The 144179-nt window shown below is 42.0% G+C and overlaps 1 protein-coding gene across 1 annotated transcript; it reads left to right on the forward strand.

Annotated features, from left to right (window-relative positions):
- Window positions 1-12532: 12532 nt before the first annotated feature.
- Window positions 12533-91674, forward strand: DKK2 (dickkopf WNT signaling pathway inhibitor 2). Its single transcript, XM_066573896.1, has 4 exons — window positions 12533-13488; window positions 79432-79582; window positions 85933-86079; window positions 90425-91674. Exons 1-4 carry the CDS (start codon window positions 13270-13272, stop codon window positions 90673-90675), a joined length of 768 nt encoding a protein of 255 aa, XP_066429993.1. The 5' UTR covers window positions 12533-13269; the 3' UTR covers window positions 90676-91674.
- The last annotated feature ends 52505 nt before the right edge of the window (window positions 91675-144179 follow it).

Consider the following 144179-nt stretch of genomic DNA (forward strand, 5'->3'; position numbering starts at 1 on the left):
AGGGCTCCCAGATACTTGTGTTTTTTTAACGCTGCGATATCACTGCGTTTTTTTAACGCGATTGTCAGTGGGACTTTCTAATGTTAAAAACGCATTGCTAGTTTGTGCTTTGCGATTTTTGTGCAATGTGCTTTTAACATTAGAAAGTCCCATTGACAATCACGTTAAAAAAAACAAAATGCAGCGATATCGTAGCGTTAAAAAAACGCAGGTGGATAAGAGTCCTTATACTGTCCTATGTGATGTTATATCCCTGAGTGGGTGTTACAGACAGTTAGGAAGCATAGTGTGCAGTGCTTTGTGCACAGTTTATAGAACAACAGTCTCATCCTACCTGGTTTGAGAGCACTGAGAATCAGATCTATACCCTGCAGAGGGGGAAATGGGAAGAAATGTATGATACAACTCATATAATGCCCAGAGATAATGTTATTCCTCATGTAGAAGCATGGCAGCTTGATATGAAAAGTCAGGTATGCTTAAAGCCAATCAGCATGGGCGTGAAACCTCCTGTATTACTGAAGTGCATATACTGACTGGCTATCAAACAGCCTCTCTCTACAATACAGTATGATCCTTTATGTACTACTAGCTGATATACTCGGCTTCGCCCGAGTTAATTTGGTACTGGTGTTTATCTGGTGTTCACACGGAAAATCTTATGAAGTCGTGGTTACTTCAGAGATACTGGGAAAAAATATGTTCAGCATTTTGCATGGTTCTTTGCATTACCCAGGTAACACCACGTGGAGGTAACCATGCGACGTTTCCTTTATATAAAATGACATCAGGAAGTGAGAGAATTAGATTACGTACGTAAATTTTGGACGCTAATTCTGTTGTGCTTAGAATTGAATAATTGAGTTTGGACCCATTAGCTTTTCTTATTTATGACATAATCAATGCTCGTGCCAAATTTCAAGTTTCTATGACATCGGGAAGTGAGAGATTTAGATTATGTACGTTAAATTTGGACGCTATTTCTTTTGCACTTAGAATTGAATAGTCGAGTTGGGACCAATTAGCTTTTCCTATTTATGGCACAATCAATGCCTGTGCCAAATTACATCTGGAAGGGAGAGAATTAGATTACGTACATAAAATTTGGATGCTATTTCTTTGGCGCTTCTTTTGCGTTGGAGAATTAGTGGCGGGTCAGTCAGTGAGTCAGTCAGTGAGTGAGTGATATATATATATATATATATATATATATATATATATATATATATATACTGCTCTTTAACTGCCTTTATATACTCTACTGCTCTTTACCTGGGCTGGAATGACCTGCTCCTTTAGACACCAGGCAAGGGCAGCTTCATTTTATCTTTCTGGCATATTATATACTCTGCAGAACTCTGAAGTGGCTCCTGTCCTCATCAAGCAAAGCGGTTTTTAGCTTTCAGCAGCTCTTTCTGACTTTTTTATCCTTTATTTGCATTATATATCTGCTTATTTTTCTTTAAATGTCCCAATTTTCTTCTTATTTCAGTTTCCCAGCTTGGAGGCTTTGGAACTAATTAATTTTCCATAGTCCTATGGTCCTAAGTTACAACAGTTTCACCCCAACAGTCATCTAGACCCAATTAATAGTACAGCTTGAGAGACCACTGTGAAGGGTATGTCAATCTTTGTGACAAATTAATATTTTGTTGCTTCCCTCATAATGAAACAACGTAGTCTTAAATATCTTGCCAATGTGGGTTTGCAGCTTCTATGAAGCTGTATAGGTTTCCATGGTTGCAGCCTACAAATGATTCCTGCTTAGTCAGACCTTGTGATTATGTGTTACTCTGTTTCATGTATCTCTTCTTCTACACTCTGTAGGTTAGCAAGAAGTAAGTGTCCAATGACATGAAGCACCTATAACCTCAGATCAGTGAGGGTTTCTTGGGTAGGGGATAAATGTTATTGGGTTAAATGCCTTTAAGCTATTTTTCTTTGATATCCCTTGCATTGTACCTTCAAAGGTTTGCATGTTATTCTTTGATATAGCCATATAAATATTTACTATATGTCTATGTCTTCTTGTTGGTGAGAATGCAGCTGTTGTATAGCTGGGTTAACATTTCCAATGAGGCACACAATCTATAAATACCCGAAAGTAGAACATTTTGAAGTTTATTTTAACAAGATTTAGGTTACTGTATTGCCGTCAGTTTTTACTATGCTGGAACACTGGGAAAAAAATTCTGCAGTAGACTATCAGATGTGAAGTTGGAGAACATGTGCTTCTTGTTCCCATGCGTAAAGTAGAGTAAATCTAAACAATTACCACAAACAACTTCCCACATATGATTAAAAAATGGTTTTATATCTTAACTTACAGTGATACCATGTGTCTAGCCATAAAAACTAGAAATATTGTTTGAAAACAAACATGTTATACTGTATAATCTGAAGTAGCAGCACAAGCCTTTACCTGTATACATGATGTACAGTAATGTGATATATACATTTTGTTTCAGTTCTTACTGTGTAGTAATGGGTAACATTATTGTAAAACATCTTCGCTGCAGCCATGTTTTCTGAATGAGTTGATTAGGTTATCATATTTTAATAATGCTACATAGGCCAGTTGATAGAGTATACGCTTATATAGCTAGTACGCCACAATATACATTCGCACTATATTCTCCCTCTCTCGCTTTCACTGGTGCTCTGTTGTCATCTGTGTTTTCACAAACTAAGGCTGTTTCCATAACATAGATGTTAGCTGAATACCAATTCGTAGAGTTATTTAACCCGGTCGCACGATAAGCGTGCACGCCTGGCTTGGCAGGGAGTGCATAGTTATTCAATAGGGGAGAGGGAGACAAACCTCCGCCTGACACTTCTGACAATGGCCAAGCTCCGAGCACAATAAAAGAGCATGCATGTTAAAGTCCTTCTTTCTCTTGACATCCACTGTTGGTAGCGTCTGGAGACCCCCATACACATTACATTGTCATGCTGACATTAATATAATGTGTATGGTCAGATTACAGGACAGTTTACCCTTTCTTGGTTCACATTTGAGGCTGAAAGAAGTTGAGTGAAATGGTCCTTTAAAGGCTGAGGAAGAAGGGAGGCGACGGCGCTGCTGGGGAGATTAGGCTCATCAGTAAGGCTTCAAGCAGAAGATTAAATGAAAAAAGGTTTGGTACGGTGTTAGCCAGTAGAGCAAAATGTGATTGTTCTCAGCAAGAGAAACCAAGTAATCTTGTAGATATGATAGCTTTTAATGGATAACAAAAATACATGATGTTATAGCGAGCTTTCGAACCTACTTAGGGTTCTTCTTCAGGCTTAAATGGAATAGAAACATTACTTGGTTTCTCTTACTGAGAACAAGCAGAAGTTTAGTGCAGCAATCAGGACAACGCATTTCAAAGTCAGAATGATTCCTTCCTCAGGCCTATGCACAAATAATGGATAATCACAAAGCCTATAAGGCACAATAATTAATCCCTTAAGGACCAGGGTGTTTCAGTCCAAAAGGACCAGACACTTTTTTGGGATTTTACTCATGTGGTGATTTTACTGTCCTATTTCTTTTCTTCAGCTACCGAAATTATTTTTGAAGCTTTTTTTTCTGTGACATATAGGGATATTTCTATACATATATTCAGATTTGTTTTCCATTTTGTTAGTGGTATAAAGCTAAGGGTGCTTTCAGATGAGCGTGTGCGAACATACGTGCACACAAAACCACGTGTCTATTAAAACCATTGGTTCCCTATGATGTGTTCACATGTCTGTGTTTTACAGGCATGCAAACGCAATTACCTGAAAAACATAGGACATGCGTGCACCATAGGTCCATGGTGCGTGTCAATATACCCCAGCGGGGAGTCCCCTTGTCACTGAACACTGTGACAGCACTGTCACAGTGTTCAGTGACAAGGGGACTCTCTGCGGGGAGTAAAGAATCCACTGCCACAGCTGTCACAGGGGATTTAAAATCCCTGCCTGCTGAAAGGGTTGTGTCTGATTGCCTGATTCATTGAATTCAATGAATGGCCGAGATGATTGTAATTGGCTGTGCACTGTGACCAATCACAGGCAACGGTCAGCTGTCATTCAATGAATGTCTAAATGCTGCCTGTGATTGGCTGAGCACTCAGCCAATCAGATACAGCCCTTTAAGCAGGCGGAGATTTTGAATGCCCGCCTGCTGAAAGAGATTCAGAGCAGTGACGGGATCCGAGCAGCTGGATATGCCTGAGCCCCGGCAGTGGCGGAGAGGTGGGTATTTTTTTTTTACATCAGATAGAAATGATTTTCAGGGAAGGGCTTATATTGAAAGCCCTTCCCTAAAAATCACTGCAGGGGTGCTGGAATCATGTTCCTCTGCCACAGCTGTCACAGCTCGGCTTGAGAAAGACTGCTAAAGTCTAAACATTGCTTGTATATTTTATGAACATGGAGCAATAAAGGCTGATTTTTTATTGAACATGCCGTTGATCCTGCCACTTTCTGCGAATATTTATCAGCTGTCACAGCTGTGGCAGGGGATTCTTTACTCCCCGTGGGGAGTCTCCTTGACACTGAACTCTGTGACAGTGCTGCCACAGTGTTCAGTGCGAGGGGAATCACCACGGGGAATATTGACACAGCAGTGGCGGAGAGGTGAGTATATATATATAAAATTCTTTTTTTAACACAAATCACAGGTGATTTTCAGGGAAGGGCTTATATTACAAGCCCTTCCCTGAAAATCACAGCAAGGGTTCCGACATCCTATTGCTCTCAATACGGCCGCCCGCAGCAACCGAAGACCCATTGAAAGTGATGCTGCATGAACCAGCATTCACACATGTTTGTGCACGTACATGGGTGTGCAGTTTTGTGTGCACCTATGTACACACACGTTCATGTGAATGCACCCTAAAGTAGTACTTGCACTAAAATAAAGTACCTCATTTTGTTTCAGCGTTTTGATATACACCGTATTTTTTGCTTTATAAGAGCTCATTCAGATGAGCGCTGTGGGTGCACAGTATAGCCGCGTGCAAAGATCGAGGCTATACTGCTCTAAAGATCGTATAAACAGGTTAATTCCAGCTACTTGAAGTAGCCCGTTCACACAATCCATGGTGTGTGGCACGTGCTTTCCAGCTCCCATACTAGTCTGTGCAAAGCACGCCCCAAAGATAGGTCAGGTCCTATCTTTTCGCACACCATGAAGCTTAAGGGTGCCTACCCACTGGCGTTGCCGATTTTCGTGCGTGAAAAACGCAGCGTTTTCCGCACGTTTTTCGTGGCATTTTTGCACCTTTTTCGCGCCTTTTTCGTTAATTTCCATTGACAATCATAGGTGCATTAAGAGAAAAATAAGGAGACATATGCAACTGACAGTTCCTATGTTAAAAATTGCAACGGACCGAAAAAAAAAACCCAGATGGACAAGAACACATTCTATGCTAATTGCTCTTCAGAAAAAACGCAAAACGCAATTTAGCATCGCAGAAAAAAAAATCGCCAGTGGGTAGGCACCCTAAATGTGAGTTTGCAGTCGCAAGTCCTATCTTTGTTAGATGTGTGAACTAAGGCCTCATTCAGATGAGCATGTGTTTTGAATGCGCATAATGCACACTTCTAAAAGAACCAATGGGTCATATATGCAGAATTAGAAGTGCATAACAAAAGATAGGACATAGATGCATGTTTTGCAGGAGTTGCCATTGACTCCTATGGAAGCAGGAGTTAACGGAAACTCCTAGGCACGGAACAGATTCCCTGCTGCTTACAGCAGGACATTTAAAAGGTGCTTCTCGCCAAAAGGACCTTTTAAATGTCTCGATTTTAATTCCTTAGTCTCTGCGGGGATGAGGGAACTCCCGGGGGGTTTCGTTAATCTCCGCGGGGAGTGCCCTCATCACTGAACACTATGACAGCACTGTCATAGTGTTCAGTGATGAGGGGACTGCAGCGGGGATGAAAGAATTACCTGCCACAGCTGTTGCCCCCCCATTGAATGCAATAGGATGAAGGCAACCCCTGCAGCAATGATTTTCAGGGTGGGGGGTGTTTGAAATATAAGCCCTTTCCTGAAAATCATCCCTATCTGTACAAAAAAAAATGAACTCACCTAGAAGCGCTGTCCAGCTCTTCTCCCCATCCTCGGCAGTCTTCACCTATACTCTGGTGGCCGGGGATTGAAAAATCCCCGCCTCCTGAAAGCGTTGCCTCTGATTGACTGAGTGCTGTGACCAATCAGAGACACTGCTCAGCCATTGAATGACAGCTGAGCGCTACCTCTGATTGGTCACAGCTTTCAGCCAATCAGAGGTAGCACCTAGCTGTTATTCAATGAATGGCTGAGCGCTGCCTCTGATTGGAGAAGAGCCAGACAGCAATTTTAGGTGAGTTAATGTTTTTGGGTCTTTTTTCTACAGCTAGGGACGACTTTCGGAGTAGGGCTTATATTTCAAATCCTTCCCCAAAAGTCATCGCTGCAGGGGGTGCCTTCATCCTGTTGCTTTCAATGGGACGGTAGGAGCACCGCCCCTATTGAAAGCAATGGGATGCCATCGCGCTCCTCTGCCACAGCTATGACAGGGGATTCTTTTGTCCCTGCTGCAGACCCCTCATCACTAAACACTGACAGTGCTGCCACAGTGTTCAGTGATGAGGGGACCTTCGTGGAGAAGCTGCTTCAGTGAACAGGCAAAGTTTGCCCGTTCACACGTTTTCTGCTCATGCGAGCAGTGTTTTTTTCGCGCACATAGCCGCACAAAAAACACTCTCGTGTGAATGAGGCCTTAGCATGCCAAGCAATCATTCATGTGAACACTTCTATAGGAACCCATAGGTTTCTTTAGAAGCGCATCCTGTGCACGCCTATAATGGGCACGGACAGTACTTGTCTGAACAAGGACTAAGAAGCATAAGATAATAAGATGCACCTAGGTTTTAGAGAAGGAATATAAGAAAAAAATATTTTGAACTCCTCCAGAGGAGGCAGTGAGGGAAGTATGACAAGAGGAATAAAGAGCAGGAGTACCGCTTTGGAATGAAGTATATGCCACTTGTCAACCTGTTATTTGGAATCTAGGAACAGCTGAGTGTAAATGTAATGGTGATCTTATTTCTTGTCACCCAGCTTTCCAGGAGCCCTGAATGCCATGTTTGACTAGTTATAGCGATGTACATAGTATCAATGCTTGCATAACTCTGCAGTTGGCATTCAGGATCCTAGAAGAGCTGAGTGACTATGTAATGATGATTCCATTAGTTGTCACTAACAAAGCTGATAGGGGTCTGATAGGACCCTGCAGCTCTGTCGTGAAAGGGGACACCCGGCGGTCATGTAATCGCCAGGGAAAATAGTGTAAGTGACACTTCCACTCTTACACTTTACTTCATTGCGCTCAATGAGCGCTGCGCAGTCTGCAAGAGAGAAGGCATAAGTGGTTAAAAAACGCTTTTGCCTTTTCCTCCTGGGACTCGACTGTGACTAACAACCAAGGACCTGACCTGCTTCTGCTACATTGCAGAAACTTTAATCATGCACTGTATTTTACTATTAGCCAGGATTAAAGCCCAAGACCAAGAGATGTAAATTTACAGCGCTTGGTCCTTAATGGGTTAATAAGATGTAGGTATGTAACCTCAATAGACATTAAAATACACATGTTAAAAAAACACAAGAGGCATTCACATATGCAAGAAAGCTGGGTATTGGAGATAGTGGAACCTCACTGGGTGCACTACCAGAGATCCAGGTAGGATGAGTGATGTTCCTGTTACTTCCCCCCTATCAGTTCTACAGTCAGTCTCAGGTAGGCAGAAGTGTGTAGGGAGGGGGGGGGGGGGGGGGACTGATGCATCTCCTGAATATATTGTACTCTTGCTCCAAACACAAAAATACTGAACTCATGAAACCCTAAAAATCTTACACTCAGCATCCTTAGACCTATTAAATGGCGTCCTTGGTATGTAGGACATTGTGCTGATGATAGCTTCTCTTTAAGACATCCTATAATCCTATAAATGAGAAACCTGGCAAAACTTCAAATGAATCCCTAGAAAAAAGTATGCAAAGTGTCGCATCAGCAGTGATTCTGACATTATCTACTAGTCTACCTCATATAGCATTGAGGACAGGACAAGAAAAGCCAAAGCCTGTTTTTTTCATCCAAAAAGGGGACATTAGATCCCTCGTATCTGTACAGTCCTGCTAAAAAAGAGAGCATGCAGCTCCACCACTCAGCCTCTTGAGTAATATATTTGTGCTTTGTTCCCAAACAACCCAAAAAAGCATACAACCGGGCTGTGGGTCTGATGCATACGCTGCCCTTTCATGATTGAAGCCTCCCTGTATGGAGATTAAACATGTGTCCCCCGGTACCACATAAAGTCAAGTGAGCAAGTTTCAGTGTGAATCCACATTAGAATGCGGAAATTGAGTGATCTGAGCAACTTCGAACAAAGCATTGTCATCGGTGCTAGACTAGCCAGGGCCAGGATTTCACTGCCAACTTTGTAGGGTCTTCTCATGCAATGGTGTCAAGAGTGGACTGGGAATGGTGGGATCTAGAAAAAACATCCAGTGAAAGGGGGTCTCGTAGACTTAAACAACTCATTCCCAATTTTTGATCAGGAGTATCAAGAATCATTCAGTGCACAGTCAAACAAATTGTAACACTGGTGCTCTGACTGGCGTGTCCAAATGCACAACTCATCGCTCCTTAGCACAGATTGGCTATAGCAGCACTCGTTTGATGGAGTGCCATTGCTGAAAGCTTTACATTGAGGCCTTAGTCAGACGGGCGTTTTTTCGTGCGATTTGCAGATCGCATGACGGATGCGCATCCGCAAATCGCGTGACCGGTACCTGAAAATTGCCCGAAAATCTGCTCCTAGCCACGTTTCATTAGAAACGGGCCGGAGCTGTCCAGCGCATTGCATTCAATGGAGCTGGCAATACAGCCGGCTCCATTGAAAGCAATGCGCTGCGGGCGAGTGTGGGATGAATTGTCGGGAAGGGCTTAAATATATAAGCCCTTTCCTGCAATTCATCCAGAAATGTGTTAAAATAAACAAAATATATATACTCACCTTGTCCCGGCAGCTGGAGTTCAGCGCGGCCAGCCTGCAGTGGGTGTGAAGGGGGTGTGAGTCAGACCTGCCCCCTGATTGGCTCAGCGCTTATATATTTAACCCCTTCCTGACAATTCATCCCGCACATGCCGGCTGTATTGCCGGCTCCATTGAATTCAATGGGCAAACGTCGTTCTTCTCTGCCACAGCTGTTACAGCTGTGGCAGAGAAGAATGATTTGTCTACTATATGTTCTCAATGGGGTCGGCGCTGCTGCCGCCGGCCCCATTGAGCGCATATAGAGAAGATAACAGGAATCGCAGATCGCAGATAGGTGCGATCTGCGATTTCTGTTCTATAATTTATCGGACGAGCGCATAAAGAGCGCTCATGTGTCCGATACCATTGCAAAGCAATGGTTTTAAAAAATTGCCGGACGCATGCGCATGCGCAAATCGGGCGAAAATATGCCCGTCTGACCGAGGCCTGAAGCTGATAATGAATAAATATAAAAATCTGGATACAAATCCACAACAAAATGCACATCAAAATCCACCCCATTTGGTACGGATCTGTAGCAGATTTCAGCCATTCAATGGAGGAGTGAAGTCTGCTGTGGATCTGCATCAAAATCCGCACCAATAGATACCACATACTATATTCTACAGTTGTAAGTTGATTGCTACACATTCCGACACTAACATACCATTCCGTCATATATACAGGTATGTCTTACATGCTAATATGTAACATGGTATGAGGTACCTTTAGCAGATAGCTATAGTTAAAGCATTTGATGTGGGTAAATTTTCGTTTTTTCTTTTTAACCCTTTGCAATCCACTGTCTGACGCCTAAAGACATTTTGATTTAAGGCTGTACAGCTTCGATGTTGGAAAACATCTGTCGGGGTTCTCTTACTGTATATTGCCAGCCTCTCTGCTGTTGGAGCCTATCCAACGTGTCACCTCCTGCAGTACTGGCTTTAGCCAGCAGATAGCACCATTGTATAATGACAGAAAAAGAGTAAGCCCGCTAGGAAAACCAGGATACAAATTGGATTGGAAAGGGTTAATGAAGATGTCAACCATTTAGAAAATTGTTCATGGAAAATGCAAGAACAATCGAGATATCTTCTGTGATATATGCGGTTGTTTTATAACACCAAAGGGCAAATATATAGGAATTTGTTTGAAGAGTTTACAAAGCATATTTTGGTGAAGTTGGGTGACCAGGACAAATGCGCTAATACGCTCGCAGCTACAGAGCATATTAGCGCATGAACCAGGTTTTATTTATTTTATTTTCTGCACTATTCAAACTCTGCGCTAGTGTGCGTAAGTTTGAAAAAAAAAGTATGAAGATAGGTCCTGCCCTATCTTTCTTGTATGTAGGAAAACTACATGCGTTAAAGATAGGGCAAGTCCTATCTTTTCTTGTGAGAATCTGGCTAGTAAAAAAGAAACCATTGAAATCTATGGTTTCGTTTCATCCCGTTTGGAGGCCCTGATTTTCAGGCCCATCACTCCCATCTGTTTAAGCCCTCAAGTTGTATAGGATCTGTACAAATAGTTAAGTCAGCACAAAAAAGAATTAATATGCAAAAAAGAGAACTGAGGAGAAAAACCTGTCCACAATCAATAATAAGAAAATATATGTCTTGAGTCAGATTATAACCAAAATACTGCCACAATGTGGTTGGATGATTACATAACACGCTAAGGCATATATATATATAGGCCAATAGAGGGGGATTTGACACCTAATTGTTTATACTGTAGAAGACACTGTGCCTGCACTTACCAGTTGGGGGGGGGGGGGGGGGGTGATGGTTAAGGGAGAACAATACTGTGCCAGGCACTCACCAGTGTAGCAGAGAGTGGTTCCAACTACACTCACAGTCAGGGCCCATGTCAAAGAGCTGTACAGGAATGAACAGCATGATGTGGGCGATACCAAGCAGGGGGAGCGGAGAAAGTTGTCTCATCCAAACTCACTCCACTGTGCCCTGCACTCAGCAATGTAGCAGAGAGCAGCACCTGCTACACTAACGTGTGTGTTTGGCTCAGCTCCGTAGCATCTACAGAAAATCTGTCCTGGTAGCCCATAGCAACCAATCACAAAGCAGCTTTCATTTCTTATACTGCTGTGGTAAAATGAAAGCTACCATGGGCAATAAATATTTTCTTTTTGACACTTTATAACTATTATTGCTAATTCCACTGAAGTCTTTGAAGTATGGATATTTATATGTATAGATTGCAGTTGCCATCCTGGGATGGGCTTTCTACTATATATATATACACACACACACGCACACACACACAAAAGTTTAGACACACCCCTTTAACTGGTGTAATAATGAGAAAGTTGATTTCCAAGGCGTGTGAAGGTATTAATTGGGAGGGTTACTGCATTTTTTGGTGAAGGAGATGTTTTCTGTGGCCATTTTGAACTCAGCCATATAGAATTCAGCTCAGGTTTTTCAAATGGGAAGGGGGTCATGTAATATATCAATCTCTTCTTGAATTTACTCAGGAATACAATGGATGTGTAAGTTTTGCCCTATCTTTACTCGTTTAGGAGTTAAGCAACAAATTTGGTTAATTTGTGTCTGACAGCCAATGCCTTTTATCATTAACAGATCACTTAACAGCGAGAAGTACCTCCAGATGTTACAGAATACTATATTTCCATCTGTGCTTAATGATAACAACGAATTCTCACATTACTTTCAACAGGATGGCACACCTCGGCACTTTGCTGTGGCTGTACGCAGATGGCTGGATGTCCATTTTCCTGGACACTGGGCATAGAGGTTCAGTTGAGTGGCCACCAAGGTCGCCGGACATAACACCCTTAGACTTTTATCTCTGGGGCCATTTTAAGTCCCATGCCTATGGGGAAAAACTATGCCCAGCGGTAACCTCCATCAACGCCTTGAACATTCTCCCACTATAATACACATGAGGGTTGGCAGTCATTTACAGCTCTACGGGAATTTGCAATCACATTGTATATTACAGTCTGAGCACTTTGCAGTTAACATCCCCAACCGTGTACTTACTGTCGCTCAGAGGAAGCTGATCTGATTTAACATTTATTAACCACTCATGTAAAACAGACTTGCATTACTTAGCAGGAATTCCGAAATCAGAAAAAGCACATAAATGCCTGTATACCTGTACCCAATTACTAATCTGTGGGAGCTGGGATCTTGCCCATATGCTTATTGGAGCCTGCGCTTTGATTTGCTAACCATATGGTGAAATATATTTACCGTAACACTGTTAGACATCATTCTATATTAGAAACATACAGCATCATGCTCTGGTCATCCCACATAGAATGCTTGTATATGAGGGATGTCTGACATTCATAGGGACAGAAAAAAAAAGGAAATATTTCCTGTGGAACAGCTGCACAGTAATTGTTTGTAGGGCAGGAAAGACAGAACAATAGGATGTGCCTGGGTGTAATGTGGATCTTCTAATGTCTAGCTCATAGCAGGGAAGGAATATGAGGTGTGCATTTAGTCTGTGCACTCCAGGATGCGGGATTGTAGGAAGCATGTAGATAAACTTCTCAGGAGGGCATCTCTCCTTCTCGCTTCTTCCTTCCAAATGTTAGAAGTAACTGGGGGATCAGTTTCATGCTTTGTCACTCCTGGATGTGGGCGGGGGAAAGAAACCCATTGTGGAAACCTATAAAAAGAAAGGAGCTGAGGTCATTAAAGACCAAAGAGAAAGGGGAAGCCAGAAAGAGTCAGAAACACATGGAATGTTTGTATGTATCAGGTTCTGTACATCCCTGCTAGCTCTCTGCTGGACTGACTCTCTGAATGGGACTGGAGAATTGTTCTTGCAGCATCCTAGCCATATAGATGCTCACCTGGATCCCTGTCTAAGGATGCTGCTGGACCCTACTAGGAGGACAATCAACATCTGAGCTGGACCCCCTTTTCATGGACACTAAAACTGAAGATATCACCAGCGTTCAACTGTAAATCCTAATTCTAGTGAATCTTCCAGGAGGTTGTTGAATGCTGATGACTTTCAGTGCATGCATTGCATTTTCCACTCCCATGTATTCAAACGACCAGATGTGCAGTTTCTCCAGTAACTGTTTAAAGTTATTGGGTGTGATTGTAAACTAGAGAGAACAGATCCCGTAGTGCCTTCTGTTTCAGACATTTGGAGAATTGTATCATAGTTCTTTCCTTCACTTACACTCAGTGCTGAAGGATGAACATGGTTTTCCTGGGGTGGAATGGAGAGTGCTGCTGTCTGCTACCTCTACTAGCTGTAGTCCTGATGGTGGAGAGTACCCAACTAGACACCTCCAGATCCAAGGTCAACTCCATCAAGTCCATTGTAGTGGTACAGACTCCTACTCTGGCCACCAACAGGTCTTTAAGCTTCCAGCATGGAATTTCCCACAAGAAAGGGAAGAACCTTGGACAGGTAACATTTCATTCTAGCTTCATATATTTTTTTAGGTGCCTCACCATGATTGCTGCATATTGTTGTATCTTCCAGAGAAAACTTCTTATTTTATAAGGTATAGTCACTTTAATTTGAAAGTATGGGATAATTGGAAATAAGGAGAATGCATTTGTGTCTGTTATTGCCTATTGTTTACCATAGTATGTTGTGGAATTGACTTCATTGGACAATAATCAAACTGTATAGTAGAGGTGGAAGAAAAAGTCCTGTAAAGAGGCTAAAGTCCATCTTTGCTTGTAAACATCGTCCAGTTATGAGTATCTGGATAATTATCTAGGGCAAGTATGTATATTTAGTAACTTATCCTGTATATACTTGAATATGTCTATCACCACTACACTTATGAGTAGAAAGATCATTTTTCATCCCAAAGGACCAATATATTTTACACCATTAATTGCTGATATATACCAATAGCAGACAAAAAGTTTTTCCAGGTTTGAAACATTATTTATTGCTAGAATTACAATTTGGACAGAAGTCTAAGCAATTACTCCTCGCGTCGAAAATTAGTTAAGAGATTCTCCACTTTGAGATTTAATGCCCTGGCACATCATGTCAGTAGGAGCTTACTTAAGAAGTTTTAGTTCTTGATCAGTCACAGAACAGGTCATTCACATATTTCTCTAGACTGAAGATGATTGATGTTTTTGCTGAAGCTACTTTTCCTGTCCTGTCCTATCCTATCTTACCCTATCAGTCAATGTGCATCAATGTGAATATGGCACTTGTAGTTCTCCAGAGAGGTGCAGTTTTAAGATGCTGCAAAAAAATGAATTCTCTAGTCAGGAAAAAATGGATACTATTAGTTTTATTTTATGTTTACTACTAGCCTTAAAGATCATTGGTATGAGGGTGTCACCAAATGTCAAATTCTACTTTCTGGACTGGGTGTTGTGTGGTTTCAGATGCTTGCCTTTACTCATCCTTAATCTGAGTCTTGTTGTACTGATGACTGTGGATGGTATTCATTTGTTTGTAAGCTGTAGTTGACGCACTTACAAACTGGGATTAGCAAACATATATTCTCCGGGTAATCTGTAGATGAGAAAAGGAAATGTAACGGAATACGGAAAGCAGATTTGGAAATGTACAATATATATCATAGATAAGTGTACCATTTTAGTCATTTCACCATGCTGCTTTTTAGGCTGCGTTCACACTTGGAGTTTTTTTTGCCGTTTTTTCGACTAAAATTAAAAACGGCATCGAAAAAAAATGCATGTATTGTTAAAAATTGCGTGCGTTTTTGAAAAGAGCAATAGTGAATCGAAGTACAGGAAAAAAAGTTGACAAACTGAACTTTGTACTTTAATGTGCACTGCAATGATTGGTAGTGAATGATGTTATTAAAGTGGAGGCAATGATACCTAGAATGCTGTGGGCTGACATGAGTTACTATCCCATCTGGTGAGCAGGTATAGTACATAGAGGCTTCAATAAAAGCAGCTTATTCTTTATGTTTCCTTTTCTGCATGGATATTTAAATATTATTGATCAGCGATATAATCATAAAAAAGGAAAATGATTTGACCCTTCAGTAATTCCTATTACAGATGTAGCAGAGTTGGGTTTGTTATTTGTAACAGTTTCTCTCTTGGACTGGCATTTAACAGACACATCAAGATGAGTTGTGCTAAATGACAAACTCAGCTCTGCTACATCTGTAAATTATTGTTGCAGTGACTTCTGCTATTTCATAACACAATGAATGCTGAACAGCTGTGCTGTGGCTGTGGTCACACTGACCCTAACTTGTGTGGTTGGTTTCGCAGTAAGTCTCATTGCATGTCCTATGTGCAGTCTTCGGTTCCTCAGTAAGATGTGCAGACAGGGAATTCATCCCTTCAGCTCTGGCCATACTAGACAGATATTCCCAGCACCCCATCTTATCACACCGACCATCTGGCTTCTATTAACTTGCCTCTTACACATTTTTTTTCCCTTCAAAATGAGCTAACATGAACTACACATCATAAGATAAGTGACATATAATATGTCAAAGAGAAGAGAACATTATAATTTCAACTGAAATAACACATTGGACAGGTTACCTGATAGGGCAGCGCAAGATAAACATCAATTATTGATCTAAATAAATCAACACTAATTACATGCATGTGTCTCAGAATGGGAGAAAGATATAGATCACAAGATGCTCAATGTCTTCACTTTTTCCATATAGGCGATTACTGAACCATATGTATGTATACAATTTGTTCTGTGCATCATTAAATGCTAATTTGTAACTTTTACTACCACCAGCATTAGATTACCGGACTTTCTCCTTTTCAACCCCAAGGCAAGATTTTCACATGACTCTTGAATCCTAATAACCGGGACTAAACTTTAAAAATAAAGTTTTTTTGTTTTTTTTATTACATGTGGAGATACTAAAAGCTACTACTACTACTACTAATACCACCATCCTATTAGGATTTTTGTAAAACATACATATATTACAGCTAAAAGTTTACATATATTTATAGACTGATCGATAATTGGTCAATAGACAAGGAGATGATACAATAGATATACAGATATAGAACTAGAGATATATTAGATAGATAGATAGATATGAGATAGATATTAGATAGATAAATAAGTAATAGATAGATAGATAAATATGAGATAGATAGATAAGTGATAGATAGATAGATAGATAGATAGATAGATAGATAGATAGATAGATAGATAGATAGATAGATAGATAGATATTAGATAGATAGATATTAGGTAGATAGATAGATATTAGACAGATAGATAGATATGAGATAGATAGATAGATAGATAGATAGATAGATAGATAGATAGATAGATAGATAGATATGAGATAGATATTAGATAGATAGATAGAAAGATAGATAGGTAGATGGGTAGATAGATAGATATGTGATGATACATCAATATATCACACAAGAAATGTCCCTTTTACACTATACAGTATACCTATAATGCATTTACAGTGCCTATGAGCCTTTCAAGTTGCTGTTTAGAGTTTGTTGCACTTTTTTACGTTCATTATTCCTAACTTAGTTATTTGCTTAATAGACAACATCAGACTTAATTGCATAAAACAAACATAAAAAGTCTGCAGCCCGACTTATTCCAAAAAATGTCTCACAGATGGGGATAGTTACATATAAAAAAACATCCTGTGTTAATCAGGATTTTGTAACATGTTAAATTCTAAATTGTGATTTATTTATCTTAAACTGTGCACCTCCTGGTTTTCCAGTTTCCAGTCAAAATAAGTATTTTCTAAAAAATCTGTTCCTTTTTATATCCTGCTCTATCCTTTTCAACAATATATTTGTGTAGTTCCTGGAGTCATGCATGAGCTGTGATTAAACTTTCACTGTTAATTAACCTGGAGGGTGACTGGTGCTATGGTGTAATGCTTGTAATTTCCAGTTTCTTTTTTTTTTTCTTCTGCGTATGTCATATTGCATATAATGTCTGCTGGAAGGCTAGTTTGGACTGGGGCCAAAGTTGTGGTACTTCAACTCATTACTATAGGACTTTAAAAGGAATCTGACAGCAGAATTGTGAGATTGAGTGTAATCATATGTACATTTATACAGGACCTTCCGCAGCCCTGCTACATATTTATGGATCCAGTTTGCAGGCTATGGATATATATTCACAAATCACAGAAATGAACATATTTAGTAGTACTGATTTCGTCATGTATCTGCTTCTTTTCTTCACTAAGGTAACATAGTATTGAACTTTTACCTGCAACCCACCTAAAAACCAGAGATAACAGCACACCATTACTTTACTGTAAATTGTATCAAATGACAGAATCCAGCTTTGGTTCACCGAGCAACTCAGCTCTGCTGTATCTATATATCTCTGGTAATTTGCGCACTGCAGACTCGTAGACCGATGTTTTTCATCTTTATGAGGCCGGTTTTATATGGCAGTATTGTAGGATGTCCATAATAGAGATCCGTATTACAGATTACATTACAAACATATGTCCTCAGTATTTTATCAGTGCTTGCCTTTTACTTTCTACTGAGCAACTACTGATCCATAATTGTCAAGTAGTAAATAATAGCAATATGGAGGCAAAAATCTAAAAAATAGGTCATGCTGCGTTTTAAAGAAATGGCCATGTGAATAGATACATGGAAGTATATTACCTCCGTATTACGGTTTGCAGAACTCTGAGCACATACAGCCTGATGCAGAGTGGAAATATCGTAGAAGTTCAGTGTTTGGGCCACGGTACATCAGGAACAAAGATAAATGTTTTTATTCAACATGTGACTTGAAATCATTATGTAATTGGTTGGGTGTTGCTGTGCTAATTAGATTTTGTTGTTTCACCAATTAAGATAGTAGTTGAAAAATGTACATATTCTACAGACTGAAAAATGGATTCAAGAGTCTTGACAAGACATATAAATTCAACATTAATTACTATTTTGTTTCAATTAGAGTTTTTTGGACAAAGCTGTTGACCAGCAGAAAATATCCCTGCCGGTCCGCAAGGTGTACCTTTGCACACTGCATGGGTTAACTGTAGATTCAATACGTCACCTTTCTTATGCAACACTTTCTAATGGACAAGTAATGTTGGACAGTAGAGATGACGGAGTATACTCGCTAAGGCACATTACTCGAGCGAGTCGTGCCTTAGCCAAGTATCTCCCCGCTTGTCTCCAAAGATTCGGGGCCGGCGGGGAGGGGTGGGGGAGAGCGGGGAGGAACGGAGGGGAGATCTCTCTCTCCCTCTCTCCCCCCCGCTCCCCGCTGCAACTCACCTGTCACCCGCGCCGGCCCCCGAATCTTTAGAGGCGAGCGGGGAGATACTCGGCTAAGGCACTACTCGCTCGAGTAATGTGCCTTAGCGAGTATACTCGCTCATCTCTACTGGACAGTCATTTCTTGAATAATCTCTTTCCATATCTTCTTCTTCATGAGTGAGATATGAGTGGCCATAGTGGAGCATGTTTTAGGCCATATTTACACGGGTCATTACCTTGCACGAGTTCTGACTGATTGAGATATGGACAGAACTCGCATAAGAAAAGGACCCATTTTTTTCTATCTGTTCCTATACACGGTTATTCAAAGAGAAGGAGCAGATTTGGGGATTTAATTACTCACTACAAAAGACAGGTGCACAATCCACAGATCACTGAAAAGAGGAAGGTTCAATGTTTTTTATGACATACCAGTAAGTTCCATTTTCTGCCACACAGTAGCGCTGTTTCTTGTTGTTTACAGTTTATAGAACAATGGCGGCACCGCAGGAGAAATCGTTTTGCGTGCTCAAGTTTGCTAAATGTGAATCCATTGCTAAAGTACAACATGAATTCCAGCATCGATTCCAAAATCAGCTGCCTCGTCACAAGCAAATTTAGGAATGGCACAGAAAATTTGTTAAACATCGTTGCTCATGTATATGAACCTCAGGGACCACAAAACTGTAAACGAGACCCCCAGTGCTGGGATGTGGCAGAAAGTCTTTTGTAGTTTGTAACTAAGGTCAAGGACACATGCGCTAATACACTTCCCGCTACTGAGAGTATTAGAGCATGAACCAGGGTTTTTTGTTTTTCTTTTGCACTATTTAAACTCTGCGCTATTGCATGCGAATTTGAAAGAAAAAAGCAGGAAGATGCGTCCTATCTTTTCTTGCCTGTACTATTAATGCGTGAGAACCAATGGGTTCCTATAGAAGCGTTCATATGCGTGAAATTTGAAGTGCAAAACAGCGTGCACCTGAAAACGATAGGACAAAGGTGCGCGTTTGCATGAGTTTCCATTGAGTCCTGTGCTTCCAAAAGGTTCCCCACTGCTTACAGCAGGACATTTAAAAGGTACTGCTGCCACTCCATTGAAAGTAATGGGATGAAGGCAACCCTCGCAGCGAGGATTTTCAATGAATGGCTGAGTGCTGACTCTGATTGGTCACAGTACTCAGCCAATCAGAGGCAGCGCTTTCAGGATGCCGGGATTTCTCAATCCCTATCCACCAGAAAGACAGAAGAAGACTGCCAGGGATCGGGGAGAAGAGTCGGACAGCGCTTCTAGGTGAGTTAACTTTTTTTTATTCTACAGCTAGAGATGATTTTCAGGGTAGGTCTTATTTTTCAACCCCCTCCTCCCGTTCACGCACTCCTCTGCCACAGCTGTGGCAGGGGATTCTTTCATCCCCGCTGCAGTCCCATCATCACTGAACACAGTGCTGTGACAGTGTTCAGTGATGAGGGGACCTTCGTGGAGCAGCTGCTCTAGTGAACGGGCAAAGTTTTATGCGCAGCCCATATGAAACTTTGCCCCTTCACGCATTTTCCACTTATGCAAGGAGCGCATTTTTTTTTGCTACCATAGGCGGCCAAAAGAACACGCTCGTCTGACCAAGGCCTTAGAGTGTATTTTACCAAATAAATTAGTTTGACTCCGTCCATGCATATACATTTTGGATAATTTGGACCAAGATACGTTTTGGTTGCTCAGTCCAACTTCTGTAGGCAATAAATGGAAAAACAGCACTTACTTTATAGACTTTCCTCCACTGTCATTGCTTTTATCACAGCCTCAGGAATATGCTTACCTAGGTGACCAGTAAACAACCAGATTTTCCACATACTTCAAACTCGTTGCAGTCTATTGTAGGGTACTATGTCTCGATGAAAGATCTACCAGATAGTTTAGGAAAAGAATCAAAACGAGGCTTGTCCTCTATAGTTAGTTCACCCCACTAACACAGCCACCAGTCCCTCACACTACCCCCATCAGAAGAGCAGCATGACCATTTCTAACAGTCATACTACACCCCTCCGCATACGCCAGACGTACTGTGATAAGCTCCTTTTCATAACAACCTCTTTAGCAAATAATACTAGAAGAAACTAAAACTTTAGAGAGATTCTAATACCATTGACTGATAAAACACCTTTTCACTCAATTACCATTGGTGTAGAATTTCATATTTCCTTAATGAAAGTAAAATAACCATTGTGAAAAAGAGAATACGTATAAATGACCAAGACAAACTACAAGTCGTGTCTCTTTATATTATAGCTGCTGCCTATTACTATGTGAAAGTGAAATACTATAGTCACCATTTAACTTGTTTTAATGTCTCTTGGTCCAGGCACATTCCCAAGAGACGCTCCTTCAGTAAACAGTCCGCCGTCGCCCTCCTTGGTATAAATATATCAGTGAGAACCAAGTGAAGAAGTGACATTTAAAACTATCAGGTTCAGGTATTTTGCTTCAGGGCTAATAGGAGAAAAGGTGGCTTTGGAAAAAAAGAGGAAATCTAAGAGGTGTTCAGGTCTAAAACATATTTCCAGCAATGATGAAAGGGCAAAGGGATGGATTACATTCAGACAGACATTATTAGCACCTTCAATGCATTCTTGTCCTGTAAACACTGGGACACATTGCAAGTGTTTCAATAGGAAACCTTGATTGGCATCCGACACTTGGGAGCTGCCTGTACCGGGCGTCTTAATGTGTTCACCTGAAAGAACACAATGTGTTGTCTAATGTTAGAAAGAGAAGAACTCCAGGCAGAGTTCTTTACAAAGTAATGAAATATATGTATACAACCCCAATCTAAAAAAGTTGGGACGCTGTATAAAATGTAAATAAATGTAAAGAAAAGAAGAATGCAATGATTTAGAAATCTCATATAACCATATTTTATTCATAATGTAACAAGGAACACATATCAGAAGGGGGAAGGGAGACATTTTTCAATGTCATTTCAAAAAAAAAAAATTAAACTCATTTAGAAGTTGTTGGCAGCAACATATTTCATATAAGTTAGGCTAAAGCCAAGTCTACCATTGTGTAGCATCCCGTCTTCTTAGTACAACAGTCTGTAAACTTCTGGGATGTGAGGAGACCAATTGTTGGAGTTTTGGGAGAGGAATGTTGTCCCATTCTAGTCTGATGTAGGATTCTAGCTGCTCGATAGTCCTGGGTGTTCTTTGCCACATTATGCGGTTCATAATGCGCCAAATGTATTCTATTGTTGGAAGGTCTAGACTGCAGGTGGCCGGTTCAACCCCCGGACTCTTCTTTTGCGGAGTCATGCTGTTGTGGTGGATGCAGTATGTGGTTTAGCATTGTCTTGCCGAAATATGCAAGCCCTTCCCTGAAAGAGACGTTGTCTGGATGGGAGCATATGTTATTCTAAAACCTCTATATACTGCTCAGCATTGATAGTGCCTATCAAGATGTGTGACCAGCCTATGCTATAGGCACTAATGCAACCCCATACCATCACAGATGCAAGTGTTATGTTCGTGTGCAAATAAGCACATGGCCTACACGAACGTGCCCCAAAACAGGGATCTCAAACAGAATACAGACTGGACATGCTGGCAGAAACACCAACTGGACAGAGAACTGCATGCTGCAGACTGGACTGGCGGACAGACATAACAAAGGGACTGACAAAATGAGTCAAACAATCATCATGCATACCATAGTCACATAAGCAGATAATATAGGTATAAAAGTATGAGGCATTGGTTTGTACATTGGCCAATGAACTTAAGCTTCAAGGCCACGGCAAGGCTCCTCGTGTCTTGCAGTCCCTACACTAGCAAGACACATCTACTAGAGGACCCCAAGGGCCACCCTAGCGCAGAAATAGCAAACAGCACAACAAACTGACACAAAACTGACAGAAAATAAGCATACAAACTGACATGAACCAACCAACTCACAGCAAGCTGCAACGGACAATGATAAATGACTGCTCACTCTGGACACCAAACATACACTGACAGGAACTGGGTTTATATGTTAGCAAAGACCCAGGGGATTGGCTAGCAGGAGATCACCACAACCAGCCAGCACAATCATGCTGCACCTGTGGGCTTGTGCTGCTAGAAACCATAGTACAACAGATTCCAGCCAGCACAACCTAACAGCAAGCTTTTGTACTGTGCGCTGATAACAATCTGGATGTTTCTTCTCCTCTTGGGTCTGCAGGACACAGCGTTGGTGGTTTCCAAAAACAATGTTAAATTTTGATTCATCTGACCACGTAAAAGTTTTCCATTTTGTCCCAGTACATTTTAAGGAAGACAGTATTCCTGGATTGTGTTGATTATTTGCCTTCTCTTTTGCATGATACAGCTTTAACTTGCATTTGTGATTTCTGGAAGTATTCCTGATCCCATACAGTGAATTGCATTAAAGAATCACGTCTGTTTTTAATGCTGTGACACTAGAGGGACTGTAGATCTTGAGTATCCAATATTGACTGTCGGCCTTGTCCCTTGTGCACATGCATTTCTCCAGATTCTTTAATCTTTTGATGATATTATGTACTGTAGATGGTGGGATATTCAAAGTCTGTGGAATTTTATGTAGCAAAACTTTTTTTCCTGTAATTCTTCCACAATTTTTAGACTCAGTTTCTCACAAATTGGTGAGACTCTGGCCATCTTTGCTTCTGAGAGACTCTGCCTCTCTAACATACTCTTTTCATAGTCATGTAACCTAGTAGAAAATTGATCTTTCAGCTGTTTTTCATTAGTATCACTTACTTTTGTAGCCTTTTGTCACCCCTGCCCCACCTCTTGTGAGATGTGTTGCTGCCATCAATTTCTAAATGAGTTTTATTTTAATTAAATGGAAAAATGTCTCCCCTCCCCCTTCTAATATGTGTTCCATGTGAAGGCATCAATGTTTCATAGGATATGCAGTTACTGATTGGTTAAGACCTTCTTCTGGGATCACTTGAATGGGAGGCTTTACAGAACCTTCCTTCCATAAAGGCCCTCTTGTCCACCTACTGTGCAGGATACTGCAACAAAAGTGCTCATATCCACTGGCTGTGCAAATACTCATTAAAGGAGACATGTTCTGATGGTCTATATATAGGGCCTTGTGTGGTGTAGAGTGTTAAAGCAACAATATGCAGTCTTAAGCTCCCACTCACAACCTGAAGGTTGGGAGTTCAATCCCCCACAGGGCTCAGGTAGCCAGCTCAAGGTTGACTCATCCTTCCAAGGTAAAATGAATACCCAGCTTGCTGGTCGGTAATAAAAAATTACCTGAAAGCACTGTGGAATAAGTTGGCATATACAAATAACAAGTCCCGCTCCATATATCTCCTTTTTCTTAGTTAGGGCTTTACTTGCCTAGAATAAGCACATGGCAAATGTTAAACAGAGGAATAACAAATAAGAATGGGGCTCCATTACACATTAAATACCCCTAATAGCAAATAATTGTAATTAGTTATTTACCTCCATCCTGTCCTATCCATCTTTTCATCCCTTGGTCTTCTTGTGTTCGCATTCACTTTTACGTTGCCCTTTCTTTTTCTTCTCCATCAACCTTAGTGATCTCTAGCTGGACCTCACCTTAACTGCGGGGACCCCAACAGCTGCTATTACTCTGATAGTTGTGCCCACTGCTTGCAACCAGCTGACCAAACAAAAGTACAGTTGTGAGATGACGTGGTATGGAAAAAAAAGTTACAAAAAACTTGGCAGCTCAGGCCTCTACTGGTCAATATGCAGCTGTATGGTTCCTATTGACCTAAATAAGAGCTGTATACAGCTGTATATGGGTTGGACTCCCTGGGGGTGCCAAGATTTTATAAGTGATGTATGAAATCTTGGCACCACTTGGTGGCCCAACCCATATATAGCTGTATACAGCTCCTACTCAGGTGACATAATAGTGTAAGGGAACCAAGTACGAGTCGGAAAGAAGTACCACCAATCCTTTTCATTAATGTTGAAATAGGTGCAGATCTCCTATGAAGTAGTTTTCCCTGCAACATTTTATATTGTGTGTATTGCTTTGTTTTTGCCTATATTCTAGTCATATTAGAGTGTAATAATGCTCAGGGACAACTAATTGAGTCTGCCATTGAGATATGCTGCGTCTTAACAACTGTAGAAGTCTGCTATTGTTGACATATGGATTTTGGGGAAACTATGAACACCTGTTTGACGTGTGCAGCTGAACTTATGTAAGATTTATTATCCCCTCAATTGCTCATAAGATCATAAAACTAAAATTGTGTAACAATCACACATCTGTTAGGAAGCAAAGGAGGGGACACAGCATAAGGGATTTTAGATACTGCACCATAGTCAGAGTTGATTCATTGCTTTAGAGAGTGGCTGAAGAAAAGATTTCAGGGTTGTGGATAAAGACAATTGGTAAAGTCTGCAGTGAAAACTGAATTTTCACTACCGCCAGATGAGCCATAATTAAATAACTAAACAGCGATGTTTGCAGCGCCACTAAAATGTGGAACGCATTCATGTTTGCAAACAACTGCAGGAGATCAACAACTTGCACATGACCTTGTAATATTGTAGAACAGATATCAGCCCGAAATCAACATGTGCAGCGCACAAAGGCCATACTGTATGAAACGTTTAGGCTGCCTTCACATGGGCCATATTTGTTGCAGGCTTTCTGTATAGAAATCAAAAAATGATTTTTTTGGGTGGTTTTTCTATATAGGGAAAGAGACTTGTTATTTGTATAGTGCCAACTTATTCTGCAGCACTTTCAGGTAATTTATTTATTACTGCCCAGCAATATCTCATTTTACCAACCTTGGAAGGATGAGTCAACCTTGAGCCAGCTGCCTGAACCATGCGGGGATCAAACCCACAATGTCATGAGCCAGAGCTTAGGACTGCCTTAACACTATGTACCACATGAGTTCCGTGCTCTAGAGATTGTGGGGGGCCAAGTGCTCAGACCCTCACTGATTAGCAACTTATCCGCTATCCTGTGGCTAGGGAATAACTTTTAATTGTGGCACAACCTCTCTAATGTTTAAGACAACCCTTTTGAATACTGGTTGTATTATATTGATCCAAGGGTCATATAGTCCTAGACGTTGCTCTTATAGTCATTACATGACTGTAGAAGTTAGTAACAAAATTATACTTGATTTATTTTTAAAGGGGTTTATCCAGGACTAGAACAGGGGTCTGTGTTTTCTCCAGGTACAGAGCCACTTCTGTCCATAGGTTGAGTGCAGATGCGCTACAATACCAATCACAGCCTATGGACAGATATGGCGTTGTTTACGAAAAACAACAGACCCTTTTTCTAGTCCCAAACAAACCCTCTTCTATGCCTTTTGCAATAATTAGGATATGTCATTAATATGTGGCCCTCCCAGCACTGAAGGCTCTTTAAACAGCTAGTCAGTGGATTAGAGTTCCGGCAAACCCCTTTAACGCAATGTCACACTTTAGAAAGATAAACTGATGATTTAGCTCAGAGGCGTAACTTGAAGCTTCTGGGCCCCAATGCAAAACCTGTAACAGGGCCCCCAACTATAATGCTTTATTCCTAGTACTGGGCTCCCTATATGGAGAAGAAAGGCCTTATCTAAGGCTCCTGGGCCTGGGTGCAACCACATCCCCTGCATCCTCTATAGTTACGCCCCTTAAATGCTTTCAGCTTGGTATCGATGTTAGCACTATTAAAATACAAAGCTAATATCAGAATCTGATATACTTTTGTCTGTTTTTAGCTTTATATTTATGGTTTTATATGTTTGCCCCATTGCCAAATTCATTCTATTCTTGCACTGCTTTATCAGTAATTTGCACTAATCTAAAGTAATACACAGATTTTTTTTCATGGTGATTTATAATTGCTTCTTTCAGTTTATTTCTATTCTGAATGTTTTTGAGGTGCGGTTCAGAACTCCATCCAACCACGCTTAAACTATGTGTGAATAAGTTCTCAGATTTCCCTGCATTTTTTTTTGCTAATGAGACATATCATAAAATAAAAAAACTAAAGCATTCCTTTCAAATCTCTTATGTAAAAGGTCGACATTACTGTAATAAGGTAAATGTCTAAAAGTTTTCCAAAGAGTAAGTCCGGGCTCACCCGACCGGGTCGGATTCTGCATGCGGGAAGGCCCACAGCAAATTCCAGCTGTGAGCTCAGCTGGTGACTCTGCATACATCCATTAACTGTACTGCAGATGACTGCGGCAGCTCACCGTCAGGCATGAACAGTACAGTATTTTTTGGTTTATTTGTATTTCCCGCGCTGTCGAGTAGCGATGATGAGGGTATCTGCAACCCATACGCAATTGCATATGGGCTGTGGGTCAGACAGCCTACATTAACATCAATGGAGGCCGTCCATATGGATTCTGCAGGAAAAAAGAGCAAGCTTTGATTTTTCTTCCGCTCACTGAATTAGCAATTCGTATCTGCGAGTGTGAACCAAAAATTGAAAATGCATGCCATTCAATGCCCGCGTTTTACTGCGGATCCTCTGCGCGGACGGTGAAAGCGGAATCCACAATACAAATCTGCCCGTGTGAGCCCAACCTAACCTGGAACACACACAGGCATTTACTACGCCAGTAAACTGCACAACTCTATATAGAGGCATACAGTAAAAAAATGTATACTGAGTGGTTTTTTCTATAATGACAGCCTGTGAGTGATGGATGCCGCTAAGTGGCATTTGAAAAAAATGTGTATATGTTTGAGGGTTTCAGTCCTAAATCTTCCCAACAGAAGACGTAGTATGAAAAAAGTATAAAGCATGACTACTTCTCAGTGGATGAATTATAAATCCTTTATAATGCCTATAACTTATAGATTTCATCAGGTAGCATTCTACCTACATGATTTACATCTATTGTCAAAAGGCAAAACATAACTAAAGGGCACTTGAAAAAATACAAATCTGAGGCATCAGCATTAACCTTTGAAAATTATTGGGAAGTTGCGGCGCCTGCAATTACCAGCAGCGGCCACCACACAGGAGTCGGAGGAATCTGATTTCTCTCCAACCCCGGTGTATTGTAGTTCTGACAGCGAATGCCAATCTACCGATCGGCCAAGGTCCTAGGCGGTAGACCCGGCCGATCAACTAGTGATCATCTATCCTTAAAAAATGGATAACATTGGTTAAAAGAAAAAATGATAGGCAGGTTGAGAAGGAAAGAAAAATAAATCTCCAAAGATTCTATTAAAAAGTGTATAAAATTTTCTATGTTTAGAACTTGTAGATCAGTTAACTAACGCTAATGTGGAGTTGGTTACTGAAGACCACATGGAGGCATAGCTACTAAATGGGCTTCTTAACCTAGTATGTACTAAAGAAGAGAAAGCAGCTGAGGTTGTTGCCAGTGCCGTTAAAAGGGTTATTTGAGGATAAAAATGTATTGGAAACCACTCAGCCTGCTATAGAACAATTAAAAGGAGGCATGCTTTCCTCTACCGGCTCCGCTCTTCTCCCAATTGCTCCAATGCCTGGCCCCCCACTGATCTTCCCTTTCAGACCCAGAGCACTGATGTTCCAAGAAGCAACTGCGGCAGCTAATTACCGGGCGAGGTGAGCCAGTGTTTGACCCTCGGGTCAGTGATGTCATCGGTGGCTAGCTGTAGCAAGAAGTGAAGACTAACAGGGAATTCGGCATTGGCGGAACGAGAGTGGCAGGAATGCAGCTGAGCAGTTTTGGCAAAATACTTTTGTTTCTGGATAACTGGTTTAATACATCAATTAACCCTTTCCAATCCACTGTCTGACGTCTGAAGACATTCTGATTGAAGCCTGTACAGCTCCAATGTCGGAAGACATCCGGCAGGGTATTATTACTGTATATTACTGGCCACTCTGTTTTCGGGGAGCCTCTCTAGCATGTCCCATACCACAGTACCGGCTCTAGCCAGCAGGTGGCGCTATTGTATAATGGCAGAAAGAGAAAACCCCCTAGGAAACCCTGAATCCAAAATTGGATTGCAAAGGGTTACTATAGTAAAATGGCTGAATGTAGATATTGTTCAAGCTATTTTAAATCAAGTAAATGTGAATAATGCTCTGGAACTCAATAGATTAAACCCAAAATTTCCTAAAAAGTTCAGTTCAGTTCAGTTATTTATGTAACCCTATCCTCAGATATACTTGGCACAGCGCTGGAGGACTGTAATATGGTGCCCATTGTTGGACAAGTGTTTGAGGGACATTTAATGAGCTATATGCAAGAGTAAGTGACAGAAAATAATATTTTAACTTACGGTCAGCTTGGTTTTGCTAGTGATAAAAGCTATCAAATCAACCAAATTTAATTTTATAAGGGGTGGTTGAAGCCTAGACAAGGGGGTCAGGGGTTGTGGATATAGTGTTTTTGGAAGCTCACTTGAAAATACTGAGTGTTTGGGCATCCACTTGGCAAATGAAGTTCATTGGGGTTAAATGTAAAGTTATGCATCTGGTTACTAATAATCTGCATGCAACATATGTTCTAGAGGGTGTAAATCTGGAAGAGTCACTTATAGAGAAGGAGCCGGATGTACTTAAAGATCAAAGACCAAATAACAATGTAAATCAGCTGCTTCTAAGGCCAGCAAGATACTGTCATACATATGACGTACATATGGAGGAGCTGCAAGCCAAACGTTTGTGACATGTCATGCCGTTAACATAGCATGCCTATACTACTTATGTACGGAGCCGTTTATACACCGAACATCGGACTGGCTGCACTACAGGAATAGTACAGCATGTTAAGATGCGCTACATTAATAGGGTAGCACATTAGAGGTCTGTCTGTGGCTTCTTTAGTACATATGTATTATTACCACTTTATACAGTATCAATGTGAGCATATATGGAATATGCAGTACAGCTTATAGCAAGGATACCCTGAAGGTAGAAAAAGTACAGGGAAAAGCAACTAAATGGAAAAGGGCCACGGGGGACCTTATTTCTGAGCAGAAGTTAAAATATTAATAATATTGTATACACTTTCCCTGTAGACTGTGCAGTCTGGAAAATCAAATTAAAATAACATATTCATGAGTATTAACGAGCCCAATAACAGCTGTACCTGTCTGCAGGGTTTGGGGCCTATTAACTCTCTCCAGAGAGAACAGCTTAGAGGAAATAGAGGCGACAAGACTTTTTTATCGTAAGAACTGTGAATCTATAGAATAGGCTGCCTCGGGAGCCGATCACAGCAGTAATAGGTGATGGCTACAAACAAGGTTTAGCTGATGTCTTACAACTAAATAACATTAGTACATATGGAAATATGTAAAAGTCTTGTTTGAGCGCTCCTCCATTCTGATTGCGTCTTGAGGTCAGGAAGTATTTTTTTCCTTTTTACAGCAAATTGAGTCATCATGTCTTGTGTTTCTTTGTTTAACCCTTTCCAATCCACTGTATGACATCTAAAGACATTCTGATTGAAGGCTGTACAGCTCCGATAACGAAAGACGTCCGACAGGGTATTCTTACTGTATATTACTGGCCGCTCTGTTGTCGGGGGCCTCTCCAGCATGTCCCATACCACAGTAGTGGCTCTAGCTGGCAGATGGCGCCATTGTATGATGGCAGAAAGAGAAAGCCCACTAGGAAACCCTGAATCCAAAATTGGATTGCAAAGGGTTAACCTTTTTATCTTCTGGATCAACGGGAGGAAGCAAACTTGGAAAAGTAACACCCGCCCTTTCCCTATACCCACATTTTCTCCCATTCCCTGGTTGGATTTGATGCACATCTTTCTTCAACCATACTATTTACCAATATCCAACACTAAAGCCGGGTTCACACGACTGTATCGTAATGTGCCGTGTTTTACCCGCGTATACATGCATTATTGCGCACGTATGCTTGCATATACTGTATTCTGCATATTTGGGACGTGCAAAAACAAACACAAGCCGGGAATAATGTCAGAAGTTGCCGAACCCCATGGAAACACCCTTCTAGCGCTCACATGATTGCACAGGCAACATTTTCTTGTGTTTCCATATGTTGCTGAGAGTTGTTAGCGGCGCTCTGAGAACCGTGACTTCAGTAGAGGATGACGCTCTCTTGGTTTGGCTGGCTTTGTCCACTTTAGCACAGTCTTGTCGGATGCATCAAGGCAATGAGTTTGACCATATCAAAAGTAGCCATGATATGTATATAATGGCCTCCAATATCCACAGCCTACAACTTGGATGGGTCGGTGGTCCCTATAGGCTTTTACACTGTCTGCCTACAACTTTCTGGTTTTCAGTTTAACTTCCTTCGCATGTCTTCTATTAACATGCATATACATTGTATTCGCAATACACCCATAGAGAACAATAGGGCTTTTATGCACGTAACATACACATTAAATACATGCAAGTGTGAGTGGAAGAATGAAAAGCAATGTACTTTCGTTGACACCATTTCGCATGTAATACGCAATGAACATACGTTCATGTGAGCCCGGCCGAATAGTGATTGTAAGCGACATACAGTATACTCATTGATGTAGGTACTGAATATAATTCATTTAGAGCAAGTACTGCATTGTGTTGATTTAAATGAACGGTTTTCAATATAATAGAATAGTGTAACTAGTTGTTTACTCCTTTATAGAGCACACCACTCAATTTATGTTACATACAGTTTATGATATACTTATAGCACAAATGGGCATTTTTACATTTTGCTAGAGAAGACTTAGGGACCGTTCACACAGGGCAGAATTGGGACAGGCGGACATTTCTGTGTCACAATGCTTTCCCTATGGGGTTTGAGTAACGTACCTGTTAACATCCGCATTTTTTTACTTCAAAGCTACAAAATTAAATTTGGAATTATTGTAGATTTCTAACATACAAGAGATGTAATTCCACAATTAAAGTTTGCGGGAAAAAAACACAGGAAATTGCAGGAGACGCTCTGCAGAACGCATTCCGCAGTCAACAACACGAAAAAATCTGCACTAATTGACAAAATTTGCATCTACACTGCGACAATTCTTATGAAACGCCCCTTATTTTAGCTGTATTTTTAGTACTAGCGTTATATATATATACGTTCAGATGAGACAGGTTGAGGTTGTTACAGGCTGGTTCCACAAGTGATTATTTTTAAGTGCTCGACATTAAATGTTGAACTGTTCTGTCCTGCACTGATATTCTTTGTGATTCCACAAGAGGGCGCACAATATTTGACACAAAACATGTGGATCGTAATGCGCCTGGATTTTCTGATATATCAAGTTTCTAAAGAAGCATTGAGCTGTACTTTGATTTTGTAGTAACTGGCATGTAATCCAGAATCGTGCTCTTGTAGCCTTCTAATTGTGCGGAATATTATGTGAACTTCTTAGACTCATATACTGCCTTTTCCATAAAAAGGATCATTTATCGACAAATAAAGACATGATGAAAAGAAACTAGTTAGTCAAGTTATGTCTCCTTTTCCTACCAAGCTACCTGCCTTAGGGAAAGGGGAAAAAAGCAGATAGATAAATATTTAGTACTGGGGGTAGATTGTTAAAATGATTCTTCTCTGCTTTAGGCTGGCTGCACATGGGCATATTTGCATTGCGGATTACGGAGCCGGCATTTGCCTCTGGATTCCGCAGCAAATACTGCTAAAAGCATGCTATAGAAAAACGCTTTTTCCTGCACACAAGTGGAAATTAATAGCGCTTTTCCGCTTGCGAAGGAAAAATCACAGCATGCTCTTTTTATAAGCAGATTCCGCATGGAAGGCTTCCATTGAACTCAATGAAAGCTCTTCAACCTATTTGCAATGACATTGAGGAAAGGTCGCGGGTACCCGCATCATCGCCTAGCAACGGTGCGGGAAAAGCAAGGATTAAAGAAAAAAAATGTCTGCATTGTGCATGTCCGATGGCTTGCCGTGCAGACCATCCGCAGTACACAAAAGAGGAAGAAAGGACAGGTACGTGCAAAAGCCAGTTGGGCACAGAGTAGAATTCCACTGCGTGCTCCCGCATGCAGAATCCGGCCCGGTCATGTGCAACCGGCCTTAAGAAAGTTTTGATAATGTCTTTAAAACCATTTTCAGCACTGCAGTACTGGGGTCCAGTGTTTGGGCATGCAGTTTGTGTGATTTCACCCCACATCCCAAATGTCTACTATAGGTTGATTGATTTACCAAGAAATTTGCCATAGACTCTGTATGCCTGTCTACTTGCAATACTAAACCTATGGTGTTTATGTGCCTGTATATGCTGCAAGCTTCCTTTACTTAAGTTAATGGGAGAAAACAACCAAATACAATACTAGCCAAAGTTTGAAGACAATATTCATTGAAGGGGTTTTCTTTCATTTTCCTTTTTTTAACATCTCGTAATAATTGCAAAGTCATTAGAACAAAGAAGTGACTAAACTGTGACCAGAAAAGGTGACAAATTTCAAAACTTTCTTAAATATTACATTCTTCAAAGCAGTCACCCTTTTTGCCTTGCTGACAGCTTAGTACACTTTTGGAAAATCTCTCAACCTACTTCATGAGGCAACCACCAGGAATACTTTTCTAATAATCTTGAAGTCATTTCCATGTCGAATACAATGTATTAATCATCTGCTTTTCGTGACTCTCTATTCCAGCTCATCCCATACCATCTCTAATGGGTTTAGGTCAAAGGACTGGAAGTGAGGTCATTTGAGGCAGCACTCTCTCACTCTCCTTTATTGTCAGGTAGCTCCTACATAGCCTAGAGATGTGTTTCGGGTCATTATCTAGTTGAAAAATGGATGATGGGTCAACTTAGAGCAAGTCGGAACATGAATAGTGTATCACTATAGTAGCCAGGCTAGTTAGTGGGTCTTTGATTCTGTATAAATTGCTAATAATGTCACTAGCAAAGAATTCCCATAACATCACACCTCCTCCCCATGCTTTATGGTGGGAACCACAAATCCAGTCCTCATCTGTTCACCTTGTTGGTATCTTACAAAGACATGGTGGTTAGACTCAAAATGTCAGACTTGGACATATCGAACCAAAGGGCAGATTTCCACTTGTTTCATCCCCCTGAACTATGTCTGTGTTTCTGAGCCCAAACAAGTCTTTTCCTCTACTTTGTCTCTGTCAAATATAGGTTTTTTACAACAATTCTACAATGAAGGTTTGATTTACGAAGTCTCAGTTGACCAGTTGAGATTTGTCTGCTGCTTGAACTCACTGAAGCATTCAATCATTTTCTAATCTGAGTGGCTGTTAACTTATGATTTCTGAGCTTGGTACTTTCAACATACTTGTCCTGTGCAATAGAGGTAATGCTTGGTCTGCTTTTTCTGTTGTGACTCTCATTAAAGCTTCACTGTTTCACGATTGTAATACTGTTGTGTCAGTTTGAGCTTTACTGTGCATTTGGTCTTCTTTGACTCTGATGGGTGTATCAGCTGTTGGTGTAGACCTGGGGGCAATTAGGGAGGGTTTTTAGTTTCCTCCTGGCCTGGGTCCTATGCTAGTCAATTTCAATGCAGTCTCCTTCTGCTGTGGGGTGAGGATATCTCTGGATCTGGTTTCCATGGTTCTTTCAGCGGCTCTTCAGATAAGTTCTGAGATTTATCACCAAGATTTCTTCTTTGAGGTTTTGGTTTACTCTTATGGTAGTATTTCCTTTGTCATTTATCAGGGTTAGTGAGTGGCACAGGCACGAGGGTGGATGCGTCCTTATCCATCCACTAGTAGGCAGGGGTTGTCACCCTCTAGTTCCCCTTAGGAAAAGTTACCCTCCTTTATTTATTTTCTCCTCATACTGCAGGGGGTTCCTGGTAATGTGGTGTGAACATTGCTAGAGGGAATATATTTTGGTTGGCAGTTATTGCACGCACAAAGCAGATATAACAAGTACGTCTTCATATTAGCCACCCACATTCCTTAGAACAATTTACTTTGCTCAGTTGAGTTGTTCTAGTTGTAATGAGCATTGCAACAAACACAAAGACTCAAAAGTAGAGCAGCACATTGGCCTTGCAGTGCTGGGGTACTAGATTCAAATCCCACAAAGGACAATATCTGCATGGAGTTTGTATTTTTTCCCCATGCTTATGTGAATTTCATCCAGGTACTCCGGTTTCCCCCCACACTCCAAAAGCATACTAATAGGTGAACTGTGAGCCTCAATGGGGACATCAAGTGCTGTGGAATAAGTATGTGGTATATAAATGTGTAAAATAAATGAATAGGACAATTGAAGACACATCCTACCTCGTTGAGGCTGCTAATTGGCATTGGGCAAGAACTAGGAAAGATACTTTGCACATTAACTTTAAAAGACACATATTTATTATATATATTTGGTAAGCCCTTATTATGTGACACTATTTGCACACTTTTTATGTGTGACCCAAAGTAAATGTTAAATAATTCAGGTATATCAGTTTTCACCTTTAAATTTCTTTGACGGTCCAAATGAAATGGTTGCATTTCTCCAATTTTTTTTTCTAAATAGCATCCGCCGATAACTTACAATTCATTAACCCTTTCCAATCCAATTTTTATTCTGATTTTCCTAGGAGGCTTACTCTTTTTCTGCCGGTATACAATGGCGCTAGATGCTGGCTAAAGCCAGTACCGCATGAGGTGACACATTGGATAAGCTCCGAGAGAGGCTGCCATAATACAGTATGAGAACCCCGACGGACATCTTCCAACATCAGAGCTGTACAGCCTTAAATCATAATGTCTTTAGACGTCAGACAGTGGATTGGAGAGGGTTAATGCAGATGCATCAACTACAATATTTATAGAAAAAAGGTTTTTCAGTATGTATGCTATAACCCTTTAAATCAAAATGTCTCTAAACAAAGAGAAACCAACATTCAATCACATGTGCTAAAACTTTTTTGACAGGTCTTTACAGTTTTTCAGGACTTCAAGGCAATACTTGGAAGCACTATAGTTCCTTCGGTATGGAGCAGCAGTATAGCTGCCATGCACTGCTGTACACGCTGTCAGACTCCCTTTCTATGGAGATATTGTCCCTTAGAAGTTTTTGCTTGCAAACAAACATTGACCTCATTACCAAAAGGATGAATGGTCATAAAACAATGAATGTGTGAAGGTAAATATAGGAAAGGAATATTTCTATTAAAAATCTACTACACCCAAGTCATATTTTGAATCCTTTGTCATTTTGGGCTTTAGACCAAAAGTAAAAGGTTGATGAAAAAAGAAGGTTGATGAATCCAACACCTGCTCGTTCCCATATTCCAACCTAAAAAATATCTACTTCTCCCATAACTCTAATCAGAGTCAGCTGGAAGCCTATTATGTTCTTGGAATACCATCCCAAGTCCACCTGCTAAAACTATGTAAACATACATATTGAAGGAAGCTATTTAGTAATGGGACATATGAATTTCCTACAATACTTGGAAATGGTGTCACACTTACATGACAATATTCTTTCTGTGATGTTTTCTGAGCCTATCACAGTCCATAAACCAGTTATAGCACTATAATATATATAAGAATTTTGTTATAGGTTTCTGTCTTTATTTTCTTCCTTACGCCATGGAATATAATGTAAGAAAATAGCAAATCAGAGTTCTAGCTGGTGGGAATGACTTTCTTTCATCCATTGGTTTCAATGATAAGGGTCTGTTCACATCACATTTCACCCTATATCCCAAGGGTTCCATCATAGTGATTGTACTTTTCACAAACTTTTGACATGTCAGAGAGACATGTCAAAAGTTTGGATCAGTGGAGATCCCACTGCTTAAACCTTTGCTGATTACTAGAATGAGGGGGCTACAATGGTCACCTGAACACTGTGCCCCTTCGGTTGTCTTAGCTGTTTTTTGGCTCCTCCCAGAAGCTGAAGGTGGCCATGTAGAAGTCTATAGAAAGCTTCTAAAGATCTCCAAGTGGCTGTCTTTGCAGTGGTCCAGCACATCATCCTAGTCCCCTCCATAAATGTCATACATGTTTGTCTTATGTTGATGCACTGTGCGAAACTGTCTTGTCATTCTGTTATGTGTATTGCACAGGGGCAGCATGTGATGGGTTAATGTCTGCAAAATATGAGCTGCCTGCATGTAAATGTATCAAGTCTGTCAAGTCACATGGTATGAAAGAAGATATAAATAGGAGTGTCAGAGAGCGGGAAGGAGTTCCATCTTGTCTGCTACCAGAGAGTTCCATCTTCTGGGTTTAAGAGAGTCTAAGACACAGCCACATGGAAGCACATTGAGCTTCCTTGTGGTAAAGATGGAAGAAGAGGAGAGATTTCCCGTGATGTCTGTATTCTAGATGTCAGTGGATGGAGTCCCCAATAGTGAGAGAGCAATTGTAAGTAATTTTTTGGACAAGGCCAGTGCAGAGGTACTTTTCCTACGCGACCGTACAGAGCCAGGATCACTGCGTAGAGGTACACCCTTTAATTGTCCCACCAGCGTGTCTCTGAGTCGGAGTGGAGGTACTACAATAGAATAATATGTTTGAAAGTCATTTGCCTGCACTGTAAAGTCTTAAAGTGAACTGCCTTGTGTACTCTGTTCAAGTTTTGCAAGTAAAAGTTTATGCCGGGCCCTACCTGTGGTACTCAAAGACTGTCTCTGTCTGCATTCATTCTCTGCCGAAGGTCATTCCGGTGTGTAGGAACAGTGGCGTCACCTGTGACAACTACAACCCCCATTTTCTGATGTTATTGGCATTCCCTATCCTAGGGGTGTCTACGGTGGCCTGAAGTAATACTCTGGGCTTGACTGCATGTATTCCTCTGGGAAAGGAGTCTGGTAAGTGCTGCCGTGACAAGCCATCACTTTACCCTCTCAGCTCCCCACGTATGTCAGGTGTCGGGGGTCTTCCTATGGGACGCTGCATCTTCAGCTGCCAGGAGGAGCCAAAATGCAGCAAAGGCAGCTAAGGAGGCACAGCATTTGGGTAAGCTCTGCAAACCCTCATTCTAGCGATTAGTGGGGGTCTCAGCAGTGGGGTCCCCATTGAACAAAACTTTTGACATGTCGCTAACATGTCAGAAATGTGTAAAAAACTGCAGCTATTCTTTAAGTCTAAGATTCCAAAGATGGGATTAGGATGGAACCCCTGGACAGAAGCTATGTCTGCAATTATAGACATCTGCGGAAACTGAGACCAATAGATCTCCGTTCCGGCAGTTTTTTCATTCACTTCTGGCATTTAGTGGAATGCATCCCAACATTAGAGAAGAAAAAAGAGAAGTGAACAACAAAGCGAAGGAGGGCTGGGAAATGTAGAAGACAGAAGAAATATGTAATCCAAAGAGGTATTAAGTCAAGCAGAACCTTCTATGTGATAGAATTCATCCCCTTGGAGCCAGGAAAGACATAAATATTAAATCAACTCCCATCACTCAATGTCTTTGCTCTCAGCAGCTCACTCTCCATTGATGTCAGTAACACTCATTGTGACAAGGATGGATCACCTACCTATCAGACACTTATGGCATATCCTGTGGATAAGCCATAATTCTCTTTTGGATAGGAATACCAAAGAGCACTTTTGGTAAAAATGATTCACTGTATAGCGCAGTAATGCTGTCTGAGAGTAGATATAACACGGTTAAAGTTTTGCCTTGATCGTGCCTATAAAGTTGCTTACGATGAAATTCATACAGTTTAATACAGTTTACAGTGCCCTTATAGTACTGCCAGGTCTACAGTGCCCTCTGTCATAGTGCTGCCATAACAGTGCCAGTGACAGACTGACCTCTCTTAGTGACCCGAGTACTGCCAGCCTTCAACAGTCCACCATTACTACTTACCTGTCCCTGCTCCGTTGCCAATAGAAGAATACTTAAATAAAAGATATAATAGTTTTTATTACATTTACAGTACTGTGCAAAAGTTTTAGGCAGGTGTGGAAAAAATGCTACAAAGCAAGAAGGTTTTAAAAATAGAAGTGCTAATAGCATTTTTTTGTCTATTGCGGACATCCTGGTATCAGTTCATATTGTGCAGGCTGGGTCTGTTGGCAGTCATCCCTCCCCCACCCTGGGTTGAGTTGAGTGGCTGTTCAATCAACCTGCACCTGAACATTTTTGCTCCTCTATATAGCAATCTGGCTTGTTGCAGGTCAAATGGCGATAGAGCATTTCCTGTAGTATATATCTTGTATCTGGCCTCTTTTTCAGTGAGTTATGTCTTTGAACATTTTTTTCTCACCTCCGTGATTTCACTTTAGATTTTAGGATTCACTTTTATTAGAGACCAATAAAAAAAAACAATTCTAAAGTGTGCTAATACGCAGAACATGCCAACAGTAGAAGCCAATTTAAGCACTGAATTTGTGGCTTTAAGCTCATCCGATAGCATGGTCAACAGATATTAGCAGCTGCGCTTGAGGGCGACTCCAACTGCTATGCACTAATGTTAGCGTTTGATAAAAATCCCACTGGTAATAACCTTCACATTAACCATTATCTTTTCCATGCTGAAAAGCATTATATGTTATTTGCCAACATTTCCTTTCAATGAAGGCGTAGTAAGGAAATTAGAAGTAGTCATTTCCTTCAGAAGCCACGAGCTATACAATTCACATAGGAGGGACAGGAACACACAGTATGCTTCTCAGCCAGATTCATTAGCTTCACATTTCGTACACTTTTTGATTATATATGGCTAATTTAAAATACTAGTTCATCCATCCTAAAGTGTGTTGAAAGAAGTAATACGACCACACCCTTGTAGCCTTCGGGAAGTGTCTAGAGAGTGGGTAAGGAAAACAACTCATAGAATTTTCCAGCTGAATTTGCGGAGGTGACAGCCTTAGTACTCAACGCCCAATTAAAAAAAAAGGGGGAAAAAAAACATTTTTCTGGAGCAACAAATATGTGAAGCTACTCCGGAGACTATTTCTTCTATTTCTACTTGTTTGTTTCTTAAGCACCTGCTTATTGTTATTGTATCAGCATCATAAGGTTTATAGATTCATTTTCTGGTACATATTGGCTAAATATTCCGCAGAACAACAAAGGCCATGCATTATCCCTTTCGAATCCAATTTGTATCCTGCTTTTCCAAGGGGGCTTACTCTTTTTCTGCTGTTATACAACGACGCTATATGCTGGCTAAAGCCAGTACTGCATGAGGTGACACGTTGAATAGGCTCCAACAGCAGAGAGGCTGACAATATACAGTAAAAGAACCCCGACGGACGTCTTCCAACATCAGAGCTGTACAGCCTTAAATCATAATGTCTTTAGACGTCAGACAGTTGATTGGAAACTTTGGTTAACTTTTTATTTTGATGTCTTATGTCAAGGTCTATGTAATAGGACAGTTAAATTGATATCCAGAAACTTTTTTAACTTTAGTGATTCACGTTTAGCTCTGAATTTCTATAGTCATTGAGGCAAATGTATTGATTGACAGTAGGAACTTTGCAAAAGTTGTACTCAGTATATTACAGTATAACTTTCACAAGCTCCTTTGTAAATTTGGTGCAATTGTATTGCTGTTACATAAGGCAATCTGGGAACACCATTTCTTCGGGGTATATTGTTAGATACATACAAGCCTGCATGCATTACCAGCCACAGAACCACCAGTTCTCAAACACTGTGCTAGCCAAAGAATCCCACTGTTACCACAGAAACCCGATTCAGTACCATTACTTAACCATACTCCTGAGCATGTCTCCTTAACTAGGTCTCCTCTCTCTAGCAAAGCCAGAAACCCACTGCACACCGATGAGGGGCAAACACCCCGAAACAGCTGTCTGTGTATGGGATCTGGTTTGGCTTTCAATTTCTGGTCATTGTTACAAGGCTTGTATAAAGAGTCTAACATTGATTTGAAGGAATGCTGCCTTCCAATAGCTGGCACTGTGGAGGTATTGTTCCATCTCCCTTATTTGCATATTACCCAGAGGAGCATGAATGGCCTTTAAAGTCTCCTCACTCACTCACCGTCTAGGTACTCTCCCTAAGGAGAAAATATAGCATTTCTGAACTAGGAAGTTACACCTACATGTAAATAGACAGTCATGTACAAACATTAATTTGACATTAAATGTGTTACAATATCTTAACTACAAAGTAAAGTATTTTTTTTATAGTTATTATTCATTTTCTTAAAAGCAAATATGTAATCATCATCTAGACTGACGTGATTTATTGCATGGTGAAGGATGCCAAATATAGAAAAAAGCAAGAGGATTGACTAATTTGATAATTAAATGCAATGTGTAAGAAGTGTAATATCAAGTGGTGCACAGCATGCGGAAGTTTTATTATACTTTTATGGAAGCATTTTGAAACATTTTATGTCTTTGTGACAATAGATTACTCAGCAGTGACTAACAGAACGGGGAACTTCCTGCTGTCTAAATAAAACGAAAAATAATAAATGACCAGAAATATCTATGCCTCAAAATCAGTAAGTCCTTGTAGGGAATATGTCATCTGTGGATTCTAAGACAGAGCAAAGACATGAAGTGGTGTTTACGAAGGGCAAAAAACAGATGCAGGGCTCAGTCACACGGGTGCATCGGCACCCGTACACCGGCGCCGATGCGCCCGTGTGACTGGCAGTTAGAAGACGGCCGTACCTGAAGACGGCCGTTTCTCTCCAGCGCTGATGAAAGAACACATGACCGGCAATGAAATCGGTCACATGTTCTTCCTCCCGGCGCTGCAGAGAGACGTCCGTCTTCAGGTACGTCCATCTGCTGGCTGCAGTAACACGGCCGCATACTGTTAACTGGATGGAAAAAATTGGTGTGAATTAAGCCTTAGGCCTCCTTCACACGACCGTATGCATTTTTTCTGTTCGCCCGTGTATACCATATAACCTTTATTTGTGTTTTTCAAGCCATTCACACAGGGCGCTGCTGCATGTATATTAAAAAATACATAGAAGCGATGGAAACCAACGATCGCTATAAAATGCTTGGAATGACAATAATGATTAATTAAGGATGGATGTATTCGTTTCCCAGCGTTGTATGCAGGGTAACTTCCTCCCCCTCCCTTTTTTCCAGCTGCCATAGAAATCTCTGGGAGCTTGCTGTGTATCATGTCAAAAGGTAGGTCAAGACCTATCTTTTCACGTGCCATAGAAAAAATGTAACGAAAAACGGTCATGTAAGTCCTATTTTTTCTCGTGTGATTTACGCGGCACAAAAATTGGTTGTCTGAATGAACCCACTGAAATCCAATGTTTTTCGTGGATGCATGTTTTATGCAATTTTTTTTTTTTTTTTTTTAAATGTTCTAAAATGCCAACATAAACAGGTTTGGCTGAATAAGCGCTACGATGAACTTTTAATGACACAAATGTAATATGTTAGTATCCACTGAACTGTAAATATGGAAAAAAGCACGACCCATTAGATAATAAAAGAGAAAAATGGTTGGTGCATCAAGTGCCACACACCAATAATAATACACACCAAAGACAAAAAGCCTTAGGCCCAATGTCCATGCACAGATTTTGATCATAAAATCCGAGCAAGTCTCCCACTCGGGAGATCCGCAGTTGCAGAAGCCCATAGGGATGCATTGGCATCCACAGAGCAAATAAATGCATGCGGATGAGATTTTTTGTCCCCCGCGTGTGGATCGCACGCGCGGGAAGAAATTGCAGCGAGCTCCATTTTCCTGCGGATCTCCAGCACGGACGGCTCCCACGGCTTCTATTGAAGTCAATGGAAGTCGTCCGTATCCGTGGCACACCCGCAAATGTTTTTGTGCTCTGCCGTGGATCCACGGGAGTGCAGGAGATTAAGAAAAGAAAAAGTGTGCACGGCACACTGCGTGCCGAACACATCCGCCAAGCAGGAGAAAGAAGATCCGGCCTGCACGGAGGAGAGCGGCGCTGGATCCGGAGAAGTAAGAAAATGTCTTTTCCCTCTCTAATGGCCGCGGACATACACAGATTCCACTGCGGGATTCAGCAGTGGAATCCGTGCGTGCAAGTGGACGTGAGGCCTTAAAAATTATGTTAAAAATAGAATATGTATGACTAATATATATATAAATATTTATTGACAATATACACACAAAAAAAGTATAACAAAAGTTTCCCAAGAATGAATGAAAACAAATCCCTAATCTGCCAATGACATTAATAAAAAATAGCAAGAAAAGTAATCACAAAAGAAATAATGTACAAAATTACTAATAAAGTGAACAAGTACTATGCAGTGCAAAAACCGTGCAAAAATGGTGTATCACATCTGAAGTATTAGATGATTCATATCACTAACAATACATTCTCCTAGCCTAAGTCCTAACAAATATGCAAAGTCTAGTATGTACATGTTAATTATTAATTGAATATTAGAAATATATGGGAAGCAGAGGTAAGAGCTCGGAGTGCCCCATGTGTATGGCAACACTGGTTTCCCCAGGGGTACATCTGTGGCTTCCTCAGGGGCTCTACACTACTATCAGACATCTCGTCTGCCAAATAAATGTTTTTACAAAACATAAGAAATTGTTCCAAGAAGCTTCCATATATACATTATATACATGTTATCGTATACAATGTTTTTAGCTGTGCTGCTTTAGCTCCATTCAGCCTTTTCTAACTGGTGCATGAACGATGTATTTATACATAGTTAATTGATCACCCCTTAGCCGTCTTTTTTCCAGGGTGAATAATCCCAGTTTTGATGCCTCTCTGGGTATTCCAGTCCTTTCATTCCATTTATTAATTTAGTTGCCCTTCTTTGAACCCCCTCAAGCACTACAACATCTTTCCTGAGCACCGGTGTCCAGGACTGTATACAGTATTCCATGTGGGGCCTGACAAGTGCCTTATATAGTGGAAGAATAATGCTCTCGTCCATTGCCCCATGCCTCTTTTAATTCCCCCCCAAGACTTTATTTACTTTGCAGCAGCTGACTGGAATTGGTTGCTCCAGTTACATCTACAATCCACTAGTACCCCCAGGTCTTTTTTCATATCACTTTTCCCTAGCAGTACCCCATTTAGTATATATTGGTGACAGCCATTTCTCCTGCCCATGTGATTAACCTTACATTTATCAATATTGAACTACATTTGCCATTTTTCTACCCAAGCCCCCAGCTTATCTAGGTCCATTTGCGACCATACATTGTCCTCCTTTGTATTAATTACCTTGTATAATTTTGTATCATCTGCAAATATTGATATTTTACTGTTCAGCCCCTCTATCAGGTCATTGATAAATATATTGAACAGAATGGGCTTAATACTGAACCCTGTGACACCCCACTAGCAACGGTGGCCCAATCAGAGTACGATCCATTGATTACCACCCTCTGCTTTGTATCTCTGAGCCAGTTCCTTACCCAGATACACACGTTTTCGCCCAGTCGAAGCTGTCTCATTTTATATATTAACCTATTATGCTGCACGGTGTCAAATGCTTTAGAGATATCCAGATATATAAGATCAATAGACTCTCCTCGGTCCAGCCTAGAACTTACTCATCGTAGAAGCTGATCAAATTGGTCTGACATGATCAACCCCTCATGAACCGCGCTGATGAGGGGTTATACTGTTGTTTTCCTTGAGGTATTCTAGGGTGGCATCTCTCAGAAACCCCTCAAATATTTTTCCAATTATTGAAGTGAGACTTACCGGCCTGTAGTTACGAGGCTCTATTTTGGACCCCTTTTTAGTATATTGGAACCACATTTGCAATGCGCCAATCCAATGGTACAACCCCAGTCTTGATAGTGTCTATAAATATAAGAAATAGCAGTCTAGCTATCATGTCACTTAGTTCCCTTAGAACTCTTGGATGTATTCCATGTGGGTCCAGTGATTTATCGATTTTAATGATCTTTAACCAGCTCTGCACTTCCTCCTGTGTTAGGCATGCAATATTTAGGGGGGGGGGGGGGGTTTATTCCTCTGCATCTGGTGTGCCATTTCTTTTTCATTCGTGACAACACTTGAAAAGAAACTATTTAATAGGTTTGCCTTCCCCCCATCATCTTCTATGGTTTCTCCGGCATTATTTGTTAAAGAGCCAGTGCTTTCAGTGCAAATCCTTTTACTGTTTATATAATTGAAGAATAGTTTAGGGTTATTTTTGCTCTCTTTCTTGCTGTCTTTCTGCCTCATCTTCTTTGATGCCTTCTTGCTTTAGTAGTTTAAACGCTTTCTTTTTTTCATTTATTGCCCCCTTACAGTCTTGTCGAGCCACATTGGTTTGCTTATACTTGTACTTTTATCTTTAAAGGGTATGAACTGCTCACATGAGGTCATTAGGGTGTTTTTAATATCTCTCCCATTTGTCGTCTGTGCTCTTATTTTTAAGATGTTGTCCCAATTAATGTTACCTATAGTAGTTCTGAGCTGATCAAATTTTGCTTTACTAAAGTTTTTTTTTTTTTGTCGCTCCCTGATAGGGCTTCTTATTGAATGACAGCTGGAAATTAATTATATTGTGATCACTATTTCCCAAGTGTCCCTCAACCTGCATCCCCATCATTCGGTCCGGTTTGTTAGTTAGTACTAAGTCCAGAGTGACCTTCCCTCTAGTTGGCTCCTGCACGTGTTGGGTAAGGTAGTTATCTTTAATTGTTCTCAAGGACTTATCACCCTTGTGACATTTGCAGGTTTCATCTTCCCATATTATATCTGGATAATTAAAGTGCCCCATAATAATTACTTCGTTGCGGTTTGACACCTCTTGTATCTGCCTTAGGCCGCCTGCACACGAGCGGAAATCCCGCCGCGGGATTTCCCGCGGGATTTCCGCCGCTGAAAGTTTGCATAGGAGTGCATTAAAATACGCACTCCTATGCAGACGGCCGCGGTTTGGCCGCGCGAAATCTCGCGCGGCAAACAAACCGCGGCATGTCCTAATTTTCTGCGGGGCACGCACTCACCCGGCCGCCGGCTCCGGTCTGCGCATGCGCCGGCTGCGCGGCAGCCGGCACATGAAAGAGCCGGGGCCGCCAGGCGCGGGTGAGTACGCGCTCGTCCCTGCAGGCTCTCGGGTCGGATCGCGTGGCGAGAATTCTCGCTGCCGGATCCGACCCGCTCGTCTGCAGGCGGCCTAAGGCCGCCTGCACACGAGCGTTCCGGATTCCGCTAGCGGATTTTCACGCGCGTATGGTACCTAAATGTGCTTGCGGATAGGTGCGGATGCGTGAAAAATCACGCGCGGATATACGCGGATGTGTTGCGGAAAAAAACGCGCAGAAAAACCAGCAGACGCCCCTTATTGTAAACCCAACCCCTAGAGAACTGCCCATTCCTTGGAAAACAGCTTAAAAACCAACACCAGACTCCGTTTTGTCCCTCTTGCTTGTGCGAGCACCGTTAAATTATTCTGGCAACATGCTTTCACCCGGTGAGCAGATGTCTTTGTGGGCATGGTTGATCCATGTAACTTTTTTCAGGCGCTTCTCCAGCGTGACTTTATTTCAGTCACTGCAAAAAAATTCACAAGAGGAATTCATTACTACAGATTTTGCATTCTTACATCCTGCATTGGCAAGAAATACTACCTATCTCCCTCTACAAATTTGCCTGTGAAGCTCTGTGCTGTGTGTTGGGACGCCTCCTACCATGCCTACTTCCTGTAGTCATAGCAACCAGTGACTCCATCTGCAGCTGCACTGCGGATGTACTGCGTGAAAAAACGCACCCATTCACTTGTATTGGAGGCTTCACGCGCAGAATCCGACCCAAATTAGAACAGGTCGCAGATTTTTTCACGCGCGTGGAAAAAACGCGATACAAATCCGTCCGTCTGGGGACAACTGCGGATCCTCATAGGAGTATATTGGCTGCGGTCTGGGGCAGATAATGTGCCTAAAATAACGCGCTGGAAATTCCGTTCGTGTGCAGGCACCCTTAATAATAAGATTTTCATTTCTTCTGTTGCTTTTGGTGACCTATAAAAAAACTCTATCAGGATTTTGTTGTTTTTTTTTCTCCCTGTATTTCTACCCACAGAGATTCCACGCTTTTATCTCCTGCATCTATATCTTCAATATGAAAGGTGAATCAGCAGCACAAATGTTTCACCCTTTCAAGGGACAGACCTGTATGCAGTCGCCAGAAGAGAAGCTTCAAACCAATGCTTCCAAAGTTAATTTCAACCGTCCAAAAAAGACTCGCAGCATAACCATTATGCTGCCAGTCTTTTTTGGACGACTGCACCTATATCTTCTCATAGCCTCTGCATTAGGTAGCATTTAACGTATATACATACCCCTCCCCCTTTCCGTTCCCCACAGTCTCTTCTAAAGAGATTGTAAGCCTGTAAATTTACCGCCCAATTGCACTTATCATCAAGCTATGTTTCTGTTTTTCCCACTATATCATACTTTTCATCAGTCATTCTTGCTTCAAGCTCCCCCACTTTACCGATCAGACTTCTTGCATTCGTTGCCATACAATTTATATGGTTGTTGTTATTCTTTATATTCATTGTGCTACTAATTGTACTCTTAGCTATTCTGTCAGTTCTAACTGTACTAACCGCACCCCCTGCTCGATCACCATTCCCATTACTTGGTCCCAGGTCACTATCTACACTGTTCACCCCCCTGTTTCTCTTTTTGCCCTCCCCCCAGTCCCTAGTTTAAACACTCCTCCAGCTTTCTAGCCATCGTATCCCCCAGCACAGCTGCACCCTCCCCATTAAGCTACAGTCCATCCCTACGGTAGAGCCTGTAGCAGACAGAAAAGTCAGTCCAGCTTTCCAGGAACCCAAACCACTCCTTCTTACACCAACTCCAGAGCCACTTGTTTACCTCCCTAAGATCCTTCTGCCTTTCTAGTGTGGCTTGTGGTACAGGTAGTATTCCCAAGAAAACTACCTTGGAGGTCCTCGCCCTAAGCTTGGATCCCTGATCCCTGAAATCATTTTTGAGGGCCCTCCATTGACCTCTGATTTGTTCATGCAAACCCATGCTGTTTCACTGAAACATTGAGAAAAAGGGAAACTGCAGCTGCATGCCCCTTCTCCCTTCTCTTTCCTGCCTAGTTTACTTTTTTGAGAACCGAGGAGTTTTTTTTTTAATTTTCATAGCTAGGAAAAGGGGAACTGTTGAAAGACAAGGAGTACGTTACTTTCACAATGTTTGTATGTATTCACTACTGATGATAGATACTACTACAGAAAGTTATGACAAAGTGATATAATAAATACACATACAATGGATCAGCGCCGATTGAATTTTGGACACTTGTTGAGAAATCATACGATATTTGAGATCAGCTCATTAATCAGCTTAGTTAGCGGTAGGCAGAAGGTCTCTCCTGAAATTGGGAGGGTTGACAAGCATTAATAAGTGTAGACTATGCAAAGCAATTTGTGAAAAGGGAAGTATTGTGTACATCTGGGAGCAACATAAGTGAATTCAATTATAAAGACATTTATCTCCCTTTGGTAAACTGACAGTAATATCTTCATCCAAGACACTTTGTAAGTGCATTACTCTCTATGGGTGTTAATATCTCCTTGTACAAGTTTTCATCGCTGATAATGAGCCTCTGCGATGAGCTTCATGCCTTGTAAACATGTGTATCCCAGGTGCTATCTGCCGAGCTCCGGATCTCTGACAGTCATTCCTTGGCCTAGTACATTGCGAGCTGGAGTAGGTGTAATTCTGTTAGCGATAGCACTCCGGCTCCAGATTCCAATCATTCTAATGTAGACTCGGACGTTTCCCAGATAAGTTCACCAGCTATTATTTCATTTTACTCATTTCATCCCATTTTACTTTACTAGTACTATAAAATAATATTACATAAAGCAAGGTCTGTAGACTAACTGGAAAATTAAAAAGCGCTTTAAAGTTAAACATCTGGTTCTGATCTAGTTTTCTTTCTGTTGATGATTTTAATCGTGATTGACAAAAAATGCTCATAGCCATAAATTATCCCTGAGCAGAGAATGTCTTGTCATTAGGTTCGGAAATATTCCTTTCTTTTGTATTTTTTTTTCATATGATACATGCAAGAAAATTTGTAAAATTATGGAATTCATGTAATACAAGAGTTTAGTCTAAATCTTAAGTGACCATTAATAAACACAGTGTATCGCATACATTTCGAATTATAAGGTTGGTCCAAGATCAGAAAACATGGTTGCCTTTTTCCAAAAACAGGACCGCCCCCGGGTTCAGGAGCTGAGTTGTAATACCATACATAACTCATGTAAGAAAGAAGCCAGACAATTCCTTTATTAGGAAAAAAATCACGGCATGCTTTATACTGCCACAATTTGCAATGTCTTGAAGCCCCTGTTTCCCTATGGAGCCCCCTTGTTTATCCAACCTCCAGTAAGCGATGGCTCTGATTGGTTCATCCAGCACTACTCAGCCAATCAATGCAGCGCTCAAAGAACCAATGCAAAGGCTGCGATAGGTTCATCCAGCTCTGAATTGATTGGCTGAGCAGAATTTGAAGAACCAATAACATTATGCAGGCGGGATTTATGAATTGGCTAACCGATGCCACACCTCAGCCATTTTTGAATCCCGCAACCAGGAAGCGATCCGCTGTGGGCGAAGGAGGATCGCAGGACTTAAGGCTTAACCTTCTCGCGATAAAATTCCGTGAGTTTATTGTGAGATTTCATCGCTGGCATCAGCAATGTGATGCACGATTTTTCTCAAGAAAAATACATCACTGATGCTACAAAATCGTGTGTACAAAGCTTTGATATTGCTGCAATTTTGTAGCACCGATATCATTGTCACCCGTGTGAAAAAGGCCTCAAGCTCATTTCTATTCCAATGCTGCCATTATTACTATGCTGTATAAATATTATCCAATGCCTGCAATCTACTCAGGCAGTGTTTACATGGGCGAGTGCGATGTAGGTCAGTGAAAAACTAATGTTTTTATCATCAATTTCACTGTGATTTTCATGCATACACAAATCTGATAAAAATAACTGATTTGCATCAGATTTACATCCATTTTTCAGGTATGTTAAAAAAAACTAAATTGCATGTGGTTCCAATTGTAAAGTGATTTAAAAGCACATTGGACTCACATGCACATCACATGTCGTGCAAGTGCGATGTGCTTTCTAATGCTTCCGTGTTTGGGTTTTCTCCTGTTCTATCTCAGAATCGGACAGAATTCGCTCCCGAAAATCACTTGTGTGAATACAGCCTTACGGCCCATTCACACAAAAGTTTTGCATGCAGTAATATATTTACTTTAGTATGATAGTATTACTCTGTTACTTGCAGGTGGCTCATTACATTAACCCAACAGTAAGCGGTACAGGCAACACAATAAGTATTTGCACTGATGGCTTTTCACATTCGGTCGGTTTTCCATTGCAGTCCAATATTCGGCAGCACTATTCTTGAGGTCGAAAATATTGGATCTCCATTGAAATAGGACGGACTCAAAAAATCAATGAGATAAGTCACCGGGATGGGATTCATAGGCTTTGGCTGAAAAACAAATTCATTATAGCTGACCGTAGCACTGTTGTGAATGGAAGAGAAGATGCTATTGTGAGGGGAGCCTAAAAAACCATTCAGAAAATCATGTTGTGGGTATTGAGTTTGTAGAGAGGTTTTGAATGAGCCAATGTTTCTGTTTCAAATATATTCTCCTTCTATTTGGTTTCTAAAGAGTTGGCTATGTTGTTATTTTTCCAAAAATATGAATTATAAGATTCATTTTCTTTGAAGAAACATGGGAAAGTCATTAAACTCGGTGAAGAAGAAATTGTGCTTGTTGTAACAATGCGAAATCAGACATGAAGTTTCCGAAATCTATAAAAGCCACTCCTGCAGCCTCACGCTGCGTTAGGTCTGGCTGGTAAGCTTTAGAGCAATTTACTTGGTCTTGTTTTTTTTGTAAGAAATTCCAGAATGATTGTTCTCTAAAGTGAATAATATTTCCTGGTTTTATGTTGTTATACTTATTTCCTCCCTGAAATAGTGTATATTAGATCATGGGAAAGTACAGTATCTGGTCTGAAAAGAAAAAAGTTTGCACTGATTAGACTGATGTGATCTTATATGGTTGATATGGTGATATTTTTGTATCCATATAGTGAGTTTTGGATTGATGTACTTTGGGCCTAGCAGAGGAAATTATACTGGAGTCTATCGTAGAACTGTACAGAATATCTACATTTACTTTTTATCATTTCCCATAGAGGGTGGCAGACAGGAGGAAGTGGATCCACCTTGCTACATACCAATTTGACTTTGGGCTAGCTAAGTAGGGAGCATTTGGTGAACCTCGGTTTTCACCCTTGACTCCTCCAAATGGGATTCAGTCTTTGTTCTGTGGTCCCAAGCCAATACTCGCAAAGTTAGTCTTGGTTGTGTGGCTGATGATGCTGCATAGGGCCAAAGCATGGTACCCGGTAGTGTGAAGTGTCTTGTCTGTAATATTAGCAGTGATCCAGGTGCAGCAGCACAGCTTTACTAGCGTTGTCTAGGCAAAGGACCTGGCAGCCAACAGGCAAATATCAAGAAAAGTTACTGAGGTTGGGGATTACAGAATTCAGACAGGTAAGAAACAGCCAGAAGTCAGAAGCAGAATACACACGAATGGGGGCTTTGTCACAAATGGGATATAAACCAATTGCTTTGGCATCCTTCATGGAGATGCCTAATACAGCCAAGGAGTGTGCTGATTGTTGGGAGACCAGTTTAGAGAATGTGTGCTGGCCATTTAAGATAGTGGCAGATGTGCACACGAGACCTAAGGACAGAGACCAGGGGTTGAGCACAGCATGCAGCGCATGGCTGACAGTAGCGGTCGACTGTAGCCCTAGCCACCATAGTGCTACCTGCCTCACGGAATAGAATCTGGACATATGTGTGTGACAAAAAGCAGAATGTTCGCTTCAGCAGAAGCTTACCTTTATATTCCCCTGAGCTGTATGGTAAGTGACCTGCCACGGGTCATGAAGGCGGACTGCAGTCTTAAGTCCCAGTTTCCACTAATTATGCACACCCCTCCACAGCTCCATCATCCCAAGTCATAGAGCAGACCTCCTTGGCATCCAGTTTCCCTTTACTCCCCTCCAACTACACCTATGAGTTGAATAAACTGTGTGCAGTTTGAATGTATCTTGGTATGTAATCCCGCAAGTAATGGGTACAAGTTTGATAACATTAGGGAATTGTTACTTGAGTAGTCCCCCAAAAACACTTTCTCTAAGAATGTTAATCAGAAGAGCTTCGTTTTATCTTAGCTGTTATATTTATAAAATCTAGGAAAGTTTCTTAACTAACCTTTCTTAAATATCCACAATTCATTTACTTAAAAGGTCAAATTAAAATAACAGTTTTTCAATGAAACATGAAATGAACCTCCGCTTCCAAGTTAGGATTCCATCAAGCCAGACAGAGATTTTATTTACTTAGTTTCTGTATTTGTAGAATATTTTGAGTAATCATGAAAGTGTAGAGAAAAATGGAAGCTTCTGTTACAAGTGATAAGAACCAAAAATTTAACAGAGGCCTATTGTTTGCATTGGAAGAACAAGAGTATATTAGTTTTCTGAGGGCTATCCAAGTAAGATGCTTTGAAGTGGTTTGATAGCTGCAGTCTTTTGTGATGATGGGTTAAAGTGCATTCAGATCTGCAGTAGACCATTTCCTGCAAGACGTTTAGCACAATTATGATTTCAAGTCTGCTTCAATGGAAAGGCTTAAGTTTGAAGTGATATTTATTAGGAAATATCATACTGCTTGGTCACGGCCATTAATATCACCTACTCACATGTTCAAGAGTGTTTTCTGTGATATATCCTTAATGGATTTTGAATGTTGTATATCACACCTACTCATTCACACGTCTAATACGATCAAGAATTCTTACTGTTATATTTCTTCTGCTTTCCAGATGACTATTATTTAGTAGATAGATCGCTAGCGTTACATCTGGTCCACGTTATCTCAATGGTTTTGGACCATTTCATTAACCCGTAGAATCAATTTTCTAGAAGATTGTCAATAGACCAAGTATGCTGTAGATTAGAATGACTTTAAAGGGACTGTCCAGTTGTAAACTATTGGTAGCCTATCAGTAGGACAGGACATCAATAATAGATTGTCAGAGGTCTGCCAACAGGGAGCCTTGCTGATCAGCTGTTTGCTGGGCTAGTGTGCTCATACAATGAGCTGATTTTTGCAGAAAGTAGACAGCTCAGTTTCTACTGTAGTGGCCAGACTTGGTACTCCAGGCCAAGTTTCTATTCATTTCAGTGGTTACTTTGTCTGCAATACCAATCCTAGCCACTGCAGTGAGAACAGAGCTGTGTGCTTCCTACAGAAATCAGCTCAGTGCATAATCAGACAGGCTTAGTGAACCACTGATTAGTAATGGACCACCCTCAGTCTACTATTGATGACCTATCCTGTTGAAAGACCATTAATAGTTTTTTTTGTTTGTTTTTTTTAAAGCAGATAATTTTTATTGAAATTATATTTTTGAGTACAATTACCCCTCAATTTCTACACATATATACCTGCATAAGAATAATATACATAAAACATATCATTACTGAACCTAAACAATGCAAATAATCATAGCTATATTTAAACAAATCATAATCTTCCCCATCCCTAACAACATTTAGACACATACAAAAAAAAAATCTTCTCCGCCTTCTCACCTGTCTTCCTCACCCTCTCTAAATCCCATCAACTTTTCTACAATAACTGAATGCAACCAGCGTTTGATATGAACTATCAATTACATATATCAGACCTGTTCCAAAAAGATTACCCCTCTCCTCTCCCATAGTGAAAATCCCTCCAACCTAAAAACCTCTAGCTATTTAGGGTTCCTCCAGAAGGGGGTATATATAGTACATCCATCTAATTGTAAAACCTGCTTAAATGTATTTTATGATATATTAGAATACTAGTTGGATATGGCCCATTTTTCCTGCTTTCTTCCCTCTCTCACATAATGTTCTAGGGGGCTACAACCTGTAATTTCAGCAACTAATCTACCATTTACTTCCACACTGTTTCTTTCTCCCCTCCCTGTAAATTCTTGCAATTGAGACGCCAAAAAGATCTCCAAACATTTAGAGTTGCCAACCCCTCTGGATGGTTTATCCCCTTGAAGAATCTCCAATTCAATTCTGGCAGATTTCTTATTCCATAATAAACTCCTAAACATCATATGGTGTCTAAAAACTTATTGTGATGCTTTTATTCAATGATTACTTAAACACTGTCAATAAATGTGGTAGAAGCAGTTTCCCGGTAATGCTTAAAAATTTTATTTGGAAGACTAACTCTCCAAGCCAGGCGACTTTTCATTAGGAAGTGCTGCTCTTACTCCATCCCTTAACTCATTGAGTGTTAAAGGAGATGTCCCGAGGCAGCAAGTGGGGTTATACACTTCTGTATGGCCATAATAATGCACTTTGTAATATACATTGTGCATTAATTATGAGCCATACAGAAGTTATAAAAAGTTTTTTACTTACCTGCTCCGTTGCTAGCGTCCTCGTCTCCATGGTGCCGACTAATTTTTGGCCTCCGATGGCCAAATTAGCCGCGCTTGCGCAGTCCGGGTCTTCTGCTGTTCTCTATGGGGCTCCGTGTAGCTCCGTGTAGCTCCGCCCCGTCACGTGCCGATTCCAGCCAATCAGGAGGCTGGAATCGGCAGTGGACCGCACAGAAGAGCTGCGGTCCACGAAGATAGAGGATCCCGGCGGCCATCTTCAGCGGTAAGTATTGAAGTCACCGGACCGCCGGGATTCAGGTAAGCGCTGTGCGGGTGGTTTTTTTAACCCCTGCATCGGGGTTGTCTCGCGCCGAACGGGGGGGGGGTTTAAAAAAAAAAAACCCGTTTCGGCGCGGGACATCTCCTTTAAAGGAGCCTCAAACATCACTCACTGATATCAGGGGGCTGCACCCAAGCCAATATTCATAAAGATCTTCACAATCCACTCTTAACTTAGAAGCGTACAGGTTTTTAAAATAGAGAAAAAAATGTCTCCAGAATGTCATCCTCCTTTATAACCAAAGAATCACCAGGCCTTCTTAATGTTGCCACATAATATGGTGATTTCTGTGCCTTAATCATAGAAGCCAAAAAATGACCCCCTGCTTCCCCTTCCTCAAAGATCTTCCATTTTTAAAAAAAGACCCTTATCTTTTGCAACACCTCTCAGATGATCCGCAAGGTGAGACTGCCTCTTTCCAATTATTTCTGGCTGATTAGTGGGAGAATATATATAAACGTTTGTTGTGCATCTAAAGCTCATTCCTGAAGGGTCCTAATGACATCCTGAGGTTTAGATTATGTAGACTACTCTTCTGTATATAATGACCACATATAAAGGTCTTCATAGCATCCCACACTATAGACACTGAGGAAGCCAATATTGATCTGAAAAAATTCCAATAAACCCTCCTCCGTTCTAGCATTGCCATCAAGCAGTTTCGACCAAAATGGATTTAACTTCCAAATTATATCCAAACCATACCCATGTAGTGCTTATGCACATGTCAGCTACAATATTTGCAGATATAGCTCTTGTATTTCACCTTTTGTTTATTTGGGCAACATGTTGGCAACACATGTCGATAGGGAGGCTGTCCGAAACACATACGCTAATCTTCTTTTGCTATGTGTTGTTGCCTTGATTTTAATATGCTCTACAATAGAAATTCCAGTTTTATATACTGTATCAAGCAGGTTCCTGTAGCTGGATCAATAATTATTGGTTATTATATAAATAAATAAGGATCAATCCTTTCTAACATTGTATTATCCACTTTGTTTCTGAAATCCATCTCTTAAGTACCCCGACAGGTCCTGGTTTGAGGATATCCTACAACATGAACACCCATGGCAATTTTTAAGGCACTGAAAACAATTACATCACCTGTGAAATATTTAAGACATTTTTCACTCGACTCTACCAAAGCTTTTGACAGCGTCAAGTGGAATTATTTGTGGGCTGTTCATCATAGGATGAGTTTTGATGAGAAATTTGTGGCATGGGATACACTGCTCTATTCAATGCCAGGAGCAAGAGTAAGGGTAAATGGTCGTATTTCGGGAAGGATGGTGTTGGAGAGGGGAACAAGGCAGGGAAGTCTCTTTTCCCCTCTTCCCTTTGCCTTGGCAAATGAGCCCCTGGGCCACAGTATTGTGTATGACTCCAATGATATCTGAAAAGTCAACAAGTATCACAATTGTATTCAGTGAATAGAGTTTGTCTTACTCCATTAATGTTGTTTAATATGGGTATCAGATCAAACTCAGATTGTCCAAAATGTTATATGGATGGTGCATATTTAATGCATATGATCTGATATTTTGTAAAATTGCGTGCATTTTGGAATGGGGTACTAGGGATACTTCAAAATATATATCTTGTTGATAGTAGTTCTAATCCCAGAATTCTCTTATGGGAATTCAGAGAGCATTGTATCAGGCATGAAAGCTGATTACTGCTGACTGGATGCACTCACACCCCCAGCCCTCCCACCGCCCCCTTACCGACAGTAGGATATTTTGTTCCAAAGGTAAGAGAGGTTATATCTCTGGAAAGAGGGATATATCAAAAAAGAGGCTGTTTGACTAAGTTTGAGGAAGTTTGGGGAAGATGGTCTGATAAATATAATGGATAGTTCATATCAAGTGCTGTTGCATTGAGAAGTTGTAGAAAAGGTGATGGGATTTGGAGGGGTGAGGGGATGGGGGAGTTTTTCTTACATACAGCGAAGTCCATGTGCTGTCCGATTTATGGACATACAGCACATTGACATTCATTAGCATGTCCTATTTGTTACCCGTGATACAGACAACAATAGGATATGCAATGAATCTTTTCACGCAGCCCATCAGTGTGCATGTCCTCATAGCCCTATAATTGTGCTATGTGCTGTCCATGGATTAACATAGGCAGCATACTGCTCCAAATATGTTGGCTTGTCAGGGGCCTCAGAGAAAGTCTTGCTTGCACAAATATGCGTTATTTCTATATTATACATTAAGTTGACCCTCGTGTGGTGCAGAGTGTAAGCTCTCACTCACAACCTGAAGTTGCAAGTCCAAACCCCGAATGGTTCAAGTAGCCAGCTCAAGGTCTACTCAGCCTTCCATCCTTTCAAGGTCAGTTAAAATCAATAAAAAATTACCTGAAAGCACTACATAATAAGTTGGCGCTATACAAATAACAAGATTTTTTTTATTTATTTAAGTATATCCACATTCTACATGGAATAATTCTCCTTGTTGTCCCCTTTACAAGCTTAAAGGGGTTCCTGTGAGAGGCGGAGGCATAAAATACACATGTAATATAACTACATGCAGATGGAGTCTTGCTCATGTTCATGGCCAGATCTGAATGTTTTTCATAGAATAGGTTTGTTATGTACTGTATGCTGAATAGTACTACTGTACTGTAAGACCATTTAGTAACACCGAGACACAAGTCTGCTTGTGATTGTAGTAGCGCATTGCATTGATGCCAGATAGAAACAGACAAACAAGTAACGCAACTCTACCACTCCGATTTGTAACTATTATTTCCTTATTAAGCTTCAATAATTAATTCCCAGCCCGGTTCTAGTGATAACAACTGCTATTTATCTGCTTAACGAAATACTTTTTAATTTAGTTTTTTGAGCTGGTGGTGGGGAAGAGAATCCATCATAGTATGACTGATTTCCGCTATGAAGAATCCAGTTCTGAAGCTTGCCCCTTCAGATTGTGTCTTCTGTACTTTTCTTCCAACCTCCAGGTCACATGACCAGCACTCTGACAGCGCTGTAGTTAATGGGGCAGATTTATGACAGCTGACATAAAGAAAAACTATCGTTCTTGCCCAGAACAACCAATTACACTGTAGTTTGCATTTTGTATTCTGCTCCTGCAAAATGAAAGCTGAGCTGAACTGTGAATTCATGAATGGGTGTGAGTGAGAGCTGCCTCTGATTGGCTCAGCGCAGGGACCAATCAGGGGCAGCTCTCACTCACACCCACTCAAACCCACTGCCAGCCGGCCGCGCTGAACTCCGTCTGCCAGGACAAGGTGAGTATATATATTTTTTTTATTTTTACACATTTCTGGATGAATTGCAGGGAAGGGCTTATATATTTAAGCCCTTCCCGACAATTCATCCCGCGATCGCCAGCAGCCCATTGCTTTCAATGGAGCCGGCTGTATTGCCGGCTCCATTGAATTCAATGGGCAAACATTGTTCTTCTCTGCCACAGCTGTTACAGCTGTGGCAGAGAAGAATGATTTGTCTAGTATATGTTCTCAATGGGGTCGGCGCTGCTGCCGCCGGCCCCATTGAGCGCATATAGAGAAGAGAACAGGAATCGCAGATAGCAGATAGGTCCGATCTGCGATTTCTGTTCTATAATTTATGGGACGAGCGCAAAAAAAGCGCTCATGTGTCCGATACCATTGCAAAGCAATGGTTTTATAAAATCGCCAGATGCATGCACAAATCGCACAAAAAAATGCCTGTCTGATTAAGGCCTTAGCAGTAGTTCTCCACGGGGAGTTCTGACACTGTAGCATTGTTTTCCCATGGAGAACAAAGGATCTGAGCGCAGATAATAGCCTTAGGCTATTAACTCCATTCAGTGAAGGCTTTATTTGCACACCTAATTGGTATTTAAGTAGCTGAGTAGCTACTTAATACTTTATGCAAAATGATCGCTCAAAGCTGTCACTCAAACTGTCCTTTGAGCGATCTTTGAGCGATCATCGGTCCATGTAAACCAGCCTTTAGTCCCCATGCTGAGATCTGCACTGTAGAGAAACACATTGTTGATGTAAAAGTGGCCCTTGCAAATCTCTGGGACCAAATTTTAATTAAACTACAATTTAAAAAAAATTCTGTTTTAGGGTTCAGCTCAATGTGCACTAAAATTGGAAAATCTAGAAGCCATTTAAACCAATGAATTTGAAAGAATTGTCACAAGCAAAGTCTCATCACTATTGTATTGACGTGTATTAGAAGTGTCCACAAGTTTACAGGTTCACATAATCCATTTCTCAGAGAATAGTAAGTTCCATTTCCAGTAAACAGAATTATACTCTATATTGCCCTATAGCCTAAACCTATTGCTAGAAGTAAATGTGCAAATGCCAGCTGGGCCACCCACTATTGCGTGTGGTGACCATTATAAAAAACATTGCTTTCATGTGTAAAATATTTACTTCAATGGCTACAAGGAAAGTGTACCCAGACTGATGTGGTGCCAAGCATGCAGGATTAAGCCTCTAGAGGAGGCTGCTAAACATATCGAGAATATTGCTTTCAGCTGAAGGGAATACAGAAGTTGATCAAAAGAATCCTTAATAAGTAGACGAAACGTGGTTAAGTGAATCCAAAAGTAAAATGTAAACTGCGTTTAATCATTAGGAAGATATTTTATTTTGAAAATTCTAATTCTTGGCAGACAAGCTGTCTTGTAACCTGCTCCATTGGGGAACAAGGTAAAGGTCAATTGACCATTTCTATGTGAGCAAAGAGAAAACAAATGATTGCATTTTACATTATATATAAGAACAACCATTCTGAATAACTGCTCACCAGTCGCTTACTGACTTCTTAAAAGGCCATTTAGGGTCTGAAACTTTATTTATTTGCTTTTATGTTTGGCAACGAATACATGATATGTTTTTAGAAAACTTCAGGGGCTTGGAAATTTGGCTTTTAGTCACCAGTCACAAAACTATGGTCCTAAATTGTGCCCTCTTTTTAAGATGACTTGTCCACTCTCCCAACATGACCGTTTTAGTAAAAACTTGTATTCTATATGAAAAAAACAATATTGGAGCATCTTTTCTTTAAATGTGTTAAGCCGTTCCTCTGCGTTTCCACTCTCCCTGTCAAAGGGCTGTGCAGCTATACAACCCCCCCCCCCCCCTCCCCAATGCAGAGGCGTAACTTGAAGCTTTTGGGCCCCGGTGCAAAATCTGTAACAGGCCCCCAAATATAATGCTTTTTTCATAGTACTGGGCCCCCAATATGGGGAAGAGAGGCCTTATGGGCCCCCTAAGGCTCCTGGGCCCGGTTGCAACCGCATCCCCTGCACCCCCTATAGTTACACCCCTGCCCCAATGGTAACACGCAACCATCAATTTGCTCATAAATGTCTAGAAGGAATAACAGAGGAGCAGCTCTATGCAGGCCTATAACAAAAGGTATATCAGAAATATTATTTCAGGGTGAATGCAAGTTTTTACTAAAATAGACTCTGTCATTACACTATCTATATGCTAAGTGACAGAACCCACCTCAAATATCCCAGGGCTGCTGAAGTGCCTAACCGTATACAACTGGAAGTCACAAGAAAAGATACAAAGCACATATCAATACAGTAACATACAAATGATATGGGGACTCACTGTTAGACAGCAGGGGCAGAGGATGGGACCAGATGATGAAAATGATAATGGTGATGATGACGAGTATAATGACACTGGCAATAGAGACTGAAGCATATTGATGGAACCGAAACAGCAACCGAAAACAAATACTGATCTCTCGCTAATGTCATCCCTCGCACTGACACCACTCTCCCTATGCAGCCCTCAGCTATCCCTCCTGAGATGTCTCTGACTGCAATTATGTCCCTAACTTTCTGAGGGCATAAAAGTTCATCCAAGAGACTAAATAAACAACACTGAAAGTAAAGCAAGGCAGACAGATACAAACAAGGAGTACAGAACTTGAACTCAGACTTAGGTTCTAAAAACTCAGAACTAGGAAAACTGGATGAACATGATTGCAACAAGTATGAGCCGTGCAGACTACTACAGCCAAAGGACATTTAAGTGGAGGCTAGAAAATGGCAACTCCTCCATAACAAGGTAGGCTGAGCAAAGTGACCAACTCATCCAGTCCAATGGTTCAGCTGTGGAAACAGTTGTATCACAATTTTGCTTCTTTAAACCAGCATCTCCACTCTTCAAAAGCCCACAAATAGTCAACAACTCATAATTACCCACATCATAATTCAATTCTGCGGCACCAACTTTGCGGGAAAAGAAGAAGCATTGTCCCTTGTTAGAGTATGTCCCCAGCTTCCACATCAGATGCATTTTCGTCAACAATACATCAAAGTTCAACATCAGGGTGTTTCAATACAGGATAAGGGAAAATAATTAATTGAAAGTAGGGAATACTTTAAGAGCTTCAGGAGTGCAATCACCTTGATTTGCTCCCTTTTTAGTTAGAGCCATTATAGGGGCCACTATAGAAGAAAATTATCTAATGAACCTCCTATGAAATATCTGCACAGCCTTGACACTGATAGAGAGTGGGCAATTCTGGATAGCCAAATCTATAGAAAACACTAGAAGAATTCATAAAACCTCAAACTTACATTTTCTCATCTTAGCAAAAAGGTGATTTTCTCTCAACATAAGCGGGACCTTCTTAGCATGAGCACTGATCTACAGATGCGGAGAAAATCAAATTATCATCAGGATATTTCACTACAAATTGACCCAGGAAGTATCTAAATACATTCTTCACGAGAGTCTGGGAGACAGCCAGGGTCTAACAAAAGGCATAACCGGATACTCATAATGTCCAGTATGAGTACTAAGGGCTGTGTTCCATTCATCCTCCTCCCAGATTTTGGCAAGGTTTTAGGCAACCTAAGGTCAATCTGAAGCAATATGACTGCTTATTTTAATTGATCAAATAATTCTGAGATGAAAAGTAGAGATAACAGTTGTGTATGGTGATCTAATTTAATCCCCTGTAGTCTATGCAGTCTGTGGTTTAGGAGACTACAAAGGAGTTATCTTAACTACAGCATGTAAATTTTGCTTAAAGCAAGACAATGGCCAGAATTCCAGAATTTTTCCAGAATTTAGGCATTAAAAAGTTGCAACATGTTTGTGCAAAAAATACTGGATTTAGACCCATGTATAAAGTACTTCTCTAATTAAAATTTAAGTAAAACAGGCTTGTTAATAGCCAACAGTATTTGCAAACTGGCTCAATGTGTGACGTTGCTTTAGCACTGTATGATTTAAAGCACACATAACTTTTCAGATGACTTATCAGAATAATTAACAGTGTGTGTGTGTGCAAGAGAAATAACACTATTTCTGATCACAATGTGACTTTTATAATTCTGCATTTTTCCTCATTTCCCTCTGTATATCTGATTCTCAGTTCTCTCAGACCTGATGGGAGGGGACTGACTGCCGTGCTCCATAGAAAGTGTACAGAGAACTGCAGATTCTGCTCTTAAACTGTCTGTAACATACACAGATAAACATAGCATTATTATGTACTACAGTTTACAACAGTACTGAGCAGTGGATATGTGAATAAACAGCAGTAGATAATTCACCATTACATTTCACAGCATGTCTGTGTGTCTCTTGTCCTCCTCCTCCCTTCTGCTCTCATAGTCTTCATAGAACAGGATGATTAATCCACTTCCTTCATTTCTAGAGTTGAGCGAACATACTCTGCCGTGCTTGATGCTCGTTTGAGTATTAGCATACTCGATAGTGCTCGTGACTCGAACGAGCATCAAGCCGTGTTCGACCCCGCCCCAGTTTTTAGCTCCTCCCCGCTGTGATGTGCCTGTTATGGCCCCACCCCGGCGCCCGGCGTCCCACATACAAAAATGCTTGAGTTTCTCATCGTAGCCAATGGGGTTCGTTACTCGAGTGGAGCTCTCAAATTTTACGAAAAGCTCGACTCGAATAACGCGGACCCGAGCATTTTGGTTCTCGCTCATCTCTATTCATTTCCTTTTCTGCCCTTGTAATAATCAAGTAACAGAGATAACATAATTTGACAGCAGGCAGTGGATATCAAACAAAATTTTCAGCCAAAGCAAAATGTAAAAGAGAAATATAAAAAGTATACTACATGCTACATCTCTAAAATGGATATAACTATGCAAAATACTACAGGTTACCAGAAATGATATAGGTTATTAGTATCTCTCTCATTCTACATCTCTCTATGAATAGAGAGGGAGGCATACCACGTCTCCTAAACGAAACCTCTCTGCACTCCGCCTGATAACATGCTCCCTCGCGTTAACCGATGCATTTGCGCTCGCATGTTCTATCTTTTGCAGGTGCAAATTTTTTGTGCTTGTAAAAAATGGACATGTGACCCCTGTCATTGAAAAGCATTGGTTCTAATAGAGCCGTTTTTAAAACACGCCTATAAATGCGTGAAAAAACCGCTCATCTGACCGAGCCCTGACAGGGTAAATTCCACGTGTGGATCTGCACCAAAAACGACAGCAGAAAGCCACGGATTTGGATGTGGGTTTTAGAGGCACAATTCATACAGAAAATTCAATGGTGAATTTCGCTGTGTGGACATACCCTAAGGGCTTAGTCACACGGGCGCATCGGCACCCGTACACCCGTACATGGCGCCGATGTGCCCATGTGACTGAGCCCTTACTACAGGAAGAAGACGGCCATACTTCAAGACAGACAACTCCCCGCAGCGCTGAAGAAAGAACACATGACCGTCAATGAAGCCGGTCACATGTTCTTTCTTCCGGCGCTGCAGAAAGACATCCATCCTGAAGTGCGGCCATCTTCTACCTGCAGTAACACGGGCGCCGATACGCCCGTGTGACTAAGCCCTTACAGTGCAAGTTGTGGGGAGAATCTCCTTCACATGGAGCAGAAAATCTCGCCACCAATTTCACAGCTCTCTTCAGAAACACAGCGGATTCTAAATCTGCAGCTTATTTATGCTGTGGATTTATGCTGCAGATTTCAACGCTTGAAATATAAGATGCTTGAAATATGCCAATCCATAATAAAAACTGTGGCAAAATCTGCTCGGTTGTGGTGTGAATTTGGCAACTACAGATTTTTGGTGTATTTGCTGTAGATATTCCTCCCCCAGAATCTACATACAAGTCGACAGATATTTCTGCAGTAGAAATATTTGTGCCTAATTTATACCTAATATTTCATGCAGCCACATTAATCCTTCACCATAAAAGGTTCTTTGGGCAAACAAAAAAAAAGATGTAAACATTTCTGAACTCCCGATTGTAAAGTAGAGGAGATAGATCATAAATGGAGAAAAAATGGACCACTTGCTTCACTGAGGAGGCCGCAAAGTCCAGCAGATCTTCTCCAAATCCATGTTCACTTGTAGAAAATAAATGTAGGACATAGAGGTAATTATGAGTATCCTTTATTCCATAGAACACGTATATAGAGACAAACAGCTGTATGGATTCTTAAAAGGCACTGCAATGCGTTTGAAAGTCCACAATATCTTCATTTTTTAAGCAGATATAACAAGAAGTAGCACATAGTAAAATTGGCATATATTTGCATAATTATGCATGATAGATGGGGTGTGTGCGCCGTGTTATCCACATACGTGAACCAGAAGTTCACCCTTGTGATGTATCTGCTTGAAAAAGGAGGCTATTGTGGACCTCCAAAATGCATTCCAATGCCTTTTAAGAAGCCATACCATTATTTGTCTCTATATACATGTTCTATGGAATTAAATGATACTCAGAATTGCCATAATTATGTCCTATGGATATGTTCTACAAGGGAACTTGGATTTGGAGAAGATCGGCTGGACTTTACAATCTCCTCAGTGAAGTAGGTGATCAGTTTTTTCTTCTTCCATTTATGATCTATCTCCTCTAATCTAGCATTGGGAGAGCAGGACTTTTTACATCTTGTTTTTTGATTGTCCATATTTCCACAACCGAGGTATTCTGTACCATGAGCCTTCCTTTGACACTCTCCCTTAGCCTGAGGACTAGGGAGTTGGTGGCAGAATAGCATTTCACTGAAGGTGTGCTCGGACCAGTAGTGTGGGGGTCTGTCCACCAATGGACCTCCCACACCAGGTGAGTCCATTCCTTGTATAATCACATAACACAATACGTCATCCCTTTCTGGAGCTCTGTCTTGTTTGTTTTTTGTAATAAAGGGTTTCTAGACTTTACATAAGGCTTGTTTTGTTAAAGGGTCAGTAAAAATTAGGCAATATGTGGGCTCTTTGTGTAATGCATGAATGTGTTGCGTGACAGATGATCTTTGTAGCTACTCTCTGGATGTGGTACCATACCAAGAGACCCCTTCTATTTTCTCAGGATTCCCAATTTGAATTTTTTTTTTCAGACCTACATACTATATTAGCATTTGATATAATTAAATGGAAAAAAACTGAAAGCTGAAGCTTTATAATTGATAGAGTTTAAAGTTATCGAATATAAGCCCTTTTATAAAATGTCTTAAAACGGTGGCAGTTGTGTTAATAAATGTACTACGTACTCTGATAGCGGTTGTATGCTAAAGCAGCTTCATCAGCTGAACTCAATTGCCCATGTTATATCTTATAAAAAAGACACTAAACTGAACAAACCACTCGTGGTTAGGCATGTCTCGGAGGTTATAATTATGGCTAGAGAGCATTGGGCAAGTTACCACACCACAGATTTCACATGAAGGTTCTGCCAGGAAGATAGAGAACTGATATAAAGAAATAAAAGACTTAACTTTACTATCTCCACTGGAAGAGCAAACACTGTTTTTTTCTTTTCTAAGTTAGATCATCCTAGTTAACATCCGTTGAGTTTTACTAAGAAACCAATAAGTTTCCTACAAAAACATGAGAATACCAGATTTTAGTAAAAGATTGCTGAGAAGTCAGAGAATCCCTTTAATTTTGTTATATCTCTATTGAAATAAAATCACACCAAAGCTATACTGACCATAAAGTGTACCATAACTAATGTTGTATTGAAAACATTTTCATAGAGTCTACTCTTGAAGGTATTATCAAAGAGGACCAGTTAGCACAAGTCTACAGTTGTGATGGCAGGGTACATGTTCTTAGGGGACTGACCCTTCTTCCCACCATATTCAATCCAAGAAAAGGCTAGAACAGCACTATGTCTATGGTCACCGTTTCACTACCATAACTCTGACAATGAAGCTTTCTTTTTCATGTCCTTGTCATAGGACCTGCATCTTCTAGCAAGCAACAATGTATCAGCCTGATGAACAGTCCTAACCTGAAATGTTGTATTATGTTCTAATTAAATACAGAAAGCAGTTCTTTATGGTTCTAAGATTGAACATAGAATGGCAGAGTTGGAAGGGACCCCGAGGGTCATCTGGTCCAATCCTAGACAGATGTCTGTCCAGACTCTGTTTGAAACCTTCTATGGAAGGAGATAAAAATCATTTGACGAAGTGCTCTTCTACCTTTTTACTCTTTAAGGAATGTCCGATAAATGAAAGTTGGATGGTGAAGAAACCATTTTTTGTTCTTTAACCAGGACTGTAGGCTAGGGTGACTACAGACTGTTCATAAGAGATTACATGGCTGCACATAGCAGCATTTCCTGATTTGTGATCCCACGTGACCATTCAGTCACCCACATGAACAGCAACAGACATCTTCTTAGAAAATATTTCATCCTCAAATCGTATTTTGCTTGTCGTTCAATTTCCTCTCCTTTCAATTTCACAGCATGAAAAATACTGGTTTTCTTTTCATTTCCTTTGAGGTTAAAACCAGTGCCTTGTTTTTACTTTGAAGATTGCCCTTTACCAGTGCCATTTTATGTAGCAAGAGCAATGACATTTGGTTGGTCCAGATTTGTCATAAATAATCCGTCTAGAGGATTTCCGAGGTAAAATGGTGATTTCTGCACCACATGTGCAGCTGTATATAATATGTCGCTCTTGCTATGTTTCCGTTTCCCATATCCTGGAATAATTGATATTTCAGAGTTGGAATAATGGACAAATGATTTATATTGCTGTAGTGCATTGAAATAAATGGCAAGCGTCAAAATCATAACCCTCATTAATGCAGGTTTTTTGACAAAGACTTGAATGACCCGTGTGTCAAACATCTGGGGGCCTGGCAACTAGATTGTGCTCCCTAATTTGACCTTCAGCTGCCACCTATATATACTGTCCCCATATGTAAGGGGATCCTGTTTATATAACCTGTGATTCCAACCTATATTACTTTTATTTACAGATGTCACAAAGTTTAGCTTAACTGTGATAACTTGCTGCAACAAGTCATCTTAACACAACCAAATCCATTGATAAAGCTATTGAAAAGGCAAATCAACTGCGGCACTAAACGTTTTCTTAACAAGTGTCATATTAAACTTTACTATCCCTGTACCTAATTGGCATGTTATAATAAAATTCTTTCAATGAAAAATAGATTAGTTATTTATACCTATCTACCTTTTTTCTATTTCTCTATTGTCAACTAAAATGGTTGATAGTGTAAAAGTACGATAAAACAGCTTGTATGAATTAAACAGTTAATATACTGTATATCCACTATTCACAATGTTGACCCAAGAAAATCATTACTTTGATTTTATATTAGGAAACTAATATTTATTTTCAGTGTATTTTCTAACTCCATGATATATCGGCAATTGCCTTTCATTAGGCACCAAGGCACCAGAGTTCCATGCCATATGGAAGAGGATAGCTACTCCTCAGAGTGAGTGGGACTCACAGAATGAGGAGGGGGATAAGCTCTCGTTTTTATGATCACTGTTGCAGATGGATGGCAAAAACCTGTGCTGGACTCCTTTCTTCAGAGTAATCACATTACTAAGAAACAGTGGAATAGGCAATATGCCCCAATAATTATATCCAGGGTGAAAGGGGAAGGCAAACACTAGGCCCTTATTTTCTGGGTGGCAAACTCAGAACATAACAAGGAGCCCATTTTGATTTTTGTTAAAGCCATAGTATACATACGATGCAGCGAATGGTTGTTGTATTGTTCTAGCAAAGAAATATATTTATTTCAAAAAGTTAACAAATGCTAACTTGGCATGTAATGCCTTAAATGCACAGTTGCAGCAAACTGTAAATTGACGCTTCATACAGCAAAAGCCATTGGAAAGTCAAGCTCAAATTGCTGCAACTCTGCATTTAACACAATAAGTGTAAAGTTATCATATGCTACACCTATACTTGCATAAAGAATGGATTTCAGTAGGGCTTTATAAATAGCAAGGCACCAAGCTTTTGTGTGCCTAAAGGCTCATGAGATATAAATAAAGGGTTAGCGAAATGAAACTTCCCCAACTCAGAGGCCTCTAGACCACAGCCACTTTAGACAATGTGCTCCCCATTTGTGAAAAAAGAAATGTAGGAAAAGAGTCACTGATAGGTGGCACTGTACCTATGCAAATCACACTACAAAAGTTCGATAAGTCCCCTTTGGTTTTCAACAACGCTCTCCATTCGTAAAACCATGTTTTCCACTGCTAAACACAGTGAGTCGGCTTTAATCATGACAACATAGTTACTGATTAAGTCAGAAGAGTTCTTAATCCGGGAATTATTCTGATTGCCAGATTGGAGTCGGAAAGGAATTTTTTTCCCTTAAATGGTGAAAATTGGGTTCTACCTCATTGTTTTTTTTTCTTCCTCTGGATCAACAATGAGGGCTAAGTATGTCTGGCCATCCAGTTCAGCCTATGCCCTTTTTTGGCCTAACATACTATGTTACTATGTAACATGCCAATAAATGTTGCCCATCAGATTTGACACTGATGCAGGTCTGTCAGGGTAGACCTAGTATGCTACAGTGCCACCTATCATGAGTTTTTACTAAATTTCTTTTTTCATAAATGTCATCTGCATTGTCTGGAATGGTCATTATCTGAATTTTGTAGACCTCCCTTTTGCTAACCCTTTATCAATCTGTATGCAACTATTCAATGTTTTGCTTACAGATACTCTACTAAGGGTTATTTAAATAAGCTGTCAATGTTCAAAAATAATGTAGATAACATAAAAATTGTAATGGTATTACAATTTAAATTAGGACTTCTTAATATGAAAGAGCAGATTGTAAGCAGATTTGTGTGCTTTTTTTAGGTAATATTTTTCATAAAATACCAATAGGAGAGGTCATAGTGGAAAAACAGTGCAGTTGTTTTGAGGTTTAGCCTGCTAGCCAGCTTTTAAAGTAGATTATACAATACATGTGATATTGTGGTGGAATCCAGTAAGCCCTATGCATGTGAGTGGAAACCAGATAATGGCACTGATGGAGCAAGGCATGCTCCATCTATAAATTATATTTATTTGATTATCTTGTGTTGTATATTTAACTATTTGGAGGATAAAGGACATACGGATATTTGACTCAAATCCACATTGACAAACAACCACAATATTCTTTTTTTACATAGTGCTCACCATCACTGCTGCCCTTTTACCAGAAACAAAAGCCAACTGGGAGGCTTCCCGGGAGTGTGGTTGTTCATGGATTGAGTGGATAGGTGGCAAATGAATGGTGCAGAAAAGGTCAAAGCATTTCCATTTAGTAAAAGTTAGAAAAATATTATTGTTTCTGAAGAGTTAGAGAACTTGGCCTTTAGGAATTTACGGTCACACCCAGGATCAGAGTAGAAAAATACTTTATGAAGTTCTGGTCTCTCTCAGGCAATGAATGAAGTTAAGTATAGAATATTTTGTTTGAAGATTGTGCTTGGTAGAATTGATGCTTCTAATTCACTGTACTAATATTTAAGTAATGTTGCTTTCTCGAAGAGGTCTGTATTAGAGATGAGCGAGCATACTCGATAAGGCAAACTACTCGAGCGAGTAGTGCCTTATTCGAGTACCTGCCTGCTCGTCTCTAAAGATTCGGGAGCCAGCAGGTAGTGGGGAGCGGTGGGGGTGAGCGGGGAGGAATAGAGGGGAGATCTCTCTCTCCCTCTCTCCCCCCCCCCCCCCCCCCGCTCCCCCCTTCTCACCGCCGCCGCTACTCACTGCTCACCTGCATCGGCAGCTGAATCTGTAGAGACGAGCGGGCCAGTACTCGAATAAGGCACTACTCGCTCGAGTAGTTTGCCTTATTGAGTATGCTCGCTCATCTCTAGTCTGTATACTTTCCATTTAAGACTATCTATGCAATATGATGTAACTCAGATTTACACATATCTCTATTTTGAATGGACTGAGTCAAGACCTCAAAGCCTTCTTCTTATCTGGGAAACTATTAGACAAATTTTTCTGTCTTTCTTAGAAAACCTTCTGACTAGTTTAACCCTTTGTGCACTTGTTTTAAGTGTGTGAGAAGGATATTGATAACAGGTAGAGAAATGTGTTCAGTAATTTCTCTTCTTGGAGCAAGGCCTTGAGGTCTTGACACAATCTATTCGGAAGGGAAAGAAACTGTCAGCAGAAATAATATAACCTGTAAAAAATGTTTCTAATCCACCGATAGTGCATTAAAATGTATCCTACTATATGAGAACATGCTATTGTATGTCCACTACTACCTTCCCTGTCCTTCGTCAAGTTGCTTTTTTTTCCCGCCTTTCATCTTTATTTCGATCCCCAAGCTTTTTACAAGACAAAAAGTCAAGTTTACAAAGCAACAGCTTATACAAGTCCTGAGTCTCGACTCACCCAGTCCATAGCAGCAGCTTTTATGATGAACACAGTGGCCCATATTTATGAATACTGAGATTTTTTATTCCACCTTAAATAAAGAAAGTAGTTAAAGGGATTTGCCCCAAATTAATCAAAAAAGGTGCATGCTAATACATTTGGCACATTTTATCTGTCTGACTGGAAATTAAAGTGCTATTTTCACTTATGTTACATTATTAATTCTAGTCTACACTATGTATTTATGGAGACCATGCCCACCTTTCTCTTCACTCACCAAATTTGACAAGTGAGAAGAAAAGTTGCTAATTTTTCCACTAATACATTATACATATTAACATATTTATCCCATATCAGCAATAACCTTGCCTCTTTTTCCCGTCGCTTTTGCGATATCTAACCTGTTTGCAGTTGAATTGAAAAATTTTGCGATAAATACTATATTTGATTTTTAATCTTTTTTATCTCGATGTGCTTTTAAATGTAATAAACAATTCCTGGAAAGACACTGGGTAGAAGGGAAAAAGAAATCCGAAATGATATTATCTTTGCTGGGTTCAGCTCCACTTAAATACATGACTGAGCTGAATGGTTTGGAGGTTATGGCCGGAGACCAAGTATGCAAAACCACATTCTAGCTCTTTGTTGGTTAAGGAGACATACATATTTATACTCACATCCAATGGTAATGAAATCCTCTCATCTTGAGGAGAACATGCTTATCTTCTTTAATCCACTGCTTTTGTGGTGCTTAACTAAAATAAGCACATCCAGATTCCAAATAATTCCTTGCTATGTTTGTTAATATAGCCTAACAAATTATTACAAAACTAAAGATTTTCTACACTTTCCCTTTATTTTTAGCATTGGAATTGTTTCTTGTATGATATGCCATGAGCGGTTTAACAAACCTCATCAGCTTGTGCCATAAATCACATTAGAAACAGGGAGCAACAGCCGAACCACTTAAAACACCTGCAAAAACAGAAAGATCTTGCTCTATTTCCAAATACATTGTGTTAATGAACAAAATCCAGACCTCACACATATTGTGATCTGTGCTAGAACATATTAAACGTTTTTCAAGTGTTCAGTCTGACACTTTAACGGCAGGAGTCATATGGGAGACTTACGACCCACTATATACAATACATATACATTATTGTCCAGCCACATATACGTTATGAAGTATGTAGGGTTAGGTCCTGAATGCTCATTTTATGCTGGGTAGTATCTCTTTTGTAAACCACATAGAGGTGGACAGGAGCCACTAGTGCTAAGGGTCATCATCGTCAGTCATTGTCATCACGTCAAAAAGTTTTCAACTATATAAACATGTCAAGTCCATAGTTGGCAACCCTGAATTTTTGGACTAGTGAGGATTTTAGAGGTTGGACTTCCATAATCATTTAGAGATGACATATCCTTATCGATATGCCAGTACGTCTTTAGATTGGAATACCCTTTTTTAGATTTTTTTGTGCATTTTTCAGAGAATGGAAACTCACACTGAAGACCAATAAAACAAATAAAAAACTCCTAAGATATTTATACTTTTATTTATTCTTTTCATATTTATTGATTTGATATTTTTGATGATAGTCTACAGCCTACAGGCTTAGGTCTCAGTCACACGGGCACATTGGAACCCGTACACTGGCGCTGATGCGCCTGTGTGACTGACACCAGCAGACGGACGTACCTGCAGACGGCCGTCTCTCTGCAGGGCCGGAGGAAAGAACATATGACCGGCTTCATTGCCGGTCATGTGTTCTTTCCTCCGGTGCTGCAGAGAGACGGCCGTCTGCAGGTACGTACGTCTCCTTCCTGCAGTCACACAGGCGCATCGGCGCCGGTGTACGGGTGCTGATGCGCCCGTGTGACTGAGGCCTTAGTCACACAGGCAAAACTGATGCGCACAACAAATCGCATGACCGAAGCTAGCGTCATGGCTGAAAAAAAATTATGCTTGCTCTCAGCTGTCATTCAATAGCTGAGAGCTGCCTCTGATTGGTCACAGTGTTCAGCCAATCAGCGGCAGCACTCACTCACCCATTCATGAATTCAATCAGGCAAAAAAAAACGCCCGTGTGACTAAGCCCTACAGCTATGTTATACAGAGCTGCAGATGCTCAACTTGCCTTTGTATTTAATCAGTTAAATTACAGTTTTCACCATAATCATAGAAGGAAATCATGGAAAAACATATAATGGGGAATGATATTTTATTATGTTTTTATTTTCTATTAAATATTAATAGCAAGCCATCACCTATAGCATCAATTTAAAAAAAAATTAGAAATTAAAGTGAAAATACTTTGATTTTGCTTATCTTGAACTATCTTTGCCATTCTTATAAAAAATTAATCAATAAATATATATTAATGTTAACCTAACAAATGTGAGCTAAGGGGATCCTCTTCTGTCATACATTTGGCCTACATAATATGTGTAGATTAGAGATGAGCGAGCCTACTCAGCCACGCCCCTTTGTTGCCCGAGTACCGCGATTTTCAAGTACTTCCGTACTCGGGCGAAAAGATTCGGGGGGCGCCGTGGGTGAGTGGGGGGTTGCAGCGGGGAGTGGGGGGGAGAGGGAGAGAGAGAGGGCTCCCCCCTGTTCCCTGCGGCTACCCCCCGCTCCGCCACGCCTCCCCCCACCCCCCGGTGCCCCCCGAGTCTTTTCACCCGAGTAGTGAAGTACTCGAAAATCGCGGCGCTCGATCGAGTAATTACTCGAAACGAGTACGTTCGCTCATCTCTAGTGTAGATATTTTTTTTAATTCAAATGTATTTTAACATAGTTTTTAAACAAGATGCTTAAAGGTCTAGGCGTTTTTTTTTTTGTTTGCTTAGTGTATATGTATAGATATTTTATACATTTTCAGGTGCAAAAAAGAAAGTTAAATTGGGTTTTCTGCCTTTTTAAGAAACATAGAAAAATAGGCACATACATTTCAAACCCTCCACCACTCCATTCAGTTCCATACGCTTCTCACAGACCTTTATTTACTTGGATAGAGTAATTACAGTACATGTGCCCACAGCAGCCAATCACTTATCTCAGAGGCGGTTAGTACAGAGAGTCCATCCCTTCTGCAGCCAATGATTGGTTGCCATGGTCAATTGTTGAGTTGCCAGTAGAGATGAGCGAGCGTACTCGGAAAAGCACTACTTGCTCGAGTAATTTGCTTTATCCGAGTATCGCTGTGCTCGTCCCTGAAGATTCGGGTGCCGCTGTGGCTGACAGGTGAGTCGCAGCGGGGAGCAGGGGAGAGCGGGCGGGAGAGAGGGAGAGAAAGATCTCCCCTCCGTTCCTCCCCGCTCTCCCCTGCAGTTCCCCGCTCCGTGCCGGCACCCGAATCTTCAGGGACGAGCACAGCGATACTCGGATAAAGCAAATTACTCGAGCGAGTAGTGCTTTTCCGAGTACGCTCGCTCATCTCTAGTTGCCAGTGATTGGCTGCCATGGTCAATTGTTGAGTTGACCCACCAATGCTGCAGCCAAATAAACACAGGCCAGCAAAGCATCAAGGAACCACCAGAACCAGAACAGAGAATGATTTGTAAGGTATCTGACAATTTGTTAGGTTCAGCCATGTACATGTTAGATTGGGATTTTTCTGTAAATCAGAATATTCCCTATAAGATCATAAACTGAAATGACAGATCCCTACCTTAAAGTTACCGCCCAGCACTGTATTCAGAGTTATCCAACTTGTACTGTCTTTCATGCTGTTAGAGTTCTTGATGCTCTGGTGCTTGATTATACTATACAACGTAACATCTTATTCAGCATATATACAGTCCATACTATTGTAATCAGCGGGTTCCAGAAACTGTCTTAAATGTAGGATTCTTTAGGATTCTTGCAGTGAATAATTGGATACAGGTCAATATAGTTCTTTTGTTAGTAAAACTGAAGCATCGGAGCTTATTTAAGGTTTTACTTCATGTATTGTCCTAGATTCCTATGTTATAGTTTCCATATGTTGTAGGCACATTCTCCCACTGCTAAATGCCTATATCCTAACAATGTTTAGACAATCTGACATCATTTCACTGCTATCAAGTGCCTCTCCTTACTCTACTAGCCAATAATGTCCAGCAAGTCAGTTGAATACAGCAAGACATGCAAAGTCTAAGATATTCCTTCACACTTTCTTAAGGTTCCTTGACACCCATCATCCTTTACTACATCACCACATCATTCTGTAACCACTTGCAGCTGTAAAGTGATGAATCTGCGTCCAGCTGCAAATAATGTATAAAGCAACAGGTAGATGTTTGAAGAAAAGGAACACAAAGCTTAAAAGTATCGCAACAACTCCATAAATCCAGATGTGTTGGAATTAAACAGCAAGTAGCAACGGAAACAGAATAAATAGACCTAAATTCTAAAGCAAAATGTGCAAAAACTTCTAATAACAACCATAAAGTACATATAAAAATAAGGCTATTCCTACATCACGTTTATTTAAATTAAGCCTGGTTCTGTCCTGGGTCCAAGCATGGTGCTTTTCTGTCCAGTGTTAGAGATGGACAAAGATGCAATCTATACGAGACTGAGACCAAGACTGTTCCCTATGGCACCGCCCAACCTCCATCCTGGGTTCCACCCTGATACATTTTTTTGTATGGAGGATGGAACCCAGGACGGAATCAGCACTGCATTTTAAAAACCATCATGTAAAAAGAGCCGATCTGGAGGAAATTACTAGAACTCAGCTGTATCTATATAAAGATATATCTCTTTTTTGGTCTATATAGATTTAAGTAATACTATGTATCATGTCACCAATACCTGAGTGTTAGACGGTTGTGACTCTAGCTGTTCACTAAAAGTGGCAGCGCTGCTAAGGAAACTCTGTTTTCCTGTTTCTGGAGCGGCCATGTTATTGACTATTATAGTCAGTGGCTGAGCGACATGACACCAATGACACAAGCCCATTAAATTGTTATTAACGCTCCTCACAATATTTTTTTCAGCATATTTAAGCACTGGTTCAGAGAAGCTTATGGTAAAGCGTGCTGCATTTTGAAGAAAAGAAGGGCACAAACCCCTAAAACTCAGAAAAACACCAAAACAATAAGATGGAACTATTGTAATAGCACCGCTCATCAGCATATCCACACCACAACAGGCATGCAGCAAATTTGGAAATTTGCACCATTCTCTTCAATTCTGAGCAGAGAAATAAAAAACAAACAAACAATAAATGGGCTTTAACTAGAGATGAGCGAGCATACTCGTCCGAGCTTGATGCTCGTTCGAGTATTAGGGTGCTCGAGATGCTCGTTACTGGAGACGAGCACCACGCGGTACTCGTCTCGATTAAACGAGCACTGACCATTGAATTCAATGGAGCCGGCAATACAGCCGGCTCGATTGAAAGCAATGGGCTGCCGGCGAGCGCGGGATAAATTTTCGGGAAGGGCTTAAATATATAAGCACTTACCTGAAAATCATCCTAAAATGTGTAAAAAAAAAAATATATATATATACTCACCTTTCCGCTGCAGCCGGAGTTCAGCCACGTCTGGCCGGCAGTTCTCCTGAACTGCTTTCTGTAGTATTCAGCAGGTGGGGATTTAAAATCCCCGCCTGCTGAATGAGCTGCCTCTGATTGGTCACAGCCTCACCAATCAGAGGCAGCTCTCATTCACACCCATTCATGAATTCATAAATGGGTGTGAGTGAGAGCTGCCTCTGATTGGTGAGGCTGTAACCAATCAGAGGCAGCTCATTCAGCAGGCGGGGATTTTAAATCCCCGGCTGCTGAATACTACAGAGAGCAGTTGAGGAGAACTGCCGGCCAGGCGCGGCTGAACTCCGGCTTCAGCGGAAAGGTGAGTATACATTTTTTTTTAATTTTTACACATTTTAGGATGATTTTCAGGTAAGGGCTTATATTTTTAAGCCTTTCCCGAAAATTCATCCTGCACTCGCCGGCAGCCTATTGCTTTCAATGGAACCGGCTGTATTGCCGTCTCCATTGAATTCAATGGGCTAACATCGTTCTTCTCTGCGACAGCTGTTACAGCTATGGCAGAGGAAAACGATCTTTATGCTGACAGTGCGGGGGGGGCACTCTTGCCGCTATTGTGGCTTAATAGTGGGACCTGGGAACTTGAGATGCAGCCCAACATGTAGCCTCTCGCCTGCCCTATCCGTTTCTGTGTCGTTCCCGTCACTTTCGTGAATTTCCCAGATTTTCACAAATGAAATCCTTAGCGAGCATCGGCGATATACAAAAATGCTCGAGTCGCCCATTGACTTTAATGGGGTTCGTTACTCGAAACGAACCCTCGAGCATCGCGGGAAGTTCGACTCGAGTAACGAGCGCTCGAGCATTTTGGTGCTCGCTCATCTCTAGCTTTAACCCATTTAGGACCAGCCACTGTATATATACGGCGGCTGGTCCTGGGCTTAGAGGACCGCGCCTCTGCAATCAGTCAGAGTCAGGAAGGGATATCAGCTGTTAGTGACAGCTGATAACCCGGAGCAGAAGGCAGGAGGGGTTTTTAACCCTTCCTGCCTTCTGCTTCCCCGATATACAGTGCTCAATGAGCACTGTATGGGCAAAGTGAAAGTAAGAAGTACTTTCACTACGGGAGCCTCGGGGGGTCATGTGACCTCCTGGGATTCCCTGCTACTGAAGAGCTGGAGGGTCAGACTAGACCCTGGCAGCTCTGCAGGTGACTAATGTCACCACAGGGGTTGCTTTCCCCTGTAACTGGGGATCCTATGGATGCCCCAGCTACTGTGGGAAAGTGTGAAATAAAGTTTAAAAAAAAAAAAATGAATGTCCCCCAGAGGTCTTATATGACATCATGGGGGACACAGATAGTAAAATACACAATTACATAAATAAGTAAAACAAAACAACAGAATAAAACAACAATACATACAAAAGAAAGAAATAACACAATGCAGACGCCAACAAAAACCGTCGCCGTATGCGCCCTGTAAACCAAAACCATACATACTATACATCAAAACGTCCAAAACAAATAGAGGAACACATTCCCATACTTTATTTTAGTGTAAATATAAAAATAATTTAAAAAAAAACTATAAATGTTAAAAAAATCATTTTTTTTAGCATTTTACCCCCAATAAAACAAAAAAATGGATAAAAAAGTCAGTGAAAAAGATATTAAAAAATAGTCCTATGTGTCACGGAAAAAAAAACGCAGCAAAAATAATTTTGGTAGCTAAAGGAAAAAAAATGGAGCAGTAAAACCGCCACATGGGTAAAATCCCTAAAAAGTGTCTGGTCCTTAAGGTACAAAACAACCTGGTCCTTAAGGGGTTAAAAAATCCTATTTACGTGTACTACACTATAAAACAAACTACAAAAAATACCCTATATATATATATATATATATATATATATATATATATATATATATATTATATATACCCATAAAACCTTGTTTATTTAAAAAATACATGAAAAGGTCCAACACCAGCATAGACAAATAGACATAGCATATCATAAATTGATATCACATCCTAGTAGCTAAAACACCTTACGGATATGAGGAGTGGAGGATAATGGTTTTGATCAACATTTACAAGTAAACAAAACATGCTAATACTACAGGGTAGGGTCCACATGTGTGGTACTCACAAACCACTGCGGGCGATCACCCTGCACATAGAGACAGTGTAGGGGCATTGCAGGTATATTTTATATCTGCTATCTTGTTTTTCCATGCTGTTTCTTTGCTTGGTGTAGGTCCTTTTAATGTATTTTTGAAATAAGGTTTTTATAGGTTTGTATAACTATAGGGGGTATTTTTATAGTTTGTTTTGAGAGCTTATGGCCTCCTTTGTAGATCATTTTTTGTGTATTACATTATACTTTAGTCTTTAGTTCAGCACCAAAAATCTGCAAGACATCTGTCTCATCTAAACATATGTACTGAAGCCTTTTATGGTCCTGTCAACTGCATGGGCATTAGAGATGAGGAAGCGTACTCACTAAGGCAAATTACTCGAGCGAGTATTGCCTTATGCGAGTACCTGCCCGGTCGTCTCAAAAGATTCAGGGGCCGGCAGGGGGGGCGGGGAGGAATGGGGGGAGATCTCTCTCTCTCTCCCCCCCCCCCCCCGGTCCACCCTGCTCACCGCCGCAACTCAACGCTCACCCCCGTCGGCACCCGAATCTTTAGAGACGAGCGGGCAGGTACTCACATAAGGCACTACTTGCTCAAGTAATTTGCCTTAGCGAGTACACTCGCTCATCTCTAATGGACATCTTTCCTTTCGAGTTGCAGTATTTTTCTGTCTGTAGTCAATGGACGATGAGCTATTTATTTTTTTTTATGTTTTTATGTTCTTCTTTAAATGAAAGACAAGAAAATGCAAGAAAAAACAATGCTTTTAATAAGGAATGAGCAGTTATTCCCAATGTTAAGACCATTTGCATTCAGTGAAGGGATAAGGAAAAAGAGCGCTTAGGAGGGCAGAAGTTCGAAATACAAGAGAGGGGAATAAACTGACAATTACGTATTCTTTTAACTAAATCAAATCCCATCGAAGCTTGATTTTTCCATGTTAGAAATGGACACCGAACAGCGGACAACTGTAATCACAGCCATGCACGATGAATCTTTCATAGTACACAGTTTTAAACTCATAAGAGATGGATGATTTTGGCCAAAAGCTAACTGTTTTAATTCACTTTACACTTTTACATGTTGACCTTCCCCATATATCATACTACACTCTACCACTACTGTAGGTTGTATCACTAATTTTCAGAAATATTTCTAATTGCTCCCATGATACAGAAATTTAGAACACATAATCATAGCACTCGGAAAGGCCATAATGTCATAGAAAGAAGAAAACCAGGTAACACTAACACATTTGTACAGACGGATAACGAGGTGAAATCAATCTTACAGACCTAATGTAGACAAGTACAGGAACTAATGAATGTCTGCTTCTGCTATGCCCAATTGGCACCTTTTCTCAGCTTTACAGCCCAATATACTACGGTGTCAGCCGTGATACTTCCCAGCCAAACTGGCATAGAAGTTAAGTTCCTTGGCAAACAAAGACACTTTTACAAATGTAATGTACAACCTTTGAAAGCCAACAAAAACAATAGGAAATTATTCTTCTGTGTAAAAAGTACAAGAAGCTGGAAGGGAAAGCTACAAAGCAATTGATTTAGGGTAGTTGATCACTACTGTAGCAATAAATACCCGCTGTTACTGTTAGCTCAGTGAAATCGCTTTTTAACTAGCAGTAACGATAGCAAGCTGTATAAATTGTAAGGGTAAAAGGATCGTTTTCGTGGCATAATAGTGACTTAACACTTTTATGTACTTTGTTAGAAATATGCACTAAGGGGCAGATTCAGCAATTTATTTATGCCAGCAATACATTAAAAGTATGGCGTTGGGAGTCATGGCAAGGGTGACTTATAGAGCTACATTTCCTGGCACTTCTATACTCACAAATTAGTTTGTTTTGAATCATTAAAGAGTTTCTATGGCATCAGACATTATTTTAATATCTTAATAAAGCAACTTAGAATGTGCATAAATGTAATTCTGGAGCATTTATCTTGGCGACCCTGTTGGGTTGGGGGATAGGTAAATTACAGGCAGCTCTGGTAATCGTATAAACATATGTAATCATATCCCATATGACTATCCCATATGTATATACAACATTGAAATGATCCCCTTGTAGATGTGAGATCAACACACAGCGACAAAATGTTTACATAGCATTTGGTATAAGTTTGGAACACCACACATACCCTTGAGGCCTCAGTTTCCCTTAATTTGAAATATCTTTTTTTGTGGGTTTTTCAGGCTTATCCCTGTGTTAGTGATAAAGAATGTGAAGTTGGAAGATATTGCTACAGTCCTCACCAAGCTCCTTCCTCATGCATGGTCTGCCGAAGAAAGAAGAAACGCTGCCATAGAGATGGCATGTGCTGTGCCGGGAATCGCTGCAACAATGGTAAGTCATAGGATGGATAGATTGAGAACAACTTCTGGCCTTGGACAATATTTGTCAGTCTCATTATTATTACTGGCACTTTCACAAATGTTATGGCTAGATCCAAAAATATATGTCCATTCTCTTATTTTGGGATTACCAGATATTAGAAGCCTTTGTCAAGATCAGGGGCATAACTATAGAGGATGCAGGGCCCACGAGCCTTAGGGGGCCCATAAGGCCCCTCTTCTCCATAGAGCCCAGTACTATGAATAAAGCATTATAGTTGAGGGCCCCGTTACAGGTTTTGCATTGGGGCCCTGGAGCTTCAAGTTACACCTCTGGTCAAGATATAAACGTTATCATTATATAGGGACTGTTTAACAAATGCCTTAAATAACATTTGTAACAAACAAGAAAAAGCCGATTGCCAATTCATTTGCAGCATAAATATAAACATACAGATTAGAAAATTGGTAAATTAGATAAAAAATCGGGAAATTACAAAACACCCAATCCAGCTTCAGTATGTAACGAATGCTATGGAATAAACAAAAGAGTACAGAAGACTACAAATACCTTTACAGGAGAGAAGAGACAAAAGAATAGAAATATCATTCTGCCACTAAAAATCTTAAGAATCCATGAAGCTAATATTTTACTATCTACTACAAATACCTTTCTAGGTTAAAAAAATGACATATAAGATAAATCCAATTTAAGTCTTAACCCTTTGCAATCCAATTTTAGATTCAGGGTTTCCTAGGGGTTTTTCTCTTCCTGCCATTATATAATAGCGCCATCTGCTGGCTAGAGCCAGTACTGCATTATGGGCCATGCTGGAGAGGCCCCCCGACAACAGAGCAGCCAGTAATATACAGTAAGAATACCCTGCCGGACGTCTTTCGATATCGGAGCTATACAGCCTTCAATCAGAATGTCTTTAGACATCAGACAGTGGATTGGAAAGGGTTAAAAATAATGCTCAGTGGCTTACTTAAAAAACAGGCACCCAAAAGTTCAGAAAGACACTATCCTGTTCTGCTCAATACCAAATCACTTCTGAAAACCCGAGATAGAAAAAGCTATTGCTTCCATGCCATTTCCCCGACTTTAGTACATTGTCTAACCTTGTTTACAAACAGTGCAACACTTTATGGAGATTATCATCCATATGTAGCTTCTCATTACCGATTAAAATGGGGACAAGACCAACCTAGAATGGGCACCTTCTCTCCAGGGTTTTTATAGCAGCCACATGGTCTGCCTCTATGGTATGTATACCCTGTATATCGGCCAAAGCATGATTTCACCAATAGAAATCATGTGAATAGCTTTGTAGGCAGCAACTCTGCATGACATTCTCAACAGACTGAGCTTTAACTCCCTTATTTCTACAAAGCGCAACTTGAAAGGTCCAGTGATCTTAATGGAATAACAGTGGAAAAAGATTTATTATAGCTAACAGAGCATTAGGTCCCTGTTCTAACTTTCCATCCAAGTGTTCATATTTCATATAATTAATTGGCTTTAAGTGTTCCAAAAAGCCAAAACCCCAAGATAACAAAATGAAACTTGAGTGCATGATGCCATAGCTTATTTCTCATTATATACTTCTATGAAATCTAGAATTATTTTGGCTATATAATGAAATAACATTTCCAAAGGATATCCTTTTTGGTGGTACAGTCTAACCGATACTGTTTCCACTCAAGAAGTCATGCCAGTGGTTTATTGCTGCTGAATACTACAATGAAAGCAATGCATACATATTTCAGTGGAAATTGTACTGGACTTTGTAATACGTGTTTTGGCAATGTCAAGTCTAATATGGTTGATGACACATTTTCACAACTTTCTAAACGCACTTATTCCCTATAACACATAGAGGATTTTGTGCTCTCGCAGGTCAAACTGCATATGCTGTAAAACAGCCTTAATTGTGTCATTCTCATGTTACCTCTGCTTTAAGTGAGACATTTTCATTTCATGCACTCCAAAGAAATGGAAACGTAGAGCCAAAGCATGAAGAACCATTTACTCTGTTTTGTCATATCATGCCATAGCATAGCTATAGGGTTCGTAGAGGTCGTCATAGAAAATGGTGCCCGAATGCCTGAAAGAACCGTAGACCACTCTGCTCTCTGCTATGTGAGATGTACAACCTTGCCAGATAATTAAATTTACATTATTTTTAAGTCGAGAGACATATAATTTGGGACTAAGGGCAGAGACACACGAGCGTTTGCGCATAACCAAAGTTTCAAGAACAACATAATCAGTGTTTTGCACGCATGTCTGTGTATATTACTGTAATTTTTGCACACACAAGCCAGTTCAGACGCGCATGTGACATAACCTTTCTGTGAAATTTAATGGCTATTTAAGCCTAAAAAGGTCAAGCTGTCTTCTTTTCCTGCGTTTTGCGCATAGTCACCCTTCCTCTTGCGTATTTGTGCACCCGCCATAGACATCTACAGCACTTTTGCTGTGCAAAACACAAGAAAATAGCGCAGGTCCCGTTTTTTGCACGCTTATGAGAACAAACCTATTGACATGAATGGATTTTATTCTGTGTGTTTAGAATGAACGCATTTTGCGTACGCAAACACAGCCGTGTGATGCTGCCCGAAGTATAGTGTTCCACCAGGGCTTAAAAACTTCAAGCTATGCCAATGACATCATAGATTTATCTTCCCACAGTTAGAGATGAGCGAGCATACTTGCTAAGGCAAACTACTCGAGCGAGTAGTGCCTTATTCGAGTACCTGCCCGCTCGACTCTAAAGATTCGGCTGCCGGCGGGAGGGGGGAACGGAGGGGAGATCTCTCTCTCCCTCTCCCCCCCTTCCCGCTCCCCACTGCTCACTCCTGCAACTCTCACCTCTCACCCGCGCCAGCACCCGAATCTTTAGAGACGAGCGGGCAGGTACTCGAATAAGGCACTACTCGCTCGAGTAGTTTGCCTTAGCGAGTATGCTCGCTCATCTCTACCCGCAGTGGTATTTATATTTTCCTACAATCCTCTTCTCGCCAAGGATGTGGGGTGGGAGGCTTGCTTTTTTTATTTTAGCTGCTGTTGGGGTACAATCAGGTACCTAACGATCCAATATGTTTTATATATGTAATGCCTAGGCACTATGTGCTTGCAATTAAATATTCCTTAATGTACACAGCACTTATTTATTGCTTCACTAGAAGTCGGTAGGCTGGATTCACACAGCATTTGGGGGGGTATCTTGCTGCAATTTTTAAAATTTTTCAATAATTTTTTTTGGCTTTTTTAAATTAAAAATCCAGCATTACGTTGTTAATCACTCACATCCCGTTCACTGCATATGCCATTTTCCAAATACTGGAGATATTGTACATTTGACAAAGATGGCAATTAATATTAATTTATTTATGGTTTACAAGTAGCAACAGATCTATTTCTACAAAGTTATAAAATGAACTGATTAAAAAGTGAAAAAATTGGTTAAATGTTCTGTAGGATTGGATCTGGTGAAGATTTGTCAAACCAAAGTCAGTAGGGAATATAAAGAGGGGAAGAAAAATCAGTCTTTCATCTCTACTTTTATGCATTTTGTATCGGCTCCCGGCTTTGGCATAAAAAGTTGCATCAAAAACTGAAGCAAAACTGAATACATGAATCCAACCTGAAAGATGGAGGAAATTAGGAAGCACTCAGATTTTTTTTAAATACTTTTTTTTATTGAGCAACAGATTCAGTTGTCATAGATCTAATCATTTCTGTAGGTCTCAAACTAATCTGAAAGTTCATTAGTTTTCTTTAGTTTTCATCAGTTCCTTCATGATTAGGTTTCTTTAAAGGATCAGTTATGCTCAGTGGGTAAAACAAATTGTGCAAATTGATGTTGATTTGTCAAGAATTTTTCAATCTGCTTAATGCAAAATAATATCTCTAGGGTTGACATATTTGGGTGTGCGGACATTTTTACAGGCCTGCAATACTTCAACTGAGATGCAAATTAGCATGCTAGATAATGCAAAATGAGGAGATTCACTGTTATGGTAATGCCCCATGCATATCTGAATGGGTCCACTCACGCTGGACCAATTCTATACAGGTGTGTGTGTGTATATATATATATATATATATATATATATATATATATATATGTGTGTGTGTGTATATATATATATATATGTATATGCATATAGTTATATTCTTGAGGGCAGGTGCATTCTCTGATACTTTGCACAGGGACCGTATATATGTGTATGGATTATTTTTTGATACTATGCATTTATATATTTATATTACTTTATTGAAACTTTCCAAATATTTACATGATGAACAACACTCAAGGGGGCCATCATTTAGGTTTCATAACATGTACTGATTTCTGGTTAAAATGAAAATTGAAAATATGTATTTTCTGAGCCAAAACCAGAAGTTGAGCGGATAGAAAGAAAGTATAATGGAAAGATTTGCATTTCTTCTGTATTTTGGACTCACTGCTATATTTGACTCACAAAATACTTACAAAAAAGACGCCCGTGTGAATAAGCCGTAAGAGAAAGAGAAAATGATAAATAAATGGTAGCAATATTACAAAATAACAAGGACACAGGGAAAGGGGTAAAAACTGATTCCATGTCTGAAATATTCTAAAATGTATCCATATGTTTCTTTAAAAGAAAGAACATTCCAAGACATCTTAATGTTTCATGAGCAGAATAAATGCCTTTAAATGTAACTATTTTTCTGGGTGGTCATTATTGCCTCGCTACGAAACATGCTGCAATGTAGTATCCCATACGTAATTTTCAAAGAACTAAGCTATAAAATTGGGATGATTGGGGAAATGGTTGGTTTTCATTAGATGTGAAAGCTTTTAAACAGAAAACCAGTTCCAATTCTTCTACCTCTCTTGTTATGCTGCCCTTCCAATTTCGTCCAAACACTCCTTCTCTTCATGCAATATTTTTTTAATTGTACACTGTATATTTATACATACACACACACACACATATATATATATATATATATATATATATTTATATATTTATTTATTTTTTAAATTCTATGTTGCTCTCTCTGCCTAGAAAATAATGAATCTTTGCCCCCCCCATGTATGACCACCCACTTGTATGATTTCTCTGTTTTACTTCCTTGTTTTATTGTCGAAATACTTTCATTTTGCCTCTTTTGTGAACTGAAATTTAACAAAAATCCTAATACTACACGTAAACGCTGAGTCCTTGTCTGTTAAACTGGAATATTCTGTAGTCACGATTGAAAAAGATAAGTTGAGGTCTTAAGGGCTTAAACTGATGACCATGTTTTTGCTAATTTTCGCATGCGGGAAAATCTTGCCCACATAACGCAGAGAGTAGAATCCATTGATTTCAATTAGTCCATTCTCACTTCTTTCTTTTGCGGACACAAAAAAATAGGACCTGCTCTATCTTGTGAGTGTTTGCACAGCAAAGCGCTCCATAGAGGTCTATGGGAGGTGAGCAAACACGCACATTTGCCCACATGGGTATGCTCTAATTGCTGTGCATCCCAATGATCACCGACACCATATTAGGCTCATTAGCAGCACCTGCTCTAATGCGTCAGAAAGCGTACCAATCTAACTTAAAAATACTAGACACAGACAGACAGCAAATAATTAGATCAGTAGATGCAAGGCTAGAAATTATGGACAAGTGAAGCTCATAAACAATGGTCCAAGCAACGCAAAATGATATAGTGGGAGCTTGCATAAATATGCTATCTGAAAGGCCAAAAAAGTTCAGAAAAGTTTAAAGTGGTATATCCCGGTGTAGAAATAGTAGAATAACAGAAATACTATATCCTTCTGTAGAAAATCACCAGCTGTATTAAGTTTGGTAAAGGGAGGCGCTCTGGACTAGGGCCAATTCCATCCATGCGCTTCAGCCTATTTTTCATAGGTGAATGCACTAGTATAGGTAGGGACTAGGGATGAGCGAACGTGTCCGTTACGGACACATCCGCACCCGGACACCGGCTTTGCCGAACACTGCAGTGTTCGCGCGTAAGTGTCCGGGTGCCGCCGGGGGGCGGGGAGATGCGCGGCGGCGCGGGCGGCAGTAGCGGGGAACAGGGGGGAGCCCTCTCTCTCTCCCTCTCCCCCCCACTCCCCGCCGCACCCCCCCGCGCTGCCACGGCGGCCCCCGAACTTTTTCGCCCGAACACTGAAGTGTTCGCAAAGTTCGGTGTTCGGGCGAAAAAGGGGCGGAGCCGAACGTGTTCACTCATCTCTAGTAGGGACATCAGTCCAGATTTACTCTTTAGTTGTTATAGCTAAATAGAAACATTATATTTGCAGATATATTTTGGTTTCTCATTACTGAAAATGTATGTTTTTTTAAAAGGAATATGCATCCCAGTAGCTGAGACCATTCTGACACCTCATATTCCAGAACTGGAAGGACGGCCAAAGAAGAACAGTCATATATCGAACAAGGATTTGGGTTGGCAGAATATTGGAAGGCATCATTCAAAAATGCCACATATAAAAGGTAAGGTTATAGATTTAAAGAAGCTTCTGCTTAAAGTTCTTTTCAGAAAAATATGGTTAATGTCACAGTAAGTGATGGATAAAAACAAGTTTGAAGTCCTGCGTAGCCACCTTGACCATTCTGTACAGTTGTAATTTTGCCTTGAGCTGGAGAGGTCTGGAATGGAGATGAGCAAGCATACTCGCTAAGGCAAATTACTCGAGCGAGTATTGCCATTTTCGAGTACATGCCTGCTCGTCTCAAAAGATTTGGGGGCTGCCGGGGGAGAGCGGGGAGGAACGGGGCTCACCCATGCTCACTCCTGCAACTCACCACTCACCCCCACCAGCCCCTGAATATTTTGAGACGAGCGGGCATGTACTCGAAAATGGCAATACACGCTCGAGTAATTTGCTGTAGCGAGTACGCTCGCTCATCTCTAGTCAGGAACTTAAAGCAAAAGGGGTAGTTAGGTATGTACTATTTAAAAACCCCATTGCAAGCATTATGTTAGACACTGTAACCAATCTGTTTAGGTCAACCTTTGCAATATACAGTAATAAAAATGCATCAGGAGGCTTCAAATTTGCATCATATTTATCAATGGATTGCATCATTTTCCCCCATTACTACCCGCAGAGCCATTATCAGTGTTGCTAAAAAATGGGAAGATACTACAGTTGCAGATAGTACCTGGGATTGTCAACTATCCACAATTCCCTGGAAAGTCTGTAAAAATAGGGCACTTTTTCCAGGGTCCATTAAAAAAAATAGGTATGTCCATGATTTTTTTTGAGGCTGTTGGTACTTGAGCAGATTATTATTATGACTGTAATTATCGTCATTTTACATTTCATAATAAATGCTGGTAATGAGTTCATATCAGTATCTGACCTATAAATATGTTATGACTATGGCCTCTTTCACAAGGGGACCATAGGAAACCATTGGTTCTAATAGCCCCAAGTTTTTTGCACGCATAGGTCCCTGTGTGAAACAGTCTTTATCATTCTTTATGGTTTTCTAAAGTGTCCATAACAAATATTGGCCATCCATGATTTTTGGATAAGTTGTCCAGAAAAAAAAAAACTCAGGTTGGCAACCCAGATTCCACCATTGGCAGCAGAATATAAGAGAACGGGTCATGTATACATTTTGTACTATGACTCTCTTGCTAGAATCTGCAGCAATACTGTTGCACCATTAGTATTCAGGATTAAAAGATATAGGCCTACATTTGTTCATGATGGTTCATTTTGTACCATTGAGTTTGGAAAGGTTAGTTGGCAAAATTGGGCCTAATTTATTAAATTAGTTGTTACAAACCACAAACCTCTCTAGAAATCCGGTGAATCTTGAATTGTTTGAAGTTCATTTTACCCCTGCTATCACACCATCATGCCACTAATTTGTGCCTTTTTATAACCTTTGTCTTTGATAAATTAGTTTAAATGAATATTTTCAGCTCATCTCTTCCTGCATTTTCAGCAATTGGACAAATGTCCAAAATTTTTGTGCAATTTTTAGATGCAGTTTTATCATCTGTGCCGTTTCTGTCTGAATACGTACACGTGTACACCATTATTTTTTCGTACTGCACTGGAAAGTAACTGATGCAAGGACTGATCTCGTAATTTCCTGTGGGGTCTTTTTTCGACTGGAGGCATCAGTTTTGCTGCCAGATACTTCCTGTGACTTTTCTCTGTCCAGCGTACAGACACCAGAAAGGTGCAGAAACTAAACCTTCCAGGCTGCAAGAAAATGGGCAGACATGATTGTTATATGTTCGCCCAGCCTTAGTGTAAAATACCCTGGCATGAATAAAGGGGTTTTCCAAGATTTTGATATATATTATGTATACATATGATGGACTATTAATATCAGATTGATGGAAGTCCATATCAGTCACAGCTGTTACAGAATGTATGATGCTGAAAAGGCACTGTGATGCCCATCAGAACACATCAGGCCCTTCTGTCAGCTATTCAGGGTGGGTGACAGGAATCAGACCCCACTAATCTGACTTTGATGGTCTATCCTAGGACAGGCACTCAGTATCAAAGTCCCAAGTTTACATTTAGCTTCTAAAGACTGTTGTTAATGGAAAAATAACTGTGTAAGGTCATGTTACTGGGCACCTAACTATGCATCAGGGCAGAGGCATAACTTGAAGCTCCTGGGCCCCAATGTAAAATCTGTAACAGGGCCCCCAACTATAATGCTTTTTTCATATTCACATCACTGGCCCTGGGCATCAGAGTTACAAGCCCTGGATTTTTAGCCAAAAGCCCCAGATCTCTGGGCAACTATAGCTTTTAACTGTACAGAGAAAAAGGAACCGAATCACTATATTTTTTTCCTATTTTCTGTTATCTATAGTTTGGGTTCATGCTACAGTCAGGTGCCTCTTATAGTCCGAAAATACAGATATAAGATAATATCCAGGAGCAGTGTGCTGATGCTGTGGTTCATCTTATCCTGAAACTATAAGGCTAGTTTCACACGGGCGATCAAGATTTTCACAGCAAAATTGCGTCTGTGTTCCCATGATTTTTGGGCACCAGCAATGCTTTTTTATTAGAATAATTTCGCATCGCATTACTGCCACCCGCGATAAAAGTGTTCCATAAAAACGTGCATTTTTTTTTAGCGTGAAAGTCAATGGGACTTTCTAATGTTAAAATTTAGAGATGAGCGAGTATACCCCCGAAGGCACATTACTCGAGCGAGTAGTGCCTTAGCTGAGTATCTCCCCGCTTGTCTCTAAAGATTCGGGGGCCAGCGCGGGTGACAAGTGAGTTGTGGCGGGGACTGCAGGAAGGAGACGGACGTACCTTAAGACGGCCGTCTCTCTGCAGCGCCGGAGGAAAGAACACGACCGGCAATGGAGCCGGTCACATGTTCTTTCCTTCGGTGCTGCAGAGAGACGGCCGTCTTCAGGTACGTCCGTCTGCTGGTGTCAGTCACACAGGCGCATCGGCGCCGGTGTACAGGTGCCAATGTAACCGTGTGACTGAGGCCTGAGAAGGAAACCATTGTAAATTATTGGTTTCATAATCTGCTTTTTTACTGACTCTTGCATCATGCAAAAAGCGCACGATTTTCTCGCCCGTGTGAAACCACCCTAAGCCTACCTTCACACACAACGTCTGAGCTGTGAAAATTCTGCTGCAGAACTTCTGTTGTGTCTCTGTAGAATTAGCTGCACTTTATTTTGCAGATTTTGAATATGCACTTGCATTTTTGTGTGCACTTTCTGCTGCGTAATGTGTTGCATTTTTGCGATGTGGTAGCGGTAGTTCCTGCACTGAGTTTACACTGGCAAACTTTATTTTCAAATACCAATAAGCGCAGATTTTCATATAGAATTAGCGCATTTCTGCAGCAGAAATTTGCAGATTTTAGTATGGATTTTTGTTGCCCATTGATCTCATTGGAGAAAATCCACTGCCGATACGCACAGTTACCGCAACATAAATAGACATGCTCCAGATTTCAAAACCGCAGCATTTTTCAAATTTCCGTACTAGAAAAAATCTGCAACGCATGCAGAAGATTTGTTAAATCTCATTCACCCGCCATATACTGTAAACGCTGTTATGGGAATAAAGCATATTCCAGAAGATTTCACTGGTTTGCTCAAGATTGGTTATAATAAGAAGCTTCATGCATGAATATTTGTATTTGAACTCACGGTTACTCCTCATGAGCCCCCATACCCTTCTGGTTTATTGAATGGAAGTACAATACAGTTATTCTGCATATGACACACCAATTACAAGCATGCCCCTCCCAACATCATAACAACTAATGATTGGCCTAGTATGTAAGGATGCTAATGATTAACATATGTTTACGCCCTAGGTGTATGTCGCTATGTGAACATGTAATTTCTATATACCCAAGTAGCATAGACTATATTAATATTCCAATCTGGACCGAAAGTATCCAGTCAGAGATAAGAAGTTCCTCCGCTTGAAGATGCCTAGGGGGTTTAGCTTCAACTTGTAACACGTACATACCAGGGTATAACATGGAACTAGTTAACCATTTCACTGCTAGCTATTTCCTATGAGGGTGGATATATGAATATATTTGCCTAGGCTAATGTAAGAAACACATTTATATTATTATTATTACAACAATGCTATGGAAATTCCCAGCAATTTTGCAAGCGGAAATCACAGAGTTTACTGTTTGTGTGATGTCAGCCATAGGCTATGTTGTCTTTAATATATTTTTCACAAGTGGAAGGGCAAAACATATGCCTTGGGGCTTGTGCTCCCAATCTTCTTTAGATCTGAGCAACACTCCTGCTATGGATCCTTAATAAAACTGAATTAACCTCTTAAATACTTCTTGGCAGGACATGAAGGAGACCCTTGCCTGAGGTCAACCGATTGCATCGAAGGATTTTGCTGCGCTCGACATTTCTGGACCAAAATTTGTAAACCTGTATTACGTCAAGGGGAAGTTTGCACAAAACTAAGAAAAAAAGGCTCTCATGGCTTGGAGATATTTCAAAGATGTGACTGTGCTAAAGGCCTGTCTTGTAAAGTATGGAAAGATGCCACATATTCTTCAAAATCAAGACTACACATTTGCCAGAAAATATAAGCGTTCGGCAGAGAGCTGCTGTCCCAACAGACTGTGAGTTTGCCGTTGGTACAAGATGGGGATGTTTCTTTAGCGTCATCGGTACTGAAGAACATAAAACACTGACCTGAAAGGAAATCTATATATTTGAACTGGAGCTATTGGAGCTTATCTCTGTAAATAAACATTTTGTGACAGTGACGTTTCTTTACAAAAATGACATTTACTATTGTAACAGTGCATGCCCACTGATTTTACAAAATGTATGAAATTTATCTACGTAGAAATAATCTCTGTTTGTGTATTCTGTCAAAATGCTTTAACAAAACCCAAACATATTTCTTGAGTTTCCTGTGCATTGGCATGGGGTTCTATCCACAGAAAGCAGTGCAGATCATGTCGGGGGAATATAGCTAGAGCATTTTCTTATGATGATCAATCATGCTGGGTCAGAATTACACTATATCCTGTTCTTCGTCAAGGAAGTCTTCTTTAGAACACAGAAATTTGGCTCGGCCAATTACTGGCAAATTCCATATGCATCTGAGAGCTCAATTATGGATACCAGATCTATGAAGCTTAGCGATTGCTCAAACTGTGCAGAGGAGATCATTGTTATTAAATTAGACCAATTAGGAAGGACGCATGCCTGCTTAACACACAGCCCATTGTAATGGTTAGTGTACATGTGTCTGCTGTCCAGTGTGAAACACTACAGTGATTCCTTGTGGCTTACATAAATTAACATTATGAGAACATGGTATTAAGATGTCTACAAGTCAACACATTACAACTCACTAGCAGTGATGATGTCACTGTATCCTGAAGGTTGCTACAGTACGGTAGAGAAGGCAAGACATACTGGATTCTACTGTATCACCAAAACCTCTCCTGATTTTATAATTGCCTTTGTTGCTCTTCGCAGTTATTTATACTGTCCCATATCGAAGCACATTTCTTCTTTTCCGTTTTTGAACATTGGCTTTAAAACAGAATAAAATATCCATGTGTTTTACTGCATTTCCTTGTGTTTCATTGTATTAAAGGGATTTGCCCACTCAAATAAGTGGAGTTCATTCAACAGATCTTATTAAATTATCACAGTCTGTTAGGGTGGTTTCTGTATAAATTCTTTATTTATGAATTATGGGGTAAGTACAGAAAGGAAAAAGGGAAGGAGGGTAACCAGGGGGTTACATTTTCCAGTAATCAGAGAAAGGAACAAATAAAGTTCACACGGCATTATGGTACATCTTGAACGGAAAATGCAAATGATCAGAAATGAAGGGAAAGGGAACCGATGCAAGGGAAGGATTGGGAAAGACTCTACTTTCGTGATCCATTTCAAAAAATGGTGAGAATAGAGATGAGCAAGCGTACTCGGTATGGACAGATATTCGAGTGAGTATCGTCCTTACCGAGTACCTGCCTGCTCGCCCACAAAGATTTGGGTGCCGGCGGGGGAGTGCGAATCTTTGCAGGTGAGCAGGCAGGTACTTGCTAACAACGATACTCGCTCGAGTATCTGTCCTTACCAAGTATGCTCACTCATCTCTAGTTGAGATGTTATGTTCCAGTAAAGAAATATACTATGTGGCTATTTGACATAGATATAGGAAAATATTTATTTAATTCTCTCCATTTTTACAAAGGGATTATGTTAAGTAGGAAAAGTTTAGGTGTAAGAATAGTTTTACAAGCAAAAATTAGGTTAATTAATAGAGATGAGCGAACGCGTTCGTCCGAGCTTGATATTCGTGCGAATATTAGGGTGTTCGGGATGTTCGTTATTCGTGACGAACACCATGCGGTGTTCTGGTTACTTTCACTTCCTTCCCTGAGACGTTAGCGCGCTTTTCTGGCCAATTGAAAGACAGGGAAGGCATTACAACTTCCCCCTGCAACGTTTAAGCCCTATACCACCCCCCTGCTGTGAGTGGCTGGCGAGATCAGGTGTTCGCCTAATATAAAAGTCGGCCCCTCCCGCGGCTCGCCTCAGATGCGGTGTGAGTTAGATGAGGGACAGTGCTGTTTATACCGGAGCTGCTGTAGGGAAAGAATTGGTAGTTAGTGTAGGCTTCAAGACCCCCCAAAGGTCCTTATTAGGGCCACTGATAGCTGTGTGTTGGCTGCTGTTAGCAGTGGGATTTTTTTTTCTTTCTCAAAATCGCCTCTGCAGACCGTTGCACCTGGCATTAGGGACAGAAGTGCTGCATAGGCAGGGAGAGTGTTAGGAGTGAGTGTAGCCTTCAAGAACCTCAACGGTCCTTTCTAGGGCCATATTTATCCGTGTGCAGTACTGTCCAGGCTGCTGTTGGCTGTGCTGCATTTTTTTTGGGCTTCTCAAAATCGCCTCTGCAGAGCATTGCACCCTCCATTGATACTGCAGGGAAAGAATTGTATAGGCAGGGCCACAACACAGTTATTATTCATAGAATATACGCAGTGCTGCCTGTTGGTGGGAAAAAACTGAAAAGAAATCTATTTGTCCAGCCTCTGTCCGTCCTAACGCCTGTGGACACGTGTGAGCTGCGTGAAAAACATTGCTAAATCATACGCAGCCAGCTACGCTTTACTGCTGGGTTCGCCATTTGCTTTCCTTAATTGGGGAAAAAAATACCTGCTCTCCAAGAGTTATAATAACTCTGCTACCCTCACGTTCTGTGACACATAAGCAGGGACACAGCGCAGTTATTAAACTTCGCAGGTTCATTGAATATACGCAGTGCTGCCTGTTGGTGGGAAAAAACTGAAAACAAATCTATTTGTCCAGCCTGTGTCCGTCCTTACGCCTGTGTAGACGTGTGAGCTGCGTGAAAAACATTGCTAAATCATACGCAGCCAGCTACGCTTTACTGCTGGGTTCGCCATTTGCTTTCCTTAATTGGGGAAAAAAATACCTGCTCTCCAAGAGTTATAATAACTCTGCTACCCTCACGTTCTGTGACACATAAGCAGGGACACAGCGCAGTTATTAAACTTCGCAGGTTCATTGAATATACGCAGTGCTGCCTGTTGGTGGGAAAAAACTGAAAACAAATCTATTTGTCCAGCCTGTGTCCGTCCTTACGCCTGTGTAGACGTGTGAGCTGCGTGAAAAACATTGCTAAATCATACGCAGCCAGCTACGCTTTACTGCTGGGTTCGCCATTTGCTTTCCTTAATTGGGGAAAAAAATACCTGCTCTCCAAGAGTTATAATAACTCTGCTACCCTCACGTTCTGTGACACATAAGCAGGGACACAGCGCAGTTATTAAACTTCGCAGGTTCATTGAATATACGCAGTGCTGCCTGTTGGTGGGAAAAAACTGAAAAGAAATCTATTTGTCCAGCCTGTGTCCGTCCTTACGCCTGTGTAGACGTGTGAGCTGCGTGAAAAACATTGCTAAATCATACGCAGCCAGCTACGCTTTACTGCTGGGTTCGCCATTTGCTTTCCTTAATTGGGGAAAAAAATACCTGCTCTCCAAGAGTTATAATAACTCTGCTACCCTCACGTTCTGTGACACATAAGCAGGGACACAGCGCAGTTATTAAACTTCGCAGGTTCATTGAATATACGCAGTGCTGCCTGTTGGTGGGAAAAAACTGAAAACAAATCTATTTGTCCAGCCTGTGTCCGTCCTTACGCCTGTGTAGACGTGTGAGCTGCGTGAAAAACATTGCTAAATCATACGCAGCCAGCTACGCTTTACTGCTGGGTTCGCCATTTGCTTTCCTTAATTGGGGAAAAAAATACCTGCTCTCCAAGAGTTATAATAACTCTGCTACCCTCACGTTCTGTGACACATAAGCAGGGACACAGCGCAGTTATTAAACTTCGCAGGTTCATTGAATATACGCAGTGCTGCCTGTTGGTGGGAAAAAACTGAAAAGAAATCTATTTGTCCAGCCTGTGTCCGTCCTTACGCCTGTGTAGACGTGTGAGCTGCGTGAAAAACATTGCTAAATCATACGCAGCCAGCTACGCTTTACTGCTGGGTTCGCCATTTGCTTTCCTTAATTGGGGAAAAAAATACCTGCTCTCCAAGAGTTATAATAACTCTGCTACCCTCACGTTCTGTGACACATAAGCAGGGACACAGCGCAGTTATTAAACTTCGCAGGTTCATTGAATATACGCAGTGCTGCCTGTTGGTGGGAAAAAACTGAAAACAAATCTATTTGTCCAGCCTGTGTCCGTCCTTACGCCTGTGTAGACGTGTGAGCTGCGTGAAAAACATTGCTAAATCATACGCAGCCAGCTACGCTTTACTGCTGGGTTCGCCATTTGCTTTCCTTAATTGGGAAAAAAAATACCTGCTCTCCAAGAGTTATAATAACTCTGCTACCCTCACGTTCTGTGACACATAAGCAGGGACACAGCGCAGTTATTAAACTTCGCAGGTTCATTGAATATACGCAGTGCTGCCTGTTGGTGGGAAAAAACTGAAAAGAAATCTATTTGTCCAGCCTGTGTCCGTCCTTACGCCTGTGTAGACGTGTGAGCTGCGTGAAAAACATTGCTAAATCATACGCAGCCAGCTACGCTTTACTGCTGGGTTCGCCATTTGCTTTCCTTAATTGGGAAAAAAAAATACCTGCTCTCCAAGAGTTATAATAACTCTGCTACCCTCACGTTCTGTGACACATAAGCAGGGACACAGCACAGTTATTAAACTTAGATAATTCATTCACTAGAGGCAGTGGGGCCTTTCGTTTTCCAAAAAGGGCAAAAATTATATTTGGCCTGCAGTCTTGCGCCAATTTATTTCCTGCCTGGGAAATCTAATCACTGGTAATACAGCATGCTGAGGGGTAGGGGTAAGCCTAGAGGACGTGGACGTGGACGTGGCCGAGGACGCGGAGGGCCAAGTGAGGGTGTGGGCACAGGCCAAGCTCCTGATCCAGGTGTGTCGCAGCTGTCTGCTGCGCGATTAGGAGAGAGGCACGTTTCTGGCGTCCCCACATTCATCGCCCAATTAATGGGTCCACGCGGGAGACGGTTATTAGAAAATGAGCAGTGTGAGCAGGTCCTGTCCTGGATGGCAGAAAGTGCTTCGAGCAACCTATCGTCTACCCGCAGTTCTGCGCCGTCCACTGCTGCCAATCCGAATCCTCTGTCTGCTGCTCCTCCTTCCTCCCAGCCTCCTCAGTCCACTACAATGACACCTGCTCAGGAGCGGGAACACTCCCAGGAACTGTTCTCGGGCCCCTGCTTAGATTGGGCAGCAGCGGTTCCTCTCCCACCAGAGGAGTTTATCGTCACTGATGCCCAACCATTCGAAAGTTCCCGGGGTCCGGGGGAAGAGGCTGGGGACTTCCGCCAACTGTCTCAACAACTTTCTGTGGGTGAGGAGGACGATGACGATCAGACACAGTTGTCTTGCAGTGAGGTAGTAGTAAGGGCAGTAAGTCCCAGGGAGCAGCGCACAGAGGATTCGGAGGAAGAGCAGCAGGACGATGAGGTGACTGACCCCACCTGGTGTGCAACGCTTACTCAGGAGGACAGGTCTTCAGAGGGGGAGTCAAGGGCATCAGCAGGGCAGGTTGCAAGAGGCAGTGCGGTGGCCAGGGGTAGAGGCAGGGCCAGACCGAATAATCCACCAAGTGTTTCCCAAAGCGCCCCCTCGCGCCATGCCACCCTGCGTAGGCCGAGGTGCTCTAAGGTCTGGCAGTTTTTCACAGAGACGCCTGACGACCGACGAACAGTGGTGTGCAACCTTTGTCGCGCAAAGCTCAGCCGGGGAGCCAACACCAACAGCCTCACCACCACCACCATGCGCAGACATATGATGGCCAAGCACCCCGCAAGGTGGGACAAAGGCCGTTCACCGTCTCCGGTTTGCACCCCTGCCTCTCCCCCTGTGCCCCAACCTGCCACTGAGATGCAACCCCCCTCTCAGGACACAGGCACTACCGCCTCATGGCCTGCACCCACACCCTCATCTCCGCTGTCCTCGGCCCCATCCAGCAGTGTAGTTCAGCGCACCGTTCAGCCGTCGCTTGCGCAAGTGTTCGAGCGCAAGCGCAAGTACGCCGCCACGCACCCGCACGCTCAAACGTTAACCGTCCGCATCGCAAAATTCATCAGCCTTGAGATGCTGCCGTATAGGGTTGTGGAAACGGAGTCCTTCAAAAGTATCATGGAGGCGGCGGCCCCGCGCTACTCAGTTCCCAGTCGCCACTACTTTTCCCGATGTGCCGTCCCAGCCCTGCACGACCACGTCTCCCGCAACATTGTGCGCGCCCTCACCAACGCGGTTACTGCCACGGTCCACTTAACTACGGACACGTGGACAAGCACAGGCGGGCAGGGCCACTACATCTCCCTGACGGCACATTGGGTGAATTTAGTGGAGGCTGGGACAGAGTCAGAGCCTGGGACCGCTCACGTCCTACCCACCCCCAGAATTGCGGGCCCCAGCTCGGTGCTGGTATCTGCGGAGGTGTATGCTTCCTCCACTAAAGCACCCTCCTCCTCCTCCTCCTCCTCTGTCTCACAATCAAGATGTGTTAGCAGCAGCATGTCGCCAGCAGTCGGTGTCGCGCGGTGTGGCAGCACAGCGGTGGGCAAGCGTCAGCAGGCCGTGCTGAAACTACTCAGCTTAGGCGATAAGAGGCACACGGCCCACGAACTGCTGCAGGGTCTGACACAGCAGACCGACCGCTGGCTTGCGCCGCTGAGCCTCCAACCGGGCATGGTCGTGTGTGACAACGGCCGTAACCTGGTGGCGGCTCTGCAGCTTGGCAGCCTCACGCACGTGCCATGCCTGGCCCACGTCTTTAATTTGGTGGTTCAGCGGTTTCTGAAAAGCTACCCACGCTTGTCAGACCTGCTCGTAAAGGCGCGCCGGCTCTGCGCACATTTCCGCAAGTCCCACACGGACGCTGCCACCCTGCGCACCCTGCAACATCACTTTAAGCTGCCAGTGCACCGACTGCTGTGCGACGTGCCCACACGGTGGAACTCTACGCTCCACATGTTGGCCAGGCTCTATGAACAACGGAGAGCTATAGTCGAATACCAACTCCAACATGGGCGGCGCAGTGGGAGTCAGCCTCCTCAATTCCTTTCAGAAGAGTGGGCCTGGTTGGCAGACATCTGCCATGTCCTTGGTAATTTTGAGGAGTCTACCCAGGTGGTGAGCGGCGATGCTACAATCATTAGCGTCACCATTCCTCTGCTATGCATCTTGAGAAATTCCCTGCAAACCATAAAGGCAGCTGCTTTGCGCTCGGAAACGGGGGCGGGGGAAGACAGTATGCCGCTGGATAGTCAGGGCACCCTCCTGTCTATTTCTCAGCGCGTACAGGAGGAGGAGGAGGAGCATGAGGAGGAGGGGGAAGAGACAGCTTGGCCCGCTGCTGACGGTACACCGGCTGATTGCCTGTCATCCTTTCAGCGTGTATGGCCTGAGGAGGAGGAGGAGGAGGAGGATCCTGAAAGTGATCTTCCTAGTGAAGACAGCCATGTGTTGCGTACAGGTACCCTGGCACACATGGCTGACTTCATGTTAGGATGCCTTTCTCGTGACCCTCGCGTTGCACGCATTCTGGCCACTACGGATTACTGGGTGTACACACTGCTCGATCCACGGTATAAGGAGAACCTGCCCACTCTCATTCCCGAAGAGGAAAGGGGTTCGAGAGTGTTGCTATACCACAGGACCCTTGCGGACAAGCTGATGGTAAAATTCCCAGCCGACAGCGCTAGTGGCAGAAGGCGCAGTTCCGAGGGCCATGTTGCAGGGGATGTGCGTAGATCGAGCAGCATGTACATCCCAGGCAGTGCAACAGTCTTTAAGGGCCTGGCCAGCTTTATGGCTCCCCACCAAGACTGTGTCACCGCTCCCCAGTCACGGCTGAGTCGGCGGGAGCACTGCAAAAGGATGGTGAGGGAGTACGTAGCGGATCGCACGACCATCCTTGGTGACGCCTCTGCCCCCTACAACTACTGGGTGTCGAAGCTGGACACGTGGCCTGAACTAGCCCTGTATGCCCTTGAGGTGCTTGCTTGTCCTGCGGCTAGCGTGTTGTCGGAGAGGGTGTTTAGTGCGGCTGGGGGAATCATCACAGATAAGCGTAGCCGCTTGTCAACCGACAGTGCCGACAGGCTAACACTCATCAAGATGAACAAAGGCTGGATTTCGCCAGACTTCTGTTCTCCACCAGCGGACAGCAGCGATACGTAAGCAATACGTAGGCTGCACCCGCGGATGGAAGCTACGTTCTCTCTCACCATCCAAAACGGGGACATTTCTGCTTCATCAATCTGTGTCTAATATTCCTCCTCCTCCTCCTCCTGCTCCTCCTCCTGAAACCTCACGTAATCACGCTGAACGGGCAATTTTTCTTAGGGCCACAAGGCTCACTCAAATAATTTTTCTGAACAATTTTTATAAGTTTCAATGCGCTTAAAAGCATTGGAACTTTAACTTGAACCAATTTTTCGTTACACTGGGCTGCCTCCAGGCCTAGTTACCACTTAAGCCACATTAACCAAAGCGATTAATGGGTTTCACCTGCCCTCTTGGCTGGCCATGGCCAATTTTTGGGATGTACATTAGTACTGTTGATACAGCAATTTTTGTGGGCCCTCGCCTACAGTGTAATCAAATTAATTTTTAGCCCACCTGCATTACAGCTGACGTTACCTCAGCTGTGTTGGGCAATGCAATGGGATATTTTTGTGTACCGCCGGTGGGTTCCAGGGAGCCACCCATGCTGTAGGTGCACACTGAGTTTTTAATACTTCTGTACACTTCTAAAGAACCCGTCTGACTGGGGCATGCAGTGTGGGCCGAAGCCCACCTGTATTACGCACGACATTACTACCTCAGCTGTGTTGGGCAATGCAATGGGATATTTCTATGTACCGCCGGTGGCTTCCTGGCACCCACCCAGGCAGTGGGTCCACAGGGAGTTAAACCTACATGTGTCCACTTGTAAAGAACCCCAGTCTGACTGGGGCATGCAGTGTGGGCCGAAGCCCACCTGCATTACGCACGACATTACTACCTCAGCTGTGTTGGGCAATGCAATGGGATATTTTTGTGTACCGCCGGTGGGTTCCAGGGAGCCACCCATGCTGTAGGTGCACACTGAGTTTTTAATACTTCTGTACACTTCTAAAGAACCCGTCTGACTGGGGCATGCAGTGTGGGCCGAAGCCCACCTGTATTACGCACGACATTACTACCTCAGCTGTGTTGGGCAATGCAATGGGATATTTCTATGTACCGCCGGTGGCTTCCTGGCACCCACCCAGGCAGTGGGTCCACAGGGAGTTAAACCTACATGTGTCCACTTGTAAAGAACCCCAGTCTGACTGGGGCATGCAGTGTGGGCCGAAGCCCACCTGCATTACGCACGACATTACTACCTCAGCTGTGTTGGGCAATGCAATGGGATATTTTTGTGTACCGCCGGTGGGTTCCAGGGAGCCACCCATGCTGTAGGTGCACACTGAGTTTTTAATACTTCTGTACACTTCTAAAGAACCCGTCTGACTGGGGCATGCAGTGTGGGCCGAAGCCCACCTGTATTACGCACGACATTACTACCTCAGCTGTGTTGGGCAATGCAATGGGATATTTCTATGTACCGCCGGTGGCTTCCTGGCACCCACCCAGGCAGTGGGTCCACAGGGAGTTAAACCTACATGTGTCCACTTGTAAAGAACCCCAGTCTGACTGGGGCATGCAGTGTGGGCCGAAGCCCACCTGCATTAACCCTTTCCAGTCCACTGTGTGACCTGTGAAGACATTAGGGTTTAAGGCTGTACAGCTCCGTTGTTGGTAGACGTCCGTCGGGGTTCTCTTACTGTATATTGCCAGCCTCTCTGCTGTCGGAGCCTATCCTACGTGTCAGCTCATGCAGTACTGGCTTTAGCCAGCATATAGCGCCGTTGTATAACAGCAGAAAAAGAGTAAGCCCCCTAGGAAAACCATATACAAATTGGATTGGAAAGGGTTAAGCACAACATTACTACCTCAGCTGTGTTGGGCAATGCAATGGGATATTTCTATGTACCGCCGGTGGCTTCCTGGCACCCACCCATGCTGTAGGTGCACACGGAGTTTTTACTACATCTGTACACTTATAAAGAACCCCAGTCAGACTGGGGCATGCAGTGTGGGCCGAAGCCCACCTGCATTAAGCACGACATTACTACCTCAGCTGTGTTGGGCAATGCAATGGGATATTTCTGTGTACCGCCAGTGGGTTCCAGGGAGCCACCCATGCTGTGGGTCGACAGGGACTTCACAATAGGGAGTTGTACCTGCCTGTGTCTATGAATTAAAAAGCCCGGTCTGACTGGGGCATGCAGACACCTTGACAGAATGAATAGTGTGTGGCACATAGGTTCCCCATTGCTATGCCCACGTGTGCAGCTCCTGATGGCGGTGGCACAGGATTCTATTTCTCATTGCTTCTGTACAGCATTGTGGGCTATCGCTCCGCCACTTTTAAAGAGGGTCGCTGCCTAGCCGTGCCAACCTCTGCAGTGTGTGCCTGCGGTCCCTCGTCATGGCAGACGCAATTCTAAATAGACATGAGCGTGGTGTGGCATGAGGGCAGCTGAAGGCTGCGCAGGGACACTTTGGTGTGCGCTGTGGGGGGGAGGGGGGGCGGTTGGGCAGCATGTAACCCAGGAGAAGTGTCAGTGGAGTGTCATGCAGGCAGTGATTGTGCTTTGTTGGAGGTAGTGTGGTGCTTAGCAAAGGTATGCCATGCTAATGAGGGCTTTTCAGAAGTAAAAGTTGTTGGGAGGGGGGGGGCCCACTCTTGCCGGTATTGTGGCTTAATAGTGGGACCTGGGAACTTGAGATGCAGCCCAACATGTAGCCCCTCGCCTGCCCTATCCGTCACTGTGTCATTCCCATCACTTTCCTGAATTGCCCAGATTTTCACACATGAAAACCTTAGCGAGCATCGGCGAAATACAAAAATGTTCTGGTCGCCCATTGACTTCAATGGGGTTCGTTGTTCGAAACGAACCCTCGAGCATCACGGGAAGTTCGTTACGAATAACGAACACCCGAACATTTTGGTGTTCGCTCATCTCTATTAATTAACCTTTAAATTTCACACCAGAAAGGTTGTAGAGATAGGCATGTGAAACAGATGTCTGGGTGGTTTCACATCTTTGTTGAAACCTCCGGTCGGAGGTTCCGTTGCAGAACCGGCACAATACACTGAAAGAAAAAGAGCTGCATGCAATGCATTTTCTTCCGGCAGAAAGTTGGGCAGCTGAGTGGAAAGCGAACGGACCCCATTAAAGTCAATAGGATTTGCTCGGCGCTGTTCGGTTATGTCATAAGACGGAAGCGTTCGGCTAGGGGATTCCCCTTATCTGCTCTCCAAATGGTGCAAGAAACCGTAACCCTCGACGCAAATGTGAAAGCAGCCTTATTTACTTCAATTTCTATAAAACGCCCCCTTTGAAAAGTTATTTCTTTATGAGTGCTATCACAGTCTTGTTCAAGTAGTCTGTTGTGGTGACATCCACCTGCAGCAATTGCAATAGAGGATCCCATATGCTCAGTTTTCTGTGTCCCTGAAGAGCGCTGCACTGAGTTGGTTTTGTATTACCTGGTTTCAGTATTCGTTTCCCCTGTGAATGCACTGTGTAAAGCGCTAATTAGTGGAATAGTTCTAAATGGACATTGTGGCAGCTATGATCATTAATTACATCTTCTGCATCTTGTCTCAATATGGGTTTAAGCTTTCGCTCTTTTCCTTCCCCATGATTTATGCTGCAGCTCCTTTTCACAAAATTAAATACTGTAAATAGGCACAAGTTCAAAAGGATAGGATGATTAAAGACTTAGAGCAGTGAAACTACCAGTGATATCACAAAGATCATTATGTATTTACTATGTATTCACATTTGCATTGGCGCTGTGTTCGGAGCCTCTGGCACAGCTCTGGCATGCATAGTCTTTTCTGGAAATAAAACAATCACGAACACTCTCGGAGGGGGTCACTGCAGCACTTTACAAGGGCATATGTTCTAAATGGCCACTGCCACTGCTACATACTTCTGGTGGTGGCTTAACTCCCCACGAACAACATTATGGGGCATGTTACCAACTAATAGCCAATTCCATCTGCTGTTGAGGGATGGTTGGGAGGCCCCCCTTACACATTTGATAGTCAGCTGGTCCTGCTAAAATCTCCTGTTCAACCAATATACAGTACATATAATGTGTATGGGCAGCTTTAGTCTTTAGTTTCTTTACTTGTTCACTGATGAATTAGCCATTGAAGATTTAAGGAAATGCACAGGCATTTTTTTTAAGGCAGTGTTTTTGACTGGAGTTGCCATTTTAAGTGTAGTTACCCAATTGTGGTTGTTCTAAGTACAATATCTGAGATAGATTAGAGTTTGAATAAGTATATATCGACTTCCAGGTAGTTATACCACATGACTATGTGAGATTATCGTTCTTTCTTATATGTGGAAGGCATTGACACGATTATATAGATTATTTTCAGACTCTCTTTCTTGAAAGTTGTATATCTTTCTCTTGGTGTCATTTACAATACCGTACTTGTCTTTATTATTAATATCATCATTAAACTCTCAGTCTTCTTTGAGATATGTAAAGTATTAAGTAACCTAAACTCTTATTCTGTACATTTATAAACTAAAATTTTAGATAGCTACTACCGGCCGGCTAACTTGAAATCCCAAATTTAAAATCCAACAATTTCAGGAATTGATCGTGTTCCATACCAAAGTGCTTTTGTATTCAATGAAAAGGCAAAGAAGACTTTAAACTGGCATTTGAAGAATATGAGTCATCAATTTTGGAGGTGTAATCGTTATTAATTTGGGATATATTCCCTTGTGAGGATTCAGGTAGTTTTTTTTCTTGTTTCTCTTTTTGCTACTTTTCAGGAACTTTAACTTTGAAGTGGATCTTGAGAAAGGTTCCGTGTCTGAATTATAAGAACTATAGCTGCACGGTGAGCCCTAACCAATCAGATTCACTGTAACCCAACTGGGTCTGTGAGGTCCTATATTCGACTAATCATCTGCTAAAAAGGCAGGATACAGGCAGAGTCCTATGAATATTGACTAGCAGTCAACTAGCATTTTCAATATACCTAAGAAGAGATTTTATATACTTGCCCATAAAATTCAAAATGCAATATTACCGCAGTTTTTTAATCCAAACCATGGTAAGGAGGAAACAAATGGCTGGTTTGGGTGGCTTAATATGGTTTCAAGATGCCAATAAACAAAAAATGTACGTGACATTTTAGTGCAGAAATATTTTACTATGGATCACCAGGAACATTGCATATATTCCATAGGTTCTTTACATTGATACAGATTTTTTAAATATTTTGAGCTATATATGCGAAACATGATGGTAAAAACTGAATGTTCTACAATTCATTTAAATCTATACTGTTTTTTAGAGTAGTAGTCATGTCTTTCCATGTATTCCTTACATTCTAAACACTAATTTATTACTTGCTGAAAGATGATTACACTGCTTCTACTAGTTCCTTATGTAGACAGTACACATAAAATACTATTGATTAATTTACTGTTCCCATCATTTGGAAAGGCTACCATGCACTTGGGGAAACTTAATTCTTTATGGCCTATTATATATTTTGGACCTATTTGACTAATGCAAAAACTGCCAGTTGGACCCAGGATGAGGTATTTTCATTCTGGGAACTCTATATCTCTGGGATTCAAGCCAAGACCACCAGATTCAAAAAAATTTTTAGAACTTTCTAACATCACCTCATCAGAATGATTTCCATTCCCACAGGTTACGACTGGCTTACAACCAGGGTGCTTGTATTTATAATGAATCTGACATCACACAGTTTTCTTCACGTATGCGAACTTAATGGTAACTCATTCTTATTAGGCTATTTAAAGATTGATCATCTCTCTTTTTTAGTAATTGTATGCAAATTATAATTCCTACATCTGCTGCACCACTGCAGGTTCATTAAAGAGAACATGTCACCATGAATATGCTGTCCAATCTATCGTCATCATATTATGGAGCAGCATTAGCTGAGCAGATTGATACATAGTTTGTAAGAAAAGATTCAGCAGAACTTTTAATCTATACATTTAAATTTGTGTTCATTATGGGTTCAGGAGTCCAGTGGTCCTATCTTAGGGCCCTCTTACATGGGCCGATTAAATCCAAATTTCTGCATCAGCGGGAACCTAAGCGATTCTCGCTCAGTATGAATACTTGCCCCGACTGAACAATAATTCATTTGCTTCTTGTTCATTGTTCAGTTTCTGCATGTATAAAACTGAACAATGTATCGGCCCATGTTAAGAGGCAATCAAGTAGCACAGTAACATAGTATGTAAGGCTGAAAAAGACAAATGTCAATCCAGTTCAGTCTATTTCCACCCCCCCCCCCTGTTGATCCAGAGGAAGACAAAAAAACAATGAGGCAGAAGCCAATTTAACCCAATTTTGTCAGTCACAATTTAACCAATTGGCAGTCAGAATAATCCCTGGATCAACATTTAAAAATTTCTACCTGACTCCAAGGCCCAGATCAACAACCCTGCTGGTTATTTATTGTCTATATCCTGCTATGTTGTAGAGTTCCAAAAAGACATCTAGTCCTTCTTAAACTCCTCCATTGATTTTGCCATCACCACTTCCTCAGGCAGAGAGTTCCATAATCTCACATCTCACAGTCATTCACAGATTTACCACCTTCTCCTTAGCAACATGCCACACAGGATGGCTTTCACAACCACCATGTGACATTTATTCAGGTATCTCCATACCTTTTGACCACCCTGTACATCTGATGACAAGTACTCTAGAGTTAGGGGCTGAAGCCATTCAACGTTGTACAACACTTTATGCTGATGGTGGTGATTTTCTCATATGGGCAATATACTTTTGGCAATCATTAGTGTCTTTATAACTAGTGGGCAATATTTAAATGCCACAGAATTGTTTGTGACTATGTGAATCTTATTTGCAGCAGAATAAGAACCAATGTCACAAAGCAGAAGGCCAATCAGCCAATCAGAGGCAGCACTCGATCACCCATTCATCAATTCATGAATGGGTGAGTGAGTGCTGCCTCTGATTGGCTGAGCGCTGTGTCCAATCAGAGGCAGCTCTCAGCTGTCATTCAATAGCTGAGAACTGCCTCTGATTGGTCACAGTGCTCAGCCAATCAGAGGCAGCCTATTCAGCAGGCGGGGATTTTAAATTCCCGCCTGCTGAATACTACTGAAAGCAGTTCAGGAGAAGACCTGGCTGGATGCGGCTGAGCCCCAGCAGCTGCACAGAGGTGAGTATTGATTTTTTTATTTTTTACACTTTTTTAGGATAGTTTTCAGGGAAGGGCTTATATTTGAAGCCCTCCCCTGAAAATTAATACAGCGCTTGCCGGCTGCCCATTGCTGTCAATGGAGCCGGCTGTATTGCCGGCTCCATTGAATTCAATGGGAGAACATCATTCTTCTCTGCCACAGCTGATACGGCTGTGGCAGAGGAGAATGATCTTTAGTATATGTTCTCAGTGGGGTCGGCGCTGCTGCCGCCAGCCCCATTAGGCGCACATACACAGGAACACCGATTTGCGCAGAACGCAGTTACATGCATTCTGCGAACTGTTGTGTCCTATAATTTTCACCGCATCCGATTAAAAAACGGACATGTGACTGCTCCCATTGCAAAGCATTGGGTCTATATAGATGTGGATCGCAAACACACCTGCAAATCGTGTGAAAAAACACCCGTGTGACTAAGCCCTAAGTCTGTATTGCTATGAATATTTTATATTCACTATAACAGGCCATGGCAGACCCAGAAGCTATTGTCAGGTAACTAGTTGCCACAGTAACCCATCAGTCCTCTGCAATTGGATAGCAGAGAGTTGATAAAATCACATAGTGAGCTCTGTTAACCACTTACATGCCATAAGTAACATTGATCATAGCATGTAAAAGGTTAACGGCAGGGCCAGAGTTCTCCCTGATCCCAGACGTTACACCAGGATCCCAGCTGTCAGTTACAGCCGGCTCCCGCTATGGATTGTGCTGGGTCAGCACCTGAGCCCACACCATCTACATACCATACATGTACAGCATTTCCCATAAACACACATGTACATCATGGGATGAAAAGAGGTTAATAGCTGGGGGCGTGTCACTACACAGTCTGACCAATCAGTGTTGGAATTATAAGACTGTGTAGAGAGGCACCACTTTGATAAGTTAAATGGTAACACCCAGTTGTCTATTTATTCATAAATATTAAGGAGCAATAACAGAGGAACTGCTCAACACAAAGATACATTCATGGGTATTTGGGGGGGATTCGAAGCACATGTCATGAGAGCTCACACGCCCTTATAAATTAGGCTAATCTTAGGGTATTAGAAAATTGTATACAATATATCTCACTTCCATAAGGAAGAAAGTTGTCTCCTTAGTGTCTCCTATAAGTGACTATGCAGTAAGTCAATAATTAAGCTGCTCATAGGAGTTGTCCCATTTCCAGATGTCTTGCTGCAGGAAGCAGGCAGCTCTGTATATCACACTGTGGCCAGGTTGGTACAGCAGGCTGAGTCCCATTCACTACAATAGGACTCAGCCTGCAGTACCAACCTGGGCCACTGCCCAATGTACAGAGCTGCCCGCTTCCTGTAGCAAATAAGCTAGAAGTAGCACAACCCATTTAAACCCTTGAAACATGACACTGGGTTATCAGCCAAACCAAAGACACACATCTGTAGACAGCATTGCTGCAAGCAGTTGTTCCTGCATGCTCTGAATCTGTCTCTGCATTATGTTCAGCTGCAGAAAGCAGCTCCAGATGGCCTCCAAATATCCTCCCCTTATCCTGGGAGGGGGATTTCCTTGCACCGCTATAGGATAAATAATAAGTATCACTAATATTGAAACAGCCTTTAAAAAAAAAAAGTGTTAATAACACTGTGTTATAGCATTGTGTATTCATTGTACAGGAACGAGGGATGCGACTAGTATGAAACAGTGCTTCCTATTCCTTGGCTTTTGAGCCCCATAATGTAGTTGTACCTTGAGTATAGGTCCTGCCACGAAGCAAAAAAAAGTCAGTCCCTCCTACCAGCAATATCCCTACTATAGGCACTGAACTAAATTAGTTGGTACGTGAGCAGTACTGGAGAACTAACGAACACATGAAGTTGAATGATACAGACCATAACCATGAAAACAGATACAACTTAAGGAAAAAACAGGTCAGAAGAAGGGTTCCTGTTTGAGGGAAAATTATACTATTTCTCACACAGCCGCCCTGGCCCCCTGCTGGCCGCTCTGTGAGAGAGCCAGCGATACTCGCTTCTGTACAGCAGTACGGGAGCGAGTACACACAGGGACAAGTGTCGGGCATTGTTTGCCTGACATTTGTCTAGTGTAAATGGGGTTTTGGGAAGGCAGATCATGCAGGCTATTGTTAAGAGAGCAATTGCAAGGCAGCAGGGTGGCACCAATGAGGGAGGTAGAGATGTCCTGGGCCTTTAACCAGTGCTCCTGGCTAAAAACAGATATGGACAGACTAGTCGGAGGTAGGTACAATCAGAGACATGGTTGCCAAGAATAACTGGTTCCTGTAGGGGGTGAGGGAGATACATACTCAATCCTCAAAGAGATTGAAGAGCCAGTGAGGAAGGCAAAAGAGGAAATAACTCATTGTCATCGGGTTGCTACTAGCAAAAAAAGGACAAACCATGATCATGTTGAACTAATGTTGAATAGACAGAGAGCCCATCTGGACTGTTTGCAGAATAGTAGGACCCATGCTGTGGACCACTTTGTTCTTGACAGTGATGCTAGCCCTCTGGCTACCTCCTCATGGATGGAGAAGAGCAGGAGAGCTTAGAAAGTGAGGAGATCTGAAATGTGGGATGTAGTTTGCCACTGTACACTGGATGTCACTGACATTACTATAGCGATGTGTTTGTATGTGTACTTGATTACCTAGGAGGCCATTGTTGCAGTCTGCTTTAAGAGGGCTAGAGCAGAAAATGAACTAGAGTGTTACGGCACCTGGAGGGCAGAAGGATAACAAGAAAAACGTAGCTGATGGTGATGATGTCATGGCGGGATCCGTGTGGGCTCTATCATGGGACGATAAAAGGGAATGACTGAACTCTGCATAGAAGGGCAGAGACCTATTGGAGAGAAGGAGAGTCAAAATTCTGCAAGTGTCTGCGCTACTGTTCCATCCAGATAGAATGGCTCCGAGAAGAGGTAAGTGGGAGAAGGATCAGGCTCCTATGAGTCTTAGATGTCCAAGGTTTGTACGCTAAATGGAATCTTCCTTTTTCTCGCTTTTCTAAGGAAAATATGCACTGAAGACGCATATCAAGGATAAAACAAAACCACAGAAAATGGCCATATGCTTACTAATGTACCAATACAATAGGGCAGGTAGGAGCACCACACCCCTAAACATTCAGGCAGCCATTACTATGTGGAGGAGCAATTACATAGGTGCAAGATACAGATGAACAGCCACTCACACACTTTCCTTATATTGAGGGTGGCGGCTGCTTAGTACTACACTTGCACATAGATAAAGCATATACAGAGTGTAAGGCCACATGGTACGTGTAGTGCACCATGCAGGCTTACAACCTATTAGTGATGCCATATTTCAATCCAGCGGGCTGCCCTGCACCTCATAGGTGAACCACACTGGCACCCTGCATATCAAGGCACTAGAAAACACACAATTGTGCTTTGCCCTTAGATATTATTCTATGAGATGCATAGAATGCACCAAAGTGAGAATGAAAGTCTGGAGGACTTAGATATGGTACTCAGGAAAATGCAGTTGTGAGAACTCTGCTCTCGCTCTGTGTGAAAGGAGCATGGATGATGGATGGAGATCTTCCTCTGTTCAGGTACAGTAAACAAGATGGGCCACTTGAAGGAAAAAAATAGCGCGGAGGACATCGTGATCTTTCTGGAGGTTGTCAGATGGTCTTTGAGAATAGTTATAGCAATTATAAATACTTATGGCCACTATTTGGACTCACCAATAATTGGGAGAAATCTATTCTTATGCCAGTAGATAACCCTGACCTGGTAATTGATATTGAAAATGTCCCTTTGGTATGTGCACCCTCATTTAAATATGTGGGTGTGTATCTTTCAAGAGATTTTGAGGAATGTTCTAAATTGAATTTGGAGCCTCTGATTGTTCGCTTCAAACAGAAGTTGGATATTTGTTGTAGTTGCCACTGTCCATGACTGGCAGGGTAAACTTGATTAAAATGATATGGATGCCACAGCTGCTACATCTGCAACATAATGCAACAACACGGATTACATTCTGCTTCTTCTACAAAGTAAATGGGCTGTTTAGAGATTTTATTTGCTGAGGAAAGTATCCCCGTATGAAATTAGAAACAATGCATTATCCAAAAGATGTAGAGGGAAGGGCAATTCCTAACCCTAGGGCCTATTACATAGCATCCCAAATGCAACACTTCAGGGAGTCTGAGGAATCAGGAGACGCATCCCACATATTTATTGGAAGCACTGGGAGCCCATGCTTTTAGGCGTAGTACTAAACAATTTCCCCACATAACTACTCATGCACAAGATTTGTTGGGCAGCTCGGGAGCTAATGGGTGTCAAGGGCTGTACGCAGTTTATGCCTATATGGGGCAGTCCATGGTTGCCTGAACTGAGCATGCTTACAGACTTGATTATTGGAAGGATAAGGCCCTGGGGCAGGTGTCCCAAATAACCAGTGGTAAAGAGAGTGACAATGTGATCAATTGCAGGTTGACTTTGGGCTGTCACATGCCCAGTTTTATAAATACTTGCAGCTACGGCATTCCGCTAGGGTCGGAGCTTGCCTCCACGGATCTCATAGTCACAACATTTTTTCCTGTGGAGCTTAGCGGTACTACTTGCTCCACAGGGAAAAGATCTCAATGTTATGTAGTCTCTTACAAGCCTGCTTTGATTTCCGTGATCCCACTACATTCAAGGAGAGATGGAAGGGTGACATTGGCCCTATCAAAGATGTGTAATGGATAGAGATTTTACAGATGACCCCCAAATGGTCTGTAAGTGAAACCCACCGATTATTGCAAATATATTTGATACAGGGGTTGTATGGAACCTAACATTTCCTACTTGAGCTTGGCCTTAAGAACTCTCCGCTGTGTCTCAAATGTAAAACCCAAACCACCGGCTTGATTCATATGCTATTGCACTGCCCAAAACTAGAAAGATACTGCCAGGAAGTTCTGGACCTAGTTTCTAACACATATTGGACAATTATAGAGCGCACTATCTGTATCCTAGAGTATGAGATTGACTTGCCAATAAATAAAGGGGAGAAAGTTGTGATTAGAGATGAGCGAACGTACTCGTCCGAGCTTGATATTCGTGCAAACATTAGGGTGTTCGGGATGCTCGTTACTCGTAACGAGTACCACGCGGTGTTCCGGTTACTTTCAGTTTCCTCTCTGAGACGTTAGCGCGCTTTTCTGGCCAATTGAAAGACAGGGAAGGCATTACAACTTCCCCCTGTGACGTTCAAGCCCTATACCACCCCCCTGCTGTGAGTGACTGGGGCGATCAGATGTCACCCGAGTATAAAAGTCGGCCCCTCCCGCGGCTCGCCACACATGCCTTGTGAGTTAGCTGAGGGACAGTGGTATCGTGCTGGAGCTGCTGTAGGGAGAGCGTTAGGAGTTAGTGTAGGCTTCAAGAACCCCAACGGTCCTTCTCAGGGCCACATCTAATAGTGTGCAGTACTGTGTTAGCACTGTATTTTTTATTTTTTTTTCAAAATTGGATCTGCAGAGCATTGCGCCCTGCAATAGGGACAGAAGTGGTGGTTAGGCAGGGAGAGTGTTAGCAGTGAGTGTAGGCTTCAAGAACCCCAACGGTCCTTTCTAGGGCCACATCTATCCGTGTGCAGTACTGTCCAGGCTGCTGTTAGCAGTGTTGCATTTTATTTTTTTTTCCTCAAAACCGGCTGTGCAGACCATTGCACCCGGCATTAATACTACAGGGATAGAATTGTGTAGGCAGGGCCAGAAGACATACATTATTCATTGAATAGACGCAGTGTGGCTTGTCCTTTGAAAAACAAGGGAAAAAATTCTATTTCGCCTGCCTCTGACAGTCCTCAGGGCTCTGGGTACGTGTGTGCTGCGTGCAGAACGTTAAAAAAAATCAGACGCAGCCAGCTACGTTTTACTGCAGGCTTGCGCCAATTTTTTTCCTGCATGGGAAATCCCTGATCTGCTGGAGCCAATAACTTTGCATCACTGCAGTTCTCTGACACATTTGCAGGGCCACAACACAGTTATTAAACTTAGTAGTATTCATTGAATACACGCAGTGTGGCTTGTCCTTTGAAAAACAAGGGAAAAAATTCTATTTCGCCTGCCTCTGACAGTCCTCAGGGCTCTGGGTACGTGTGTGCTGCGTGCAGAACGTTAAAAAAAATCAGACGCAGCCAGCTACGTTTTACTGCAGGCTTGCGCCAATTTTTTTCCTGCATGGGAAATCCCTGATCTGCTGGAGCCAATAACTTTGCATCACTGCAGTTCTCTGACACATTTGCAGGGCCACAACACAGTTATTAAACTTAGTAGTATTCATTGAATACACACAGTGTGGCTTGTCCTTTGAAAAACAAGGGGAAAAATTCTATTTTGGCTGCAGGCTTGCGCCACTTTCTTTCCTGCCTGGGAAATCAAATCACTGGTAATACACCATGCTGAGGGGTAGGGGTAGGCCTAGAGGACGTGGACGCGGGCGAGGACGCGGAGGCCCAAGTCAGGGTGTGGGCACAGGCCGAGCCAGTGTGGTGGCCAGGGGTAGAGGCAGGGCCAGACCGAATAATCCACCAACTGTTTCCCAAAGCGCCCCCTCGCGCCATGCCACCCTGCACAGGTCAAGGTGCTCTACGGTGTGGCAGTTTTTCACAGAGACGCCTGACGACCGACGAACAGTGGTGTGCAACCTTTGTCGCGCCAAGATCAGCTGGGGAGGCACCACCAACAGCATGCGCAGGCATATGATGGCCAAGCACCCCACAAGGTGGGACGATGCCCGTTCACCGCCTCCGGTTTGCACCACTGCCTCTCCCCCTGTGCCCCAACCTGCCACTGAGATCCAACCCCCCTCTGAGGACACAGGCACTACCGTCTCCTGGCCTGCACCCACACCCTCACCTCTGCTGTCCTCGGCCCCATCCAGCAATGTCTCTCAGCGTAGCGTCCAGACGTCGCTAGCGCCACAGTTTGAGCGCAAGCGCAAGTACGACGCCACGCACCCGCACGCTCAAGCGTTAAACGTGCACATTGCAAAATTGATCAGCCTGGAGATGCTGCCGTATAGGCTTGTGGAAACGGAGGCTTTCAAAAGCATGATGGCGGCGGCGGCCACGCGCTACTCAGTTCCCAGTCGCCACTACTTTTCCCGATGTGCCGTCCCAGGCCTGCACGACCACGTCTCCCGCAACATTGTACGCGCCCTCACCAACGCGGTTACTGCCAAGGTCCACTTAACAACAGACACGTGGACAAGCACAGGCGGGCAGGGCCACTATATCTCCCTGACGGCACATTGGGTGAATTTAGTGGAGGCTGGGACAGAGTCAGAGCCTGGGACCGCTCACGTCCTACCCACCCCCAGAATTGCGGGCCACAGCTCGGTGGTGGTATCTGCGGCGGTGTATGCTTCCTCCACTAAAGCACCTTCCTCCTCCTCCTCCTCCTCCAACGCAACCTCTGTCTCGCAATCAAGATGTGTCAGCAGCACGTCGCCAGCAGTCGGTGTCACGCGGCGTGGCAGCACAGCGGTGGGCAAGCGTCAGCAGGCCGTGCTGAAACTACTCAGCTTAGGAGAGAAGAGGCACACGGCCCACGAACTGCTGCAGGGTCTGACAGAGCAGACCGACCGCTGGCTTGCGCCGCTGAGCCTCCAACCGGGCATGGTCGTGTGTGACAACGGCCGTAAGCTGGTGGCGGCTCTGCAGCTCAGCAGCCTCACGCACGTGCCATGCCTGGCCCATGTGTTTAATTTGGTGGTTCAGCGCTTTCTGAAAAGCTACCCCCACTTGTCATACCTGCTCGGAAAGGTGCGCCAGCTCTGCGCACATTTCCGCAAATCCCACACGCACGCTGCCACCCTGCGGACACTGCAACATCGGTTTAATCTGCCAGTGCACCGACTGCTGTGCGACGTGCCCACACAGTGGAACTCTACGCTCCACATGTTGGCCAGACTCTATGAGCAGCGTAGAGCTATAGTGGAATACCAACTCCAACTTGCGCGGCGCAGTGTGAGTCAGCCTCCTCAATTATTTACAGAAGAGTGGCCCTGGTTGGCAGCCATCTGCCAGGTCCTTGGAAAATTTGAGGAGTCTACCCAGGTGGTGAGCGGCGATGCTGCAATCATTAGCGTCACCATTCCTCTGCTATGCATCTTGAGAAGTTCCTTGCAAAGCATAAAGGCAGACGCTTTGCGCTCGGAAACAGAGCCGGGGGAAGACAGTATGTCGCTGGATAGTCATAGCACCCTCCTGTCTATATCTCAGCGCGTTCAGGAGGAGGAGGAGGAGCATGAGGAGGATGAGGAGGAGGGGGAAGAGACAGCTTGGCCCACTGCTGACGGTACCCATGCTGCTTGCCTGTCATCCTTTCAGCGTGTATGGCCTGAGGAGGAGGAAGAGGAGGAGGAGGAGGAGGATCCTGAAAGTGATCTTCCTAGTGAAGACAGCCATGTGTTGCGTACAGGTACCCTGGCACACATGGCTGACTTCATGTTAGGATGCCTTTCTCGTGACCCTCGCGTTACACGCATTCTGGCCACTACGGATTACTGGGTGTACACACTGCTCGACCCACGGTATAAGGAGAGCCTTTGCACTCTCATTCCCGAAGAGGAAAGGGGTTCGAGAATGATGCAATACCACAGGGCGCTGGTTGACCAACTGATGGTAAACTTCCCATCCGACAGCGCTAGTGGCAGAAGGCGCAGTTCCGAGGGCCAGGTAGCAGGGGAGGCGCAGAGATCATGCAGCATGTACAGCGCAGGCAGGGGAACATTCTCCAAGGCCTTTGCCAGCTTTATGGCTCCCCAGCAAGACTGTGTCACCGCTCCCCAGTCACGGCTGAGTCGGCGGGAGCACTGTAAAAGGATGGTGAGGGAGTACGTAGCCGATCGCACGACCGTCCTCCGTGACGCCTCTGCCCCCTACAACTACTGGGTGTCGAAGCTGGACACGTGGCCTGAACTCGCGCTGTATGCCCTGGAGGTGCTTGCTTGTCCTGCGGCTAGCGTCTTGTCAGAGAGTGTGTTTAGTGTGGCTGGGGGAATCATCACGGATAAGCGTACCCACCTGTCAACCGACAGTGCCGACAAGCTTACACTCATCAAGATGAACAAAGCCTGGATTTCCCAAGACTTCTCTTCTGCACCAGCGGACAGCAGCGATACCTAAGCAATACGTATTATGCACCCGCGGATGGAAGCATCGTTCTCTCTCACCATCCAAAACGAGGACATTTCTGCTTCATCAATCTGTGTATAATATTCCTCCTCCTCCTGCTCCTCCTCCTGAAACCTCACGTAATCACGCCGAACGGGCAATTTTTCTTAGGGCCACAAGGCTCACTCATATAATTTTTCTAAACAATTTTTATATGTTTCAATGCTCTTAAAAGCGTTGAAACTTTAACTTGAACCAATTTTTCGTTAAACTGGGCTGCCTCCAGGCCTAGTTACCACTTAAGCCACATTAACCAAAGCGATTGCAGGAGGGCAGAGTGACAGGTGGAGTGAGCGGCCGCCGGAGCAGAAGCAGGTGCGGGGGCAGCAATCAGAGACCGGCAGTAGCGGAGGGGACCAGAACGAAGCAACTGAGACAGGAGGGCAGAGTGTGCTGATAAGTATCTACCTCTACCTCTGTGTGTGTTTGTGAGCTGTGTGTCTTCTGTGTATCTGGTTAGTTGTGTCTTCTGTGTGTGTGTGTGTCTGGGGGTCTAAGTGTTTGTGAGGGGGGGGGGAAAAAAAAAATGTTGTGAGCGCGTGTCAGCGGGTAAGCGTTTGCGCGAGAGCGGCAGCGAGTGAGCGGTCGCAGCAGCGGGTGAGGGGTCGCAGCAGCGGGTGAGGGGTCGCAGCAGCGGGTGAGGGGTCACAGCAGCGGGTGAGGGGTCGCAGCAGCGGGTCAGCGGTTGCAGCAGCGGGTCAGCGGTTGCAGCAGCGGTTGCGGCAGCGGGTCAGCGGTTGCGGCAGCGGGGCAGCGGTTGCAGCAGCGGTTGAAGCAGCGGGTCAGCGGTTGCGGCAGCGGGTCAGCGGTTGCGGCAGCGGGTCAGCGGTTGCGGCAGCGGGTCAGCGGTTGCAGCAGCGGTTGAAGCAGCGGGCGAGCGGTTATAGCAGGGTGTGAGCGGTTGCAGCAGCGGGTCAGCAGTTGCAGCAGCGGTTGCAGCAGCGGGTCAGCGGTTGCAGCAGGGTGTGAGAGGTTGCAGCAGCGGGTCAGCGGTTGCAGCAGCGGGTCAGCGGTTGCAGCAGCGGGTCAGCGGTTGAGCGGTTGCAGCAGCACGTGAGCAGAGTGTGAACAAGTCTATCTTCACTACTTCCACAAGTAAATTGTAGATCCCCATTAGGATGAGCTCCATGCCTGGCAATGTCATCCAGTGTGCTACTTGTGCAATGTATGCGGTCCTTGATCAGCCGATCGAGGGTGCATACTGTTGCGCAAGATGCGTGCACGTCGAACATTTAGAAGCCCAAATTCTGGATCTAAATGGGCAACTGGCAACACTGAGAGCCATTGACATCATGGAAAGGAGTTTGGTGCTCACTGAGCAGGCACTCGCTGGGGTAGAGGCGGGGGCGGATGGTAGTACGGAAGTGCAGGGGGAGCAGGCAGTCAGCTGGGTGACAGAAAGAAGGAGGGATAGAGGGAAGAGAACCAGGGAGGCTAGTCCTGAACTGGCACAACCCAACAAGTTTGCACGATTGGCAGATGAGGGGGATGCCATTACAGAGCCAGCACCGCTGCAGCACGACACGCCCTCTGAACGCCAGGGGGATGACTGCTCCAGTGAGACGGGGACGGGGAGCGCAGGGCAGGCTAGACAGGTTCTAGTGGTGGGGGACTCAATTATTAGGGGGACAGAGAGGGCAATCTGCCATAAAGACCGGGATCGTCGAACAGTGTGTTGTCTTCCTGGCGCTCGAGTTCGACACATCGCGGATCGGATTGACAGATTACTGGGAGGGGCTGGTGAGGATCCAGCAGTCATGGTGCACGTAGGCACCAATGAACAAGTTAGAGGTCAATGGAGGGCCCTCAAAAATGATTTCAGGGACTTAGGGTCCAAGCTCAGGGCGAGGACCTCCAGGGTAGTTTTCTCGGAAATACTACCTGTACCTAAAGCCACACTAGAAAGGCAGCAGGACCTTAGGGAGGTAAACAAGTGGCTCCGGAGTTGGTGTAAGAAGGAGGGATTTGGGTTCCTGGAGAACTGGGCTGACTTTGCGGTCGGCTACAGGCTCTACCGTAGGGACGGGCTGCATCTAAATGGGGAGGGTGCAGCTGTGCTGGGGGAAAAGATGGCTAGAAGGCTGGAGGAGTGTTTAAACTAGGGACTGGGGGGGAGGGCAAAATTAGAAATAGTGGGGTAGCCAGTGTAATTAGCGATCTGGGTCCAAGCAAAGGGAATGGGGGACGAGCAGGGGGTGGGGTTAGTACAGTTAGAACTGATAGATCAGCCATAAGTACGAATAGCAACAAAACAAATTTAAAAAACAAAAAAAATGATATAAATTGTATGATCACGAATGCACGAAGTCTGATCGGTAAAGTGGGCAAGCTTGAAGCAAGAATGACTGATGAAAGTTATGACATAGTCGGAATTACTGAAACATGGCTTGATGATAAGAGCGATTGGGCGGAGAATTTGCAGGGGTACAATCTCTTCAGAAGAGACCGAAGGAACCAGAAAGGGGGAGGGGTATGTCTGTACGTCAAATCGAACTTGAAGCCGAGGCTACGGGAGGATATAGGGGTAGGAGACGAACAGGTGGAATCTCTGTGGGTAGAAATACAGGGAGGAAAAAATAACAAAATCCTGATAGGGGTCTTCTATAGACCACCAAAAACAACAGAAGAAACTGAAGACTTACTACTAAGGCAGATAGAAGAGGTGTCAAAACGAAACGAAGTAATTATCATGGGGGACTTTAATTACCCAGATATAACATGGGAGAACGAAACCTGCAAATCTCACAGGGGTGATAAGTTCTTGAGCGTAATTAAAGACAATTACCTGAACCAACTTGTGCAGGAACCAACAAGAGGGAGGGCCATTCTGGACCTAGTACTAACTAACAAACCGGAACGTATAAGGGGGGTGCAGGTTGAGGGGCACTTGGGGAACAGCGACCACAATATAATCAACTTCCAGCTGTCAATCAATAGGAAGCCTTATCAGGGAGTGACAAAGAAACTAAACTTTAGTAAAGCAAAATTTGATGAGCTTAGAACTACTATCGGTAACATTAATTGGGACAACATCCTCAAAAATATCAGTACGGAGGAAAAATGGGAAAAGTTCAAAAGGATCCTAATCACCTCATGTGAGCAGTTCATTCCCTTTAAAAATAAAAGAAACTCAGCTAAAAGGAAACCAATGTGGCTCGACAAGACGGTACGAGGGGCAATAAATGAAAAGAAGAAAGCGTTCAAACTACTAAAGCAACAAGGCAGCGAAGAAGCGCTAAAATCATACAGGGAAAAAAACAAAATATGCAAAGATACGATCAAAACTGCCAAGGAGGAAGCAGAAAGACGGATCGCAAAAGAGAGCAGAAACAACCCGAAGCTATTTTTCAACTACATAAACAGCAAAAGGATTTGCAGGGAGAGCGCTGGCCCTTTAAAAAACAATGCAGGAGAAATCATTGATGATGACGAAGGGAAAGCAAATCTACTAAACAGCTTCTTCTCAAGTGTGTTCACCAAAGAAAAGGAAATGCCACACGAGATGCAGGGGAATAAAACGAACCCCTCACAAAATATCTCATACCTAACGCAGGAGGAGGTGCGGAAGCGTCTAAAGAAAACTAAAATTGATAAATCACCGGGCCCAGATGGATTACACCCAAGGATACTAAAGGAACTAAGTGACGAGATAGCTAGGCCGCTATACCTAATATTTCTAGACACTATCAAGACCGGAGTAGTACCATTGGACTGGCGCATTGCCAACGTGGTTCCAATTTACAAAAAAGGGAGCAAAAGTGAGCCTGGTAACTACAGGCCAGTAAGTCTCACTTCAGTAACGGGAAAAATTTTCGAGGGGATTCTGAGAGACGCCATCGATGAATACCTCAAGGAGATTAAGGGAATAACTCCTCACCAGCATGGATTCATGAAGGGTCGCTCATGTCAGACAAATCTGATCAGTTTCTACGATGAAGTAAGCTCTAAGCTGGACCTGGGAGAATCTATTGATCTTGTATATCTGGACTTCTCTAAAGCCTTTGACACCGTGCCACATAATAGGCTAATATACAAAATGAGGCAGCTCGGACTGGGCGAAAACGTGTGTAAGTGGGTAAAAAATTGGCTCAACGATAGAAAGCAGAGGGTGGTAATAAATGGTGCGTACTCTGATTGGACCACAGTCGCTAGCGGGGTGCCACAGGGTTCAGTATTAGGCCCCACTCTGTTCAACATATTTATTAATGACCTGATAGAGGGGCTGCACAGCAAAATATCAATATTTGCAGATGACACAAAATTATACAATATAATTAATGCAACGGACGACAATGTGCGGCTACAAATGGACCTGGATAAGCTGGGGGCTTGGGCAGGAAAATGGCAAATGAAGTTCAATGTTGAAAAATGTAAGGTTATGCACATGGGCAGGAGGAACGGATGTCACAAATATTCACTTAATGGGGTACCGCTGGGGAAAAGTGATATGGAAAAGGATCTAGGGGTATTAGTGGATAATAGACTAAACTGGAGTAACCAATGCCAGTCAGCTGCTGCAAAGGCAAATAAAGTCTTGGGGTGCATTAAAAGAGGTATAGGGGCGAAGGACGAGAACATCATCCTTCCACTATATAAGGCACTTGTCAGGCCTCACATGGAATACTGCGTACAATTCTGGACACCGGTGCTCAGGAAAGATGTCACAGTGCTTGAAGGGGTTCAAAGAAGGGCAACTAAACTAATACATGGAATGACGGGACTGGAATACCCAGAGAGGCTATCCAAATTGGGACTATTTACTCTAGAAAAAAGAAGGTTAAGAGGCGACCAAATAACCATGTATAAGTACATGAAGGGACAACACATGGATCTCTCCCGTGATCTGTTTACACCCAGGACCACAAAGGTAACAAGAGGACATCCGCTACGATTAGAGGAAAGTAGGTTTCATCACCAACACAGAAAGGGGTTCTTTACTGTAAGAGCAGTTAGACTGTGGAACTCTCTACCGGAGGAAGTGGTGATGGCAAAATCCATAGAGGAGTTTAAAAGGGGACTTGATGTCTTTCTGGAGAAGAAGTATATTACAGGATATAAATATTAGGTTAAGGGTCAATCCTGGTATATAGGCAGGTAGGAACTATTAGGGGTTGATCCAGGGAACAGTCTGATTGCCATTAGGGAGTCGGGAAGGAATTTTTCCCCCAAAAGGGCTAATTGGCTTCTGGCCTTGGGGTTTTTTGCCTTCCTCTGGATCAACACAGTAGGATAGACAGGCTGGACTAGATGGACAATGTCTTCATTCGGCCTTACATACTATGTTACTATGTTACTATGATTAATAGGTTTCACCTGCCCTCTTGGTTGGCCATGGCCAATTTTTTGGATGTACATTAGTACTGTTGATACAGCAATTTTTGTGGCCCCTCGCCTACAGTGTAATCATAGCAATTTCTATGTTCTTCGCCTGCACTCATGGTACAGAAAGGTGTGTGGGGTTGGCCTACACTTTAGCTACATAAATGTAACTTGTGCCTTGTCTATACTGCAGCTACTGAAATGGAACGAAGACTGCGCTCCCACTATACTGCTGCTTCGGAATTGTTACTGGGGCCTGTCTTGAGTGCTACTATTACTGAAATGGAACGCATACTGTGCTCCCCCTATAATGCTGCTAGTGATATGTTAGTGGGGCCTGTCCTAATGCTACGGCTGAAATGTTACTAATTATGGGCTCTGCCTATACCGCTGCTAATGGTATGTCTCTGGGGTGTGGAAACAGAGGCTTCCCAAAGACATGATGGCGGCGAGGCCATTTCCCACCAACGCTGTTACTGTTAAGGTGCATATAACCACGGACACGTGGAGAGGACACGTAGTGCCTCAAAAACATCCCCCGCCACAGCCCACTTAATCCTGGCCACATTCCGAAAACCAACAAAATAAAACCGCGCTACTAGGTCCGCAGTCACCACCACATTACCACCAACGCGGTTACTGTTAAGGTACATATTACCAGTCTGACTGGGGCATGCAGTGTTGGCCGGAGCCCACCTGCATTAAGCATGACATTACTACCTCAGCTGTGTTGGGCAATGCAATGGGATATTTCTATGTACCGCCGGTGGCTTCCTGGCACCCACCCATGCTGTGGGTCCACAGGGAATTATAAATGCATCTGTTTCCACTTGTAAAGAACCCCAGTCTGACTGGGGCATGCAGTGTGGGCCGAAGCCCACCTGCATTAAGCACAACATTACTACCTCAGCTGTGTTGGGCAATGCAATGGGATATTTTTGTGTATCGCCGGTGGGTTCCAGGGAGCCACCCATGCTGTCGGTCGACAGGGACTTCACAATAGGGAGTTGTACCTGCCTGTGTCTATGAATTAAAAAGCCCGGTCTGACTGGGGCATGCAGAGACACCTTGACAGAATGAATAGTGTGTGGCACATAGGTTCCCCATTGCTATGCCCACGTGTGCAGCTCCTGATGGCGGTGGCACAGGATTCTATTTCTCATTGCTTCTGTACAGCATTGTGGGCTATCGCCCCGCCCCTTTTAAAGAGGGTCGCTGCCTAGCCGTGCCAACCCTCTGCAGTGTGTGCCTGCGGTTCCTCCTCATGGCAGACGCACTTATAAATAGACATGAGGGTGGTGTGGCGTGAGGGCAGCTGAAGGCTGCGCAGGGACACTTTGGTGTGCGCTGTGGGGGGGAGGGGGGGCGGTTGGGCAGCATGTAACCCAGGAGAAGTGGCAGTGGAGTGTCATGCAGGCAGTGATTGTGCTTTGTTGGAGGTAGTGTGGTGCTTAGCAAAGGTATGCCATGCTAATGAGGGCTTTTCAGAAGTAAAAGTTTTTGGGAGGGGGGGGCCCCACTCTTGCCGGTATTGTGGCTTAATAGTGGGACCTGTGAACTTGAGATGCAGCCCAACATGTAGCCCCTCGCCTGCCCTATCCGTTGCTGTGTCGTTCCCATCACTTTCTTGAATTGCCCAGATTTTCACACAAGGAAACCTTAGCGAGCATCGGCGAAATACAAAAATGCTCGGGTCGCCCATTGACTTCAATGGGGTTCATTACTCGAAACGAACCCTCGAGCATCGCGAAAAGTTCATCCCGAGTAACGAGCACCCGAGCATTTTGGTGCTCGCTCATCTCTAGTTGTGATCACTAGGCTGTTATTTATGGCACGAAAACTGATTGCGCAACATTGGTTAGATGAAAAGCCCCCAACAATTCCAGAGTTTATAGAAAAAGTCGACTAGCTATTATGCTTAGAAAATGATATATACCTCAAGAGAAATGCAGCATGCAAGTTTGAGACACTATGGACGAAATGGTTAAACAGTAAACACACCAGCTTTGGCATCTCTGCACCCTCCTAGAAACAACATACTGGTGTTTTGAGGTGGGAGGGGACCTTCTATCTGAAACTCTAGGATTTAAACACCTTATTAATGCAAAAGATAGGTGGTTAGTCAGGCCTGCCCTATGTTTAACTAAGCTATTAGACAAGTAGGTCAGGATTTGCATTTTAATTTATGAAATACCCTTGTAATCTCCATGATTGTGCCCTCTAATTGAGCACCTAGAAATACCATTGTCAAAAATGTGCAAGTGTTATTTGTATGCCTGACCGACTCTTGGGCCTCTGGCTGCATTGTCAGACCTTCATATTGAAGTATGGTCTTTGTGAGTAAGAAGACAAGGACTCTGTTTCACCATTGTTCATTAAAATAATAAGACTTTATTACTTTCACAACAGGTGTATTCTGGTTTACATGTAATTTGTATTATGCAAAACAGAAAAAAGATGTAAGCATGGAGGAGAGCAGAAGGGTGGAGGGAGTGAAGAGGGTGTGTGCATTGAGAATTTCTCCTTGTTACAGTATCATCAAAAAATTCAATAAAAACATTTAAATAAAAAAGTATGCTAAGAAACAAAGAGCCAAAGACATCTGTGTGGCAACCTCTGCAGTGTTGAATCATCGCTGGGAGAAGTTATCATGGTAGTCTGTGCCGCTTGCACAAGAAAAGGAAATCAGAGATGTTGTCATCTGTGTGTCACTAAACACTATTCTTTATTCAGCCACTGACTGTCTCTGATCATTATTGTAATCTCTGTATAGTCTGCAGAGTGATGCTGGGTGCTAGCATTCTTGTTTGTGAAATAGCAACTCCTAGCATTTTTTTTATTGTTCAGGTTAATCACCAACATAGTAGGGAGTTGTTTACTGTAAGAGCAGTGAGACTGGGGAACTCTCTGCCTGAGGATGTGGTGATGGCAAATTCGATTAAGTTTAAGAGGGGACTAGATACTTCTCTAAAGTGCTATGATATTACAGGATATAGACATTAAATAACCAGCGGGGTTGTTGATCCTGGTCTTGGAGTCAGGGGGGAACACCCAAATGTTGATCCAGGAATTATTCTGACTGCTATTATGGAGTTGGGAAGGAATCTTTTCCCACAAATGGGCTAATTTAGCTTCTGCCTCTCGGGTTTTTTTTGCCTTCCTCTGGATCAACAAGGTGGTGAAAATAAGGTGAACTAGATGGACATTGTCCTCATTCAGTCTAACATACTATGTTACTATGATACTGGGAGCTGTTATTTCACATGATACAAATATAGCAGGGTATAACCTGACTTTGCAATTTAACTCTTTATTGATCTTAGTTCTGGTGCTGTGTTTATCCAATTAGATTGTACTGAGATTGGTTCTGGTGCTGTATTTCCGATTTCTCCTGAGTGTGGAAATATCCCATATGTGGATGGAAACTCCTGTTTGTATGCATGGCAGGACTCAGAAGGAAAATACGTTAATTTAGCTGGAATATTTTTCAAACACCATGCCTCAGGTACCACTACAATGGAATCCCCCAAAAGCAACCCCAATTTATAAACAAGACCCTTTTTTCTAGGAGTATAAGAAATCGTATTGCTTGGGATCTTAAAGCTATATCAATTTATAATGTGGGGGCATATGTAATCTGTGCAGAGTACATCAGAACTTGCTAATTTTTTTGAGGGGGAGGGAAGGAATGGAAAAAACAGTAATTCTGTAATTGTACTGTTTTCATTTTTACTGCATTCACCATGTGGTATAAATTATATGTCTACTTTTTCCTGTGAGTCAATATGATGATGGTGATACCAAATGTATGTAGTTTTTATGTTTTAGTATTTTTGAACAATAAAATATTTTTTCCTCGCCATATTCAGAGAATCAAACCTTTATTATTTCCCATCTATTATACTATAAAAGGGCATGTTTGTGGGATAACCTGATGTTTTCATTAGTAACATTTGGGATGCAGATTTGGGATGCATTTTCGAATGCATATTTTTGATCGCTTTTCATTGTGTTCTTCTGAGCCAAAGTTGGGTGTTTCTTTATTTTTTTATTACTTTTCCACAATCTAAACATTTTTCATAGGTTTTTTGCATTCATATATTCAAAGATATATATTTTTTTGCCTACGGAGCTGTGTGGGGGCTTGTTTTTTGTGGAATAAGCTGATGTGGTGAGTATGTGACTCTTTGATCTCTTTTTATGTTGTTTTTGAGAGATGTAGTGATCAAAAACAGCAAATCTAGTAGTGTTTTATTTCTTTACTTTACTGCATTTACAGTGGTATAAAGGTCACGTTAATGTTATTCCGTGGGGCAATGCAATTACGGTAATACCCAATTTAAATACTTTTGTATGTTTTACTACCTTTGCACAAAAAACCTTTATATTTTGTGTCACCACATTCTTAAAGCCATAACTTTTTTACTTTTCTGTCTATGGAGCTGTGTGGGGATTGTTTTTTTGCAGGATAAGGCACAATGAAAGCCTTTTTCATAGAATTTTTTTTTTGTATCGCCATATTTAGTGAGCACTAACTTTTTTTATTTTTTAGCAGGATGAGTAGAAGTTTTGATTACTATCATTTTTGGGTGCATATGACTTTTTGTTCATTCTTTATTTGTTTGTTTTTGTGAGGCATGATCATCAAAGGCAGCAATTCTGACTTAGTTTTTGTTTTAACAGTGTTCAAATAATGGAAGAAATAACATAATTTTATAGTGCGGATCATTAGGAACACATTTGATACCAACTTTTTTTTTAATCTAAATTTTTCCAATCATCAATGGAGTTTTATTGGAAAAATCAAGATTTTAAAAGTTATATTTAGGGGGGAGGGGTTTACATATTTATTCTTCCTGCAAGAGAGCTTGAAGATGTGATTGTTTGATCGCTTAGATAATACACCTCACTACTTATGTAATGCAGTGCATTATCTCAAACTTTCACTTTCTTCATGAACAGTAAAGCCTATTACTGTCAATGGTGAAACTGATAACAGCAGGCTACTGTCCATGGCAGACCCAGAGGACATGATTTAGCTTGCAGCTGCCATAGCAGCTGTCAGATCACGGGAGTGCTCATGTGGTAAATGAGGCAGCATCTCCCTCTTCAAATCCCACAGATATTGCAGTCTGCATTAAGAGTCAGGGATGTAACTGTAGGGGATGCAGAGGATGCAAATGCAACCGGGCCCAGGAGTCTTAAGGGGCCCATAAGGCCTATCTTCTCCATATAGGGAGCGCAGTACTATGCATAAAGCATTATATTTGGGGGTCCTGTTACAGGTTTTGCATCGGGGCCCGGGAGCTTTAAGTTACACCTATGTTTAGAGGGATATCTATATGGTTAAATCAGCAGAGTCTGAGCTATCTCCAATCCCAGTAGCTGCAGTGGAGTCCAGCTGGGAATTACAGCCATCTCTTGCTGTTGACACTGTGGGCTTACCTCCTAAGCCCTCATAGAGTGACCACCATACATCTACATGTCATGTTATCAAGGGGTTTTCTAAGATAAAAATTCTTTGGGCAGTTAATGAGTTCAAATAAAAATAAGCCATAGTCATTTCCCTATATGATCCTCCAGGATTGCACAGAATGTTCTATCTTTGGGCCTTCTCTCGGACCACCTCGCCCATTGTTTTCAACAGGACCTTGAAGGACATCATATGGCCCTCACATGCCACGCAATGGGCATGTAAGTGTGAAGACATGTTTCCGATGTTTTTCCGCAATCGTGGCATGTCCTATCTTTTCTTGGAATGCATTGACCATTGTTTTCAATAGGACAGTAAAACACATCGCACAGTGTGCAATGTGCACGCAAGTGCGATGCAAGATTTCCCATTTCCCAAAAAGCCGTCGATACTTCGCAGAAGTGATGGGAGGCATTTTTGCGTTGGCATGTAAACACATGTTGGAGAGTGCGAGAAACTCGGCCCATTATTACACTCGCCAATCTGTATGCAACCTCAATTTAAAAGATAGCAGAATATGTTTATAGATTAGTCCCAAGCCCCGCCCACTTTCCAGACTCATCGATCCATGGACAAAAAGTTTTGCAGGTATTTCATAAATATGTCTTTACGCCAAGAAGCTGCAGTGTTTACTCTTCTAAATCTGCTAATTAAATGTAACATATAAAACCCCAGCTTGGTACGGATCAGCATTACAGTCCTAGCAACGGAGTTAGGCCTTACAAGGAACGATTGTAAAGTGATACGGGTTTTACTCGACAAATACATTTGCAGATGTTATTTTATGAACAATGTCAGCCACCCGTTACTTTGTGGCATGTTTTTTTATGAGTGCGTTTCATTTACTCTGAAGCATGTCCTGAGAAGAAGAACATATGAGGTGTAAATCCCATAAATTCACCAGAATCAGGAGGCGAAAAGTGACTATACAACGCAGTGCACTGACAGGATAAATATATATCCACATAATAGGACTGGAAGAAATGCTAACAAACAGCAGCCAGATGATTTTCACATGCATAGCAGGTGAAAGTGTGACATTCAGTTCAGCCAGCAGACTATCTGCAGAATGTGCTCTTGCTTTGAAATTTCCCATGCAAATTACAGTGGTGACACCACGACGTACCGGGGGAACGCATGAGATTTACCAGATTACATTACCTTCTGCTTTGAGTTATTGCATTCATTGGAAGTAACCTTAAGACTAAAACACTAGGGTGTCTCGGACTGCAACACCTGGGTGACTTGGAAGCTATTTTATAAATCACACTTCTCCGAACGAAGAGTGCTCGGGTTCTGCAGCTCACAATTAGTTATTTATTATGCAACGGTGAAGATTTTTAGCAACATTTACTTAAACTGCTTCCAGAAAAGCATTTCTATATAAAACATCAACATGTTAAAGGAGAATTCCACTCCGAAATCTGAAAGAAAGCTTGGGGTGGAATGAGGTAATACATGTTGCATGGGGAGATGTCACTCACTCGCATTCCCCATAGACGTCACTCAGGAACTCCCTCTATAAGCCAGAACAGAGAACCGCTAAAGCTCTGCCAGATTCAGAACGGCCATATATTACATTTCCCTAATGCTGGGCTAGAGAAAACTTCCCAGCTGATCGCCAGGAGCTCTAGGACCTGCACTCATGGCAATCAGCTGATCAATGGCAGAGAATCGCTTTCCATTCAACCGTTAGGAATACTAGAGTGTAAGTGAAGAGAATGAGGTGCGTAGCACAAATATCACAGTGTGTATATATATATATATATATATATAGATAGATAGATAGATAGATAGATAGATAGATATAGATTGATAGATAGATATAGATAGATATATTTATTTATATATATATATATATATATATATATATATATATATATCTGTATATTTTATATATATATATATATCACATTTTTTAAAATCTTATTTATTTTTTTACTTTTTTTTTCATGCACTTCTATGCTGTAGAATTTCATAATATATTTTAATAAGTGTTGCCGCTTTCTTGTTCTTTGAACGACTCTCTAAATCCCCTGTTTCCTTTCTGGTTCTGTGCATATGGATTGATTCAGCTCCTGCTGAGCTATATAAATCTATATGCAGTGAGCCCACCAAGTGAGTTAGTGTAGGTAAACAGAAGTCATAAAGGGTGGTAGTTGGAGCTTTTCTATGTAGGGCCCCTCTCACCATAGGTGTCACAAGCTGAAACTGTGGGATGATTATTATACATTGAGATTGTTTCATAAATCTTTGACAATGGTCTCATAGTATTGCTGAGAACAATCAGCCCGGCTTCACACGGGTATATTTGTGAAGTATTGGTGTGCCCTAAACGTATGCATGCAATACGCAAAGAATAGAACCCATTGATTTCAATGTGTTCATTTTTATGTTCCAATTTTGGACCTACTCTAGCTTTCTGAGCAATGGCGCAGCAAAGGTCCCCATAGAAGTCCATGGGGTGTGTGCAAATGAATGCTCAATGTGCAATGGGATGCACAATACTGTGAAAAAAAAAGAACACATCTGGAACTCATTAGGCTAAAATAGCCAATTAAATAGGGTTGTGTTTGTCTGCTGTGCATAAATGAACATGTCCTGCATGCACAAAAATGACAGTGGAATATGCCGCTAAGCACGCAAAAGAGCCTCATACATAATGCAAATAAGTTGTGCTGAGGTGAGCGCAAAAACAAATAAGCCCCTGTGAAGGGGGTCTTAGAGCTTATTCACACAAGCGTATATAGGCTGAAAATGTCCGTCTGATATATGCTACTGTGTGATGCACAGGGTGGCGTATACGCCGTCGGGCGGGTGGAGGAGGTTCTCTGCAAGGGGAGGAGGCAGAACAGAGTGGGAACTAGTGTGCTGAGCTCCTGCCCCTTGCTGCTGTTTGCAATGGGAGGGGAAGAGGAGGGGTGGTGCTTAGCTCCGCCCCTCCCATTGCAAACAGCAGCAAGAGGTGGAGAGAAGAAGAGAAAGGGGACGGAGTTTAGCAGTCACCCTGCTAAACTCCCTCCAACCTCTCTGCTCCTGCAGCTGTCATTGGCTCCCATAAGAGTCAGTGCAGCTGCCGCCGCTACCCTAGCTGCGACCGATCGGGCATTTTTACACTGCGGAGATATGCTCCTGAGCACTGATGTAAACCAATACATCAGAGGGGCAGCGTATATCAGCCGGGGCGTGAAAACCCAGCTGATATACGCCCGTGTGAATAAGCCCTTAATGTGATGTTTTCTTTTTTTTTTGTTTTTCTTTTCAATAATTTTCATTGGGTTTTTATAATAAACAAAAAATAACAGAAAGTTGACTTATTTGTTGTGTTAGAATACAAATTCTGTACCATGACATAAATATGTAAAACATGCAAGGCGTTGTTGAATAGTAATGAAGCTAATGTTCCTTCTTACAAAAGAAAATAGTGATGCTTTCTTTTTTACCTGTGTTTATTTTTACTACCATTGAAATGTATGAACAGAAGTTGGACAGTGAACTTCAAATAGACTAAATTCCATTGATAGGTTACTGACTGCAGCCAATGTAGGTCTGCAGCTGGCTGATATGACCTTAGCGGTACTGTTGAGAATTTACGCCAGCTACCCCACATATTCCGGGAGGACGGTATGTTCAATATGTTGCTAAATTCTGCATAATTATTAATATGTTCCTTTAAAATGTATAAACAATCTCTCCTGCATCAAAGACTACAGTTGTTCCATTCAGAGACTTTCTATATGCAGCATCTCTCGGCAGTGTGAACCAGGTCGTCATGCAGCATTAGGGCTCAGTCAGATGAGCACTGTTTTTTGCACACCTATGTGCGCAAAAAAACCCCACTCCAGGCATGTTAAAAATACGAGTGACCAAATCTCCGTGCCCATTGCTTTTAATGGGGCCGGCGCTACTGTAGCTGGCCCCGTTGAAAGCAATGGGATGCAGGCAACCCCCACAGTGATTTTCGGGTAGGGCTTTAAATGTAAGCCCTTCCCTGAAAATCATCCCTAGCTGGTGTAAAAAATAAAAAAAATATATACATCACCTTCCGCCGCTGTTGAGGGTCCAGGGCGTGTTCTCTCTTCTGCTCATACACTGCTCTGAAACACTTTCTGAAAGTCTCCAGAAAGTGCTGGTTTGATTGGCTGAGCACCTGAATTTAATAGATTACAGCCAGCGGTCAGCCATTCATTGATTCATTGATTTCAATGGTTTTGTTCTCACTAGCTGGATTTTCGCATGTTAATAGTATGCACGAAAAAAATAGGACTTGCCCAAGTAGTTTTTCTACACGTGAGAAAGATAAGGCAGGGACAATCTTCCGGTTTTGTTTTTCTTCTATCGGCACACAATAGCATGAGGAAAAAAATAATTTTGAATGGTTCGTGCGCTAATACTCTCTGTAGCGGTGAGCGTATAAGCAGCAAGCACTCATCTGTGTAAGCCCATGGGGTACTTTTAGACCAGTTCATTTATCATTTAAGTAAGTGAATGACGTCAGAATTCGCTTGTGCAGCCTGTTTAAACAGGCAGATACATCATTGGCTCATTCAAACGTCAATCATTCAGAATAGTTCAGTCTTTCACATTTGCTGTAGAAGGGCTCTTTTACATGGGCTGCGGTGTTTTACGTATATATAGATTTGGGGCAAACTTGGGACAAACTAAAATATGTAATATATATATATATATATATACATACATATTTAGAAAGTACATTTTTATTACAGGATATGAGGCAGTGGACCAATACTGAATGAAATATTATTAACAGGATATATATATACAAACCTAAAATGGTTTTAAGGAAGAACAATACAGGTAGCCCACAGTAGTCATTACTCATTCACTTGGTTTATTTTAGGAATATGTTGTGTGATATGGTTTTCTATGGAGCATAATGATTTTACTGTTGGATTCCGTACAAAGCCATTCTACCCTTGCTAAGTAGCCATACAGTCTTCATTCACCATTGTATAGGTTCAGAACACACAGCTTTTCCATGTGCATGAGCCCTTAGACAAGAGAAGAAAATTCAAGTCATTGTCTGTGACTTTTTTTTGGGGGGGGGGGGGGAGTGCTGTGTAAGCAGAGGTAAACTTTTTGCCTTTCACCTTTCCTACAGTCATAACTTTATTATTTCACTGAAATTGCTGTACATACACATTTAACCTATATTCATTTATATAGAACTCTAATAATAATAAAGCAATAAATTGGATACTTTGTTACAATTGTAGGAACGCCAAATATGTAAATACTGTTTGTTATCTACTAACAGATGTTTAATAAACTTTATTGCAAAAAAAAGTGTTAAAAATTCATTTTTTCTAAATTTTTTACATTCTCTTTTTTAATTCCATAATGGGATTTTGATTACTGAGTATTATTTTACACTTCCTTAACCACAAACAATGCAGCTAGACAGCCTTGGGGACTTTCAATTGACACTATGTAATATTTAGACACTTATTCCATGATAGAGCATCCGGTGCTTGCAAAAGCCCTTCTCTTGTTTTTGCCCATATACAGTTGCAATCATAATTATTCAAACCCCAGATTTATTTTCCAAATGTATAATCTTTTAGCTGAAAAACAAGTAAACAAGAATAATTTAAATAGCTCAACACATTTGTGACAAGGGCTTTTTCCAAATTGTATACAAAATGTCACTTTTCATGACTGCAGTCTTGGACTTATGACTCCCTGATTAGAATTCCTCATAGGAGCACACATTTATAAATGTTATCTCAAGCGCACCTGATGCAACTAATCAAAGGCTTCATTAGTGGCATCAGGTATGCTTGAGATTAAACACAACAAAAACCTGGATTGGCTAAGACTTTGCTGACTGTGTTGCTTGATTCCATATTTGAAATATGAATCCCAGAAAATTATACTTGCACATAGATAAGGCATCTATGTGAAAGTATAATACCAAGCAGGACTCCCAGTAGGGGTGTGAGTGGTTGTTCATCAGTGTCTGCATCTGCACAAGTTCCTCCATATAGCATTTTGTCTGTCTGCATGCTCATGGGTCATTGTGTTTTATACCAACCCTTGTATTTTTGTATCAGTATACCAGTAAGTATGTCCACTAGCAGCAATTTTCATGTTAGAAATATGGCTAAGGGCTCAGTCACACAGGCGCTGATCCGCCCGTGTTCCTGCACGAATCTGACCGCTGCACCTCAGATGCGGACGACTCTCTGCACCGGCCGGTGAAAGAACACATGGCCGGCAATGGAGCCGGTCATCCAGACAGTCGTCCATACGCGATGCGGCCGTCTTATCGTGCAGGAACACGGGCGGATCGGCGCCCGTGTGACTGAGCCCTAAGTCACAAAAGTGGTCCAAAAAGTTAATAGAAAGGATATTTGCTTGCACAAAGAAAAAAAAAAGGATAGAAGAAAACAGCAACGGCACGGAATGCTACTAGAGATACAGTTGTAAGCATAGTTCAGAAATTCACAGTTAACCCCTTTAGTGGCACGCCCGGAAAATCTCCTTCCTCCAAAATTTGGAAATTATTTACCAAAATTGTTTTAATGTATTCTTTTATTACAAAAACATATTGCAATGTGATTGTTGCATTCCTTAATAAATACTTGCGAGATTAAATTGCATTGTTGACTCATTTAAAAAACCTGCCCTGTGAGGCATGACATGGTAATAATAAACCTGCCAATGAAGGTCCCATTCTGCATTGTATTTATCAATGGTACCATTTAACATAGCATAATGTATTGAAAGATTTTAAAACATTTCTAAGTGGGGCAAAGTGGGGAAAACACCACAATTGAACCATTTTTATGGTGTTCATGGTGCAGTAAAAGTGACATGTTATCTTTATTCTGTAGCTCAGTATGAGTACAGCCAAATTTAAATACCTCTTTTATATAGTAGTACTTAAAAAACTAATATATCTTAAAAAGAAAAAAGGTATTGCTTTCTGTAGCCATCTTTTGATCCCCATACCTTTTTTATTTTTCCATTTATAGGGCTGGGTAAGGGCTCGTTTTTTGTCGGGCGATCCAAAAATTTTATTGGAACATTTTGGGGAATATATGAATTTCTAATAGCTTTTTATTCAATTTTTTTCTTCCAGACTGAATGACCCAAAAAAAAGCGCACTTCTGCGTATTTCTTTTATGACGCAGTAAATCATGTGGAATTTTTAGATTCTTTTATTTTATAAAATCTCTTTTGTCTTTACTATTTTTCATTAGTCCTCAGGGGACTTGAACCTGTAATTGTTTCATCACTTATACAGTGTAATGCAATACTATGATATTGCATTATAACATTACCTGGACATGGCAGAAAGAGGAAGCTATCACAGGCTGACAGCAGATTCCTGAGTAGGCAGCTGTTCAAAATCCCTCGAGTGACTGCTAGAGACTTGCAGCAAGATTTAGTGGCATCAAGGCAACTTTTTGTGACTGCTTTTGTGCACCAGGTCCCAATGAACAGCAGCAATGAGGGATTGTACATATCTGTCAATTTATTGTATAACTGTAGACAAGAGAAGGAGAATTTTAAGGCATTACTTAAATACAAAATGTTAATTATTTCCAAGCTGCTTGTACTCCATGATTTTCCTTTATAATGTTAAGGTATAACTTCTTGCATTGCTCAGTTGGCTTCATTGTCCTTTAATTGCAGAGACATTGTGAAAATTATAAATAGTCTTTTTTTAATCTCCTAAAGGTTCTTCCATTGTCTCTGCAGCGTCTAGAAAATGTCAATTAAATAATAGACTGCTAAAAATATATGTTTAGTTAGTTTTTGGTAGTTACAATATCATTAATGTTAATGGCTTCCTTCCTGGCTACTTCCCTTGTCCTTAAGGCACCTGCAGTTTTATTGTGTGGAATTATTATATTTGCTGCAATTAGATCATGTTGAAGTGCAGGTGTGAGAAGTGGAACAACTTCATGTTTTGAGAACTCGAAGCGTAAGAGTTTGTCTCCTCCAGGCCATTGTCGCTCATTGTTTCCTTGTTTCCTGGGACAACAAGAGCAACATTATGTCTATTTCTATAGTAACAAAAACTTCTAAAGCATAGTCCGGTATACATGACAACGTGTCGGCATTACAAGACAAAACATGGTGTTTAAGAGATATTACATTACCGTTTGGCAGAAAGGACTAATTCTGAAAAGCTTGTGTACTACACTTCCAAGTAGAGCTCAGTGGTCTCTCCAGGGTTTTTTCGGAGAACCAGTAGTAAAGGTTAATTGGTGTCATGTTCTTCAATATCATACTGCCAACAAGCAGACAGATAAACTTTAACTTAAGAGTCTGATATATATTTAATTTTGCAAGTCATTATGGAATACACAAGTTTTCAACAAACGATTACCTTTACCTTCACTGTACCTTCTATATGTAGCAAGACTCTTTCCGTGTACTTGAGAGCAGTTCTGAATTAAAACCTGTGGAAGTGCCTGGGCAGTTGAAATCTTGGGGCCCCCTCGGAAATTATCTCGTAATTTGTTTTAGTTGGTGGCAACTTGCTACACACTAACCTAAAGATAGTAACATAGTAGGTTAGGCTGAATGAAGACAATGTCCATCTAGTTCAGCCTATTTCAACCCCCTAGTTGATCCAGAGAAAGGCAAAACCCCCAAGAGGCAGAAGCCAATTAGCCCATTTGGGGGAACATTCATTCCTGACTCCATAATGGCAATCAGAATAATCCCTGGATCAACCTTTGATAGTTCCTACCTGAATATAAGATCCAGAACTACAAACCCGCTGGTCACCTAATGTCTATATCCTAAGATAGCTTTCTTTTTTGAGGTTTCTTGTGCGCTCTCCAGTTGGATAACATTTAACGAAGTACGGTAGTGTGTATGTTGGCCACTAGATGAAGATCCCCATCAGTACTGTACATTACATATGCATAGGTTGCACCAAAATATTTTACAACTAACAGCTGACAGAGGATGAACTTTGAAGAGACAAACTGAATTGTGTATATGGTTTATGAACTGTAACCGTTTCATGAGCAAGGGTCAGTCTGTATTGTATTTATCAATGGTACCATTTAACATAGCATAATGTATTGAAAGATTTTAAAACATTTCTAAGTGGGGCAAAGTGGGGAAAACACCACAATTGAACCATTTTTATGGTGTTCATGGTGCAGTAAAAGTGACATGTTATCTTTAGGCCTTAGTCAGACGGGCGTTTTTAGCCGCGATTTGCGCATGCGTCCGGCGATTTTATAAAACCATTGCTTTGCAATGGTATCGGACACATGAGCGCTTTTTATGCGCTCGTCCGATAAATTATAGAACAAAAAATCGCAGATCGCACCTATCTGCGATCTGCGATTCCTGTTCTCTTCTCTATATGTGCTCAATGGGGCCGGCGGCAGCAGCACCGACCCCATTGAGAACATATAGAAGACAAATCATTCTTCTCTGCCACAGCTGTAACAGCTGTGACAGAGAAGAACGATGTTTGCCCATTGAATTCAATGGAGCGGCAATACAGCCGCTCCATTGAAAGCAATGGGCTGCCGGCATGCGCGGGGTGAATTGTCGGGAAGGGGTTAAATATATAAGCCCTTCCCTGCAATTCATCCTAAAATGTGTTAAAATAAAAAAAAATTGTATACTCACCTTTCCGCTGCAGCCGGAGTCCAGCCGCGGCCGCTGTCAGTTCTCCTGAACTGCTTCTCGGCACTATTCAGCCGGCGGGGCTTTAAAATCCCCGCCTGCTGAATGATCTGCCTCTGATTGGTCACAGCCCTGACCAATCAGAGGCCGGTTTCACTCACACACCCATTCATGAATTCATGAATGGGTGAGTGACTGCTGCCTCTCAGCGCTGAGCCAATCAGGGGCAGGTCTGACTCACATCCATTCATGAATTCATGAATGGGTGTGAGTGAGGCATGCCTCTGATTGGCTCAGCGCTGAGCCAATCAGGGGGCAGGTCTGACTCACACCCCCTTCACACCCACTGCAGGACGGCCGCACGGAGCTCCGGCGGCCGGGAGAAGGTGAGTATACAATTTTTTTTTATTTTAACACATTTTAGGATGAATTGCAGGGAAGGGCTTATATATTTAAGCCCTTACCGACAATTCATCCCACACTCGCCCGCAGCGCATTGCTTTAAATGGAGGCGGCTCTATTGCCGTCTCCATTGAATGCAATGCGCTGGACAGCTCCGGCCCGTTTCTAATGAAACGCGGCTAGGAGCAGATTTTCGGGTGATTTGCGGGCGACTTGCGCGCACCGGTCATGCGATTTGCGGATGCGCATCCGTCATGCGATCCGCAAATCGCGCGAAAAAACGCCCGTCTGACTAAGGCCTTATTCTGTAGGTCAGTATGAGTACAGCGATACCAAATTTAAATACTTCTTTTATATAGTAATACTTAAAAAAAAACAAAACCTTAAAAAGAAAAAGGGTATTGCTTTCTGTAATCATCTTTTGATCCCCATACCTTTTTTATTTTTCCATTTATAGGGCTGGGTAAGGGCTCGTTTTTTGTCAGGCGATCCAAAGTTTGTATTAGAACATTTTGGGGAACATATGAATTTTTGATAGCTTTTTATTCCATTTTTTCTTCCAGAAGGAATAACCAAAAAAAAAAAAGCGCACTTCTGCGTATTTATTTTATGATGCAGTTAATCATGTGGAATTAATGTGATTTTTTTTTTTTTTAAAGGGGCTATATAAATGCAGTGATACCAATTTTTAGATTCTTTTATTTTAAAAAATCTCTTTTCTCTTTACTATTTTTTATTAGTCCTCAGGGGACTTGAACCTGTAATTGTTTCATCACTTATATAGTGTAATGCAATACTATGATATTGCATTATACTATATTTTAATAAGTTTCCTATCAAAGACAAGCCACAAGCAGGTCTTTAATATGTACATGATCATGGCAACCCTAGGGACTCTCGGAATTCCCTAGGCTGCCATGACACTCAGATGGCACCCCCGAGGCAGGGCTGTTTGGACATGTAAGTCCCAATCAGTACATTTCAATAGGTTAACAGCTGCAATAAGAGTTATCTCAGATTGAGGCTGTTGTAGGTGCATGTCAGCTGTAAGAGACAGCAGATACCCTCTGTGACTGGAGCAGGCTTCCAAACCCGCACCATACACAGCATCTGTAGTGGACAGCTACATATGTGTTAACTGCATGGGGTATATGCAAATAGGATATATTTGGACATATGCATGCCACAAAGGGATTAAATTGTTAATGGGTGCATAACAGTGACATAGTATTATCTGTATAGGGTCTTTAATGTCAAGATTTCGTCTCTTTAAATTGATTTGTTTTGTTTTTTTAAATCTTTTTGAAACAATTTAAGGAAGCTTGATTGGAATTGTATTTCAAGATCAATGAATATTATTTTAATACATTGTTGAGGGGCTCCTAAAAGCTAAGGGCCCCATAGGCTAGTGCCTATTCTACTTCAGAGTACTTACACGTCACTAAGAAAAAGCTTTCTTATTACGAAAATACCTTCTCCAAGTTTCAACCTAGATATATAGCATATTGGTCTTGGAGCAATCACCAACAAGCATCTCAAGAGGGGAGATACATTTTTATAAATCCAGGCAATGTAGCAAAACTAAAGATAGTAGTTCTAGTTTTATCATCTTCCCAAAAGCATAGAACATATTCTTGACAGAATAAACATCAATAAAAATCTTTAAAAACATCTTACGTTAGTTCAGTAGCTTCCATTAAATTCCTTTCATGTATGTTTATGTATTAGCCTGAGAAAGGGAAATTAGATTGTAAGCTTCCCCGAGGCTTGGTCCAGTCTGAATGAATACATTTTTCAGCACCGCAGAATAAATATGTCTAGTAGTTTGAGAGAGAAAAACAGATGGTTGTGTGGACTGAGGTGGCTGGAGACTTTAGACATACCGTGCACAGATTTCCCCAATAACATGGCTGTTCATCTGTATGTCATACCAGTAGAACTGGGGAGATAAGGATCCCCAAGATGCCACTGGCTTTACTTATCTCCTGGGGTAATAAAGCTCAAACAGGTAACTCAACACTATCTGATCTATTTTTCATTTATGGTGGCCTTAGAATGGGTCCTCTAGGCGCACCCCAGGGTTGGACAATGCCAGTGTATACAAGCAGCTTTAGAAATCTTGGGGTCTCATTTATCAAAACTATCTAACCATAAGACTGTCCTTGTTGCTCATAGCAACTAATTAGAGCTCAGCTTTAATTTCTTAAGCTGTTCAAGAAAAAGTAAAGCTCTGCTTTCTGATTGGTTGCTACGGGCAGCCTTAGGGCATTTTACACGGAGTGGTTATCGTTCAAACAATCATTGGATCATGAGAATTTTGAAAATAATCCCTTGCGTCTACTAATTTACAGTTCAGAATGAGGCTCCAAGCACCATCACAGGCTCCTCTGTGGATGTTGGGCTTGTGTGCAGCCACTTGTCCATGGTAACCCTTCACCTGCAGTTCCCAATGGATGGTTCTCCTGCTTATGGATATTCCAATGGTTTGTGAGACCTCTTGGGTGAGTGTAAACATGGCCAACAATTGAACAATGAACTGGAATTCGTTCGCTTCTCGTTCATTTTAATGTATGCATAAAAATCACTGTTCGCTCGTTTACACGTCATTGTGTAATTTAGTCGTTCACAATCACTGTACAGTCAATGCGAACAACTAACAAATGAAATATTAAAGATTTTGCTGTCTGACTATTTGAATGAGCGAACTCTATCATAGTTTGCTTGTGTGAACGATTTATTACTCCGAGTAAAAGGAGCCTTACAGTTAGACAGTTTTGATAAATGAGACCCCCTAGCTTGTATAGAACTTCTAAAAAGAAATAAATTCTCAATGAAATATCACATGGGTAATCCAGGAAGGAGTGCAGCACCATCTTGAAAACACTAAAATAGACAAATGACTGTTTCTGGATGGCAATGACCCCCTGAGATCTGCAGGGAATAAGTACAGTGATAGACAGGTCCTTATTTCTAATATTTAAAGCCTGTATAGTGACATGTCTGTTCCACAAGACTGGCACATAGCAAATATGGTGCCATGTATTCAAATATAGCCAAAAGGTCAGCCTGGAAACTATAGGCCAGTACGTTTAACCTCTATAATGGGTAAAATGTTTGAAAGATTTCTAAGGTGCTATCCTGGTGCATCTAAATGAAAATAATCTTAGAACACAGTATCAGTATGGGTTAATCAAGGATCAGTCCTATCAGTCAAATCTGATCAAGTTTTATGATGGGCTAAGTTCTAGACTGGATCTGGCTCTTCAGATAGTGATGCGGGGGGTGATGGGTGCATACGGATATTGCATTCTAGTTCTTCCCTGTGATGCTCGATGAGATTGAGATCCGGACTTTGGGCAGGTCAATGAAGTTTGCAGATTTTCTGCTCTTCAAATTAAACTTCAACAATGTGTGTTGTATGACATGGTGCTCAGTCATGTTGGAAGAGACATGGAGCAGTACCAAAGTATTGCCACAGGGTAGGTAATGACACATTGCCCAAAATGTCTCTGTACCCATTGGGGTTCAGGCTGAACTTCACTATAACCAATGGCTCTAGTCCTTTCCAACAGAAACATTTCCACACCATAAGAGAACCCCCTCTAAACTTCACTGTTGGGACGATGTAACCACCATACCCAACATTAGTTCTAGGGTGCTGTATAAATAAACAAATAGGGGTTTAACAACATATCAACTACATATATTACTAAATAGAGTAGTGGTAAAAAAAATAGCAGTCCAACATCATAAATCAGTTTTTGGTAGGAGTGATATTTCTACATAAGAAGTAATTTTTTTGTAATTGTAGTAGAGTAACAGAAGAAAATCCAGACCCAACAATTAGGATGTACATGCCGCTCATTCATAGTAATTGAATCATTAATTCAAATGGGAGTTTTCTAAACAATAGCAATGAGGGATTAAATTGGAGACCTCATTAATTCTGTGGCCTAACAGGTGTTAATGTTGGCCCTGATTCGAGGTAGGAGAGTGGAAAATGTTGCACATTGTTTATAGTGCATTTCCTTCTGAAATACTGTTGAAAATTGATTATCCCAAGCATCATTCCGATGAAGGACTGACTTTGATTAAAAAGTTGATTTGAGAAGGAAAACCATATAGAGAAGTTTAGCAAATTATAAGCTGCTCAACTAAAATGATCTTAAATGCCTTGAAGTGACAAAGCAAACCTGAAAGATGCGAAAGGAAGCAGAAAACTATCGTTCGAATGGATAGAAGAATAGACAAAATGCCGAAGACTCACCTCCAGATTTTACCACTGTGTTTTGCTACAATTACAAGATGATTAAGGTCCATTTAGACACAACGATAATCGCTCAAAAGATGTTGCTCAAGCGACTTTTGAGCGATCATCGTTGCGTCATTTAAAGCAAAAGATGATCGTTCAAGATGAGCGATCACCTTGCGCTGCGAGCGGAGGATGCAGAAGACAAGCGAGGTGTCTCGCTTGTCTTCTGCATCCTGCTGTTCTGAAAGACAGCGATGAGCGACGGCTAAACGAAAACTGCACGATGTCAGTACAATTACACACAACGATTATCGCTCAAAAGACGGCTTTTAAGCGAATTTTGAGCGATAATCGTTGTGTCTAAATGGGCCTTTAGTTAAGCCAAGTTACCAGCAAGAACCCCCCACAAAGTCCCTTTGTGGAAAAAAAGACATTTTAAATAGAATTTATGAATCCATGCACTTCTAACCAAAAAGAAAAGTCTAGGAAAGGTTGGAGTATCTGGCTTCAGATTTCCTACAGCCATATGCCTACCTCTATAGATATATATTTTGATCTTACTTTGAATTATGGAAATATTAACTAAGCCTTTATCTATTTCCGTTCTATAACTGTTGACATTTGCTTGATTGGATACAAAGTCCTAATTTAAGTTTTTCAGGTATTTTCAACTAAGACTTTGTAACCAAAACTTTTAGATTGTACCTTTATTAGTATTTGTAAAAAAATACATTTTCGATAAAAACTTCATGTTTTAAAAAAATAGCGAAGGAACACATTAATTGGCCCAAAGAAAAATGGTGCAATATTTTGTGTGCTCATGAAAGCAAAATTGTTCTATTTGGGTCTAGTGGCCACTGACAGCATGTCAGACAACCCCTGAGTGCTGAATTGAAGCTGCAGTACACTATGAAGAGAGTAAAGCATGGTGGTGCAACACTCATGATATTGGGGATGTTTGTCATACCCTGATGTTGGGCTTATTTATCTCATATGAGGGATCATGGATCAGTTTGAATATATTAAAATACTTGGGGAGATTATTTTGCCCTGTGCCAATAAAGAAATGGTCTTGAAATATATGTTTCAACAACGTAATGACCCAAAACACACCAGTAAGTGTACAACATCTTGGTTACAGACACATAGGACCATAGTAATGCAGTGGTCGGCCCAATCCCCTTATCTCAATCTCATATAGAACTTGTGGGGTGACATGAAAAATGAGGCAAAACCAAAAAATGAAGAACTGTGGAATGTAGTACAATCTTCCTGGACTGGAATATCTGTTCAGAGGTGCCAGAAGTTGGTAGACTCCATGCAACACAGATGTCAAGCAGTTCTCAGAAATAATGGTTATGCCACTAAATATTAGTTCAGTAATTCAAAGTAAAGTGGAATATTAAACATTATTTCAGTTTACACTTTATATTTTTGAGTTTTTATGGAAAACTTGCTGGCACTGCTATTTTTTTGAACAGTCAAAACGTCTTTTTTCTTCAGTTTCAGTAAAGGATTAACACAAAGTGGCTAAATGTTGTTAGTGTTTTTATTTGGAATTGAATGTGTCAAAATTTCCAGTGCATTTGCAGCTGTGGAAATAAAAGTTATTATAATGATGTTGTGCTTTATTTGCTTTTCCAAACTCACAGCTACTTTTAACCACTACTGTATATAACCACATTACATATATACAACGGCAGAAATGATAAACATCTGCTAAATGACTAACAAATTGATATGGAGGGAGAGAGGACCCAGCCCGCAAGTGCTTAAGGCCCATTTAGACTCAATGATTATAGCTCAAAATTCGCTCAAAAGCCATCTTTTGAGCGATAATCGTTGGGTGTAAATGTGCCCATCTTTCACTTTTCAGCGGGCGGTCTGTTCCCTGAACACAAGCCCCTGGTGGCTCACACGTTACTAATTGGTACTAATAGGCATTAGTACCAAGTAGTAGTCTATGCAAAATGATTGCTCAAAAGCCATCTTTGTGGTGTAAATGCTCCTTTTATTTTAATTTTGATTAATTACCCCTCACCAAGCTGGGTGCTCATTTTACCAACCCCGGAAGGATGGGAGGCTGAGTAAACCCTGAGCCGGCTACCTGGACCAAGGGGAGATTGAACTTGCAACCTGCAGGTCATGAGTGAGAGCTTAGGACTGCATTTCTATGAGTATGAATCACATGAGTTTGGCCCAAAACTCTTAAAGGGGTTCTGACCCGAAAAAAAATTTTTTTTACTCACCTTGCCTGGCCAGGACGAATCGCCAGGCATGTCCCCTCCGTCAGGCATCTTCTTCGGTGGCTTCTAGAAGCAGAGCAGGAGCGGTCAAAATGACCACTTCCTGCTCTGCTCCGTCCATCAGCCACTTCTAAGGTTAACGGACAGGCCGTCCACAGCAAGCACGTCACAAGCAGTGCTTGCTGTGGGCGGCCCGTCCGTCCTGGCTGAAGTCGGAGTTCTGCGCATGCGCAGTGGAGACGCGACCGGTCCTGACTGCTGTCCGAGGGCACCTCTCCACTGCGCATGCGTGGATTCCCGGAGGAGGGCAGACCGTCAGAGGAAGAAGAGGAGCCTGCTGGGAGATGACCCCGCTGCAGAACAACATCAGGAACAAAGGTAAATGTAAGATTTTTATGCTTTAGCAGCCATTAATCGTGGGTTCCCTGTGTCCATTAGGCAGACCAGGGAACAATGGCTGCTAAAGCATAAAAATCTGATTTGTGTCAGAACCCCTTTAAGAGTTCTGTTTTTACTATATGTTCCCATACCTCTAACTTTAAGGTGCACAAGATAAAGGATACAGTTTTATTCCTGAAGTGCTGTGCGGGAGGTTTTCACTATTGTATTGTACATTATTATAGAGGCAACCAGAATGTCAGCCCATTGCAGCAATGCACCATTAGATTTATAAAGTGAAAAATAAAGACAAATTATAATCCATCAAAGGCAAATTTCCGACTCCTTCCAAATGGCATTGAGCTGGAAAAATGGAAACAAACCAAAAGTGACAGGAATGTGTGATGTAGATATGTCATGGTATCTACTGTGATTGTAGATATGATGTTTACTGATTTCAGATTCAATATGCAACTATATCAACATAATGAATGGAATAGTGCACAGCCAACCGCTGTCATTGACTTCAGGACTGAGCCACGGCTGGAGTGTCTGCATGACAAGTACAACCTGTTATTAGACAACCCCTTTAATTAATGTTATTAGGATTTTTTAGGTCATTATAGTTTTTCTCCACTGTATTTGATACGTAAGTATTATGGGTAAAGCTGCATAATGTATTTATACCCTGTCTAATAACATTTTTGCTATGACATGATGAATGCCCTGTGTGCAGAGTCCACCTGGTGGTTCATATTGCAGAGCCATAGGTATTCTTTGAGCCAGCATATGGTTATTCTGTATGTTACCATATTCTGTCTTGCAAGAATACCTCTGTAAGACCGCTTTTATATGGCAGTATGTAGGCCAGTATTTTAGCATCAGTATTTATATAGATATAGAAAGTGTCATAAGAATGCTCCTCTCACACTAACAGATGTTCACATTCCCCCTAAATGATTTGTGTAGCTTGGCCTTTTCTCACTTTTCACTGTAGTGGCTGCGTTACACAAATTGCATATGAATGTTCATCGTGCCAAACAAATATTCACTCCACATTTGTTTAAAGGGGTTGTCTTGCACACAACCAAGTGGCGGCTCAGTCCTGAAGTCAATGGCAGCGGTTGGTGGTGCATGTGCGCCATCACTCCATTTACTTTAATGGAACTGCCAGAGATAGTTGACTTGGCTATCAGTGGAGGACCCATTGAAGTGAATGGAGTAGTGGTACACATGCACCACCAACCGCTGCCATTGGCTTCAGGACTGAGCCATGGTTGCGGTGTCTGCATGACAAGTAAAA

This window comes from Eleutherodactylus coqui, chromosome 7, assembly GCF_035609145.1.
Source record: "Eleutherodactylus coqui strain aEleCoq1 chromosome 7, aEleCoq1.hap1, whole genome shotgun sequence".
Taxonomy (NCBI): domain Eukaryota; kingdom Metazoa; phylum Chordata; class Amphibia; order Anura; family Eleutherodactylidae; genus Eleutherodactylus; species Eleutherodactylus coqui.

Excerpts from the sequence above, each read along its gene's own strand:
- DKK2 (XM_066573896.1), top strand. The coding sequence starts at position 13,270 with ATGAACATGGTTTTCCTGGGGTGGAATGGAGAGTGCTGCTGTCTGCTA. Across the intron at positions 79,583-85,932 it reads CGGGAATCGCTGCAACAATG|GAATATGCATCCCAGTAGCT; the intron begins GTAAGTCATAGG and ends TTTTTTTAAAAG. Across the intron at positions 86,080-90,424 it reads AAAAATGCCACATATAAAAG|GACATGAAGGAGACCCTTGC; the intron begins GTAAGGTTATAG and ends ACTTCTTGGCAG.